This window comes from Camponotus floridanus, unplaced genomic scaffold (assembly GCF_003227725.1).
Source record: "Camponotus floridanus strain SB8 unplaced genomic scaffold, Cflo_v7.5 scaffold26, whole genome shotgun sequence".
NCBI lineage: Eukaryota > Metazoa > Arthropoda > Insecta > Hymenoptera > Formicidae > Camponotus > Camponotus floridanus.
The window spans coordinates 1,723,862-1,868,040 of record NW_020229392.1 but is presented as its reverse complement, the minus strand read 5'-3'; the positions used below and the strand labels follow the sequence as shown (position 1 = coordinate 1,868,040).

At 29.0% G+C, this 144,179-nt stretch overlaps 11 protein-coding genes across 18 annotated transcripts in view; 4 read left to right on the top strand and 7 right to left on the bottom strand.

Annotated features, from left to right (window-relative positions):
- Positions 1-7,186, bottom strand: part of LOC105252790 (cytochrome P450 4c3) — a 9,912-nt gene extending 2,726 nt beyond the window's left edge. The window contains exons 1-3 of the mRNA XM_025409366.1: positions 6,440-7,186; positions 786-983; positions 261-440 (exon numbers count right to left, since the gene is read on the bottom strand). Coding sequence (XP_025265151.1) covers positions 261-440; positions 786-983; positions 6,440-6,623 — 562 coding nt within the window. The 5' untranslated portion in view covers positions 6,624-7,186. The remainder of the gene's footprint in view (positions 1-260; positions 441-785; positions 984-6,439) is intronic.
- Positions 7,187-21,230: 14,044 nt separating this feature from the next.
- LOC105252797 (cytochrome P450 4c3) lies at positions 21,231-22,636 on the top strand. Its single transcript, XM_025409343.1, has 3 exons — positions 21,231-21,551; positions 21,708-22,002; positions 22,302-22,636. Exons 1-3 carry the CDS (start codon positions 21,231-21,233, stop codon positions 22,634-22,636), a joined length of 951 nt encoding a protein of 316 aa, XP_025265128.1.
- Positions 22,637-22,955: 319 nt separating this feature from the next.
- LOC105252796 (cytochrome P450 4c3) lies at positions 22,956-24,906 on the bottom strand (the record flags this gene model as incomplete). Its single annotated transcript, XM_025409342.1, is given in 6 exon segments — positions 22,956-23,290; positions 23,580-23,742; positions 23,924-24,109; positions 24,111-24,163; positions 24,570-24,724; positions 24,854-24,906. Coding segments are annotated over 6 exon segments (945 nt in total), but the record flags the coding sequence as incomplete, so codon positions are not given.
- Positions 24,907-54,519: 29,613 nt separating this feature from the next.
- Positions 54,520-68,901, top strand: LOC105250616. 7 transcript variants are annotated; one of them, XR_003122902.1, is made up of 15 exons: positions 54,520-54,788; positions 55,086-55,298; positions 55,377-55,603; positions 55,687-55,793; positions 55,885-55,991; positions 56,073-56,227; positions 56,323-56,547; positions 56,631-56,819; positions 56,893-57,012; positions 57,107-57,238; positions 57,325-57,540; positions 57,631-59,409; positions 60,426-60,612; positions 60,691-60,799; positions 61,535-61,721. XR_003122902.1 is itself a non-coding variant. In XM_025409328.1 (12 exons), exons 1-11 carry the CDS (start codon positions 59,387-59,389, stop codon positions 68,166-68,168), a joined length of 2,337 nt encoding a protein of 778 aa, XP_025265113.1. In that variant the 5' UTR covers positions 59,303-59,386; the 3' UTR covers positions 68,169-68,212; positions 68,619-68,901. The 7 variants fall into 7 exon arrangements, 1 of the variants encoding a protein (XP_025265113.1); XR_003122903.1 differs by lacking the exon at positions 60,691-60,799 and having other exon boundaries at positions 57,631-58,139; positions 58,444-59,409; positions 61,535-61,718; XR_003122906.1 differs by lacking the exon at positions 60,691-60,799 and having other exon boundaries at positions 57,631-58,764; positions 61,535-61,718.
- Positions 68,902-71,676: 2,775 nt separating this feature from the next.
- Positions 71,677-80,995, top strand: LOC105250629 (lysosomal alpha-mannosidase). Of its 2 annotated transcripts, none has more exons than XM_025409352.1 (17): positions 71,677-71,879; positions 72,605-72,707; positions 72,816-72,897; positions 73,132-73,317; positions 73,687-73,892; positions 74,190-74,326; positions 74,908-75,041; positions 76,174-76,387; positions 76,474-76,670; positions 77,239-77,444; positions 77,895-78,094; positions 78,610-78,823; positions 78,909-79,026; positions 79,336-79,612; positions 79,938-80,183; positions 80,389-80,538; positions 80,727-80,995. In XM_025409352.1, exons 1-17 carry the CDS (start codon positions 71,763-71,765, stop codon positions 80,955-80,957), a joined length of 3,018 nt encoding a protein of 1,005 aa, XP_025265137.1. In that variant the 5' UTR covers positions 71,677-71,762; the 3' UTR covers positions 80,958-80,995. The 2 variants fall into 2 exon arrangements, with proteins under 2 accessions (XP_025265137.1, XP_025265136.1); XM_025409351.1 differs by lacking the exon at positions 74,908-75,041 and adding an exon at positions 75,248-75,381 and having other exon boundaries at positions 80,727-80,957.
- Positions 80,996-83,606: 2,611 nt separating this feature from the next.
- Positions 83,607-85,352, top strand: LOC112638188. The gene is made up of 3 exons (XM_025409341.1): positions 83,607-84,104; positions 84,776-84,838; positions 84,973-85,352. Exons 1-3 carry the CDS (start codon positions 83,690-83,692, stop codon positions 85,350-85,352), a joined length of 858 nt encoding a protein of 285 aa, XP_025265126.1. The 5' UTR covers positions 83,607-83,689.
- A 318-nt stretch (positions 85,353-85,670) lies between these two features.
- LOC105250619 (sialin) lies at positions 85,671-96,856 on the bottom strand. Its single transcript, XM_011256805.3, has 11 exons — positions 96,573-96,856; positions 93,833-94,184; positions 89,582-89,769; positions 89,367-89,497; positions 89,186-89,291; positions 88,825-88,909; positions 88,528-88,748; positions 88,294-88,440; positions 88,044-88,176; positions 87,672-87,913; positions 85,671-87,596 (listed from the first exon to the last, which is right to left on the bottom strand). The coding sequence occupies exons 2-11, from the start codon at positions 93,855-93,857 to the stop codon at positions 87,384-87,386; spliced, it is 1,491 nt and encodes a 496-aa protein (XP_011255107.2). The 5' UTR covers positions 93,858-94,184; positions 96,573-96,856; the 3' UTR covers positions 85,671-87,383.
- Positions 96,857-97,981: 1,125 nt separating this feature from the next.
- LOC105250620 (collagen alpha-1(I) chain) lies at positions 97,982-109,450 on the bottom strand. The gene is made up of 28 exons (XM_025409329.1): positions 109,155-109,450; positions 108,072-108,128; positions 107,873-107,971; positions 107,430-107,470; positions 107,281-107,343; positions 107,080-107,193; positions 106,704-106,848; positions 106,365-106,489; positions 106,071-106,277; positions 105,720-105,818; positions 105,424-105,532; positions 105,101-105,288; positions 104,802-105,018; positions 104,251-104,339; positions 103,994-104,155; positions 103,610-103,771; positions 103,317-103,514; positions 102,877-103,021; positions 102,492-102,752; positions 102,122-102,255; positions 101,702-101,971; positions 101,319-101,534; positions 101,122-101,211; positions 100,462-100,843; positions 99,983-100,198; positions 99,265-99,437; positions 98,932-99,153; positions 97,982-98,592 (listed from the first exon to the last, which is right to left on the bottom strand). The coding sequence occupies exons 1-28, from the start codon at positions 109,345-109,347 to the stop codon at positions 98,446-98,448; spliced, it is 4,524 nt and encodes a 1,507-aa protein (XP_025265114.1). The 5' UTR covers positions 109,348-109,450; the 3' UTR covers positions 97,982-98,445.
- Positions 109,451-114,099: 4,649 nt separating this feature from the next.
- LOC105250630 (structural maintenance of chromosomes protein 1A) lies at positions 114,100-119,916 on the bottom strand. The gene is made up of 18 exons (XM_025409340.1): positions 119,485-119,916; positions 119,074-119,194; positions 118,904-119,000; positions 118,631-118,812; positions 118,404-118,542; positions 117,862-118,302; positions 117,329-117,736; positions 117,039-117,250; positions 116,803-116,962; positions 116,615-116,731; positions 116,419-116,550; positions 116,219-116,288; positions 115,408-115,712; positions 115,072-115,308; positions 114,808-114,987; positions 114,525-114,703; positions 114,231-114,405; positions 114,100-114,173 (listed from the first exon to the last, which is right to left on the bottom strand). The coding sequence occupies exons 1-18, from the start codon at positions 119,594-119,596 to the stop codon at positions 114,126-114,128; spliced, it is 3,315 nt and encodes a 1,104-aa protein (XP_025265125.1). The 5' UTR covers positions 119,597-119,916; the 3' UTR covers positions 114,100-114,125.
- Positions 119,917-120,442: 526 nt separating this feature from the next.
- On the bottom strand, positions 120,443-126,847 carry LOC105250621 (structural maintenance of chromosomes protein 1A). Its single transcript, XM_011256808.3, has 20 exons — positions 126,630-126,847; positions 126,258-126,378; positions 126,034-126,133; positions 125,786-125,964; positions 125,570-125,708; positions 124,985-125,449; positions 124,200-124,628; positions 123,916-124,127; positions 123,598-123,766; positions 123,388-123,510; positions 123,193-123,324; positions 123,008-123,073; positions 122,754-122,911; positions 122,577-122,674; positions 122,124-122,428; positions 121,742-122,017; positions 121,443-121,622; positions 121,146-121,324; positions 120,873-121,050; positions 120,443-120,785 (listed from the first exon to the last, which is right to left on the bottom strand). The coding sequence occupies exons 1-20, from the start codon at positions 126,739-126,741 to the stop codon at positions 120,717-120,719; spliced, it is 3,690 nt and encodes a 1,229-aa protein (XP_011255110.1). The 5' UTR covers positions 126,742-126,847; the 3' UTR covers positions 120,443-120,716.
- Positions 126,848-128,835: 1,988 nt separating this feature from the next.
- On the bottom strand, positions 128,836-140,264 carry LOC112638187. Its single transcript, XM_025409339.1, has 2 exons — positions 140,172-140,264; positions 128,836-129,204 (listed from the first exon to the last, which is right to left on the bottom strand). Exons 1-2 carry the CDS (start codon positions 140,262-140,264, stop codon positions 128,974-128,976), a joined length of 324 nt encoding a protein of 107 aa, XP_025265124.1. The 3' UTR covers positions 128,836-128,973.
- Positions 140,265-144,179: the final 3,915 nt, after the last annotated feature.

The window sequence follows — 144,179 nt, the reverse complement described above, 5'->3', positions numbered from 1 at the left end:
TTAATATATTTTTCTTTAATAAAACTAACAATAAATATATATATAAAAAAAAATAAATAATGGTAATAAAAAGAACATATAAAATATATAAAATATATAAAATATAATGAAAAATATATCAATTTAATACAAAAAATGATACTTTTAATTAGAAATAATTGTTTATTTGTAAATCGCAAATTAATTAATTATATATGTGTAATTAAAACAATTTTAAATTTATTAACTATCGGATCAAATTAGCAGTTATATTAACTCACGGCATATAATGTCGAGAGTGGCGCGTTTTAAATAGGGTACCACGTCGAATTTGTTACTTTCTTTTTCGAGACAAGAAATTAAAACATTCGTCTCTTCTTTTGCAATCTTAAAATATGTTGCGAGAAGACCGCTGTGGAACGTCGGCGTCAGTAATTTCCTGCGAAACTGCCATGTTTCACCTGAAAAGGGAATATAATATTAGTTAATTTTACATTTCGATGATATTCAACATAATATATATTATTGCATATCAAAAAATACGATTGTGCAAGAACATACATGGCCTCATTCTGTTTGAATAAGCTAAATTTAGCTAAATAAGCTAGATATATGATGTGTTTTTAAGATTTTCTTCTATTTAAATTTCAATAGACACTTTTGAAATTTAAATAGAAGAAGATCTTAAAAACACATTGTGTATCTAGCTAAATTTAGCTTGTTCAAACAGAATGAGGCCAGATGTGATATCCGACAAAAAATATTCGTCGTCGAAATATGACTTTAACCAATCGTTAATCACTTACCATTGCTGGTCACCAGGCCAGTACCAAGCCATGGCTTCAAGTATGTATATTCCAAACTTTTATCATTGTGCATACTGCTACCAAGCACTAATTGCACTGCTTCCACTTTATAGAGGAAGATAAAAGGTCGCAGACCGACCCAGATCAAATAAATGCTCCCAAACTCTTCAGCCCATCTAATCAAATTCTGAAAAAATTCTGTAAAAAAAGAGACAAATTGAATTTTAAAATCGCTAAAATTTCTAAGAAATTATTTTGTTAATTTTTTAATGTTTCTCGATTTATTTATTATGATAGGCAATTATACAACGGAATGTTGATATTTTGTTGTATAATTGTTTAACTCTTTAACATAAAGTTAAACAAAAATATCAACATTCCGTTGTGTAATTATTAATATATATATGGTTATCGATCTCGCACGAACTATTGCTAGGCATAGATCTTTTGCGATTATAATTAAAATAATCATTGTTTACGACTTTCCTCTGTTTCCATCAATGCACTTTAAATTTATTCTCAGTGTAAAAAAAAATAAATACAGTTTTTTTATATTTTTTGCACATTCAAGTTATTATTACTTTCGATACACGTAAAAATATAAAGAAATTATATATTAAATTAATAAGATTAATCACACACAATACATTAATTTTATATTGGTATAACAAAGAATTTTTATAATTAACTGTCTAATTTACACAGAGCAGAGGATTTGATCTCGTATACTTTTATCATTTTTAATCGTATGTATAACTTCAGGATGTCGGTTTATCAAGACTTTCATTTTATTTCTAGATTTTTAGGCTGGGTCAGATCTTTAAATTATTATGCTACATACATTAGAAAAGTATATTTATTATTTCTAAATTACATCTATATATAATTTTTAGACAAAAAGTTTTTTGTCATTTTTAAGACAAAAAGTATTGATATATGATTGTTCGAAAAAACGAAAATATGTAAGACACATTTACATTGGATTAATCCTGCAACGATTTTTTAAATTTCTTATTGAATAATCAAGCATTTTAATAAAAAATTTGAATTATTATTCTTTTTTAACAGAACATTATGTATATTACGTAGAATGAGACAAAAAGACTTTTTTTATTTGTGTTTCAAAAAGTTACCTTTCAAAACATGATTATTTTTAAGATACATATTTTCAAAAATGAATAGTCGAAAATCCTTAAGAAGTTTCGTAGATAATTTTACGGCGTTATATTTCACGAGAATAAGTCTATAATGTGTATGTCATTCGTATCCGAATCTACGACGTTTTTACGAAGAGATTAGCTTCAGTTACAATCAATTATTCTCGCGGTCACTAACTCGCGTCGCGAATTCAGAAATAGACATTATCGTAGCTCTAGATCCACTCTATATGATGCAAATTATTGATTGCACACGAAATTTGTTGATGCAAATTACGATTTGTATCAGAGCTAGAATAAAACTGTTAATAATAAAATAAAAGGATGAAAAATATAACGTAATATGATGGAAGAATAGTAAAAAATAATTTAATTTTATCAAATATATTTTTTAAAAGATAAAAGTTAAATTACAAAATATGAATGTATAGAGATATAATACGATGATAATATGGAACGGATATAATTTTAGTATCTGAAGCAAATCTGATTTAAATTTCTAGACTAAGAAGGGAGAAAGAAAAAAATAAATATTGTTTATCAAAAGCAATACGTATAAATAATTTAAGATAAGATAGAGAGCTATTATAAAATAGAAAGCTTAAAAAAATATTTAAAATTCTTTCTTTTAATTTCTCTTTATGTTTTAAACAATTCAATTATAAATTTTTTTAACATTGCATATAAAAATTTCATTTTTTGATTAAAATTTATATGTAGTTTATTTCAACGAAATGAAGAGAAATAATAAATTATTTATATTTTTTGAATGATACATTGAAAAAAAGATCGATGTAGAAATAGATAAACTGAAAAAAAGAACGAGAAAAAAAGAGAGATAGGGAATTAAGAAAGAGTACGGCACAACGGAGAAAGAGAGAAATCGCACGTGCAGTGAGTTGACGACCGAGACTGACTACTGGACATTGACCGGTCGAACATAAACAGCATATATTTGCAGTGCACACGGATGATGAGGGAATGTAAAGAACAAGACAGAGACAGAAATCAAGAGAAAGGAAGAGAAAGAATGAGATAGAGAGAGAAAGAAAAAGAGATACTGCTCTGAAAAGAATGAGAAAGACTTCGCTGTCAGAGACCTTGACAGGCATGCAACAAGACGCTAAGCATCCTTCGGACAGTAGTGGGCCTTCGATGACCTATTTTAGGCCGGGAGCTGGCCTATTCCCCGCTTTCCCGTAGAGGATGCGTCATAAGTTTGAATAATGAATAAATTTGACATAACGCTCAAAATGTATTATGCATAAAAGAGGGACCGGTTCTGCGTGACAATTCGAAATGATATTTTTTTTTGATACAAAGAAACATATAGAATCGTATTTATATTTCGTTTATTGTCGACATTTATCGATATTTACTTTAATGAATATCCAATATATTGCAAACTAAGATTTGTTCTAAAAAAGAATTTTTGCGTATTAAAAAATTGAATTTATAAGTAAATGTTTTCAAATGGAAAACAATAAATGGCAATATCTTTTTTAATCTTTTCATTATTTCTTATTTATTTTATTTTCTTATTTATTTCTTATTTATTTTATTTTATTTTAAAGATCTTTTATTCTACTCTTTCTTTCTGTTTTTTATTATTATGTCTTTTGCCTATATAAAACTATTTTGTATTAGACATTAGCATGTAGAGATTAAAGAGTTTAACTCTTGACAATTTTTTCATCACACACACACACAGTCTGATGTAAATTTTCCTAGATATTGCTTATAAAATAAGGAAGAAGAAAGAGCGGCCATAAATTTTGATTGAAGTCGAAATTTTTTGAAAGCACATAATAAGCGAAAATAAAATCAAATAGAAAAAAATATCGATTAACAATATTTGCAATAGAGTATCGTTGTAGGCTAAGATTTTATCTTTAAATACATCGATATACATTCTTTTTCTTGTTTTACAAAACAATAGGGATCAATGACGGTTTTAGCAATGCATATTCGTGTTGCCACTATACACGTTAATTACACGTCTCTCCTTTTGTGCTGGTCGGTCTGATTAATTGACATATGTGTCATAACGCGTACGTAGCATCAAATTAAATTCTATTCTCTTCTCGCGATCGACGTCTGGTTGAAATCTGATCCAGAGTCGTTCTCCGATCGCGAAGAATCTCAGATACAGGAGGCTTTTTTTATGAAACTTTGTCCTGTGTGCGTGGATGCTTTTTTTATTCTCTCCCCGAAACGAGAGGAGCGTACATAACACTGTTGCCCGTATAAACTTGCGTGTAATAATACTCAGACCGCCCAAACGATCTCGACTCGGTTTGTTTTATTTTTTCTCTTCCTTACAATTTCGTTTCTTGACACGTGCAGGATGGCCGACGTTTATTATTAATGAATAGCGCGAATCATTCTTTTTTTCTTTATTATTTTCTCCCATCGCGTGGGTGTCTCTATGCGCGAAAGTTATGCGAGATTATTTGTCTCTTATTATAATAATCAATTTGTGTAATTAACAGAATAAATATAATAAAATCTGAATTTTTTAAGAATTGAACGTTCAGAGAACAGATACTTTTAAAAAAGAACAAATACTGTTTTATAGTCAATATCAAACTGTTATATAATAATTTAAACAAAATTACACTATGTTTTATATGCTTGATTGATTTTTTCAATTTTTTCGGTCTGTTATGAAAGGAACGGTCTTCATGATTTATTATGGAAGAAAATGATTTCATTTTGCATAAACAATACTAATTGAAATAAAATCAAAACGTATGAGAAGCTCATTTAATTCTTATTATGATGTAAGGAATTTTTATAATATTCTCGAATAAACACTGTTACATTTTCCATAAATCTTTTTTCGAAGTTTTGCAATTAACAATTCCATATTTTTTCTTAAAAACAACTGTATGTTTTCTTTACACTAATTTATTCCTCTCATTATTTTGTACATAAAAGTATGAAGGTAAGATAATCGAAAAATGAATGGTTTACTAGATATTTTATGATTTATGTAAAATTAAGAAATTATTTCAAGCCTTATAACTCAAAAAGTACTTAATGAAAAGGTTAATTATAGTGTTTTGGAAAGCTTTCGAGATAAGCTATAAGAATATGCAATGAAAAATAGGAGGTTCCATTTAAGAAATTGAAGGTAACCTTTATGTGACCTTCAAATGACTATCGAAGGTCAAATTTTTGCCACCCATCTTCTGTCCCCCTCAAAGTCAAGCAACTTTTATTTGAAACATTTTTAAATTATCTTGAAGATCGCCAGTAAATAAATAAAAGAGGTAGTTGAAATCGATCAGCACTGGCAATATTTATTGAGTTAAAAAATCACAATCACGACGTTTCGACCATAGGTTTTGGTCCTTTTCGAGTGAACTACAAAAAAAATATTATTTCCAATAATACAACAACAAGAAAAATTAATGATACTAAATTACATAGATGTTCGAGTAAGATTTGAGCAACAAGTTATATATACATACAGTAATTAAATTAACAGTTCTATCGTGAGAAATAAGAAATCACTTCGTCAAGATTATCATGTCACTGTCTACATTAACACACAGAGAGAGACTAGACAACTTTTATTATCCTATCATAAGTATTGTTTAAATTTTCAGTGTCCTTTTGTAAGTTAATCGTGTTGTCAAAAGTTTGACAACACGATTAACTTACAAAAGGACACTGAAAATTTAAACGATACTTATGATAGAATAATAAAAGTTGTCTAGTCTCTCTCTGTGTGTTAATGTAGACAGTGACATGATAATCTTGACGAAGTGATTTCTTATTTCTCACGATAGAACTGTTAATTTAATTACTGTATGTATATATAACTTGTTGCTCAAATCTTACTCGAACATCTATGTAATTTAGTATCATTAATTTTTTCACTCGAAAAGGACCAAAACCTATGGTCGAAACGTCGTGATTGTGATTTTTTAACTCAATAAATATTGCCAGTGCTGATCGATTTCAACTACCTTTTTTTTTTTTTTTTGAAACATTTTGTTGTACATTCAAATATAAAAAAGTTATTGGGGTGAATAAATTAAAATGGCTTACCCTGTATATATATATATATATATATATATATATATATATATATATTTTATTGAAGTCGCAGATTGTGTATATATATATATATATATATACACACACAATCTGCGACCTCAATAAAATTTACATGCATTAATTATCTTTTCTCTTCCTTTGATTAATAATATAAATATTATTCTAGTTATATAAGCTTTTCGTAACAATATCTTTTTTATGCGACATATGAACGACCGAAAAAAAGATTATATATTATATTCAATATTAAGGAATATCGGATTTACATTCATTTTTAGCAAAGTTGTTAATATCATTCGTCCTCTTATCAGTAATAATAGCCATACATAACGAATTATGATGTTATCATGCATGAAAAATGTAAGATATACATAATTGTCACTGCGATATTGCTATGTTTTTTAATATACCGAAATCACAAAAGCTTACCTTCTGACGAACAGTTGAGTTGATAAGCATTACCGATGATGGGCAGTGCTATGGGATAGGGTATCTTCCTCAAGGCGTACAAAAATCTTCCTCGTTTTATCAATAAAACTAACAGAAGTAATAGCGGACAGACAGAGAGGATCATCCAAAATCCTCCTGCCATAAGAATTGATTCTACAATCATGTTAGTGCTGTGATCGATTGTCTTCTGGCAGTGCTTACTCGATATAGGCTTCTTTTTCAGGAAGAGGCGAAACAAAATTTTTCAAATTTCTTCGTTAGACTTTAAGAAAGATCTAACACTTTTTCTTTCCAAGATCTCTTTAGAAAAGATAAGAATTATGTCGATAAAATCAATTCTGGACTTTAAATTTTTACAGTACTCTTAATTTTTACAGTAAGATCTTTTCCGTAGCGAGCGATTGCGAAAATCGAGTTGAGAGATCCGATCTTAATACGAACACTAGTATTCTGCTGGGAAAAATGCGATCTTAGGTGTAAATATATCTTAAAAGAAACGAAAGGTGACGATCTCGCGCAAAGTCGAGAAAAAAAGAGAAAAAAAGAGAGAAGCGTCACAAGAGCTTCAAAAAAGAAAAAGAATCTCGCCTCGCTGGTTGCGAATCTCGAATCGCTGATTTCTCAATTGCGAATGAATCGAATGGATTACCAAGAATAATATTACCGCGTTATAAAAACGTGTCACTCGGTGGCTACTCTCTCCGGTTATAATACATCGTACGAAAGAGCTGCCCTTATATATACTACTGGAATGTTTGGTACCACCAATAGAGTAGGGAACACGTGGAACATATATTTGTGTATACATGTGAGAGAAAAAGTTATATTCATACACATATATATCTCCGATTGTATACGTTTATATGTGTGCGCGCATGTGTAAATGGAGTCGCAAAAATACAGAAGCGAATACCCCTCCGAGGTCGCCGCTCGCCCTCCCTATCGCTCATCAACACGTAGCCTCAGTCAGGTTCACCTCTCAAGACAAGAATTTCCACATGATAGAAAGAGGAGAAGCGACTCCCGCCAACGTTACCGTCGATAACAGTGTGATAATTTGCATTATATGCGATATTCACTGTCAGAGATTTTGCGAAGAGAGAGTATTGCATTCCGTATCGATACATCGGAGATGATGGGATAACGTGACGGAGGAAAAGAGATTTCTTTTGCTCTATTTTGAAAAAGATCAATTTATATCAAATATGTAATGTTTAGTAATAATGAAATGTTCAGTAAAATGAAATTTTTTCGTAATAGTAACACGTATATAAGTCTGTATATCTGTAAATCTGTCATTCGCAAATATTGCAGCTTTCATGCGACATGATTTTCTTTTTTTATCATATAGAGATGTCTGTTTCGCGAAACAAACCATCAATAGTATGCAGTTTTAATAGCATCATGAAATGCAACAAAAACAATAATTGTATTTTTATTAAAAAATGTAGAAAATTATATTGAGAAAAATAAAATTGTTAAGTTTCTGTTAGATTTGATATTTACCACGCATTATCCATTTTTTATAATGTTTGAAACACTACATCTCTTATATAATGTTTGAAAATAATACTTGCATCATTTTCTGAAAACTTTTCTTACTAAAATAAAAAAGTTATCAATCAGAGACCAAAATAATTTGGTATATTTGGCACACAAGTATGTTCACGGAATTAGGAAGATATGTCATAATTGCGAAACTCGAAAGTAAATGTTTCCATGTCACATTTGCGTTGTGTTGTATACATGTGGTATTTATATCTTATAAAATTTAGGTCAATATAATTTTTTACTTTACATGAAAAAATTTATATGCGTTATAATTTTACTAGAAAGAGGAAAACAAGATACACATTCTAATTAATCTTTAATTAGTATTTAATTAATTTTTATATTTATTACAAGATAATTAAAACAATAATAATTTATTATAATCTGAGGCAAAATAACGTTGCTATTATAATCTGCAACAAAAAACGTTCTCCACATGCGGTATTATTTCATCATGTCTCGAATATTTATTTGTTGACTTATCTTAATCCTTTTATTTCATTGCGACAAATAATTAAATAATTATTTAATGATACACATATGTTTGTTTTATCACATATATAAATAGTAAGATTCTTGCACGTGGATTATTATTTTGTTATTTTCTTTCTGATTCATATTATGATTTGCCTAACAGCAAAGCATTTGGGCACAAATTTAAATAATCAGATATAAAAGAAAGATTAAAAAATTGACAATTAGTTATAAAGGGCTTGTAGAGCAAGAAAACAAGTATATTACAAAAGTTTAATTCTGTCAAGATGTACATCAAAATAAGTCTATGTCGACGGTGACATTACAATAATACCGAAACGAGCAAAACATAAGTACGTTATTAAAAGCGAACGTTTCGATCGATTTTTCGATCCTCTTCAGCGCAATAATATAATGATAAATAAACACGAGTGAAAATTAACGGAATAATGAGTTAAAATTATGATCTAATGAAACGCATTAAATGTGGTTGTCTGATAACGGCGCAATAAAATAATCGTCAATAAATACGAATGAAAGCTAACAGAATTATAATTCTGTGATTCTGTAATTATTCTATGATTAATTATGTTTCAAAACACAAATATTTTTAATTGCAGAACTTATATGTAATATATATAATATATAATTAATAATAGAATAATTATTTTTATTATTAATAAATAATAAAGAGAACTTAGATAGATAGATTGCCACATTACATTTGTGACGCACACGTTCCTGAGCGCTCCATAGTTACGAGCGACGTGAGCGGTAAGAGGGAAACAGTAGGCGTAAGCTAAGAAATCTGACTAAAAGTTGCAAGTAAATCCCAGTGGCTAAAGCAGGCCACGCAGAGCACGCGGGGAGGAGAATGTGCCTTTTCGTGCGGCTATCTTCCCGTCTCTTCTCTCTGGCCGATCGATATAGGACTCGAATAATTTTTTACGAAATATATCGCTTTATGAAAACTGTTCCTAATTAAATATAAATCTAAATATGTTTTACAATTACGTATTTTTAAACTGTAATATATAAAAAATAATTAATTAATTAAAATAATTAACATCGTCATAACATCAACGCTCGACTCGTATTGCTATTGAAACTAATTTGTTAATTTTATATTTCGAGTTTTATACCTTTATTATTTGTAAAATAATTAATTTTTTAAATAACAAAAAATATTTACATAATATCAGTTTTCTCTTTTTTATGTCCTTTTTCTAATTACTACATGTAAATATATTTTTTAAATTTTACTATAAATAATATCTCTAATCATAATATTTTACATTATATGATTTAATTTTGCTATCGAATACAATCTATTAACTTTAAGTTAAATTAAAACATTAATTAACATAAATTAAAATATTAATTTGAGATTAGAACGAAACGAATAGGCATAAGGCGATAAGGCAATCATCGTCGATGACATCATATATAATGTTATTCGATATACTTACGAGCGAAGGAGAACGTCATTGGGAGTTTTGATGGGGTCGATTTATTGTCTGGTGAGTTGATCTACATGAAAGTGAATAAGATGCCGAAGACATAGTCGAGAGATAAAAAATATCTTTACAAATGAAGATTTGAGAATTGATTTGAATGAGAATTGTTCACAGAGACGCCGCACAATGTCAAGAAGCTTTCGTAAAAAAAAAAAAACACAAGTGTAAGTGGAGGACATCTATGGAAAGATAAGAAGCTCTATATATGCGAAATGTAAATTTAGAATTAAAGATTAAAAGATGGTCTCATTTAGTGATAAATTTAATTGAGGTGTATAATGTACATATCCTAATTATATGTGTTCCAATGTGAATATAAAAATCGTTGAATATAGACATAATGTTGTACTTTTGTATTTCAATTGAAATCGAATTCAAAGATAAAAGAGAAGATAAATGAAAAAACATGTCGAGATCATTAAATTGAAGTTATTTATAACGCAGAAGAATCAGTGTTAAGTAACGTTACTGATAAATATATATAGTATTAAACAAGGATACTTATATTTCCACCAAGTAAATAATTAAACGATTGCATAAATATAACAAGTGTGTCGTTGCTATAAAATGCAAAAGAATAATTTCAAGATACAAATCTTTCCATATCTAATCTTTTTTTATTAAAATATTTAGAAACAATTTTTATTTCAAAAAATTTTACTATAAAATCTCATAATATTAATTTTTTATATCACTGTATACTTCATAAATTGATATTTTATTGCATTATTGGATTAATAAGGATATAATGGAATAATAAGGTTTTGGGATTTTTTATCCGCAGTTCAAAACAATATGTCATTGTAATTTTCAATAATTCGAATTGACGCATTGCTATAATTTTTCTAATTAGATTCTTCAAATGCTAATACATACTGCATACATAGATAAGCGATGATATAAAAAAAGATATAAAAGCAATAATGTTAAATAACATTGACAACTACATCTTGTACTTTGTTATAACAAATATTTCAAGCGACATAGTTGCAACGATATCGCCAATGTGATGAAAATAAATGATAGAATTATTTTATTATATTTTTCATATACGTATGGCGGAGTTGAAAAAATATACTAAAACATATTTACATAGAATTCTAAGTTGTAGGATGCGAGATGTACTGTCTTTATTTTAAATTGATAGCGCGATATTTGTCTCGAGGGAAGCAGGAAAAATTCTATATGCGTAGATGTCATGTATAATTAATTACCGTATTATATTCATGTTCTTCTGAAAAAAATAAAGACGCTAGTGCCCGATGAACAAGTCAAAGTATAAACAACGGAACTTTTATTTACATGATAAAATTTGTAAATTTTGTAGAAAAATTTTACCATTAAATCGCGTATTATGAAATTCTTTTACTTGATTAAAATTATATATATATATATATATATATATATATATATATATATATACAATATACATATATATGTGTGTGTGTGTCTCTTGCTGAATTAATAAAAAAAAGCAATTTCGCATTATTTTGATTTTGTATTTTGTATATTCACTTCTATAAAGACTCTATATTTACAGCTAGACAATATTAGAGACACAATATTAGAAAATAACAGATTAAAAATATGTAGAAATTTAAGATATTAATGGAATGATTCACTTAATTGATATAACAGGAAAATATGATTCTTCCGTAACTTTATTGCGATGAACGGATGCTTATATGAAAAGATCTGCGATTTCGCAAAATGGATAAAATAATCGAATCAAGAAAATAATCTCTCTATTTCTTTTTTTTTTATCGTCAATGTTTTAATAAAACATCGTTGCCAAACAATTCATTAGTATTATTTTGTTGGCATGCATAATTAATCAATCTAATTCAAAAACCAGTTTATCAAAATCAATTTTTTAAAATAAAAGTAATCAAGGCTCTACTTATACAAAATTACAATTAGTTATAAAGGACTTGTAGGGCAAGAAAACAAGTATATTACAAAAGTTTAATTATGTCAAGATGTACATCAAAGTAAGTCTGTGTCGACGGTGACATTACAATAATACCGAAACGAGCAAAACATAAGTACGTTATTAAAGGCGAACGTTTCGATCGATTTTTCGATCCTCTTCAGCGCAATAATATCGATGCATTTAATAAATATCTGTAATTATATCACCAAATTCTGACAGAATAATAAATATATATAAATTAAAATGAGAGTTAAAAACACGTATATATTACGAATAATGATACTTACATATTTCTGTTTCAGATGTCCTTTGTGTGATAGTTCCTTAGTATATCTTTTTTTGTTGCGAGAAACTGTTACATGATGCCTGCTGTTGTGTCGATTTTCATGATTTGCCTTATCAATGTAGATTAGCGGACTGTCGATTTCTACATGCCAATAGTTGTAAGAAACACAGATTGATCGCCAATTGTTGCTTTAGCGACGATTATCGAGCTGTTTTTAAAAGTTTTGCACAAAGATAAATTTATTATACAATACATATTTATCATCCGTGATAGAAACTATAATTGAATAATTTGGGAGAACAAATAAAATATGCAATATATAATTTCATGTTTCATATTTGTACTAGAAATTAAATAATTAATTATTAATAAAAAATATAAAATGATAGAAAAATAATAGAAAATAATAGAAGTGAATACAATAAATAGAGAACTAAAAAATAGAAAAAATGCGATTATAATGAGAAGAATAATTATAATTATTGTGAAATAAAATGATTTATTATGAAGTAAAATTGAGTAAAACATTTAGAATATCTTTCTCTAAAGTAATAAGAAAGAAATAATAACAATATTATTGTAGAATATTTGTTATTCGAGAAAAAAAATAATATTATCTTTTTCATCCGTACAAAAAATGTCACTAAGTACATTGATGCCAAAATGGACACGCTCACATCCGATAATGCAGCAAAGGGAAAAAGGCTAATTAGAAGCATGACTCATCAGATTCCACCCTTTTTCTTTTTCATCCGTTCAGAAAATGCCACTAAGTACAGTGATGCCAAAATGGACACGCTCGCATCCAACAACGCAGTAGAAGGGAAAAGGGGAAAATAATATTATAAATTACTTTTGAATATTTAAAAATAATAACATATAAAAAATAATCAAAATCTATAACTATAATTATTTTGCTCATAAATAAAATTTTTATTTGTTTTTAATAGTTCTCAGATAGGATTAACAAATTCCTGCAAATCTAGGATCGAAAGAAACGAAAGAATTTAAGTATTCGATTATTTAGACACAGGTCATATAGCATTCACAACTGACACACTTGGGCCGCAAAAATATAATCTCGATCAGAAGAAATTTTCGGCGAAAGTAATTCGAGATTCGTTTTCCTTGATAGAAGACTCAGAGGAAAAATGTATGAAGGGATAAGTTATGATTGATCGAGAGAAAAATGTATGAAGAGATAAGTTATGATTGATCGAGAAAAAAATGTATGAAGGGATAAATTATGATTGATCGGAATCCACCGACGAAACGGGTAGTCAGTTCGGAGGTCAATGTATTAAGGTCATACACGTGTCGACGGAGGTCAATGTATTAAGGTCATACATGTGTCGAAATAAAAAAATCGTACATGTGTCGAATCCTTGTGTCCACATACAATCCATTTCTCACGCTTTCAACGGCTACATAAATAGATTCCAGTGCCCTCGTAATCGGCGATCCCTGTCTAAATACTATTAAATAAATGATAAATGCGTGTCGGATATGCGCATTTCTGTCAATAAATAAAATTATCATATGAATAATGTGATATAATATAATAAAATACAATGGGATCAAGTCAAGGTTATACACGTGTCAGTACGTTCGAATAGTCTCAACAAGACAACATGTCAATCATAATTTCAATATGAATATATATTAAAAGATTTTGTCAAAGATCATTGGACGGGGTCAAATGAATATAAAATCATGCTCTTATTGTCATCTTCTTACTTGTGAAAAGCAAAAAAAGATAAAATTTATTTTATCACATTTTTCATCAATATAATTGATTGTCCCAATTATCCCGATTCAACGTAAAGAAATATTTGACATTACAGTTTTAATCTTCCGAAACTGACGACAGATCTATTAATCTATTGGACATACTTTATTACACTAAGAAAAAATATACTAAAAAAATTTCCTTAATTTTAGTAAACCATGTATTTGCATACAACTGTGAATGCATTTTTTTTAAATAAGCAATTGTATTTATTTATTTGTAGAACGTAATTTTTTTAATAAGTAAATCATTTACTAAATAAAACTATTTCATGCAATGCAGTCAATGTTTATTGAATGATAATGTTTATTCTTTATTTTTCCAATTAAATTTGTTCGTGTAAAGAAAATGATATTTTTATAAAATAAATAATTCATTAATTATAACTAATATTTTGTTAAATATAGTAAATATTATTAGTAAATATTTATTTATTAGTAAATATTATTAGTAAATTTATTAAAATATTAATATTATTTTCTTCGAAATATTTTTTTAAAACTAAATTTTCAAATAATATTAATTTAATTTTAAAAATTGTTTTTTTTGTATTACGTAAATCGTTCATAAATTGCAGGCAGTTGTTTGTACAATGTAGTAAATATATGTTACATTAAAGGTCTTTTTTTGTAAAAAATAGTGATTTAAAATATAACGAAGAAAATGTAAATTTAAGATTTATTCCTGTTATATGTATGTAAGCAATATGATGAAATCGTGACATGTAAAACGTGGATATATCGATCGTGCAATTAAGGATTGCGATTTATCTATGTCAAAGGACGAAGTGAATCACGATATCAAATGTTAGATGGAGTGGAGGTAAGTAGATAAGATATAGGATTGAGCAACCGAAGTCGAAACGACTTGTCAGTGTTATACGCAACACATAACAATAAATTCGTAAATAAAATTGCATTTTTGCTATTTAATTATTTAAACAACTTTAGCTTAAAATATAAAAATTATTAATAAAATAAAATGAAAAAATAAGATAAATTTTTTTAAATAATAAATAAAATTTATAAATAAAAAAGGTAATAAAATAAGAAAAATTAATGTAATTTAATAACATGGCACACTTTAATAACAAAATACATTTAAAATAAAGCTGAAAATGTGAATATGTATGTGTGTGTATATATATATATATTTTTTTTTTTTTTTTTTTTTTTTTAATTCCAGTAGACACTGGTTTTATCTGTTATAGGTTTTTGGAATAATTGTAATGTTCCATCTTGAAATTTCTTAATTATTTCTTCTTTATTGTACGCAGGCATTTTATAAAGATTGATTTACTTTTATTTTACCAGACTTAAGCTTTACTATTCGACTTTACTATTCGAAGGCATATATATGATTGTTGAACTGAATATTTTTCAATATGCGTAATTAAACGTTCGATTATTCAAACAAGGTCAAGATACTAAAAGAAACAATATTTTTAAATGAAAAAATAAAAAGATTAAAATTATATTTCTGTTACAAATATAATTATTTTATTTAAAATATAGATATTTTTCTTTGTTTATATCTTTTCTTTACCAGTGTATTTATAAATAAATATGGATATTTTAAATTATATATATAATTGTCCAATAACTAGAAGCGAACTAATAAGAGTCAATATTGCAATTCAGACTCAAGAATACATTTTAAAAACAATAATAAAAAGGTTATCGAATGTTTTGGCAATTTAAATTATTCTCAACAAATTGAAGTAACACAATCGTGTCAAAAATTAAAAAATTAAAAGATCGCTTAATATTTATTATCCAGGTATACAATAAAAAAAGAAATTTTGTCACGATTGTTATTTAAATTCGCTTAATAATGTGCATTCGAATAATAAAGTTGTATTATATGTTGATTTAAAATAAAAATAAATAATATCTTACTGAAATTTATAATAACAATAAATTTTTCTAATTTTATAATTACATATAGATTTATAATCATATATTTTATATTTTATTATTTTATGTTTTATTAATTACATATTTTCATTTCATAATTACATATTTTATGTTTACTTATTTATTTAATTTATTTATTTAATATAGTTTTTAATAATTTATTAAAGTTGCTTACGTTTTGTACGTTTAGGATACAAATATACACATATATCATATTTTCTAATTAATTTTATTTATTTTAATATTTTTTATTAATAAATTTTATTATTTAATATTTAAACATTTTATTTTTTTATTGCATTTTTTACCATCATAAGTTAATTATTTCCTTTAATAAAATTTCGTGTAAATTTAATTCTTTTACGAACTGCGCTTTCGACACCTCGTCTTTCAAAGAAAACAGCTTGGCTAACTAAATAAGAAGGGAGATATTTAGCCTTGATATTTTGGGATACGTCGGCGGCGACGCAACAACGTGACATAATTTCGACTTATACATCATGTATTCACTTGAACGTGGGATTCATGCAAACTATTCGTCGTGTGCGCTATCAGACATCTCTGAAACGATGAAGAGCGACTGATTTATCATGCGCATATATCACAATCGTGAGCAAATGTCAAATGAATATGATAATACACGTAATAGTTTCTCTTTACGCAGAACGTGCTCGCTTTTTGTGATCACGCGGGAAGCATGATATGTATTTATAGTGTATGTATAGATTAACCGAAACGAAAACGAATGCTGAAGAATTTGCCCTTGACACGTGTAAAGAATAACAACGTGCGAGCGATGTATTTTATTAATGAATACATTTATTTTCAACACGGCGGACTTCCGACTTCGTAGTATTTAATTATCATTTCGTGATTAAAATTAAAAATATTATTCAATCATCAATATTATTTCAAGATATTATTTCGTGATCAAAATTAAGTTTTAAATTATTTATCCATATCAAACGAACTTTTTGCTGAAAAATTCATCATATTATCATCATATTTATATATATTTCTTTTAATAATTATGTATTAAAATAGATATATAGAAATTATATATTATACACATTACAAACTATAAGCATCAGTATACAGTATACCTATCAGAAATATAATGGCCGTTAATATTATTAATGCTAACTCTGAAAAATAAAATTTGCCGTGTAAATAATTTTTGCAATACAACCGAATAATAAACTATTTACTAGAGAATAAATCATTTTATAAATTAATAAAAACTCAAATATAAGCGGCTGTCCTATCCTCAACATGGCGGCAAGTCATGTGTTATTTTCTATTAAATAAATCTTACGATTAAAATGTGTCGTGACCTATGACCTCAAGTATCGCCATGAAAAAGAGATCGTACATGTGACTTGAGTGAAGAGAAGGATTCGATATGTGTGACGGTTAACGGGATAAATGGGACTTTTTCAAATAGTTAATACAACGTAATATAGTTAAAAAAAATTGAACTTGAATACATGATGAATAATAAATTGTTCGGATAAATTTTATCATTAAACACTCTCATTAATTTTGATTCTATTACACACAATCATAAAAATTATTAACTTTCTTAAATCTTTTTACGATAAAATAATATTTTGTTGAGATTTGAATATACTTTTCTATAATGCATATAATATCACTTTTTAAGATACAATTGTCACATTTATTACAACCATATGTAATATGACCCATTTTTAATAATTTGTGAATTAAGTTTATGTGAAAGGGATATTACGTAAAAGAGGACTATTTTTATGAATATAAGAGGCACATATTATATCATTAGAATTATTACATTTTAAAAATGCAATACATAATTTGCCATCATATTAAATAAAAACACAGCTTACTGTATGATCCTGTATGATCTCTTCAGTATGATACACGCAGTACAAGTCATTCCTTTTAATTTTGCCTTCTGCAATTGTATGAATTCTATCTTGTATTGTATTAATTCGACTAACTATCTTGTATTGTATTAATTCTGTATATTGTATTAATTGGACTAACAATCAGTCATAAAAGTTATTTAAATCCTACAGCAATACTGCAATAGAATAAAAGAGACCAATAAGTATAAGTAAATTTAGAAATAATCGAGCACCAGATTTATTACAAGAGACACAAAAAAAATTTAAGAGTTTGATTGACTGTCTTACTTATTTTTTGTTTTCCATTCCACGCTTTATAATACTTTTATGTGCGAAGTACACTATATCTCTGCGCTTTACTTTATGCAATGAAATAATATACAAATCAATCAAGTTTTCTTGTGTTGATGCAATAAAAAAGGAACAATAAATATCAATAAATTTAAAAAGAATCGTGCACTAGATTTAAAATATAATCACATACGCGCGCACATGTGTATGTAATTTTATAGTGCGAAATGCAGAGAACTCGTATGATAAAATAAAAAGTAAAAATATCGTTAGCTACGATAGCTATAATATAATAAAAATTTCAGAAAACAGCATTCGTATTAAATATAACAGTCATTTACAAATTCATAATAAAATATCAAAAATTAAATATCCGTTTTAGAAGTTAATATTATTTGTGTTTTTTTCGAAAAATACAAAATAAAAAATATTATAAAAAATATAAATATTATAAAAAAAATATAAAATATATAATATGTTTAAAATATATTAAAAATATTATAAAAATTATCTTGTATGCAAAAATATCTTTAATATTTTCATGTTTAATAATATAATTTAACAGAAAAAAATTAAAATGACTGCCATTAAAACTAAATGCTAACTTATTAGCGATCACAGTAGAGAAAAGGCCAAGGCTGATAATTCCAGAAAAAACGAACATTATTTTACATTCCGGCGCTATTTTTTTTTTTTTGATGTTATGTAATATGAATGATGTGAATAGTTTAGAAATCTGCTTTTCGTATTGCTCGCACTTTCTGCATTTAGATTTTTCTCTTTTTCTCTTTCTTTAACATTCAAATATATATATTTATTTCGTTTTAAATGTAAAAATTTTTAGGGACCTTAAACAACATGAACAGATCTTATTATACATTCTGCGTTCAACTGAAAATAAGGATATATGAAAAATAATACATTACAAAAAAATGTTTTAGGAATATTTTCAATATATATATATAAAGTATCAACAGTACATTCAATATTGATATTTGAATAAGATATATATTGTTTGGAAAATATACAAAAAGAAATATTTAATATTTTATCAATATTTTATTAAATATTATTAATACATATTAATTATTGAAAATTTTGTAACATTTATTAAAATATTATTTTATGTTTAAAAATATTTCAAATATTTTCTCCTTTTTTATTTCTTTAATAGACAACATTATGATAATCACATGTTGATTGCAATAATTAATTATTGCAATCAACATGTGATTATCATGAGTTGACAAAGTAACATCAATAATTTAACAGAAAAAAAAGATTACCTGCGATTAAAATTATGCTACTTTCTTAGCGATCACAGTAGAGAAAAGGCCAAGGCCGGTAATTCCAGAAAAAGCAAACATTTTATATTCCGGCGCTATTTTATATTCCGTTCATCTTTTTTGCATATTATACATATGTAATATGTGAATAACTTAGAAATCTGTTCGTGTTGCTCGTATTTTCTGAATTTAGACTTTTCTCTTTTTTTTTCTTTAACATCAAAATATATATATATATTTATCTCGTTTTAAGTGTAAAAATGTTTATCGGCTCGCAAGCAACATCACATACATTTTTTCTCATATGCATATTCACTTATCCTCATAATATGTATTATCATCATAATCTGATTACAAGACACATATCACGCTTCGATAAAAATCAGATGCACATGATGTGATAAAATCTGATCGTCAGGCATTGCTGTCTGGGTATATATTGTGACGTGACGCTTTTTAAGCTCCGTCACGATTTCCCTGCCGAGGGAAAACAGCGTGCGCGGGGTCGTCTCTCGCGCCTGAGAGGAGACTACCGCTACTTATTATTCAAATGTATAGACTTGTGTTTAGCGAAATTTAAGACCCGCGATGCGAATACGGCTACTGTGCGTGCGTGCAGGATCGACCATTTGTAAAAGAAGCTACCGCAAGATACCAAGGATACCGAGAAGATACCGGAGATACCGCAAGCATCAGGTCAAGTACTAAGGTCCCGCGCCACCGCTCTTAGTAATGTCAGGGAGATTAAATCTGCATATTTTTCAGATGTAAAAAGAAATGGCAGCGAATCCAGACGACGGTGCCGAAAGCAACTTTACAGGCGGCCGACTGGAAAACAAAAATCTCGGAGGGAGACGCGGATACGGCCTGGCCAGCCGGTCACGTCCCCGAGAATCGGCACCAGCACGAGCACCGTCGCGGAGGAATACTGGGCCCCTGCGTAAGGGCAACGCCGTAAAACATCAGCAACTTTCGAGGGGGCGGAGAATCCACCCCATTTTTCCCGGAATCGACAAAATGCGCGGAAGATCGGCGCGGGATTCGAGGGCAGACCTCCTTGCGAGCACAGACGAAGATCGTCACTGTACGGTGAGCTAGTGTCCTGTGCACATCAGCGAGAACCTAGAAGAGACGACCCTGAGGGAGCAGCCACCTGAACAAAATTGTAAGCCGTCGCACAAGTAGCCGATTAGAAATTTTCATCCGGGATCAGCTGGTGTCATCGTGCCGAGATACCGTCGCAGGGCGGTTATCATATCGTAATAAAGATTACCGTGAAGTTTGATACTTGTACCGTAATTATCGGTAACAACTTTTAACTTTTAACACATAATAAAATGTGTACTAGTCAATGTAAAACTCGCACGAACAGAAGAATGTTACAATTAACTGCCAGTAATCAGAGAAAACAAAACACATTTTTTAACACCTCAAACTCATATATTATTGAGACAAGAAATACAAACCGCGTGTAATCCACTTGCATCCTCCATGTATATTCTAGGAGATTCGTGATATAAACTCGTACCTAAACCTGTAGAAACTTTACCCCCGACAATCATGAAACCTTTAACCAAACCTACTTAAAAATATGTGAGCCTTGGATTACTTGCAACCAATCGCATATATTCCCAAAATCATTTAAAGGAACTCAGGGATCATATAATGTTCCCAACCGAACGACCCGCAGTACTTAACACTGTGACATGAGGAATAATGGGGAGACCTACCTCCTTGCAAGGAGGTGCCATTTCTAACCTCCTAGATAAAGCATCCATAGAAAAAATAGCCAATATATTAGGCACAACAGAAGTCACATTGCAAAATATCAATAAATTAACATGGACACCTGTATTAAGAAACAATGGAGAATATATCCAGTAGCACCGCTCATAGCGAGACAGATTTACAAACCAATCAATCTGCTGCATCATGATCCTCGTCAATTTCCCGATCCGCATATTTATCGTCCAGAGCGTTTCTTGCCGGATAGCCCAAAATTACCGCTTTACAATTTCATCCCTTTCAGTGCTAAATCACGAAACCGTATCGGCTCGAGATTTGCCACATCAGTTATCAAAGTGGCTGTGTTATCCGTGCTAAAAGCTTTCCGCGTGGAGGCCTTCGATACAGAAGATCAATTGCGTTTTATATCGGAATTAGTAAATGCGAGCGAACTTCGTCTATAAATAACACCACGTTAACAAGACGAAAAACCTGTAAAAACTTTACGCCCGACAATCATGAAACCTCTAACCAAACCTACTTAAAAATATGTGAGCCCTGGATTACTTGCAACCAATGGCATATATTCCAAGAATGATTTAAAGGAACTCAGGGATCATATAATGTTCCCAACCGAACGATCCGCAGTACTTAACACTGTGGCACGAGGAATAATGGAGAGACCTACCTCCTTGCAAGGAGGTGCCATTTCTAACCTCTTAGATAAAGCATCCATAGAAAAATTAGCCAATACATTAGGCACAACAGAAGTCACGTTACAAAATATCCACAAATTAACATGGCTGGACACCTGTATTAAAGAACAATGGAGAATATATCCAGTAGCACCGCTCATAGCGAGACAGATTTACAAACCAATCAATTTAAGTAAATATCTTTCAATTCTATTTTTCGGAAAATCGATATATCCCTCTTCACGAGACTTCCAACAAAATATTATTTACTTGATAATATTACTGCGTTATTATTTCATATCTCTTAATGTTATAATATAGATATATAACATTATCAGTTGATATAAATAATAAACATTTGTAGAGTATATTTTTGTTGAACAATTGTTAAGCAACAGATTTTAAGATGTATTTCCTAATATTACAAATGTAATTAAGAATTGTGTAATGTAAACGAGGACTTTTCTCTTATCTATATTTTTATGTTTCTAGTGGGTAACGAAATTCCATCAGGTTCCACAGTTCTCATCAATTCTTATTTGCTGCATCGTGATTCTCGTCACTTTCCCGATCCGCATATTTATCGTCCGGAGCGTTTCTTGCCGGATAGCCCAAAATTACCTCCTTACACTTTCATCCCTTTCAGCGCTGGATCACGAAATTGTATCGGCTCAAGATTTGCCACATCGGTCATCAAAGTGGCTGTATTATCTGTGCTAAAAGCTTTCCGCGTGGAGGCTTTCGATACAGAAGATCAATTACGTTTCATATCGGAATTAGTACTAGTAAATGCGAACGGACTTCGGCTAAAAATAACACCACGTTAACAAGACGAAAAATTCTATTTTTAAAATATATGTCCTATTTACTTTGTATATTCTATATATTTTTGTTGCTTGATAGAATACATATCCTATATATTGGAAAAGGAATTTATAGAAAAAAAGAGAGAGATAGTCTTCTGGTACTAGATTAAACCTAACATAAAATGGTAGTTTTAATCTAGTAACAAAAGTCTATCTCTTTCTCCTTTTCTATAATTTCCTTTTCTAATATATAGGATATGTATTCTATCAAGCAACAAAAACATATAAAATATATAGAATAAATAGGACATATATTTTAAAAATAGAATATTTCGTCTTGCTAATGTGGTGTTATTTTTAGACGAAGTCCGTTTGCATTTAAAAGTACTAATTCCGATATGAAGCGCAATTGATCTTCTGTATCACAAGCCTCCACGCGGAAAGCTTTTAGCACGGATAACACAGCCACTTTGATGACCGATGTGGCAAATCTCGAGCCGATACAATTTCGTGATCCAGCGCTGAGAGGGATGAAAGTGTAAGGAGGTAATTTTGGGCTATCCGGCAAGAAACGCTCCGGACGATAAATATGCGGATCGGGAAAGTGACGAGGATCACGATGCAGCAGATAAGAATTGATGAGAACTGTGGAACCTGGTGGAATTTCGTTACCCACTAGAAACATAAAAATATAGATAAGAGAAAAGTCATTGTTACACAATTCTTAATTGCATTTGTGATATTAGGAAATACATCTTAAAATCTGTTGTTTAACAATTGTTCAACAAAAATATATTCTACCAACGTTTATTATTTATATTAACTGATAATGTTATATATTTATGATATATAATATTAAGAGATATGAAATATAACGCAGTAATATTATCAAATAAATAATATTTTATTGGAAGTCTCTGAAGAGGGATATATCGATTTTCCAAAAAATAGAATTGAAAGATATTTACTTAAATTGGTTTGTAAATCTGACTTGCTATGAGCGGTGCTACTGGATATATTTCCATTGCTCTTTAATACAGGGCATCCAGCCATGTTAATTTATGGATATTGTGCAATGTGACTTCTGTTGTGCCTAATACATTGTAATATTTGTCCAAGATCTTTTTCTAAGAAAAAGGATAATTATAAATAAATCTTCTTTGAAAATATATCAAATATCAATTTTTCTAAGTTTATTTAGATGAAAAATTTCGTTCTCTCTTTATTTCGCATAAAAATAATGTAAATGTCAAAGATTCATCAAATTCCAAGGAGAATTGCTAAAAATGTTAATGCAATAGGACATACCTGATACTCGGGATATCGCTCCAACGCGTAAAGCGTACAGGATATGCTGGTAGCCATCGTGTCATATCCGGCATACATAAAAGTATTTACCTCGTCACAAATATCCGCATCAAAAAGATGTACAGTTCCGCTTTTAGATATATCGAGCAATAAGTACAGTAGGACCTGTTTCTTATTCGGCGATTTTGTTGAAGTTCCGATCATGTTTCAGCTGCCATTCCATTTTTTTTGCGCGATTACCTATGAATGAAGCATCCCGTATATACGTCGAAAGCGAAAATATTATATATCAATTTTTTAACTATTTATCTCTATAATTATGCCTGAAAAGTCTCGATATCAAAATGCACTAAAAAGAGAAAGAGATTCGCTTTTTCTTAGATATAGTGTTATCTGAATTAGAAATTGAAACCGTAATTTAATTTTTGAAATTTAGTGTTCGATTTCATTTCAAAATTGCACTAAAATTGCAATAATAATAAAAAAATAGTTAGTTCGATGAAATTTAAATATGAAAATCGCAATATTATAATAACTAAATCATCCCGATTCGTAGTTTTCATTTGAACTTCGCTCCGTGAAGTTTCGTGAAATTGTCACACTAAAAAGTGACTATAAAAACTGTAATCATTTGAATTTATTTAACTTAGAATTTTCGTTACTTTATCAACATATCAACATTTATGGTCTTGAATGATACGAAGAGCATGATCATGCTCCTTTCCTGCTTTGGTTAACTTGAAAATTTTATCATTTGATATCCACACATTTGTGAAACGCATTTGTACAATAGATGCAATTCTGAAAATTAAAAACGGGATTTTTTTAACATAATTTCATTATGTAACTTCAACATTGTATGTTGTATGAAATGCGAAAGAAATCCATGTAAAAATCTGTGTAAACATATTTCAAGCAAAAGACACTTACTTGTCTACAGCTTCTACATATTGGTTTTTGAAATTTATTTGAGCATTTAGTTTATAGCATTTAGTTTATAGCAGATTCTACAATAAATTTATATTGAAAGCAACATATAAGTTTATTTTATTTTAAATAAAAAAATTTTTTATCTATGACTGTAATAAGATAATTGATAAATAATTTAACAATTTAATATTTTTTCTTAACTAATATATTATACACTAATTATATGTAAATTGTTAAAAAATTATTATGAAGTTATTTATTTGCAACAATGTTTAAAACAATATTGTATGATGTAATTTCATTGAAAATTAATAATACTAACTAATAATTAATAATTAATAATATTATGAATTACAAATAAAACAATTATATCGTATATTTCAAAACAACTTAATTGTTTTTTTGTTGATTTGTTTGTTGTTGAAAGAGTGGAAAAGAGATAGAAAAAGAAAAGCAAAAAGAGATAGATTTTTGTTACTAGATTATAACTAACATTTTATATTATTATTTGTTATTATATATAAACTTTATTCACTTCAACTTAGAGCGAGACTTGATTACAATTTGCTTATCTTCATTCATACTGCGCTTCCTCGTTCACTCTTTATCTCATACGTTTATACGCAGAAAATAAAATTTTCTTGTTTTAAGTAAATACATTTTTTTGAATTATAATTTCTAAAGTAAAAGAAATAATTACTTCCAACAATAAAATATTTTTTGTTGCAAAGAAATATCTCCAAAACAAATAATTTATCAATGAAAAAAATGTTTTATTGGAACAAAAACACAATTACTTGTCAGTAGAAAATCGTTTTATCAAACTTAATAAATGAATTATTTAAACATAACAGTTATTAAGAAGTGAAAATTGTTTTAGAATTTATGACATAAATACTAAAAATAATTTATTAATTACTTTTATCAATTAATACATACATATATATATATATATATATATATATATATATATATGTATTAATTGATACAAGTAATTAATAAATTATTTTTAGTATTTATGTCATAAATTCTAAAATAATTTTCACTTCTTAATAACTGTTATGTTTAAATAATTCATTTATTAAGTTTGATAAAACGATTTTCTACTGACAAGTAATTGTGTTTTTGTTCCAATAAAACATTCTTTTCATTGATAAATTATTTGTTTTGGAGATAATATTTCTTTGCAACAAAAAATATTTTATTGTTGGAAGTAATTATTTTTTTCTATTTATAAATTATATAATTCAAGAAAATGTATTTACTTAAAACAAGAAAATTTTACTTTCCGTGTATAAACGTATGAGAGTGAACGAGGAAGCGCAGTATGAATGAAGATAAGCAAATTGCAATCAAGTCTCGCTCTAAGTTGAAGTAAATAAAGTTTATATAATAACAAATAATAATATAAAATGTTAGTTATAATCTAGTAACGAAAATCTATCTCTTTCTTCTTTTCTTTCTGTCTTTTTCCCTCTCTTTCTAAAAGCAGTCATCAAGTTGTCTTGAAATATACGAATTGTTTTATATGTAATTCATTATATTATTACAGTTAATTATTAGTTAGTATTGTTATTAATTTTCAATGAAATTACATCACACAATATTGTTTTAAACATTGTTGCAAATAAATAACTCACAAACTTTATAATAATTTTTTTACAATTTACATATAATTATTGTATAATACATTAGTTAAGACAAAATATTAAATTGTTAAATTGTTTATCAATTATCTTATTGCAGTCATAGATAAAAATATTTTTTATTTAAAATAAACTTATATGTTGCTTTCAATATAAATTTATTTCAGAATCTGCAATGGGTTAAAAACTAAATGCTCAAATAAATTCCAAAAACAAATATATAGAAGCTGTAGACAAGTGTCTTTTGCTTGAAATATGTTTACATAGATTTCTTTTCGCATTTCATACAATATACAATGTTGAAGTCATATAATGAAGTTACAGAATTTTAGAATTTTAGAATTGCATCTATTGTACAAATGCGTTTCACAAACTTGTGGATATCAAATGATAAAATTTTCAAGTTAACCAAAGCAGAAAAGGAGCATGTTCTTTATATCATTCAAGACCGTGTTGATAAAGTAACAAAAATTCTAAGTTAAATAAATTCGAATGATTATAGTTTTTATTGTCATTTCCTAGTGTGACAATTTCACGATACTTCATGGAGCAAAGTTCAAACCAAAACAACGAATCGGGATGATTTAGTTACCATAATATTACGATTTTCATATTTAAATGTCATCGAACTATTTTTTTATTATTATTGCAATTTTAGTGCAATTTTGAAATAAAATGGAACACTAAATTTCGAAAATTAAATTAAGGTTTCAATTTCAAATTCAGATAACACTATATCTAAGAAAAAGGGAATCTCTTTCTCTTTTTAGTGCATTTTAATTTCGAGACTTTTCAGGCATAATTATGAAGATAAAAAGTTAAAAAATTGATATATAATATTTTCGCTTTCGACGTATATACGGGATGCTTCATAGGTAATCGCGCAAAAAAAATGAAATGGCAGCTGAAACATGATCGGGACTTCAATAAAACCGCCGAATAAGAGACAGGCCCTACTGGACTTATTGCTCGATATATCTAAAAGCGGAACTGTACATCTTTCCGATGCGAATATTCGTGACGAGATAAATACTTTTATGTATGCCGGACATGACACAATGGCTACCAGCATATCCTGTACGCTTTACACGCGTTGAAACGATATCCCGAGTATCAGGTACGTCTTATTGCATTAACATTTTCTAGCAATTCTCCTTGGAATTTAATTTAATTTTTCTCCTTTGAATCTTCGACATTTACGTTATTTCTTTGTGAGATAGAGAGAGATCGAGATTTTTCATCTAAATTTAACTTAGAAAAATTGATATTTGATATATTTTCAGAAGATTTATTTATCCTTTTTCTTAGGAAAATATCTTGGACAAATGTTACAATGTATTAGGCACAACAGAAGTCACATTGCACAATATTCACAAATTTATATGGCTGGACGCCCTATTAAAGAGCAATGGAAAATATATCCAGTAGCATCGCTCATAGCAAGTCAGATTTACAAACCAATCAATTTAAGTAAATATCTTTCAATTCTATTTTTCGAAAAATCGATATATCCCTCTTCACGACTTCCAACAAAATATTATGTATTTGATAATATTAATGCATTATTATTTCATATTTCTTAATGTTATATATCTATGATATATTATCTATGATATATACATGATATATACATCTATATTATATACATCTATATTATATATTATATACATCTATATTATATACATTATCTATTATATATAACATTAAGAGATATAAAATAAACATTTGTAGAATATATTTTTGTTAAGCAACAGATTTTAAAATATTTTTCAATATTACAAATGTAATCGAGAATTGTGTAAACGAGGACTTTTCTCTTATCTACATTATTATAATTCTAATAAATTATATAAATTTTTCCAGATTTGACAGTTCTCATCAAATCCTATCTGCTGCATCGTGATCCTCGTCACTTTTCCGATCCGCATATTTCGTCCAGAGCGTTTTTTACCGGATAGCCCGAAAGTACTATTTTATACATTCATCCCTTTCAGCCTGTTCACGAAACTACATCGGCTTGAGATTAGTCACATTAGCTATCAAAGTGGCTGCTTTATTTGTACTAAAGCTTCAGCACGAAGGTCTTCAATACAGTGGATCAATTGCGCTTTATATCCGAATTGATTTATTCTATCCTACCAAGCAACAAGACAATTGGTCGGGATCGAAGCGTTTCCTTACAGACTTTCGGAATATATTCGATATGTAATAAAAAAATTTGTTTTTCTCAGGGATAATTATAAATTTTTAATAATAAATAATAATGTGATGTAGGCTGTGTTTATATAGGTTAATTAGATAAGAATAAGAGTATAAGCGTATGAAATAAAAAGTAAACGAGGAAACGCTGTACGAATGAAGATAAGCCAATTGTAATCAAGTCTCGCTCTAAGTTGCAATGAAGAATAAAGTTTATATATATTTAAAAATCACCTTTTATAAATAAAGTACAAAATATATATCTGAATATAGATCTGATATAAGTGATAACATGAGAAAAGTTAAAAAAACTCTAACTCTATAATCTATTTTAGAATTTATAAGGAATAAAAAATCGATGATACAAATTTTACTACAAATACTTGAACAAATGTCACTAAAGAAAAAAAAAGGATATGTTCGTCAAGCAGATTTTTTTTCTCCCGAGCTGCGTCACCAAGCAAAGGATCGAGATGTCGAGAATTATATATCTATCTTACCAATTAGATCTCGCGTATCCCTTCTCTCCTAGCTTAATTGTCACAAATAAAACATTAAAATTAATATTTAAATAAATTCTATAAATTATATAAATTATATTTATTATGCATGAATCAATTAAATCAATTAAAGAAATAAAGAATGGAAAAAGTATAAATGATAGAAATCCCCTCTTAGCCATTATGTACGCCTTTCTTTAAAAAAAATCACCTTATTAATTTAAAAAAATATATTTATTGTTAAAATAAAAACTAAATTTAAACAATATAGACAATATATAACATAAAAGTTAAATTATTATTACGTACAATATGTTAAATAAGTTATTCTAATAACCTTTTGCTAATAATAAATATATGTAATAAAATAAATAAATAAATAAATAAATAAATATATATATATATAATTTTTATATATAATATAATTTTATATATAATATTATTTTTATTTAAATTTTTATTTAAATTTTTTTATTTAAATTTAATTTAAATTTTATATATAATATTATTTTTTTTGTAAATAAGCAACATTATTAATATGGATGGAGTTTCCCCTTCGTGATCTCCTTTTTCGGAGAACTCCATCTCTTGGGGAAAGAGCTCCGGGGAAGAATTGGATTTCCCCTTCGAGGACTCTCCCTTTGTCTTTTTAGACGGAGAGCTCCTGCCCTTCTCGACTACAGTCGAAGGGAGAGCCATCTGTTCTCACGTCCTTGACCGCACAAAGGCAGCAAGGCTTCAATGTCCATTTTAGAGGTCTCCATCAGGGGACCTCACTGGACTCATTAACTTCCAGTGCGTCCTTTTCCGGGAGGGGGACTGGCTCCTAACCGAGTCAGACCTAACCTTCACCCGTGGACGCTGCTGAGGTGCCAGGCTTGGCAGAACCCTCCAAAGAGTCTGCCTCCACCTGCCCACCTTGGCTCCTAGCTCGCAGAACCAATTTTGGCCCCAGGACATGGCGCCCAAGGTTCGCACGAACATTTGAGCACCCGACACGAACAACTAACTACGTTGCTTATTTACAAAAAATAATATATTTTTTTTTTATTTTATTACACATATTTGTTATTAGAAAATGTTATTAGAATAATTTATTTAAAATATTATATATAATTTAATTTTTGTTATATATTGTGTATACTGTTTAAAATTTAGTTTTTATGTTAACATTAACTCATTTTTTAAAATTAATAAGATAATAAGATTTTTTTAAGAAAAAGGCGTACACATTGGCTAAGAGTAGATTTTTATTATTTACGTTTTTTCGATTTTTTATTTTTTGACTTATATTTATACTATTTTGTATATGCATAATAAATATAATTAGAATTTATAGAATTTAAATATAGAATCTAAATATTAATTTGAATAATAATGTTTCAATTTTTTATATATTTAAATACTTATTAAAACTATTAAAACTATTTAAATATTAATTGTGAATAATTAAGCTAGGATAGAAGGAGCACACGAGATTTAATTGAAAAGATATATAATTTTGGGCTACGTTCCAAAAACGTATTCTCCGAGAAAAATTTTAATCGATAGCATTTGGTCAACAGACGACAGAATCCATCCGTATCAACGGTATATTCTATGGAGAAAGCATTCACACACTTTTCGGCCGTGGCAAACCTCCAATATATTATATACAATAATTTTCGAGATTTTATTCTTCTGCTTGATGACATATATTGACATATATTGATGACAATAGTTCGGGAAGAAAAAAGACAGCAAATATATCTACTACCTGAAGCTAGCCGAGCGGACACGGCTCTTCCTTTCTGTGCATTACTTCCTCTATATATGTTGGTAGAGGGCATGGTGGAAGAAAACCAGGTGTGCTCATACTCGAGACGAATTTCGTACGGTTTTAAACGGCGCAAATGTCAGATGCGGTCATTTTTAAAGTATATCAAATGACTTCACTTATATCAAATGACTTCATGACTTCGAGGCTTTGTATTTTAAAACATATCTTTTGCACATATTAATGAATACATGTTCAATAAAAACATGTAAAAATGATTCCCGAAAGTTAAAAAATATTAAGTTTTTTCGATTTTCAAAAAATAAAACTTTATTATTAGAAGAAAAATAGAACTTTATTATTAGGTAGCAGCTTGTGAAAAGAAAATTTCAATGTGAAAAATGGTATGTATGAAATATAATATAAAATATATATAATATAAAATAAAATATTATTATGTAATGATAATAATATATTAATATTAATATAATATAATATTAATATAAAATAATATAAAATAAATAATATATTCTGTACATAAAAAGAAGAATATATAAAAAAATAATATATAAAAATAATATACAAAAATATATAAAATAAATAATATATAAAATAATACATTCTGTACATAGAACACATCTGTTTTGCTCACTTCGATTCAACAGCATACAAAGAGCATTCGTGGATGGAATCACTTTTAGATTACACAACACCGAAAAAACGTATATTGAAACCTGATACAATCCCCACGCAGAATTTAGTCTCATCAATTAGCGAAGATGTACAAGTAGCATCTTCTTCAGCAATCCAAAGTGTGCATTATTATTTTATATGATTTTCTGGCTTTACACGTAAATTGTATTAATAAATAAATTGTATTAATATTAATAAATAATACTTTTAAAATTAATTAATTTTCCTCTTATCATTGCCTACAATGTAAACATAATTTGTATAAATAATAATAATTTTTATAAATATTTTATTAATATTTTATTAAAATATAAAATATTAATAAAATATTTATAAAAATTATTAATTTAAATAATAAATACCCAGTAAACACAGAATATTGCAGCAATATTGCGGCAATATTACAACATTGCAGCAATGTTGCGGCAATGTAGCTGCAATATTTTAGTTTGCTGGGTAATAAGTAATAAATAATAAATAATAAATAATAAATAATGAGTAATAAATAATAAATAAGTATATAGATAAGTAATAATAATTAAGTAAAAGTATCAAAATAAATAAATAAAATAATAATAATATCATGTCGACTTCAAATTACCGCAGCAAAATGGCGGTATCTGGCAAATGGCATCACTTTCTCATTGGCTATTAGAAATATATGCGTATGAGCACGCCTGGTTTTCTTCTACCATGGCAACATTTCAAAATTGGCATTTTTTGATTGTATTGTGTCATTTATTTTATTGCTGTAAACTTCATGGACTTATTCAAATTGAACTCACGAGATTTTGAGATACAAGCATAGACGCAGAATACATAAACTTCGCATTTGACTAAAAAGTTGAACAAATTTTAGAAGGAGATAACATGCTTTTGTTATTGATAGACAGAGAAACTAACACCATATGGTATTAGTTTCTCTGTCTATCAATAACAAAAGTGGGGCAAAAATTTAATATGGTCACTGCATTTGACGTATGTCTTGATCGATTTCTTTCCCCCATCACGCGTCATTATACAAAGAAGAAACTACCATGAAAATAAACTCTATCTAAAATTTGACATTTCCGTCAAAACAAAGGAGAGAGTAAGAACTCGCGGTCTATATATTACACGTCTATGGATACAAGTCAGTAATGAATTAATGATTCTATCAGTTGATTCCTATATTGCAAGATATTATAGATTAAATTATCCAAAATTATACTGATTATTATTACGTTAAAATTATTATCGCGGGTTAATTTTTTAGTACAACACCATAACACATTTTACGCTGTATTTCTGATAAATTGCAACACCGAAATCGAGTGCTATGTATTGATTTAAAATCTAATAATTCCTAATTGTTGTCGAAGCTTTAATAAGCCTCGAACCGCGAGAAATTCCCGGATTTTTTCTCACGTTTTCTACAGCCGCGCGTCGATATCATGCTCGTTCGAACACTAACCAGCTTGTTACCGAATCATAAATCGATATTTTACTATCTCATTTCAATCTACAATAGGTTTGTTTTTTTATTCCTGCACTAGACTAGAACTGAACTTGCATTGAAACGTGCAAGCAAATAATTGAGAGTATTGGCAGGAATAAAAAACGCTCTAAGTGCAAAAGAAATATGGCATCCAATACGATTCTGCCTATGCAATTACTAGATTCATTCGATGAAAATGAATGCATAAATATAATTGCACCTTTAGAATCATTAATTGAAGGAAATGATAATGGTAAGAAATATTACTGTATGTAGATATTTCTTGTTAATAATAAATATCTACATACAGTAATATTTCTTACCAATAAATACGTAAAAAAATAAATACGTAAATCTTAACCTGTTAATTAATTTGTTAGAACATAATGAATTACAAATTTTACATTAAAGTCATATTGTGATAGCAATAAGAATTAATTTTATGCGCATCATCAAATTTAAATATCTTGTTATTTATGAAAGCTTGTAATCACATTATTATTTGCATACATAATATTATTAGAGATATAAATAATGTGCAACAAATTAATTCGTATATACATATATTTTAATATCCAGCCGACTCCACGTATCTTATCTTCCACGAATCTGTACCAATATAAAATATTTTTTATCTCGAGCCTAATAATCCGCAAATACCTGTTATGAGAAAATTCAGAAAATCTGTAACTAAACACTATAATCTATGTATATATATAATATATACATATAGCTTCTAGTATAATACATAGTAAATAGCGAAAAACAAATTGGTGAAAAACAATTGGCCAAATATAATTGTGGAAATCGATGAAGCTAAATTTGGTATATATAAATATCTTCGAAAATGTCTTGTAACTGGTCAATGGTTGTTTAGAACTATCAAACGAAGCATAGATCATCGTTTATTTATAGTACCAGTTGAGCGACGATCATCGGAAGTTTTAATTCCAATTACATGTCATCGTATTTTACCCAGTACTATTATCCATAGTGATTGTTGGCGAGTATACGATTCTTTAAATAATTATAATTATATACATAAAAAAGTGAATTACACAGAAAATTTCGTGAATCCACATACAGGAATACACACTCAAAGTATTGAACGTTTGTGGCGTGATATTCGAACTGGAATTCCTCGATATAATATTCGAAATAAACATTTTATTTACTACATAGACAAATTTATATTCAAACGTAAATATCAATATCATGAACGCATTAATAATTTTTTTTGAAATTATGACTAAAATGTATCCTATTGAAGAACAAAAAATATAAAATGAATAAATAAAATTTATTTTTTTGCATAATTATATCTTGTAAAAATTTTTGTATAATAAATCAATGTGGAAATGTACGATTCCACAGAAAATGTATGCACTTCTTTTTGTGAGTTCAACCCTCAACAAATGAAACATATTTTTTGATGTTGTATACATATAGATGTTCATGTTTCACACTGAAAGTATATATTTTAGCGAGAACCCATAAACCTCGATTCGCACTGACTCAGGAATGATGTAGGGTGGATCTCGTTTCGCATGGAAAGTTGCAAATCCATGTATCGGGGTTAAAGGTTTCGCGCGTCTCTCTTGTATGCATGTACGAGTATTGTGCACGGGAAATCCTTATTGGCCCATGGCGTTTGTCAGAGGAGAAACAGATCGTTCGCCCTCGACTCGCCTACCCTCGATCCTGTATCGATGGTAGGTAGGGTACAATTGAACGATACGATGCCAAGACGAATGAAACATCGTTTCCTTTCTTCCGTTCCTCGCGAATGATCTGCGTAAGAACGTCTGTATAAAGCTGAATAGCATAAAAAAATATAGTGCAGCTAGCCATCGTGCTAGCAAACCATACAATAACAGACTGCACTGATTCAGGGGCGGTGTGGGGTAGATCCCGTTTCGCATGAAAAGTTGCAAACCCATATAAAACCATATAATAATTGTAAATATATATTTTTCCCATTTATAGAGGGCTTCGTAATTCATGGTTGTATTGACGGATACTCTCGGCTGATAATTTATTTGAAATGCACGACTTCTCTTGAAGCCGAACCTGTTGTGACTTTGTTTGCAGAATCCATAGACTGTTATGGATTACCATCACGAGTACGATCAGATCATGGTTATGAAAATATTCTCATAAAATCAGATCATGGTTATGAAAATATTCTCGTAAAATTTTAGGTACGGATTCCGTCTTGGCTTTATTGCTACCATTTCTAGAATGAATAATTCTGCAGCTAAATCTAACAAGAACAAGCGCCCTGTGCGCAAGTTCAAACCTTCAAAAGACTCGGTCGAAACATCTGAAGTCCCGACTCAGACGAAGGCCCGCCATTCACCGGCCATGCGACGCAGATCTAACGAACGTATGGATAGCCACCGAGCTAAACTGAGTGAACAACACGATGCTAAGGAAAAGCGCTGTATCTACGAAGAACTAATGTTTGGGTACCGATCAGAAGTAGAAGTGATACGCTCCTTGCAAATCGTCTCAGTTCCAAGCTCTGCTATCATTCCTGTCACCTTCCGTTCTGTTGGATTCATGTGTCAGTTTCTGTATTGCAAATTCGCCGTGTTACGAATTAACATGCCGCGATGTTCCATCTACAATCTCTTCCGTGTAACTCTTCTCCAACTAGAGGCACGTGTAAGTGCTGCAATGATAGAACAATGCTGTCGTGATGTAGGATCCGAAGACGTATTTCGCGTCTTGAAGATCACCTTAGAGCAGATCCTGTAGTGATCTTGGAGCAAATATCGCTCCCTTTGCTAACATGATCCGTAATCTCGGACTTGTTAAAGGATTCGGAACGACATTCAATGGTTTTTTTGATGAATACAATTCGTAGCTTGAATAGGGGAAGTCATATTACTGGAAAATCTGTCCATAATCAAAGAACAGAAAAATTATGGGTAGATGTTTTTAAAGAAGTATGTGATTCTGTTTATTCTGAAATATATGCTCTGGAAAACGATAATGGATGGAACCTTATGGATGTGAATAATCTTGTACACAGGTTTTGTGTACAGATACAGGTATGTATATAAGAAAGTTATTAATAGACGATTGATATTATTCCAGTCTGCATGGAATATTCACAATTTGAGAACAGAAAATAATCGTTCACCGCGGCAACTGTGGCCCAAAGGAATATTGCAAAATTATAATGCAAATTCGATCGCAGTTCAGGATATTTTTGAAACCAATATGAAACTACACGAAAGATTTTCCGAGTCCTTGCGATTATTAGGAATAGATGTTTCTACTCCTATAATAAATCATGATTCCTTTTCGAATTTTACTGCACTTTTAGACCTAAATGAAATACAAAAAATGCATCTGAAAAATATCATAACTTTGGATAAATCAAATCGCGAAAAGTACATATTATGTGTTAATTTACTGATGAATTGATTTTTTTACCTTACCAACGCAAGTAAACCGTGTATTTATAAGTTTCGTTAGCAACGTATCTATCAGTGACTACACACCCAATAAAATTCACATTCATAAATATTTACTGATGAATTGATTTTTCTACCGTACCAACGCAAGTAAAACGTGTATTTATAAGTTTTGTTAGCAACGTATCTCTCAGTGATTACACATTCTATCGTTTAAATTTTCAGCAGTTTTTCTTTATAAATAATTCGAGCCAATCATGAAAAAGCTTGATCACATGTCACATGATCAGTTGTCCATTCTCTCTCCTAGAGGTTCTCTAAACAAGATGAGAGTGATATTTCTATACAAGAGAAAGACGGCGATGCTTTTTTGATTGAATTATATAGAGAACGCCCGTTTTTATACAATAAAGGAAACAACGAGTTTAAAAACAAGATAGTTAAAGATAATGTTTGGAATGAAATTTCCAAAATTATGCAAAATAAGAATTATGGTAAATTATGTTATTTTTTCAGCAATATATTTTATTACATCTTATTACTAATTCATGATACGATGGATAAGTAAAACAATATGATTTATTATGTATTTCAAAATTTTTAGGTAAGTTTTATACGCCTGAGTACTGCCAAACTCGGTGTACATCTCTCAGAAATCAATATAATCATGAGAAACGAATCATAAATAACCAATACAAAAGTGGAAGTGCTGCTTCGACCCACAAACCCTTTGCATTTTATGCTCAATTGTCATTCCTTGACAACTATGTCAAACAACGCAGGTTTATAAATTGTTATTGCTTAAAAAATTACTGTTTTGTATATTATAACATATACCTATATATTTATTATATTTTCAGAACACATAGTAATATAAAAACAAATGAGACTACAATATCTCCTGCATCATCTTCCAAGCAATCGGTCGATATTCCAAAATCTAATTCAAATTTACACGAGAAAAAAGATAATGAGGAGAAACATAATACTGATGAGGAGAATAATAATGAGGAGAAGAATAAAGAAAATATTCTCGAAAATGTTCCACATGAAATATGTAAACGAACTAAAGAAAGAGATTTAGATGTATTAGATATAAAACCTGTTAAACATAAGAAAAACAAAATAGATGAAACTAAGGAACTTGAAAATATATTTTCATCAGTTACTCAAAAAATTTGCAGTGTTTTAGATAACAAACATGAGAATAATGAAGATGAAGCATTTACTCAATTTATTATTGCTCATTTAGCAAATCTTCCACAATCTGAAAAAAATATGAGGAAGAAAATGATAACTGATGCTTTATTTTCTCCATTGCAAAAAATGTAATATTTTTTGTATACCTAACGCACGATTTTTTTTTTGTTTATTATCTAAACAGTTGTCACTTTGCACTGTTTTATTTTTTAAGTTTCATGTTTTTCATATCATCAATAATAATATTGTCAAAAATATTAAATATTATATTATGAAGATTTTCAGTTTACAAAAATTATGTTTTTCATATTGTTATTCAAAATGAAACTTAAATTTTATAATTTAAGATGCTCAAATAATATTTTGTGTTTAATATATTTTTTTACTTGTGCAATTTTAAATGTATAAAATGTACATACAATATGTGCAATTCTAAAGTATATTTTTTTTTGTTTTCAATAATTAATTTAATGTATTTTAATGTACAGATTTAATTGCATAATTACAATTAAAGTTTTATTTCGTTTCTTGTAATTAGTTTTTATTTATGTGTAAATATTTGTTTATTATTACACGCAGATCATCAACATCACACTCTCTTGCAAATGTAATTTTGTGATCGAAACATTATGCTATATGATTAAACATGGATACAATAAGAATAATGAGTGAAATTTCAGTCAGTATTAATAAAGCTAATAAATAATTAACAAATAAGTAAGTAATAGTTTTAAATACATTCCTACTTTGTTTATTAAAAAAGATTCATTACGATACTTATAAATCAAATTTGTTATCCAATATTACATGTTTACATCTAATTATATGTTTAATTATTATTATATTTTTAAAATATTTATCTCGTTATTCAAATAGTAGAACTACTTTTTTTTTAATTGACCAAGATATATTTTGTGCTATATTATTTTTATAAAATTAAAATTAGAACATACAGTTGTATTTCTTTTATTTTATATAATATTTCATTAAAATGATATATCGTACAAGGAAATCATCTGTATCAAACACACATACACGCATGCATGTACAATTTATCATAAAATGTTAAAATTAAACTGAAAAAATTTTTTTACAGATAAACGTCTAATGTTAAAAGTGCAAAATAAAATGCAAAGGAGAAAGAAATTGTTGATAGTTGCATTATATTGAATGATTTTATATAAATTAATAGGTAAGAGAAGATGTATCAAGTATATTAGAAGATGGCACGTGAGACCAATACACCAATTAAGGTACAGATACGGAGATTATAAAACACTTTTTCAAGATTATTAATAAATAAAATTCATTCTAGTAAAGCTTATCAATCACAGCAGATTGTTGCAGTGCATACAGTATCCTTAAGTATGCAATGTACACAATACACCTCCTAAAAAGCAAAAGATTAAAATTAGTTGGAACTGTAAATATCAATATTGTAACATATTGATGTAAATATAATAAGGATCACATAGAAGGACTTGATTGTGCAAAATCGACATCATTAGTAAACTCTTTAAATGCTTATAATATAAAAATTAATGAACTGTCGACCTTTTTATATTAAATTTATCCAATTCAAATTGAGATTTCTCTAGTATGTTATTAAAGTACGTATACTTATTATTAAATATATTATATATAAATATTACATATATTATATATATATAAATATTACATATATTATATATATAAATATTAAATATATTATATATAAGTATTTATTATTAAAATATGTTATTAAAGTATCTACTATGTTATTTTTTAGTTGATCAACATGTACAAGTAGTTGACGTACAGGAAGAAGAAGAAATGATGCAAGATAATCCGACTGTAAATCTGAAACTTTTAGAACATAACAATGCAGCTATACCTATTACAAATATTGATAATCCTAGTTAGTTAGATGTCTTGTTGACATAAGCAATGATAAAGTTGTTGAAAGATCTAAAAAAAATGTAAATTTGATAGCACTCAGAGAGAATAAATTTGATGCAACGCAACCAAATATAATTGATGAATTTTGGCAAAAGCTGTGCGAAAAACTAAATGCCTCTGTAGGGCCAGTGAAATCACCTCAAGAATGGAAAAGGGTAAATTTCAATAAACTAATTTATAATTTGTTACATAATATTTATTGTTTTTTTATATAGGTATTTACATACTGGAAATCTCAAGTGAAAAGTAAAGCTCGTGAATTGAAACTAGCACAACAGGAAACTAGAAACGTAGTTGTGGACGGAATGAATAATATAGCACAATTTGGAATACGTAAGAAGCAATTTATTCTACATTAAAAGTATATAAAATTATAAACAATTTCAAAATTATTTTTTAGTTGATCAACATGTACAAGTAGTTGACGTACAGGAAGAAGAAGAAATGATGGAAGATAATCCGACTGTAAATCTTACACTTTTAGAACATAACAATGCAGCTATACCTATTACAAATATTGATAATCCTAGTCAGTTAGATCTTGTTGACATAAGCAATGATAAAGTTGTTGAAAGATCTAAAAAAAAATGTAAATTTGATATCGACAAAATTATGCAGAAACAAACTTCTAATAAAAAAAATGAAAGTCTAACTGGATGCTTGCGACAACTTGTGAACGACAGTAGTGTTAAAGACAGTAGTTTTAACACATATTTATTATATTTAATAAACACATATTGAAATGCTCACCGATTTTGCAATTCGTGTAATGTTACTTCAATTACTCGATTCACGTACATCCTTTTATTATAATTTTAAAAAATAATTTTTTTTATTTGTGTATGCGTGTGTGATATGTAATTTACATATATCACATTTCTTTAATTGTTGAAAAGAGAAAAAAAGTAATTGCTATCTTTACATGTCTGAATCTTTAATTTGCTATTAACAATTCCATATTTTTTCTTAAAAACAACTGTATGTTTTCTTTACACCAATTGATTCCTCTCATTATTTTGTATATAAAAGTATTAAGGTAAGATAATCGAAAAATGAATGGTTTACTAGATATTTTATGGTTTATGTAAAATTAAGAAATTATTTCAAGCCTTATAACTCAAAAAGTACTTGATGAAAAGGTACTTAATTATAGTGTTAATTATAATGTTAATTATAGTGTTAATTATAGTGTTAATTATAGTGTTTTGGAAAGCTCTCGATATAAGCTACAAGAATATGCAATAAAAAATGGGGGTTCCCGTTTGAGATTTAAAAGTTGTCAATCACCCCACCCCCAGGGGAGCAGGAGCGGGATCGATTTTGGTATCATTCGACGGCCCTCTTTGACAGGAACAACTTTTATTTTGGATATTATGTCGTAAAATGCGTATTTTTTTTAGTTATTTCGATTTGTCAGGTTACATGGGACACCCTGTATATATATATATATATATATATATATATATATATATATATATAGATATAGATAGATAGATAGATATATAGATAGATAGATATATTACTTTATCCAGAAAGTTCTACAAAATAAATATCTTGAAAATGTCTAAAGAACAACGCCCCTTTAATAAGTCATTTCTTAGTCCTCTTCTAAAAATATATCTGATGCATATTTGTTATATCCTATTTTTCAAATTTATATTATTTAATTCTTTTTTGAATAAATAGTATGAAAGTGAAGTTTAAAATCTCATATTATATATTTTAGCTGCTATCAAAAAAACTTATCCTACTACTACGGAAGCGGAATTCGAAGTATGCCACCAGTATGACCAGGGGTGAAATTTTAATCTAAATCGCAAGGTGAACAACATATATTATTTATTTTCAATAAGAATTTAATTACCAAAATGTTTTTCATTTTAAAATATTAATTAAAAATTATTAATTAAAAAAACAATATTATTTAATTTACTATCTTTAATTTTAGATTCTCTACAATATTTGAAAAAAAAAGGCTTGATTATTGCAACCTGTTTGCATCCGAAATTCAAACTAAATTGGTTAGCTGGAGAAAAAAGGAAACGTGCTGAAAGCTATTTGGAAAACTTATTAGGAATCCGATCAACAGAAAATTCCTCAAAAGCCCAACAAAAATCTGATCACAATGATTTTTTTATTTTTGAAGGACAAGGAACAACACATGCTAAATGATGACACAGTTGAACAGCAAATTCTTTTAAAAATTAATAAAGAATTTCGATAAAATTTAGTAATGTTTTCATTTATTTTAAAATAAACCCTGTAATATTTAATAAACCTATATTTAAAAAAGTAATGAAAATTGTAACGACGCGTTATTTTTAAATAATGGTAACGGTAACGAATTACTTTTGAAAATTGGTAACGAGTAACGGTAACGAGTTACTTTTTTAAAAAAAGAACGGTATCAGTAATGAGTTACTTTTAAAAAGTAACTTTCGCAACTCTGTACTTTAGTCATTGTATTGAGAAGTGTGAGCCTGCAAGCTTATAAATATCTTAAAAAAATAACTAAATAATCCTTACCTGAATTATCTATCATTCCAAAATTGGGCTTCTCATTTAGATTTGACCGAAAATATTTTAATGGAAATTTTAACTTTCAACGTAAGGCGTGAAACGTAAGGCAAATTCACTTTTAGATTTTGGACAAATTGTTGTTGTCTGTTTTGATGAAATATACATATCACAGAAAATTGAGATTGAGCGTGACGTCTCACGGCACGTATATCGAGTTCTGACCATAGACATATTCGTAGATTGCTCATAAATAAGGATAGGCACTTTATACTTTTGAACACCTATGGATTACGCCAGAAAAAAGTGCCTGATTATGCTCTCATTATGCGCGAGAATCTGCGATTATGCGCCAATTATGCGTGTTAAATCCGCTATTTATGCGCAATTATGTGATCTCAGACTTTTTTGTTTTTGTATTAAAAATATTGCAATTTTTGCTAAAGTTATTTATTTATTTAAAGGGATTACAAAAAGGATTACATTATTTTCATAAAGTTATTTTTATTAATAAACACAAAGAATTAATTTTTCATGCAAACAAGTCTTTAACTTTATTATCTGATCCATATATGGCAGCGCTCAAACTCGGGCACCAAAAATCATTCATTATTTTTAAGAAAAAAAAACCTTTTTTCCCCAAATCCGAGTGTTTTAAGTAAAAACGAATTTTTTGCGGCCATTATGCCATAATTATACGAGAATTGTATTATGCTGCGCGGAGAATTTATTATGCGTTATTATGTGATTGAAATCTATCAATATTAAGTGTGTATTATACATAACTATCAAAATTAGAGCTTAAGAACAATTTTTGACACATTATGCTATTATGCTCAAAGCATAAAATGCCTATCCTTACTTATAAGATAATGAAGCCCGAAGTTGGAGTGTCCTCTTGAGAGAAAAGGATAGCATAAATTTACTTGTGTGTCTGTCTTTTTCTAGTAAACGTACCAGTATGTGTGACTTTAATAACTTGAAATTGCGTGTCAGAAAAAGACAGAAACCCAAGTAGATTCATGCTATTCTTTTCTCTCAAGAGGACCCTCCCCCTACCTTATAAGCAGTCAACATTAATATGTCTTGTAGTTCCGACCAATGACAGACGATCAGCCGTTTTTGATACACTGGTGATCTGCTGAATTCCTTATTCGAGCGGATTGCTGTGCAATGCAGCTCGTACGTGCAGTATGTACGTGGTTTTCTCAGTTGAGTGGTATATAGTTCAGTGATTGCAACTAATAATATAATATTTTAGAAGGATGGAGGACAAAGAAAATACAACACTTGTAAATATTTCTAACAATATTATTTGTGGTTTTTAAATCAGATTTAATACATATGCAAGAAGCGGACAATAATCAGAAATCAATAAATTAGAACATATAATTTTTTATAAGATTAGAATTTGTTCACAAATTAATTTAAATCATGTTTTACTTAATGTTTTACTTAATCATGTTTTACTTAATCTTTTTGTACCTCCGACACATATATGTCCCATCTATGAAAAAAATCATAACTTTTAAACAAATAATCCTATCAACTTTTACCTTGGCTTATTTTAAAGAAGAAGGTTCAAGCTACATGTAAAAAAATCGCGCACTTTAAAATATAATGTTTACAATAAAATATAATTATCTAAACTTTGCAAAAAATCAAACTTATAGAGAATGAAGAATAACCGCATATTATGTTGAAAAATCAGAATTTATGCGCTAATAATAAACTTAGTTTTATTTAAATGTAATTACATCTTTATTATGATAAATATAATAGTTTATATGTGTAATCAAAGTATATGCGAAATAAAATGATGCGTGCGATGGGCATCCGAGTCTCGCGGCAGATGCGCGGTTTGCAAAAAAAAGTGTATAACAACACCATGAATCGAATGTGTGTGTGTGTGTACATTCGGAAAAACCATAATTTATATTTAAATAAAAAATCCAAACTTATATTTTAAATATATTGATATTTAAGCTTTTCATGATCGCCATTTTAAATCTGTCATTTTGAATTTAAATTTTGATGGTAAATTTAGAATCAGCATTTCCAAAAACCCATAAAACTGTCTTTATATGAAACGCGTCTCTTCTGGAAAAGCCGGAGGTACGCAAGATTTAAAAACGACTGGCTATGAAACAGAAGTAGTCATCGGTGTGGGGTGGATTAAATATTATTGTATTTATTTTACTTGTGTATCTTATTTTGCTTGTAACCTATAAAATGTGGATATTGTGGTTGGCTCATTGATTTATTGAGTACAAATTTATTGAAACATAAATGTTTCTAATTTTTTATCGAGAATATACAATTTTTATACGTAAATGACTATAACATACGCTACAATTAGTAAGTATTATAATAAGAAGTGCAATTTGTAATAATTCTGTTATCTAGACTCAGCAGTTCTAATAAATAAATCTGTTTAATAGTTCAAAAGGATCAGTCATCGCCAACGAATAAACAGTGATTCAGAAAATTATAATGAATGCTTCATTGCTGTAGTCCAAACAAGATTAGGATTATCGAATTATGATCATCGAATTTCGTTGAAAGAAAGGATAAGTTTGAAAAAAAAATGTATGGAAAGAAATCCTTAATATTGAGAAGTATGTTCATAATTTACATCATATCATACCATTTGAATGATTTGAGTATTCTGTATACTCAAGAAACGAAAATGAATTTGATCGAATTGACGAAAAATAAGCGTTAAAAATTTTTTTGTTTGGATTACAATTTGTTTATTTTTGTATGTTTTCTTATTATTCGTATAGATAATCTTAAATGTAGTAACTGAATAAACTTGGATGCAAAATTATCATTTTTTATTCTTTATTTAATATTAAGACGAATCAACAAAGAAAAAATTTTTCTAATTTTGTAATTTTCTTTAAATACTAGAAAGAAAATAATATGGAATTGGTGTAGAAAAGATGGAATCGACACGATGTGCGATAGCTATGTGAAAGCAAAACGTAAAAACACTGAATACATTCCAAGCGGATCATCTGCAAATTCGAAAACGAAAACAAACGAAATTCGGTTTATATAATCAAATGAACTTTTTTGACATTGTAGGAAAGTCATCGTATGTATTGTTTTATCTTTATTTAGCTGAAATATTTATTATTTTGTTATATGTGAAAAATAAAAACAAAACGTAATATATTTTTGATTGTACAGGACTATCATTAGCTTGTCGGATAAAACAAGTATCGATGAACGTGCTGATGATATACAATTCAATTGAGAGTCACCGAAGAGATCAATTATTATCTTTACGGGTTACAATACCTCAAACATTAAATTCTTCTATTGAAAGTGAGCAATCTTCGACAATAAGCGTTTCTCCATCATCAAATCAGCAACAACAGAAAACAAAAAATCGGTTTTTTTTTTTTTTGTACAATTTCCTAATTCCTAATTTTTATAATAACTTAACAGGAAACAAATATGTAAATAAATAACATAAATAATACCTAAAAAAGTACAATGTCATTAAGAATTCGTGTACATTTGTATGTAAAATGTGTTATTTTGACTTTTAGAAATAATGTTAATATTTTATTTATTATTTTTTAGACTTAATGCCTGTGACAATACCTCAGATGTAAAAAAAGTCATTTTATCAGCTCTGGAAGGCGAATATGCAAAAAAACCAGATGCGATCGATGGTTTTTTGCTCCAAATAGGAGATAGATTACGAGCTCTATTACGTGAGGGAGCTCAGTTTAAAATAAAAATTCTATGAAAACTAGAAACCAGGAGACCGAACTAGGCTTGATAGAGTGAAGCCGAAATCCGTACATCTATTACCAAATGCAGCGCTGACGACAATTAAGTACTGGAAATATAATCTAACTCTTGATACAGTCGTAAACCAAGGTCCAAAACTCATATGTCTATACGACTCTTTTTTATGTGTAAGGACATTGTACGCATTGCCTCAGTTATAATGAGATAACTATTATTTTTCTAAAATGCTACTACTTACAAAGCACATTTTAAAGTCTTCTTTGAAGTCATATTTGAAATTATTATAAATCAATTACTTCAAGACTTACGTATTTTCCGGTTCCAAAATAACCAGCGCTATAAGTGGACAAATTTGGAAATGATAACGTGTAACTTTTTCGGCACAGTTTGATGGCTCTAATCAGGTATAATCGATCTCCTGGTTCTAATCTTCATAAAAAATTCTATCACTACTATTTGAAGTGAAACAAAATTTAACTGCTTTATTCGAAAACACTGGAAAACGCAAATATCCTAAAAAAATAGATCACAGGTTTTATATTTGTTATTATTATTTTATTTAAATGTAAATAAACTTACATCTAATATCATAAAAATATCATAAAAATATTAACAAATAATATCTTTCGTTGCCTGCGTTTTATAAAAATATATTTTGCCAATCAACTGTATTATAAAAAAAGTATTTTTTGGTACTTTAATTACACTTGATTCATATAGCTAATATTTTCACTGTGCACTAATTTAATGAACACTTGAGTGGTTAAGCAACATGAGTCGTGCACAGATAAACGCATGCCTCGAAAGAAAAATTGTTAAAGTCTGATCGTGGAAGTCATGTTAATAAAAATAAAAATAAAAAATTTAATATCACCGAAACAATGATTAAAAGTAAAATAAGATTAAATAAAATGTGAATAATCTTGATGGCATTACTGAATTATTAAATCTTACCCAAATCCGGGAGAGACGAAGAAAAGAAATCACGAACACGTGGCTTGGTCCCGCAAAAAATTAAACGAATAGGGCGATAATGTTAGAACGGCCGCATCTTGGATCACGTTTCGCACGTGACTTATACACAATTCATTAATTAAATGAATCACCTCACTGGTATATTTTCTCGTGGTTCTTATTTTCTTCTCTGCACTAATTCAATTTAATATTAAAACGAGAAAACAATAATGCAACCAAGCGCTCACGTGTCTCTAGCACAACTGAATCTGCTCTTTGATCGACAGCTGCTCGATGCTCGATCCCGCACGCAACAATTGCGCCGACGCGCAACTAATCACGTTGCCGCCATAGATATAGGAAAGTAGAGATGGAGCGTCATTTCGGGAGGGGGCCCACAGAGGGAGGGAAATAAGGTAAATCCGCCATGTTTTTGTTGCCCAAAAAGCGATAATGTATTGCTTAATTTGGTCATATAATTCATTGGAAAATATAATTCACTGAATGAAAATGTGTGTGCTATGCCTACGTGTAATAATCGAACAGATAGAAGAAAATCAAAAACTAAAATTACATTTCACGGGTAGATGGCAATTTTATTTAAATCATATATAGGTTAATTATAGGTTTATTATTAAATATAGGTTTATATAAGTTTATTATTAAATTAAATTGAATTAATTTTTTTTAGATTAGATTTTTTTTATTTTTAATGTTATAAAGACTAGATTAGATTTTTTTATTTTTAATGTTATAAAGACTTATTTTTAATGTTATAAAGATTATATATTTCAAATGAGTCATCCAGTATAGTATATGTTTCGATGTCAGATGTCTCGCCCTGTATAGTATGTATAATAGGATAATTAGAAAGAGACAAAGGCCAGTATTCATAGCCCAGTCTTATATTTAAGATCATCTTAAGAACTCATTCAACCAATCAAATAGCTACAATGCAGCTATTGATTGGTGGAATTAAAGTCACTAGATTAACAAAGTACCGCAATTTTGATCTCAATAAGATAAGCTGAAGCAAAAATGGCGTCCGATAGTATAGATATAGGCTACGTTTGTTGCATTTCTCCACGCAACAACCTGGCATTTTTTATATTTTCTTCTTTTTCTGCACAACAGAAGGAGTTTTCTCATCTCACACACAACAGGACACAGGACAAACCAGGATCAAGGTTAGAAAAATTGCACTTAGTATAGATAGCTACACAAAGTGTGCACTATCTGCACTATCGGACGCCATTTTTGCTCCATCTTATCTTATTGAGATCAAAATTGCGGTACTTTGTTAATCTAGTGACTTTACCCGCGAGAATGTCAAGGTTCGTTCGAACGCGTGACTCGCGTAAACATAATACACGCATGTATGTGCGCCAACAGCTCTTTTAAGAAAATACTCAGGACTGAAACAGTTTCACCAACTGGTCAATTGACGAGTTTTTTGTATCAGTGATTGGTAGAACTGTCTCATATATGAAATAGTTAAACTTTTTTGAAAAGTTTATTTGTCATTGTTGCGATATTAACGTCCGGAATAAGTGGAATATATTCGTAAGTTATATACAATTTTATTATTAATAAATAGTTGATTGCTCTCGAAATACGATTATACGATAGGAATCAAAATTATAAATTATTACTTTGTTGCAATCTTTACGAGCAATGATTATTCTTCTATTTCTATTTCGTTTCTATCCTAATATACATGTGTACACACACACACACATTTAGAATTCTAATATAATAAATAAATATTCTCTCTGATATCATTTGATCTAAATATAATTTGATTCAGAACGCGCAATAAAACGATCGAATAAAAATCGGATAATTAACATAACGGAAATATATATTTTTAAAGTTATATACAAGTGTATTTATATATAAGTATATCTTTAAAGTCACACACACACACACACACACACACACACACACACACACACACACACACACACACACACACGTACACGTACACATACACACGGATTAATTATTTATTAAACACACATCTTTAAAGTCATACACACACGCACATGTACACACGGATTAATAATTTATTAAACACCCATCTTTAAAGTCACACACATACTCACACACGTACACGTACACGTACACGTACACACGGATTAATTATTTATTAAACGATTAATATACTTCGTGAAGTTATTTCCATTTTTATTTGCAATTATGATCTTCAATAAAGATTTCTCATCATAATAAAAAAATTTTATATCGTTTATCAAAAGTTTAAATTAGATTTAAAAGTATATTATTGCCTCTTTTCGAATAATTGATTATTTCACTGTACCTATTTCGTGAATAGCTATCATTACAGAGATCGCGTAGAGTTTGACAATGCAATAAAAATTAATAATAAAATTCCAATAAAATTAAATACAAATTAATTATAATAATTAAATATAAATTTGTTTATAATTAACTTTTTCTTCGTTGAGAAAAGTTCTTCGTTTCTTTTGGAATATCTTAAAGATTCTTTTAATTAAATTTTACAAAATATATAACTATTAAATTTATAGTATTTAATATTTAGAAATAAATAGATAATATTTCATTTTTATATAGATTAAGTATACGATATTATTTATTAAAAGAACTAATATATCTTTTATGGATCTTTTTGTTAAGTTAATTATTTAGATCCACGATTCGATTGTTTTACTGCATTTCAATCCGAATTATATATTTAAATGATCGAAAAATAAAACGATAATAAAATAATAAGCAATATATCTATTTTAAAAATAATGTATATAAATAATAAATAATAAATAATTTTTATAAATTACTCACCGCATGTCTCTGGTTGCTTCAGGCTCTCTCCCTGCTTTCTGAGTGTCCGATACTTTTCCAGATGTCCTTCTCTTTTGTTGTTTCATCCTTTGTTGTTTCCTCGTAGCAGTCACGTATTCACTCGCGAACAAACAATTATATTTCAGTTAATTATATTTCAGTTATATACAGAAACGATCGCGAGACACTTTGCACGACACTCCCGATCGCAAAATAATCATAGGAGATACGTATTTTTATAATATTATTATTATTTTATTATTATTGCAAGAGAGGAAAAATTACAATAATTCGCTCGATTTTTAAACAAAGCCAAAATCATGCACCACTCGATTCTTACACTAATTAACTATTTCTATTTGTTGATGTATAATATATGGATAATAACGCGAATCATAAGATTAAAATATTAAAGTAATATAAATTGATCGTTTAATTAATATGATATATATGCATGCAGTTTAGGAAAGTTTAAAACATCGGGCGAAATCGAATTTCATTCTATGCAATGTTAAAGAAATAATTATTATTCGTAAAGTTCGATAATCGGAGAATATTGCGAGAAAATTTAACTAATTTTTGCCCCTTTCGCTTCAATCTTTATTTGCAATAATGAAAGATCGCGTTTCGATGAATTTATCGTCGCCATTGCATTTATTATAAGAGTTAATTATTTGTCATTTGTAATAGTCGAATTATTATATTTCGATCTAATCGCGATCGTACTTTTAGGAAAAGAATTCGATAATACGGAGCGGTCCGTATCGCTACTTTCTCCCGTTGGAATGTCGCCGTGCGAATGAGGGGAGGTCGTCGCGTATGTAAACAATAGCGCGCTACGTCACAAGGCCAAATGACGTCACAAGGTCGAATGACGTGTTAGCTTGCTGCCGAAATATTTAACGCGTACTGTGACGTATGTGAGAATTGTATTTATATACAAGTATATTTTTAAAGTCACACACACACACACACACACACACACACACACACACACACACTCACGTACACTGAGAAAAAAAGTTGTTAACTCGACTAAACCGTTTAACTAAATTATTTTTTTTTAAATTGAAATATCGAAATATTTAAGTTAAATAAATGTTATGTTAGATTTATAATAGTTAAATATTCCAATTAAAAAGATAATAATTTAGTTAAATGGCTTAGTTAAGTTAACAACTTTTTTTTTCAGTGTACACAGTTTAATTATTTATTAAACCTCACGAGATGTATTAATCGTTTAATAATGTAAGTGTATTTATATCCAAGTATATTTTTAAAGTCTCACACACACACGTACATTGAGAAAAAAAAGTTTTTGTTAACTCAACTAAACCGTTTAACTAAATTATTATTTTTTAAATTAAAATATTGAAATATTTAAGTTAAATAAATGTCATGTTAGATTTATAATAGTTAAATATTCCAGTTAAAAAGATAATAATTTAGTTAAATGGTTTAGTTAAGTTAACAACTTTTTTTCTTTTACAATTAGTCTTTTCTCTGTCTACTATTTGATTGTTTTATTACGCTTTTAGAAAGTAAAGTTCTATAATGTAACTTTTAATTTTGTATTTCATATGAAATTATTATTTTAAACATAATAATTTTCTTTCTTTGCATTTCTATCATGAATAGACATTTCCAACCTTTATTAAAAAAACTAAAAATATCCCTCAATTTTTTCTCTCTTCGGACAATTTATTTACATTTATATATAATTCTCTTTATTCCTTTAAAAATGAACATCGAGAACAAGGTACACGAGTATTGTAAATGTCAGAAAATGATCGCGCGAATATTATAGTTGTGAATATATAAAAATAAATGCAATATACTATGAATTTTCTACGTTATATATTGAATCGAAATTGCACAAAAGAGAAAAAGAAGAACAAGCCTATGAATAGACATTTCCATTTTTTATTAAAAAAAAAAATTAAAAATATCTCTCAATTTTTACTCTTCCTTCAGGCAAGTCTACATATATGACCAATATGATTAATTGATTCCATCTTTATATATTTATCATTATGTGCTATTAATTAAAGCCGTAAACAATATTTCAGAAATCAAAGTTGTGCGAACGTTGTGCGCAGGAATGGCCATGAGCAGAAACGAATGCGCAGTGGTTCGGCCGCCATGTTGGCGCGTGACGTCATACGCGTCATTGCTACGTCATAGGCGTCATACGTGACTCGGAATCATACGCAGTTACACGGATCGTCGTACGTCCGCATTTTTCGCGTCTTTTAACCGTTTTTAAACGAATATCGCGAGTGAACGAGCGTCGAAAGTGTCCAAGGATGATCGCGCGACTTTTATAGTGTGTCGATGGAAACGCGCGACAGCGATTTTTGACGATATTCAGTGATGGCGTCATCGCGAAGATGGAGCGAAGTTGCGTCGTGTTATTCGCGCCCTTGATGATGATTATCGGATGCGAGCGAGTATCGGGAGTGCCGAATAAAGTGTCGCGCGTTCGCGTTGATGATATCGTGTGCATCAAGATCGGAATGGGACGTCCCGAGGCAAGCGAGTGGAGCGGCCTGTGGAACAGCCGGTGAACGGTGAGTAGATGTGATTTATTATCATATTTGCGTGACAATTCGTGCTCATTCGACGCTTATACAGCATCGCGATGTCCCGAATTACGTTCAAACAAATCGGCGCCGCATCATAATTCGATGCGATGCCGTGCAATTCAAATAAAGTCGATCGCGTGAAGATGGTTATGCTAGAAGCGATTCAAATTTATTTTATATACGCGCAGTGCTGCACAGCCTATCTCGTAGGGCTGCCAACTGTTAAACGATAAATTTGTTTGATCTAACCTAACCTAACCTAACTTAACCTCTCAGTGGATATCGAATGTAAACACAAGCGTATGCTCCCTGGATTTTATCATGCTTTCAAAAATAATATTTAATTATTTCATTAGTGTATTACATTTTATTACGTAGTATATTAATCGTATTAAATGTGCGACGTACAATTTTATACATTTTAATGAGAAGCATATAATATAATTGGTTAGGTTAGATTAAATTAAAACAACCTGCTGTGATTCTGATTTAACGTAATAGGATTAATTTGACCAATGTGCAGCTATTGAAGTTACATGATATTTGTGGACACATTTTTAAAGTAATCACGAGTGTTTTATCTCATCTCGATTACATGAAATTAAAATATAAAATATTTATGTATTCCACATTAACGTTATTCATTACAAATACTATATTACTACATTACAAGTACTTTTCTTATATCTCAATCATATTTCATCGATGAAGCTTTCAATATATCGCAGACAATATGATACTGTGTGTGCAATTTTACACAGGTAATACATGGCACAAAAATAATTTGTTCTCAAGTATTGTACGCATTTCTCAAAAATAAATCAAATTAAATTATTTTCAGAATCCAAAAATCACTACATTGCCAGGATTGTATCTTATTATAACTGCGATATTATCACCTTTTAATATGTGTGCGCAGTATTACATACATAAAATATATAAATTTATTTGAAACGTACAGAAATCTTTATCTGATTTATAATATTTATGATATAAAAGAAAATTGCAACTCTAATGAAACAGAGCGGTGGAATAATTGGTTGATACTTATGCTGGTCTACAATATTTATCCTTTTTTCATCATTAGATTTTTGGTGCTTTTTTTATTATACAGATGTTATCTGTAAATATAGTACTTGTAATGTTGCTTCTGTATCACTGTAAGCACACAAAAATGATAGCATTTGCAGGTAATTATGTTATACTTATATATCATAAGAAAGAGAAAATAAAATTAAAGTTGAATACTGAATGTGCTCTAAAGTAAATCTCATCTAAATAAATAAATGCATAAATGTGCGCCCCATATTCCTCATGAAAAAAATACATAATATTAATTTTTATGTATTATTATTTTTAGATTTTTATTCTTTTAAATTCTCTAGATGCACTTTTCATTTCTCCTCTCTTTCTTTCCAACTATTAAATATAGATCTATCATTTTTAATATAGATCTGTCATTTTTAGTGTACATTATTGCAGTAAATGGAATAAAGAGCAAATCTTTTGGCACATTTAAAATGTACAGGAAAGTTTTATCTGATGCGTTTTTTTCAATAGAAATATCTGAAAAAAATGCATATGTCTTTTTTAATCTTAGTCTTTCTAAATAAAAATTAGAATAATAAATTTGCAAAATAATTTGCTTTAATATATTTTTATTGCAAACATATGAAGCAAAGTGCTCAAGGTGCATCACTATGAAAACATCGATAGAATAAAAAAATAGATCGCATACAAAAAAATTAAAATATTTACATTACATATTTGATATTTCTGCAAATATTTCCATTATTTTGAGATTGATTTGTTTCATGATATATTGCAATAATTAAAGTATGATTTCTGATATAATCTGCCATGAGACTGCAGAGAAAGCCAGCTTTAATTCTTTATTTTGTTCAATATTTTTAATAATATAATTAAATTAAAGTTCTATGAAAATATGTTTGAAATACTAAAAAAGATTGTTTCTTATGTACAACCTTATACAGTTTAAGTAAACAAAAAATTATTGTTAATAATATACATATATAAATTGATAATTAAATAAAACAATTAATTAATTAATCGACACAATCCACGTTTTTTTTTAGCTTTATGTCTAACATATATATATATATATATATATATATATATATATATATATATATATATATGTATCTGCTCTATCGGACGTCATTTTTGCTCCATCTTATCTTATTGAGATCAAAATTGCGGTACTTTGTTAATCTAGTGACTTTAGGTGGAATGAGTTCTTAAGATGATCATAAATGAGACCGGACTATGAATGCCGGCCAAAGAACGAGACAGGTCACTGTCGTGATTGGTTACCTATCAGTCCGCGCATGTGCAGTTTATTTTTACCTACGCTAAAATTGCCAGAGTTGCGCTACTGTATATATTGAGGTTAGGAAGTACGGAGACGAGAGCATGTGGAGATACTCTTTTTTTGTAAGTTTACGTATATTTGTAATATATATTTGGTATAGATGGTTAGTAAATCAGCGAAATAAAAATTATAAAATAATATGATAAAAAAATTTTCATCATATTATTAACTATCGTATGTAATTATTAATTACTATTTCAAAATCAAAAAATAAAGAGAATGTTATACATATCCTAACCTCATTTTAGTCATATATGTATTGTATTCTATGCGAGATAATCATTGAAAACGCTTTTAAAAAAGAAATTTATCGAATTTCCTAAACTCGCATAAATAATTCCTCTATATATAATTTCTAGGTGATTAAAATTAACCATAAAAGTTCATTATAAAAATGAAGATGAAGAAAATAAATCAAGTGACTCTTAAATCATCTAAAGGAAGAAAGTTAGCAAGTGCTAAGAGAAAGAAAAGAGATTTAAGCAAAATAACTACAGAAGAATTTCTTGAACAAAATTTTGAAGGTGATAGTGATACAGACAGTGATAATGATAACAGTAATAAAAATATAGGTAATTACTTATTATTTTATAAAATATTTGGATTTCCTTCATATTTTAAATTGCATGTTTTTATTGCTTTTTATACAGGTGATGAAAACTATGAGCACATTGAAAGTGATAGTGGTGAAAGTAACTTGGATCCTGTAACACATAAAAAATCATTGATGAAACTGAAAGATACTGATCCTGAATTTTATAAATATTTAAAAGAGAATGACAAAAATTTATTGGATTTTAAAATATCAGATAATGAAGATGATAATTCTTCAATAAGTGACAATGATAATAGACATATCCCTGATGAAAATTTAGAAGTACATATATTTCTTTTAGATATAATTTTAATTATCTTTATACTTTTAATATCATAGTTTTAACAATATTGTTGAATTTGTAGATTGCGAGCGATGACAGTGATTTCCAGCCAGAGGAAGTTGAAAATGATTCCAAGAAAATCACCATGCAATTATTAAAAACTTGGCAACAAGAAATACAAACAGACAAGTAAATTTTTATTCTTTTGTTATTGAATTAATAAATTAATAAATTAATTAATTAATTAATTAATTGTAATTACTTTATTTTTAATTTATAGATCATTAGTTAGTATTAAACGTGCTGTAGAAGCCTTCCATGCAGCTTTGAATAGTGTTGCAGTATCATCTGATACAAATACACAATATAAAGTAGAAGGAAGCGCAAGTAAGTTTTAATTTTCATATTAAATCACTTATTATTTTTTAAATAATTTGAATTTGAATTTTTTTCAAAAATTATGTTTAGTATTTAATGGTGTGATGCAACTGTGTATATTGCACTTACCTGATGCATTTAAGCGTTTTTTAAAGTTGGATCCAAAATCACAGGAAGCATGTAAATCTAAAAGATTTGGAAAAATACGGGGAATCTTAAAATTGTATTTATCAGATTTACTTATAGTACGTATTTATAAATTTTTATTTATCATACACAATATAATTTTTAAATAAATATGTTACACAAGTATATACTTTTAAGCCTATTCTTTTCACAGTTATTACAAAGTGTAACATCACCTAGTATTCTGCAAGTGCTTCTAAAGCACCTTCGCCAAATGTTACCTTACATGCAATCATTCTCGTCTTTGACTAAACCATTGTTAAGAATTTTGTTAAAATTCTGGTCAACTGGAGAAGAAATTGTTCGTGTTGTAGCTTTTATAAATATTTTACGTATTGCGACAAGTTACAAAGATTCTACACTTGAGAAGTTACTAAAAGTGAGATCAACATGTTATAAAAAGATTATATGGTATATAAAAAAATATCTATAGTTAATTCTATTGATGTTTTTCTGTTTCAGACCATGTATATAAAATATGTTCAGAATACAAAATTCGTATCACCCAACACATTACCAGGAATAAATTTTATGAGGCATTCTTTGGTTGAAATTTACTTATTTGATCATAATCTTTCATATAGCCATGCCTTTTTGTATATCAGACAATTAGCAATTCATTTAAGAAATGCTATAACATTAAAGAAAAAGGTAATCATTAAAAGAGATAATTGTATACTTTGTAAATTTTATTATCAATACTTAAAATATTATTTTTCTCTAGGAAAATTTTCAAGCTGTATATAACTGGCAGTATATTAATTCTTTGCACTTTTGGACAGAATTAATAACAAAGTTGAAAAATAATTCAATATTACGGTCTTTATTGTATCCATTAGTCCAGGTATTAAATAAATAATAAAATTAGTAATATAAAAATAGTATAAAAAATTTCTCAGAACAGTGCATTAATATTATAAATAATTATTTATTAACAGATTATTATTGGAACAATAAAAGTCTGTCCAACTGTACAATATTATCCATTGCGATTCCATTGTATAAATATGTTAATAACAATCTCCAAGGAGACAGGAACTTTTATACCCATCTTGCCATTCCTTCTTGAGGTATCCGTTATTATAAATTCTTAAATAATAATTATGACTATAAGAATATGTAAAAATTTTAAATATATTTAATTTTTTCTCTTTAGATCTTAGATTCTTATGATTTTAATAAAAAGCATAAGACAGTTTCTATGAAACCGATACCTTTTATCTGTATATTGAGGATGTCTAAATCGCAATTGATGGAAAATGGTTTCAAGGATAGTGTTATTGGAACCATTTATCAACTTATACTGCAATATGCTGCAAATGAAAGTTATAAAGTATATTTCCCTGATATGTGTATACCCTGCATAATACAAGTACGTAAACAAAACAAAAAAGTTGAAGAATATAATTTTTATTGTAGATATTCGAGAGAGTATTAAATTGATGTATTCTTTGCTTTTTAGTTAAAGGCGTTTCTAAAGAAATGCCATGTGGCAGCTTATTGCAAAAAGATGAAACAGCTTTTAACTATGATCGAAGAAAATAGAAAATACATTGAAAATGAGCGCGCTAAACTAACGATTGATTTAAAAAATACAGTGGAAATAACAAATTGGGAAAATAGGATGAAAACTGGCACAGCAATAGCTAAATTCTATGCTTCTTGGATTAAATTTCACGAATCACAACAACTTAAACTTCTCAATAAGACCGAAGAAGAATTAAACATACCTGTTGTGAGAAAATTGAAGAAACGGACACTTGATGAACAGAACACAGAGGATAGTGAAGAAGAGAGCGAACTTGAATTTCGAATAAAAGGAACGGAAACTGAACCGGAGACAGAAATGTCATCTAATAAGACGAAAAAACTCATAAAGAAGAAGAAGAAGAAGATAATTAGTAATATCGATGATGATTTGCCGAAGGAAAACACAGATATTGTTCAAGATATAAGTGATTGGGATTAAAAGTAGGTGTAAGATTACTTCGAGTTAATAATTGTATGTATAAACAAACAATGCATAACGTGTTCGTTTATATTCTTAAATGCATTATAAGTTTTTTTAATTTCTTGTTCTATCTTGCTAATATCTCACATTTAATAATTATTATAGCAGTTTTGAAATAATCTATGCATGCTTGTCTGATTTTGTTCTAATTTTATTTTTGATCCTCGGAGGCGAATATTGCAAAGAAAACATATAATTATTAATTCGAAAACATCCGAAAAATAAATATTGTATTTAAAACATTTACAATTCAATATTTTGTAGTAATTGCAAAGCAATAACAACATTTATGTATGATGCTATTTGATCCATTATCGTGTACGCTGCAACGACGTTGTATCGTAACAGACAACCGTCGTTGGCTCGACTCGAGTCTTGAGGTGTCGCTTTCTGATGGTCTATTTTTACCGAAAGGCGTCTCAAGCCAGTCGACAAGAAGGCGCTGTATAGCGACGGTTTGGGCGCTATTATAAAGCATCGTGTGTGCCGGCTGTGTATTTGTAATTCATCGCATGTAGGTGCGAATCCGACCGACGAGCTCGACCATCTCGGACGGATCTTCGCAGCAAAGAGAGAAGTCGCGAGGTATACACTGTCGATACTAACATCGGTGTAGAGCTGTAAAGAGACACGAACCTTCGCCACCACGGAAGTGACACTTCTCTCGCCAACCGATCCGTTCCGGAAGATATCCATTCACGTATGTAGGCGAAGCGAGCGATAAATGAATCAATACCACACCTGTCGGCCAATATATTTTCTCTGGCAAAAGTGTCTCTGTTGGAGATGCGAAATATATCTGTAGAAAATCCAATGATTCGCGTTGCAGTTTGCTCGATATAAAAATAAATTTTGTTTCTCTTTCTATCTCTCTTTCTCGCTTTTCTTCTCTGTTCTATCAATGAATCCGTTGGCTCTTGAGAGTCGCGGTGGCGGCGGTGGTGATGACTTCTGGTCCACTGCCTCTTGTGTTTAAATGATCAGTGTGCCAGTGAATATTTTGCAAGATGCAAGATTCGCTTCTCGTAGCGAGGGAGCCCTCGTCGTGGATTTAAGCGGACCACCTTCGGCAAAGTGTGTTGGCCGAAGTGTCGCGCATTACGTAAAGCTACAGGAAAAATAAAACGCGAGCAAGGAAGGAAAACAAAGTGTGGGCGAAGAAGGGACACGATTAACCCTCTCCTTGTGTGTGTGTGTATACGTCGCGATGAGGAGATCATCGTTTGATAAGTAAAATCTCTGTTTGTAATATCTCTATCTATTTGAAAAAAATAGGACCGTGAGAAAGAGGAAGAAAGCGAGCTCTTTATTGAGTTGTGTGTGGTTTTTTCCTCTTTTTTTTTTATTTAATCTCCTTATCGTTTTGTGTGCGAGAAAGAATCTTTTTTGAAGATGAAATAAGAAACATCAATCGTGTTTACTAATGTGTTATTATTTCATGATTGATAAACGATATATCAAATGTAATATCATGTAATCGCAAAGAGGGTTTAATAATGATGTGTGGTGTGAAATATGAAGAAAAGAAAAAATCTTTACGAATCTCTAAAGAAATGCATAGGAAATGTTTATATAATAATGATTATTTTTTTCTTTCATATTAAAACTATAAGAGTAATGATTCAAATTGACAGTCCCCTTTTTTTTTAAATCTGATCAAACTTACTCGAAATCTTGATCTGCCAAAGAGCCTATAGTGCCGCGAACAGCTTGACCGACTTTGAAACTCTCAAACTTCACCAAACAATCTATTTAAAGCGAAGTATCGATTCCATTGCGTAGCTAGAATTGAACCGCGTCATATTACTTTTCCTAATACGAATTAATGCAATTGAAAGAAAGAAAAAAACAAATAAATAATGTAGATATATTAATATAAAAATTTGAGAGAGAATCGGTTAAATAAATATATAAATGTAGCTAATATTTATATATTTATTATCCGCGTTTAATTTAAATATTAAATTAATGTAACAATTTATGAAACTGAAGAAAGAGAATTGCGTCATGTTTATTAAATATAATTATTACAGACGTCGTGTCTTTGTAATAATTTGTACTCTCTCGAGGATCAAGGAACAAGATAAGTTCTTCATCTATCGAATATAGCGTTATATTATTACGTAGCGCCGATTTTTTCTGTACGACACATCGAATAAATATGGTTGCTGATCGCCAGGATAACCGCTCGAACTGTTACTTCGTATTACGTTACAACAGATAAATTTAGCGTTTCTTTTACACAGGGCTCGTTGTACCACTGCCAATACCGCGACGCGGAATTAATTGGCCGCTTGGAAGGGAACCAATTCTCGTCGTCGAAAAAGCTCTGCCAGGTTCCACGGCACATCGGGCCGAGGCAGAATCTCGCGTTTTTCTCTCGCACATCTCGTACGATCAGTCAGTTATCTGAATAAAACTTGAAAACTCAAGGTCGGTGAACTTCAGCCACGTTTTTGCACGCTAAACATATGTTTTATGGATTTAAACTATTATATCGCTCGCAAATAGGCATTAAAATATAAAAAAGACTTTCAAAGGATTATATAGGATTGAATGCATGAGAGATACAGCTGCGTCACATTTTGTTTCGAAAATTCTGCCATTCACCATTTTACAAGTAACATTCTCTTTTATTTAAATCAATTATAATAATTTAATAATTTAAAATAATACAATACATAATTCAATACTATTATATTAATTTAATTAAATTAATATAATAGTAACATTAAGATATTTCTTAATTAATATTAATTTATTTTCCATCAAAATATGAAAATATAAAATATATGTTTTATTTTATTTATTTTGTTTTTTTAAATATGTTTTATAAACTTTGCTTTCGTGATCCTCAGACCGGTTGCCAATAATAATGTAACCAATATTATTGGTAATAATTGTTAGATTAACGTTAATGTTATTGTCGATTAAAATGGAATAATTAATGCAAAGAAAATTAATTCTTCATAAATTTCAATAATAAATTTCGAATAAATATCATCAAATTAATATGCATTAAATAAGCAATATTTAGATTAAATCATTCTGTTTTTCCTTTCAATTCTATTTAAATATTAAGACTTAAGAAATTTTCAGCGAATATTTTTTAAATGAACCTAAAATTATGATGTAATCGAAAGATTTTTTTACTCAGAATAGAATTATATGTTTAGAATATTTTTTATCCAAAATAATCTTTGCAAAAAGGTATTGTTATTTTTTATAATAATTACAAAATTATTATATTTGTATGGCTTTAATTCTCAACATTTGTACGATCATCGCGGAATCTCGTAGAGTTTGCGTAAATGGAGGATCCGTATCGCGTTGCGAACGTTTCGAATGTCCGCAGACACGTTAACGCCAAGCGCAACATTCTGAGCAACACGTCGTACGGCTTCACCTGTACCAAGGATGCCGAGTACAAGTGCAGCGTGAAATACAGTGGAGCTTCCTTGCAGGAGAATTATTTGCAACGTAGTGTATCCGCGGACAATGTTGTAATTCGTTCGCGCGGTTACAAACCATCCGACAGACACGATCCAGTCAAAAGAAACTTCCTTGAGAATCTCACTTCAAGAATATTGCACTTCGGCATGGTGAGCATTAAATAGCAAAATATTTGATGTTTTTGAAGTTTTGTAAAAAGAGAAAAAATATATTAAATTCTCAGTGTATCTTAAAGTTTAATTTTACTTCATTCTTTTGAAGTTTTGTAAAAAGAAAAAAACATTAAATTCTCAATGTATCTTAAAATTTAATTTTACATCATTGTTTTCATACATGTGAATTCTAGAATTATCACGTACAATAATAAGCTAACTCTTTCATTTATGTAAATAAGTAGGAATTTTTAGTCGATATTTCTTTAATTAATTTGATTAGACATTTATACTTCTGTAACTTTTTTTAACATTAGATATTCGATAAACTTTGAACTTAAACTTATGTTAAATTAAATTTTAAAATTTTTATTTTTAAAGAGAAAATTTTTATTATGAAAATATATTTTATTGATAATTAAATATAATTAAAGAAGTTGTCGAATCCTTAGCAATTTTATTAAAAGATAATTAAATGAAGATTGCTCAGAAAATTCAGAGATAAGGAAGAAAGGATAATATATTTCTAAAATATAACATTATTGATTTTGTTTGACCGATATAAATTTGAAAGAAAAAATTTGATTATTTCTTAACTACAGGAAGGGAGTGAGACTACCCCGTTTAACTTGCAAAAGTTACTTACTCCGGCATCGGACTCTCATGAGCTACTGCAATCAAAAAATAGTAGGTTCTCTTATCGATAGAATTATATAATAGTAAAAAAATATAATAAAATATAAAATGTATAATATAAAAGAATATATTTTAAAAGGAATCTTCTCTGGACGACAAAAATATCAATCAATTTATATGTTGAAAAATATGATTTATGAGATCTTACTTTTTCTTTCAAAAGAAAAAGTTGGGTCCGTTAAAATTTTAAGAAAAAAGTAAAAAATTAATTTTTAGAAAAAATGTTTGCATCCTCGTACTTTTACGCACCGACACATCCTACGGTCGAGGATCAGGTTGAACTTGCACGTCGGATCTCGCATTCACTCAGCGATGTGAAAAATGTCAAGAGTAAAGGGCAAACGATGTATGTGAATAGAAAAAAGCGGTCTGTCAAATGGATCCATGATGGAAATGGTATGCAACGCGAAATTTGCTTGATGATTTGTTCCTACAATTAAAAACATTGTTTATCATATTCTCATCATGCGTTTATGATCAATTTAATGTTGATGTTATACGAAATTATCAAATTTCACTGATAATAATTCATTAAAATTTACTGTTATAATAATTAAATCGATTAATTTTATAAATTCTAATAATTTATAATTAATGAATAATTAAATAATACATCTATTTTTGATATATGTATCGATTCTTTTTTAGATATTACGTTTAAGTTTAGATCTATTATTTTATATTCTTGTCTATCGTTATCGTTAATAAACGGTTAAAAAATTTGGTAATGTGATTGTTTACATTAATATTTGTCCATCTGCTTATTTTATTAAAAAAAACAAGTAAAAAATTAATTAATATATATTAATCATCTTCTCATTTTTTTCTTCACTTTATACAATACAATATGTTCATAATAGATAGTATTTTGCAGGTGTCGAAGACGAAGAAGAATCTATTACAACTGTTCATAAGGTAAAGAATATACAATAATATATATCATGTATCTTATGTATATCTTTAAATCTTTTGCGATGAGATTATGTCTCCACACACGATTGAGTAAAATTTCTCTCTAAACAGGACAAGCTACCTCTCAAATGCGTGATGAATCCATGCGGAAAAGTGCTAGACATTCAGGGTATTCAGGCATTAGGTGAAGAGGTCAATATTGCATCGGTACCAAAAAATCCTGAGAAACTCTTCGATATTGTTCGCGATTTGAATAATCAAAGAGGACGCGGTAAGTTCCGTATATAATTTAAGGGACACACAAGCTATGGAGTAGAATTAATATTACATAATATTACATAATATTACATAACATTAAACATTATATATACATATACATGTATATGTTTAAATTTTAATCTTTTTATATTTATTTAATTTTAATATCTATAATATAATTTTATCAGTTTTTATTAAATTTTAATATCTATAATAAAACAATATATATGAGAATAACAATATGCATGTGTATGCAATCTTTTGTTGGAAAAGATATGATATTTCCAATTCTAAATATACGCATTACTACTACATGTATGACGTTGCCAAAACAATTCGCAGGTGCTGAGATATTTGCGAAACGTAGGAAAAGATCGGAAAAATGGGTGGTGGATCAAGAACAGCCGCAGACGCCCAATACTCCTATCACACCGAAAACGCCAACGTACTCAGAAGAATTAGTAAGTTACGCAAAATTATCTCTGCGTGCGCATATAACTTTAATCCTTTTTATTTTTTATTAATTTTTAAAGGATTAGAAATAATTTTACTGTGATTAAAAAGATAATTTATGTTTTGTCTTATAAAAAAAAGGTTTAAAAAGTTGTAATTTCAGAAAATTAACAGTTTTATTTTTCTAATAAAGATACTTGTATGATTCCAGGAAATTAACGGTAACGCGAAATTCGTGACGCCACCATCGTTGACACCTCATACGCCGATCTCGAACACTGATAAATCATTTTATAATCCCTTTACAGTGGACATTTCCGTTGAGAACGCGAATATACCGATAACAGGTACGTACTAATATAAACGTAGTGAAATCAACAAAATAATAATGCAAGATGATCTCTCGTTTGGCTAATTTAATCGCGCTCGAAATCGATTTTTCTATTTTATTCATCACATTTTTATATTACGAGCCCTTATCAATGTCGCCAAGGTTTTTTTAAATTCCAATTCAGAATTTAATAGTATTACATTCCATGTTTTGACATTAATATAATATAGTCAACGTTTATTTTCTCGAACAATGTTATTTCATAAATCTTCCATTGAAAATATAATGGAGATATTCCGAGGCACAATTATTTAGAATGCAATTATGTATTGAAATTATTTAGAATGCAATTATGTATTGAAATTTTCAATTAATCTGACATCTTTCATAAAGAATTTTAATATCTCTTTTATTATACAACTTACTTTACATTTGATCTTGAACTCTTTTTATTGTTTTTCAAAAGACTGCATATAATATAAAATAAAAATATATTTGTTACAGAATATAATTAATATTCATATAATAATATAATTTATATTAATATTTATATTATAAAATAATTATAAATAATTTTAAAAAGAGAAAAAACAATCATGCAATTTTGTATTAATTAAATATAAAATTTTTTAAAAGAAATTCGCTTTCTTTTTTCCATCGGACGTACGTCAACAGGAAAGTGTTCTAGAATGTCAAAGATACTTGACACGTTTCCGAAATAGAGATCAATGTTTGGATGAGCCGGTTTTGAAACTTAAGTTGAACGAGCTTTGATGTTCTAATTGGCAAGCGTTATCGATGTTATTTAATCAGCGAAAGTGAATACCTTAACGGCATATCTAAAATAAATAATAACTTTATATCTTTTGATGCCAATTACTTTTTTTATAATAACTGATTCATTATAGATTAAGTAAACATTTTAAAGTAAACATTAAATCTCGCGATAAACTAATACATTAAAGAGCTCATATTGATAAGCATACAAGATTATTAAAGATATTATTAAAAAGATTTCCTGATAACATAATTTGAAAACATTCATTTCATACTAAATTGGACATATCATAATATTTTTAAGAAAAAGCAGATGTATAAATCTGAAATATTGCATATTCTGTGAAGATATTATATGTATATATATATATATACAAAAAAAGTAAGCAGAGACATATGTAAACTAATATTTAATAATAAAAATAAAAATATTTATTTTTATTTTTACAATTATTTAAACATTAGTTCTTTCTATTTTTATATATACATTTTAATTAATAATTATTAATATATTTTTTGTTTTTATCCTCTTGTGTGTGATGCTTCAAATATGTAATTTTTTTAATCCTTTGAAAAGATGCTGCTCGTACAAGATCTCACAGCAGAGTTTTTTCTAATCACCATGTTTTGCTGCTTCAAGTTTAATTTGCGAATTGCAGACAGGCATCAATCGCGCTGTAATACTAACCGATGCGGTCATTCGAGCGAGGTAAAAAAGATTTATCTGCGAGAAATTGCAGTCGGCACAGACTCTGATTTCCCTCTGGACCAATCTCGATCATCCATTGTTGAGAAATCACATCGTATCGCTTACGAACCTACTAACGATCGACGCTCTAATATCATCAATTATCGCACTGTCGCCAATAATAATAACAGATATATTAACAATTATCAGTCATCAAGGAAATCCAATTTTTGCAACGTGCAGAGCAATAATAACAAAGACATGGGAATTCAACAACGTTTCAGTAACAAGTACGACGATAACGTGATCGCCAATAAAATTGGAAATAAGCAACAAAGTCAGATGCAGAATGATAATGAAGAAAACGAGTACACACCTGTACCAGTAAAGCAACTAATACAAGAATTTGAGAAGACCTGTAGACCGATTCTGCAGTACAAGCAAATCAGTCCGAAGATCATTCCAATCGTACAACAGTGTCCATTAGACAATGACATTGCGCGTTTTTTCGAGACGAGAAATCCTACCAAGTATAATAATGGAGAAGAGGAATATACACGGTGAGAATTTAAGGATTCTTCGAGTAATTTAAATAATTTATATTTGTGATATTTTATTTTTTAATATCGATATAACATTCGATCTTTTTGCAATCAACAAAATTATTTAAATGACTTATAATTAATATATTTTGAAAACTTCTCAAGGAAACTTGATTTGTTCGAGCAACATTATAGTATTATAATATTTTTTTTAGCAATATATATATTTTTAATTTAATCATAAATCTAATAGATACTATTCACATTATATTACGTGCATTCAAATGAAGTCTAAAAATTAAATGCGAAAAAATCTCAAATCTATCTAGAAACTATCTCAATAATAAATTGCACAGCACACGCGAAAACTACGAAGGATCTGCCCAACTAAAATCCCGATATAACAGTCGATTATATGATACGCGTGGAAATTACGAGAGGAAGCTGCAATCTCAATGCAACGAGCAATTATGTTGTGCACACGAGAATTACGAAGGATCAGCGAAACTCCAGTCTCGCTGCAACGGCTACGTTTCCATCGACGAGAGCGAATACACGACGGATGACACTGATTCCGAGGAAGAGATCAACGACTATCCGAACGCAACTAGATCTATCGATTGCAATCATTCCGCGCCATCCACTTTGTTAAATTGCTGCGACAGCAGCGAGTACTCATTCGCATTCGAGGACGAATATTCAGATACTCGGCGTCACTCGATTGTCTCGCAGGAGTTGGAAACTCTTTATGCCAACGGCACCGAGGCAAGATTCGTTAACACTGAGGTTGACATACCACCCGAAGCAAAATCGCTGATGCTATCGATGGTCACTTCGCAAGAAAATATACTCGAGACCAAGAAACATCTGCGTAGTACGCCAGTCTTGGATAATCTCTTAGGCACCGCTACTCCAGACTGCAAACTCAGTGATGTTAACCCAGAATTAGGCAAGTTAACACGCATGCGCTTTCATAATTCTGATGTTATTGCTATTGCTGTTAAACATGCAAAATGATTTATAACAGTCTTGTATCGACATTACTTTTACAATAGATAGAAAATTTTAATTAAGACTATTCATATTGCTAAATTATGTAAAGAAATATGAAATCTCTCATGTATTAAGAAGATACAAAATTATATAAAAAAATACAAGGATAATTTTTAAAATAATTTTTAAAATATAATTTTTTGTATAAAATAATAAGAATTATTTTTTTCTGATTTATATAAAACGTTAATATGAGTTTTTTTCTTATAGTTTAAAGAGTGAGATCGATATAATTTTATTAGGGAGATATGGATTTTCATATATTTATATATTTATATTTATATATTTATATATTTATATTTATCAGTATATTTATCAATATATTTATATATTTATATTTATATTATTACGAAAACGCAATTATTAACATAAGATTTATTTTTTGTTCTCGTCACTGATTGAAAGTTGTATTCTCAAAATTATATCGATTTTAATTACTATTATTAATACTCAATTATTTCTTTATGATATTTATATCCACACAGATTTATATTGTTTTTCAATTTCCAGGAAACAAACTATACGAAAATGACAATTATACTGGACCGAAATTGACCAGCCTTCATAATCTGACGAATTATAATACGGCACCGCGTGGATGGAATCAATCACTCACATTCTATCGGCCTATTAAATTCGAAAAACCACAGGAGATTATGTACTCTGATTTTTAGGAGTACCATTTTAAATCTTGTAATTAAAATCCTTTTACACATCAGTACGTAATCCTTTTACACATCAGTACGTCATAAATTTATCTTTTAGAAGGAATTAATTTTTTTCATATATATTATCAGATTTTTATCTATCTATATATATATATATATATATATATATATATATATATATGTTGCATATACACACACATATATATATGTTTATGCAACAATGAATTAATTCATAAGATAAAAAAATAAAAATTTGTATTTATGTAATGGTAGCATGTAAACTTTTATTTCTTTAAACACAATGATTATATATTTATTAATTTAACTTTTTTTCCATAGTATTGTACTACATATTTTAATGTTATTAATAATTAAGTAATTAACCTAAAGTAAGCAAGATTTTAATATTTTTCAATTAAATAAATTTTTATTAAATTAAACAAATTTTTTTTCTAGGAATTGAAAGATCGCAAGTCTTCCTTTGAGAATTATCGGAATGTGTTTTTCGCACTGTTGCATTCATTCGCCATCAGCATCATAACTTAAATCAGTGATCTGCCCTGATCACTCAAAGCACGACATGTTTGGAATTTCGTTTTGTTTGGTATATCTCTACCACTTCTATCCCTCACGAAAATATTTAGTGTTGTTTATGTTTTGACAGTGTTACATTTTATTGCATTTTACTTTATTATATTATGCAAATAAATATATGTTGTTTTCCTAATTATCACCGTGATTAGTCTACAATCTTTATACCTTATCTTTACATACACTTTCAGATTTTAGATAGATAAGATTTAATCTATTTTCTTGATAGCGATGACAATAAGCGTTCAGAAATATTATAGACAATAATTAAATTTATATGTCGATTTCAGAATGTGATATATTTCACAATTAATTGCCTCTTGATTTTGCAATTTTATTCAATCATTTCATAATTTTCGCACTATTAGTCTATCCATACCGCTTTTTATAATAATACCTATTACAGCATAAAATTTCTTATATTAATTAATTATTAATAGAAAGATCGAAGATTTTTTTAAGGAAGATGAGATCGATTTTATTATCTGCACTTTTACGTATTCATGTATATTTATCATTAATGTGTATTTATCAATATAAATATTATTTATGGAATTATCTGCATGCGTATTGTTTCTTGTAAAAAACAACACATTGCAATATAACAATTTCAAAACAAGTTAATTTTTCCAGATTAAACTATTGAAAACGATAAATATCTATCAATAATACGCTAACAATCCAATCTATTGATAATTATCTTTTCAAACATAAACAAGATATCACTCAAATATCATTAATTTTTTATAAATTTCATCTTGTTCTCATTTTTTGTTAAAAACAACTTTTTTATTATTCCAAAGCAATTAGAAAAAAATTGATAAATAGATCTTATTATATTTTATATTATTGATACCGTCATTAGCAATTACTCATATAATAATATGTTACTTATTCATATTTATATCACAATAATCGATGATATAAAATATATGCTGCTAAGTAAATTATATTTTTAAAATTATTTTTAACTTGAGAATTTTTTATTTTAGATTTATATTATTTATATTACTTATATTATTAAAAAATATATTTTTACTTATATTATAAAAAAATATATTTTTACATTTTGCGAGATAAATAACTATTATAAATAACAATTTATTTTTTTATTTTTTAGTAGTTTTATACAATATATCTTATCTCATACACACACATTTTACATGTGTCATATTTATTAATTTGTCATATTCTCAAAAAAATAATGATACAAATAAAATAAAAGAAAATTATAAAATTATAAGATTGTTCTTTGACATAAAACCTATGATATAGAAAAATTAGATAAGGTTTAATAAAATCAAATCATATATACATATATAAGTTCTATATATGTAGATATATAAATGTCTATTAGTTTTAGATATTTTTCAGTGACAAATTAACAAGGAACAATTAGCAGGACATACACATATATATCCTACAGAGGGCCTACTCAGACCCAGGCAGAAATATAACATTAATTAAACGTTGATTCGACATTTAAGCTCTGAGTTGAGAGCTCACTGTTAATTCGACTTGAGCGACTACTTGAGCGATTGAGTCGAATTAAAGGTCGAAATTTTACAATATCTTATTATTTTTAAATGTTCGTGATATCTAAAATTATCTAAATTGATTGTGTGTAAGTGATTTTTTTATTATTATCTATAGATAATGAATATGATATAAATTTATGACCGATAAAAATTATAATAATAAAATTTAATTTAATTTTGGATATTAAAAATATTTATCTACATAATATAATTTTCACAAAAATCGATGCGCTGACAAATATTCTTAGATACAATAGAAATAAAAAATATTAAAAATAAATAATATTAAATATTAGGAAGAGCAATTTGGTATTATTTTACTTTAAACAAAAAAATGGAATGAATTCTTCTTCTTCTTCAACAATCTCTCCTCATCCACTTCTGAATGTAGATTTCCCCTTAAATTCTCCAATTTGTCTTATCCTGTACTTTATATTACTTGATATCAATTATCACAGAATTGTATGTTTCAAACATATGTTTTTCAACTTCCTCTGATAATAACTACAATAAATACATAATATTAAATTTTTTTATTTTTGGTACGTAATATATTTAACTTTTATTTCAATTTCTGATTAGCTAGAGAGATGTAAAAAAATGTATTACTGTTACTATTGTATTTATATTTAAATTTTATATAAATATTTTAATATATTTATGTTTTATTTTTTTCAAAGAAAATAAATTATATTTATTTTCACTTTTGTATAATTTTTTGCACATTTATAATATATTAGCAATATTTTCTCATTGATAATACAGTTATATCTAAAATAATCTTTCTTTCTAAATTTATAAAATTTTTTACATAATATATAATTTAAAAATTCTGTTCATTTTTTATGCAACTTATAAAATACAAGTGTTATTTCTTATATGATTATTCTTTAAGTTTTCTATTTAATAAAATTAATAAAATTTTATCTTTAATTTTGTCGTGATTTAATTTTTCTAAACAAGACAATCTAAAATGACTTTCGCGAAACAATATAATTAATTGCTTGATTTAATATTGAAATTTAATATTGATTTAATACTGATAATCAATCAATTATGTATTTCCGACTGAGGAAGATAACACATATTCTTAAAAAATTTTAGAAAGTTTTATCGTTTTATCATTTTTTAGACATTGTTATTTAAGATATTTTTTAATTTTCTTTAGTGTCTGAATAGTTATGGATTTCTTCACAAATCCTTATTATAAATATTACAGAAATTTTGCACACAACATAAACACGCAGTGATATTTCTAAAAAGAAAGAGAACTTTCCTTCATGCTTTAAAAGAAATAGAACTTGGAGATGTTTACGCCTTTGTATTCATACTCATCAGTCTGTATCTCTGCCTTTATCCGTCACGGCGTACTATCGCAATGACATACGTTTAGTCAACGGTATAATATAAAGCAGCAGCATCAGTTATCTCATTAGTTAGTTACGTACGTTGCAGAGGAAGGACTTCAGCTATGTTGTGGTACGAATTACCGCTTCTACTTCTGTCGCTTCTGTTCGCACAACATTTTGTCGATGCGGCACCACGAGCCACATTAGAACCGACGGTCACCGAGAATTGCGGCTACAAGGTACAAGCAAATTAATTCTGCTAATTGAAACAACGAGGAACATGCGATATGAATCATAATTTTACTTTCAAGGATTCATGCCGATTTTGCATTAATGTCTACTATTCTACGACCATGAGTTATCGCTAATTAATGCTTACAAAAATATTTATAATTATTTGTTTATATAAATTGTATGATAAATTGTATGATTTAAATGCTGTCATAATTAATGAAACAAAAATTTGAGGAAATTAACAAATCCATACGCAATCAATTTTATTTTTAAAATTCTATATTTTTAGTAGAATCACAATATGTCCTTGTTTATTGTAACAAAGTACAATATAAATAGAAGCCTTGATATTAAAGTGGAATAATAATCTAATTCATTTTAATGAGAATTTCAAAATATTAATTTTAGATTAGAAAAATTATAGATATTTTATCTTTTTCAAGTTCTGAAAAATTGAATTAAATTACTTAATAAATGGCAAATACACAAGCCTTTCGTGTATAATGGATTGATGATTAGAGTAATGAAAATTGCAAATAAAAATAGCAATAAAACAAATTAAATTTTTAAAAATTATTAAAATATTCTGTTTTCAGAAAAAAAATTATACATATTCGAATGATAGAAATAATAATACTTGTATATTAATAATACTTGTATAATGTTTATTTAAAATTTTTAGCAATTATAAATACATATGTAGACTAAACATATATTTTATCAATCTCAGGCGTGTCATGCCGTGGATCCAACTAAACTTAATATTCATATAGTCTCACATACTCATGACGATGTCGGTTGGCTAAAAACTGTGGATCAGTATTACTTTGGAAGTGAGTAAATAATAAAAATTGGAACGAGAAAATGTGAATAATATAAAAATAAATTTTTATCTATATTTTCGAACGTGATTAAAACTAATAATTTTTCTATTCTTTAAGGTCGGTCTACGATTCAAAAGGCCGGCGTGCAATATATTCTTGATAGCGTTATTAAGGCTTTGCTGGCTGATCCTAACAGAAGGTAAAATTATCTTAAATAATATCTTTGATAAAAGTATAAATTTTAACGCGATAAAATTCACGTAATATCCGATACATGTTAATTATAGATAAGTATGACATAGATAATCATATTATCAGACCTGTTATTTCTACGATAAGATATTTATAACATTTGCAATATTTTTACGAGAATTTTTTCCTCATCTTATTAAAAATATTTCAAAGAAGATATAAATTTCAATTATGTCTGCAGATTTATTTACGTGGAGACCTTTTATCTCTGGAAATGGTGGTTACGTCAAAACGAAAAAGTACGAGCCGATGTCAAGATGTTGATCAACGAAGGACGATTGGAAATTATCGGAGGAGCATGGAGCATGAACGATGAGGCTTGTACTCATTATCATTCGTTAGTCGATCAATTCACATGGGGATTCAGGTGTGTTTTGGATTATGACATGAATGAGACAGATTCTGAATGTAAATGATTAAATCGAATTCGACTCTTCCTCTTGAAACTATATTTTTATCACTAAACCACATGTGTATTAATATTTTTCTCGCTTGTCAATATATGTATATGATTTATAAAACGCATCAATATGAATATATTAATATTCATTATATAAAATTTTAATTTTAATTTTAATTTAATAATTATTTAATTTACTTTTATTAAATTTTCATTTCTAATTAATTGATGTAGTATTTACATAATGTATATTTTTGTCTTCTACATAGATATATTTTATCTTATGTAGAGTTATTATTAATGTATTAAAATAAGTGCCTAATTATTTTTTTCTAGGCGACTCAATGACACGTTCGGAAGCTGTGCTAGGCCGCATATAGGATGGCAGATAGATCCGTTTGGCCATTCCAGAGAACAGGCTTCTCTCTTTGCGCAAATGGGATTCGATGGGATGTTATTCGGTCGCATTGATTATCAGGATAAGAGCAAAAGACTGAATGATCAGTCGATGGAATTTATTTGGAAAAGCAGTCCGAGTTTAGGTAAAATAGAAACTTTAAAAATAAAATTTTGATAAATAAATGACATTAATATTGGCTTAATAAAAAAACGAAGTATTATCTTAATAATTCAATAGTAAAATATTGTAATCAAATAATTTTGCACAAAATTTCTCAATTGAATCGTAATTTAATTGTAAGGCTTACAAAGAAATATATACATGTATAAAAATAAACGATGATTTTTCTCGACACTTTCGTTCAGAAAAAATTGAATTTAAATTTTGCGTAAAATTATAATATACATAATATATAATTAAAATATACTATTGTTTTCAGGCAAACGAGCGAATCTGTTTACGACCGCAATGTACAACACTTACAGCCCCCCACCAGGATTTTGCTTCGATGTTCTATGCGCTGACGAACCAATGATCGATGACCCCGATAGCCCGGATTATAACATCGAGAAAAGGGTATGTAATAATGGTAGTTATCAATATCCCTAACGATAAACTAATGAAGTTGCTTTAAACATTAATGATAATAAGGCTAACACGATGCTTTACGACAATTAATTCTCGATAACTAATATAATAATTTCTAAAAAAATAATGTTATTCACAAAAAGATAATGATATAAATACATAGTAAAAAATATTAATTTACAACTTGATAAAAATTTGATTTTAGTAATAAAACTTTAACAATAAGCATTTACAAGAAAAAAGTGCGATTCCATTCTATTTGTCCGAAAGAAGCGATTATTATTAATTTTCAAAATCTTTCTAACAACATCTGTAATATTTTTTTTGTCACTGTATATTTTAAAATTTGTTCATTATATCATTTAGTTCAAGAGCAAAGTTTATTAAAATCAGAATTTTTCGTTTGACGAGATTTTCTTGGTAGTAAAAATTAGAAACAATATATATAAAGATTTTCAAAAATCGTAATTGTTAACTAATAGGAGTTAATAATGACGATTTTTAAAGGGTAGTTCAGGACATTCGCTCTGTAGGAGAATCATAATCTACGCGATATGTTTTTGTGCCAGATCGATGATTTTCTGAAATACGCGGTTACGCAAGCTAATTATTACCGAACGAATCATATCATATTGACGATGGGAGGAGATTTCACTTATCAGCACGCGGAAATGTACTTCATGAATCTGGATAAGCTGATAAGGTATTAATGATAAAAATTTATAATTTTTATATATACATAATTCGTATAAGTCTTTTCGAAATGTGACGTTTGCAAACTCGCATAAAAAAGTATTATTGCTTCGCAAGGACGATATAATAATAGGGAGAAACGAAAGGATTTTTATATGACTCCGCGAGTGTGAAACATCGTCTTCACGGTAAGTAAAATTTATGTGCTATTGGCAGGTGGACCTATTCCTGACGTATGCACATACTCAAGCACGTGCCTATAAAACTAATCATATTATCCTTACTATGGGGGATGATTTTAACTACCAACAGGCTGATATGTGGTTCGATAACTTGGACAAGCTGATTAAGTAAGTCGCGATTAATTTACAAAGATTGATTTTGATTTCTGAGAACACATCTTTATCGAGCATAGATTTTATTATAATCATTTTTGAATCAAGTAAATTTATAGTTATGCATTGAGGGATTAAATGGGAAAAATAATATCGTTTATAACTAGAATTTATTATTAAAATTAAATCTTTTTTATAATTAAAGTTTCTATAGAAATATATGTAGCAATTTATAACTGAAAAAGAATATAATAAATATCAAAATATGGGATCAGTAGAAATCCCTCCTGAAGTTAAAAAAATTCATCATGTAACAGGTGAGATATGAAAAATCTTTTTATTAATGTTTTCTGTAAAGCTTAAACAGACATTTAATTTTAACTCTCAGACAGTACTGTGAAATTTTTTGAAAAATTCCTCATAGTATAAAAATTTCAATCTTAATCAATTTTTTTATATTATCTTATAGACATTCCTAATTCTAAATGATTAATAAAATTTATGAGAATTTAAATAAAAGATAAAATTATATCTTCATAAATAATATTCTCTCATAAATAAAATTATATTATCGCCCTCTTAATATCACAATCTAAATTTTGTTTTCTTCGTCAATTTATTAAATCAACCATATTAATGATTTGTAATTTCAGTTTTGTTTGTTGATACTAGACTTTTGATAGAAAATTTACGAGAGAATACAATTGCAATTATTATCATTGCATAAATAAAAATAATAAAAATAATATCCCGATTATATCAACATATAATTTACATATAATTTACATTTTTGTATAACTTTTTCAGATACACAAATCAGCGTAATGGTTCCGCAGTCAATGTGATTTATTCGACACCCTCATGCTACTTAAAAGCCGTGAATGATAAAAAACTTCAATGGCCTACTAAGAATGATGATTTCTTTCCGTATGCGAGTGATCCTCACTCTTACTGGACTGGGTACTTTTCATCGAGACCAACCTCGAAGTACTTTGAGCGTATGGGAAATAATTTTTTGCAGGTAAAATAATCAGAATTGTAATTCGATCCAATATTCAGACTCTATCTTTATGGGCTGCGTTTGCAAGACAGATTATTTGTTTCTAGGCAAGCAAACAACTCATCACTCTGACAAACTTGAAGAATCACGATGAGAAATTGGAACATTTTCGTGAAGCGATGGGAGTGATGCAGCATCACGATGCCGTTACCGGCACTGAGAAGCAATTCGTCGCGGATGATTATGCGCGTTTATTGTATGAGAGTATATCTCACGGCGAAGAAATAATTTCGGAGGCCATAGGGTAAGTAAAGGAAATCTTATTCTTGTCGTAATTTTAATTAAACGAATGATGAATTTTTAGATGCATTATATACAATATTATGTACACATATAAACACACACATACGCATATATATATATATATATATATATATATATATATATATATATATATGGGTCATTCCACGTCAAATCAGCCACCCCCCCGCCCAAAATTCTATTGAAATAAATTTAACTTCTAAGGTATCAAAATTTAGTTTGAAACATCTAGTTTTTATGCCTCTGGCAATTTTGAAAAATGTCAAATAATGACCTTGGTTTTGTCAATTAAATAAAAAATGATACCTATTTTCGTGTTCAAATCTTTATTATTTTCTTACAGATGAAATTACAAAAGTCATTTTTAATGTAATTTGACCCGCTGAATCTAAATCTGAAGTCAGAAAAACAAAATTTAATTTTTTTTTAATTTTTTTATTTATTTGACATTTTTCAAAATCGCCAGACAAATATATATATATATATATATATATATATATATATATATATACCTCATATGAAAGTTAATTTTGTTAATATTCGTGAAACAGAAAATGGTCAGGAATGACAAATATATTGCAACCATCCTTCAAGACTTACACATGTTTGGATCTAAATATTAGCTCGTGTGCATTTTCCGAAAAAAATGACACGCTCATAGTAGTAGTGGTGTACAACCCCCTGAGCAGGCCTGTCTCTACTTATATTCGTCTTCCCGTTAATGGAAATTCTTATGTAGTTACATCATTGAGCGACGGTATGTAAAATGTTGAGAAATACTTCAAAATGATATTAATACATATAATTATGAATTACATATATTTGCATATTAATATAATCACAAAATATATAAAATATTTTTTTCACCTCAATATAAAAAGTAGATTTCATTTTTATTTTCAATAATTTATAATTTAATTTTGTATAATGTTTTATTAATTATATTATTTAGATAAATGAGAAAGCAGTTATATATATGAAAAATTAATAGTATGTTCTGAAAGATAAATAAAATAGATTAATGATTTTATGGTAATCTTTTATAAAAGATTATTTTTAATAATAGATAAATTGTTTAAAAATATATAAAATTAATAAACTATATGTAAAGAATATAAAAGTATATAAAAGAATATATGTAAAAATAATAATATTTTTATTAATAACTTTTGCACATTTTTTATATAACTTTTGTGGAATTGAACAGGAGGAAGATCTTTGGCCTCGCAGATAGTTCCGATTCCCGAAAGCGTACAAAAGATCCCAGGAAGACTGAGCAATGCAGTAAATGAAATTGTTTTCCATGCGACAGATATTCCTGCCTTCGGTCTGCGCTTTTATAGTGTTAATAAAGAATCGCAGGAAAAAATAATAAAACCTGAACCAACAGAATTCATAAATAACGAGGTAAATAAATACATATAAATATATAAATTTGTGTGTGTAAACCATTAAATATCAATCAAAATAGTAAATTCAAAATCAAAATATAAATTTAAAATTGCTTTCAAAATTTGCTTTACTAAATGCTTTAGTGAACTGATTAATTTAATGATTTGAACTGGTTAATATGATAGGTGTGTGTGTGGGTGTGTATAATAACACAGTTAAAATATATTAAGTCTCTGATAAAAATTATTCTAACATAATTACATAATATTGATAATCACACAATTGATAAGTGTGTCTAAATAAATATTTTATGGTAGAAAAAATTAGAATAAACATTATATACTATGATAAATAGACATATATTTAAATAGACATATATTTATTATATTAATTGGTTCCAGAATCAAGTCAGTTGTTTTTCCTGAAGGTGCAAAGTTAATCTTGAGAAAGAAAAATATAAGAATAATAATAGAATTATTTTTCGAAACTAATTCGCATAAGATAGAATTTATTTTTCGTTCAAATTTCAGTTGTATAATATATCAGTCAATAAAGACGGTAATTTAATGGTACACTGGAACAAAGAAAAAGACATGAACCTCGTACAGTCTTTCCATTTCTACGAAGGAGCGGAAGGTAATAATGAGGTCTTCGAAAATAGATCATCCGGCGCGTATATCTTCAGACCTAAAGAAACATCAGCCAAAAATTTTGCATACACCGGATCGTACAAAATTTATAAAGGTATGACATATAGAATTCATTTATATTAAAAATGCACTTTTCATTAAATGTATTATTTCATATTATTTAAAATTTTTTCTCACAGGTCCTATCGTACAAGAACTCCATCACATAATAAACGAATGGGTCAGTCAAGTAATTCGAATTTATCAAGGAGAAGAACACATTGAATTCGATTGGGTCATTGGACCGATACCTATCAAGTATTATTAATTTCTATTGTTGTTATATACTTAATTTATATTTAATTTATATTATATCCGTGAATTTTTCTCTCAGATCTCATAAAATTTAAATTAATTTGCTTTCCTAATATATCATAATTTTTTCTATATAATTTTCATATATAATATTAAATGCTAATATTAAATTAAATGTTATAATCATATAGCTTGAATTATACATTTTCCTTATCATATTTTTATATATAAATCCTATTTAAAAAAGAAATATATTTTGCATGAATAAATGTTGAAGGGTTGATTATAAAATCTTATATTATCTTATTTCAGAGATAAAATTGGCAAAGAAATTATTACGAGATATTCAAGCAATTTAAAAACAGACAACGTATTTTATACAGATACTAATGGAAGAGAGATGTTAAAGCGTATAAGAAATTATCGGCCAACATGGGATTTAGAATTGAAAGAACCAATATCTGGAAATTATTATCCGGTGACTAGTAAAATCGCAATTAAAGACGAGGAGAAACAATTTAAATTAAGTGTTCTGAATGATCGTGCCCAGGGAGGAAGTAGCTTGCAGGACGGCGCCATTGAATTGATGGTAAATTTAGCTAAAATTAACTAATCAATCTTTGTAATTGATAAAATTTAATTTATTAAATTTAATTTATTAAACATTAATATAAGATTCAATTAATATAAAATATCTATAATTATATTTAATAGACATAATTTTGGATTTAAAATATAAATCTTACACAAATTCTAAATTCTAAATAAAACTTTATTTTTAAAGTAAACAAATTATGAACTTACTGATCCACTGCATAAAATGTGTATCTGTGTGTTTGTGATAAATATTTTAAAATATGTAACATATTGAAATCAAACAAAAATACATATATAATAAATGAAATGGCTTTTAGCTTCATCGAAGACTTCTCAAAGATGATGCGTTTGGTGTGGGCGAAGCATTGAACGAAACTGCGTTTGGCGAAGGCTTAGTAGTAAGAGGCACGCATTATCTTTTTGGAGGTAAACTGAAAAATGTGGATGAATTCGTATTGAAAGAGAAGGAACTGGCTCTCAAATTGGCTCTACATCCCTGGATCATAGGCAGCCCCATTACCTCTGAACAATATACAAATATATTGTCTAAAGTCAAAACTTTGGTATATTCTTACGTTTTAATTTATATCTTTATAAAAAATTTGTGCAACAGTATCAAAGCTTGATCAATAATTTCTAAGATTCGGAGATATTTTTTTCACTACAATTTAATAAGTAATTCCCAAAGATATATTACGAATTATAAATTATTTTATAAGCAAATGCAATTTTGATTGTGATTATTATTAATTAACATTTATTTTATAGGTCTCGGGTCTTACTAAAGCATTGCCGCCAAACGTGCATATTCTTACTTTGGAGCCATGGAAAGATGACACGATTTTGCTGAGATTGGAGCATATCTTTGAAGTCGGTGAAGCGCAACAGTTGTCTCAACCAGTGGAAGTTAACATCCAAGTATGTTTTTTTATATTCTTTACAAATATATTTAATAGCATTTTTTTATTACAGCTAATATAATATAATACACTCAGTTGATTATATATATAATTACGATAACATTTTAAAAACTTATAAACTTTTAAAAGGATTTTTCTAGAAAAAAAAGAAAAGAGTTTGTAATATCTTATTATTGTTCCCGACAGGATCTATTTTCAACATTCTTGATTGAATCGATCAAAGAAACTACGTTAGGCGCTAATCAGCTATTAAGCGAAAATAATCGTATGGAATGGGAACCAGAGACAAACGAAATTATTTTAAACGAGGACGATAACGTACAACCTGTAGAGATTCATGACAATGTAGTCAATGTTCTCTTAAAACCGATGGAAATAAGAACATTCATTCTTAAAGTGAATCAAAGATCTCTTTAATTTTTCAGCGAAAAAATAAAAATAAATTCTTTTCTCTCATAAAAAATGTTTTAAAAATAAAGTTGTTTTTTCTACATTACTATATATATATATATATATATATATATATATATATATATATATAGTAATGTAGAAAATATATATTAATATATATTAATGTAGAATATATATATATATATATATATATATATATATATATATTATCATTATAAAAATAATTAATAATAAAATATGTATATAAAACATAAACACTGTATTTATTTTTTTCCTATAATATATACTACAAACTATAATATGTAATAAGCGACTGAAATTGCCAAAAAGTGTATAAGGTATGAAAACCTAAAAATAAGAAACATCTAGTCGTGAAATGTGTCAGTTTAATTCTAATGTTTACAAATTCTAAAATGATTAAATTTTTATAAAAAAATTTTCACACTAAAAATGTTATTTAATGCATAAAATAATTGTACGAAATTTGCAATGTCATCACACTACAGTACAACACGTTTTGCATCGATGTGGGATCACAGTAACACGCAAGAGACGTGTGATCGAATAATTATTACATTCAATAGAAGTAATTGATTTTTAATTATGATATTAATTGATGTTTATAATATTATTATATGTAACATTATAAGGTATGCAATGTTTAAAATAATGAGTTGATTAATAATAGCACAAAATATCTATTTGTTCATACATACATTCAGATATTTTTATATACACATTTTATTACACAAAAAAATAGAGAATATAGAGATATATAATTTATAATCTCACACACTCACTCACTCTTATAGATGGAAGAAGAAGATAAAAAAGGGGAATGTTTTTTACCAACATCATGGACTCAAACTTTGATCGCGGTTACGCCAAAGGAAGATGTCGAAAATGTTGTATTAAAGCACAAAGATGTCGAACTTCGAGAAATCAAGAGCACGAGCAGAATTTCAGCAAACGTCAAGGATTTTTTCGACATAAGCGAGGAGGATTTTATTTCCCGTGTACCTCTTCTTATTAAGTATTTGATCAATTTCAGAGAATTAGAACAGGAATCTACCAAAGATGCAGAGAATCAAACGTTTCTGCAGGGTGTCCCTATAGTGGGTATACCAATCGAATATAAGCATGAAGCATCACAAACGATGTACATGAGTAGCCCTTGTCCGCCTGAGAAATATTCTGAACATATCATAAGTAAACAATAGCAATAGTAATGAAAAAAAATTCATAAGATTAATTAAGATATTTTAAATTCTTTTCCCTTTTAATATTTATTAAATAATTTAGAGAGATTTAAATTGAAGAAACATTAAATCTTTTTTAATTAAATAAACAGTCTAAAGTCAAAGTTATATTTAATTTTAAAATATAAGTCAAATTTATATTTAAATAATTTAGAGATTTATATATAAAATATCTTATATTTTTATGCATTATATTTACATTAATTATTATAAAATGACAGAAAAAATTTGCAGAAATATTTTTATTCTTTTCTGTAATTATTTTATTTTTTAATGTAAATTAAATATTGTGTAATGCTGGATAATAGAAATAATTCTATATATTAATTTCTATATATTCTAATATTTACGCCATAACATATAAACTAATTTTTTAAATCTCTATTCAATTACATTTATAAAACGTGAGAGATAAATTTAAAATATTAAAAAAGTAAATCATTAGATAGACCTCAGAACTCATACATTTTCAGCTTTAATGAATGTCAGTCCGATGCCCGTATTCAAGAGCAATCATTCGAGTCAGACTATGATTACGATTGTTCCTAGAACATCGCAGGATGAAGCAATAAATTATTTATCACGTTATACGCATGAAAACCATCAAGAAAATCTGACAGAAGATATAGATAAAGAGACAATAATACTCGAAGTTCTAAATTTCCTGCTGTCACGCGCGTTTTGGATATCTGATCCCATCCATGATCGAATCTCCGAAGTGAAGTGTCAAGAAACGCAAACCTTAATACGATACAATCGCAATACCAATAGTATCGTGTTAGACAATGAAACTCAAACTAAACTGACTTGCAAGCCGAGACAATCAAATAGCAAACTGTTGGCCGAGTATGAAGAAACAAAGAGTTTCATGCAAAGCTGTCTTCAGGAATGCCTCAAAGGAGTCGAATCTCGAATTATAATCGACCATCTGATGGATGAAATAATCGTGAAAGGAGCAAATAGACTCAAATATCCACCGACAGATCGATTAATTCAAACTGTAGCCAGTTATAAGTCTCCTGATATCAAGGAAGAAGACGTGCTACGGAAATTAAAGATACCCGTGGTGGTCGATCCCTTTGAAGCATCGATTGTCACTCTGCCACTGATAGAGGATCTATTGCGTTCTACTTGCGACGAGATATCTCGTGATGCACGAGGCGTTATTAAGAATATCCTAAATTCATTGATACAGCAGACAGTTTTGATTGGATCCAAATTCGCAGAAATTCGAAAACAGTCACAACGTTAGCGAATTTATTATATAAAATACTTTTTATATATACAGAAAAATAAACTTTTTTTAATTTTTATAATCGAATCGATTATTTATAAACGAAATAATTATATATAAAAAGCACACACAAGCCATTATTGTCAAATTATTTATTTATAATTTGCTAACAAAATATTTACTTCTGTACAGCCGAATCAATTGAGCAAACACTCGACCGAAGAAGAAGGAAGATTGTCGAGTCTATGCTGAAAAAGGAAACGGAAATCGCTGCTACTCAGACAGGACTCGCTGGAGTTCCTGTAGTTACGAGGATCAAAGAATCTAAAGAGGTTCTATGCTCAGTTTGTGCCAGGCAATCGATATGTCATTGGTGCGTAGCAGCTCAAGAAGAAAAAGATTTGCCGCTTCAAAGTACGAAATTGCTGCGTACCCGGGACATATTATTGGCATATAATCCGTGTTACGTTGTCGCGACAGTTTCGGAGAAAGCGAAGAATCCGCATCTCCAACCGACCGACTTAATGAAGAAGAAGATTGAAAGATTGACCAACGATCAATTGTCGACATCGTGTAGTGTAACATCTAAGGAAACAGGCGATGTTGCTAATAAGACTATTAATATTCTCATGACTTCGAAGAAAGGCATTCAAACTCGAGGTACATTAATATATTAAACAATTAAATCGAAAACATCTTTTCATGAATAATTAATTATAAGTAATATATATATATATATATATATATATATATATATATATATATATATAATACAGGGTGTCCTAGTTATCTTCCGTCATCTTTCAAAGACAGATTCCTGGGATCCTGGGATCTGAAGACGATTTTTCCTCAACGAAAATGTCGAGGCACTAATAATTTTCGAATTATAAGTGATTGGAAATAAGGGGTTTTTCGTAAACTAAACTTTGTAGAAATAAAATATTAACAAAACCACATTCTTCGATTAATTTTAAATAGAGTTTACTTTAGTTGAGTTTTAATTTAAGACTTAATTGCAAAGATATATGATGACAAAAATCGGGAACATGCAAAATGATGACCTTCATTGACATTTTTGCTGAGCAAAAATCGTCTTCAAATGATCCCAGGAATCTATCTTTGAAAGATGACGGAAGATAACTGGGACATCCTGTGTGTGTATATATGTATTACAATAAATAAATTATAATATATATTTATATATTAAAATATGTATATAGAAATATACATTACATATATTATGCAATTTTTTATTATTACATATGTGTGACTCTTCTCCTTCATATTTCTCTATAATTTGCTATTGTATATAATATGTATATATTTCACAGATTCTATCAGTGGATGGGCTCGTATCATCGATAGTACATTAGCGAAATCATGGTCACTAAAAGGTATCTGTATATTTTCCTTCAAAGATTGTAAAAATTCTTTTAAAAAAACCTTTTATTTTTTACTGTGCTTTCTATTTATTTTTATGATTAATTCTTATAATTTATAATTATAAAAAAATATGTTTTAATATTAGGAGATAATTCTGCTAGTAATACAACTAGTGTTAGCATTATGAGATCGAGATCGGCCCCTAAGTCTTACTGTAAGAAATCATCACAATCTGAGAGCGTTCCAAGTTTGCAAGCAACAAAAGCATTACAAATATTGAAGAGCACATTTTGCACCCGCGATACTTGTCCCACAATTACTTTTTTAGCTACACAAGAACATAATTTGCTCGATGATGACATAAACGAGGAACATATATCTTGCAACGTAGATGATTGCACATTACTGAACCTAGATCAATATTGTAGGCGATCTATTAATAACCAGATTTGCGCTAGGCCACGAGTAGATAAATTTAGAGTCGTTTCTATTCGTCCTTTATCGAAATCTCAAAGACGGATATAATAATGAAAATCGAAAAGCGAATTAATCTTTTTGCGTTGAAACATCACGTATACACATTAACACTTTTTTGTTAATTTTTTTGTTGATTTTAAAATAATAAAAACAAAAATTTTAATATATAGAAATCATATGTAATGATTTTTATTTGCAAATGCATATATATATATATATATATATATATATATATATATATATATATATGAATGTGCGTGCAAATTGTGTCAAATTGATAAAAAAGTTTGTCCATTTCTCTTTATTTATTAATCATCTAGAAATAAAAAAAAGATTGTTGATCTACTTATAATAAATTTGATGACATTTGTAGAGACACACATGACTTTCTTTATTATTATATAATGAGAAGTCGCATAATAGTCGATCGTTCGTTATACATGTATGTACATACAATCTATTACGATTTGTACACGAATTTCACAAAACAAATGCTGTCGAGATTTAATTAAATAAAAGACATATATTTTAAAAAATATGTGTTTAAAAATAACATATACAACTCAATTAATAATATTATGACACATCTATATATGCGCATAACTTATTTACTTTAAAACAAGTAAACGAGTTGTATCTTCATGTATACTTTTTCTTTATGATTATTACGCAAAAAATATTATTGCTAAACACTTCCTTTACATAGATTTTAATGTAATTACATGCGTAGTAATATTATTATTGGTGAAACAACAAACATTGCGTTGAAATAATTCGATTTGAACAATGATCGCCTTTTTCAAATATAGGAACAACACATTTATTATTTTCTATATTTTCTATAGATAGCAAACGCATATGTACGTTTCAGTACAGTATATCTTTCCATAATCTATGAATGTGATGTGTTTCTTCTTCGCCTATTCACGAGTGCAATCAACTTCAGATGTGAGTGATTAGATCTTAAAATTTTCAGTCATTCTCTAGACGCAAAGACATAAGTAAAAATTATAGAAAAGCTACTTTTCACCGCAATTTTATTTCATGATTTGAATATTTTGTGATCATTTAATTTATTTGCCTAATTTATTTGTCTATTCACAAATAAATTGGAATATTAGACAATCTGTAGATCACTGGCCGCGATTAAATCGGAGATCAGTATGCGTAAATTACTGCGAATATGTATATCACAGTTACATGTAAAATCGTCTCGTGCAAAGAAAGTTTAACATTGTGTATAATGAGAAATATACAGACATGACGATTTAATGTACCTAGCATAAAGTATTTATAATATCTAACTTAGCCTCGGCTATTTATTAGGCCGAAGACAGTGCCAAAGGTTCCTCATATCTATCTCACAGAGAATCTATTAAATTCATCGACCATAGTTTTGTCCTTCAATGAGAATAACATACATGTACTTTGGCACGCAATCAAAAAATGCACTATAGAGTATTCTTACGTTTCGAAACATTGTTTGAATACCACGTCTATAATTCTTTTAGATATCTGATGATACGATCGTGACGTTTTGTGATGTAAGTAGTATACGTGATACAATATCAAATATATAAATACTTATAATTAAATATTTGAGATGATACAAATGCATGAAAGTCATGAAAAATATATAAAATCTAAAACGTTTTATCTTCCGAAATATTCTAGTCTTATATTCTAAAAAAAATAACTTTATCTAGAAGATATAAATCCGATTAAATACGAAAGATGGCATGATATTCCAGCAATATGTATCTGTAATTGGGAGCATGAATATTCTAAATAACATAATTATGAATATTCTATATTGAATATTCTGTAGATTTTAATTATCTCTGTTTTACTTCAAGTTTATGATATACGTTAATAAGGAGATAATTATTTTCGTATCCATTAATAATTGGAAGCTATACAAATTGATTGTAATTGGTATATAAAATATGACATAATAACATTTTTTGACAGAAAAGTCAAAATTTGCATTATCCTCAAATGTATTCTTTTTTCGACAATAAACTATTAATTTCTGTACAGACATGGACACATATTACCTTCGTTTAATTTTCTAAATCATTAGAGACGTTCGTTTTCTTCGGTTTCCGTATCAATCGCTGTATCTTTTATCGTTATCTGCTTCTCCTCTTCAGCGATAGTAGGTACTTTAGTGTGAGTCGAATCATTCCACGGTTGAATTTCCGCCGATCCGAATAGCCAAAACAGTACCGTTGCCGATATAAATACTATCGCCGATATCCAGAACATTATACGCCATTCCTCAACTCCGTTCTGTAATATGAAAACATGTTAAACAAATTAGAGTATATATATTTGACATAATTTTAATGTAAAAAAGTAACGTACTCTCTCATTGGTTAAAGCACCAATAATGGGTGGAATGATGAATCCGGGAAAACTACCGAATGTATTCATAATTCCGTATAAAGAACCAGCATAATTTGGTGCTAAATCCTGATGATTTTGTAAATTGGTCTGACACGCAGCTCCGTTGAAGGCTAACGCAAATATTAACATTACCATCGCAACTGTAGCATCACAACCGGCATATGTCATCACTATTAAACAAGCTGCAGGTCCCATGTGAGCTGTTCATATAACATGCAACAATCATTAATTAGATAACATTGTTTATACATATATACGCGCATACATTACAATATCTCAACTTTTAATAATAGATTGTTTCAAACAAAGAAATAATAGATTGTTACTTACAGAAAAGCATAAATATCTTTCTTAACCAGCTTAGAGTCAAAAAGTTCTTCCTTCGCACATAATCGCCCGCTGCTGCAAATAATACTCCGGCGCCTAATCTAGCTATATAAGGCAATCCAGTTATTGCGCCACCCTATAAACAAACAATATAAATAAACAAAATAGAAACATCTTTAGTAATGACGAGATAAAAGTATAATATTATAATCGAGACTTTTTTCGTGAAATAAATTCATTACGAAAATAATACCGATTTCATGTTGAAACCGAGGACTTCTAACGTGTATTTCGGGCCGTTTGTAGCGATGAAATATATACCCCACATGTTTGCAAAATGAGCCCATAATAATACTAGAAACGGACAAGATGTAGCAACTGCCTTTATTGGTAATTGGACCTATGTAAGATTATTAATATTAACATTAATATTAATTTCTTTTATTTTTTTCATTATTTTGTAGTTTATGAAAAATATATTTCAAACCTTTTGCTTTGAGACAGTAGTGCCGATTTGTTCTTTTATATACGTTTTCTCTTTATCCGTGATCCCGGGATGCAATTCCGGTGTATCGTATATTAGGTATACCCATAAAGCATAAAAAACTAACATAAGTGCACTTGTAACGTAAAATGCAGTTTTCCATCCATAAGCGCTGATTACCGCACCACATAAAGCGAATGTCACAACAGTTCCGAATGGACCACCTTAAAAAAAACCAAAAACATATAAATATTATATATTATTATATCTTGAGAACATAAAAAAAAGACTAATTATTACCTTGCATAGTCCACACAAACATGCCTTTTTCACCAGGAGGCACCCATCTAGCAATCATCGCATGGAGAGCAGGATAAACGGCGCCCTAAAAATTAAAGATTTATTTTTATTAAGGATTTACATACATCTGATTTGAAAATATACTACACAAAAAGGAGCATAAAAAATATCTCTTTATTAAAAAATTTACAAAATTAAGTAAAAAAATATACTCTATGTAATGAAATTAGGTATATTAAAACTAGATATAAAAATCATAAAACAAAATTAAGTATAGTATTTGAATGCAGAGAATTCATACAATTTTATTAAATATAACGAATTCACAATACTTGAAAGACATACAAGATGAACAACTTACTCCAAAAAATCCCATTACAAAACGAAGAGCGAAGACGAAACCGTAGTGAACAGAAGCAGCCCATGGCATTAAGAGATTTAATACTGCGGGTATTAATGTGGCAAATCTATGTCACAAAAAGTCAAAAATAACTCTCTGGAGACAAATTAATAATTATTAATTTATTTTCAATTATACTTACGCTACTACTTTAGAACCTCCATATTTTTCGGCTAAGAGTCCAGCTGGTACACTAGCTGGTAAAACGCCATAAAAATATCCTGATAGTAACAGTCCTTGGATATGTTGATTCCATTCAAAACGTTCTCCATACTAAAAGAAAAGTATAAGAAAGATATATTTATAGTATAATTTTGTGAAAGTTTCTATATAAATTTTTAGTGATCGCCAACTTACATCTTTGATCTCGACTGTCTTATTGCTTTTTATGTCTGCTATAGAGCACGCTGGACCTACTCCACCGTCTTTGCTCGTAGCATTTACCATAGCAACAATAGTTATGGATAAATTAGTACGAATAACATACGAGAACATGCAAGCCAGAAACATCATCGCCCCCAGAATTCCTCTCCGGGGAATCTTCTCTATAATACATACAAATGCCTATTGTTAAAGAGTCAATTGAGATAAATTGCGATAATTTATTAAATGCGATATTTTTCAATGATACAATAATAATCATAATCTATAATCTATTAATAATTTTTTATCTGTATTAATAATCTATATTAATAATTTTTTAATTAAACAAATAATGTTTATTTTTAATGACTTTAAATATAATAAATATATAATATTAAAATTTTTAATTTTAAATATATAATATTAAAATACATATGAAAAACATGTTTATTCAAATTAATAATTTATAGGAATTCTTTCTCTCTTTTATTTACACTTAATCGATTTTAAATTATATTATTATTAGTATTATTACTATGTTAATTATTGTTATTTTATTACTATGTTAGGTATTAATCTCAGAGTTATTAAAAACCTCTTGCAAACTTTCTATTAATATTCATTATTGAAATAATCGTGTATTCGCATCAAAATAACACACGAACATAAATATATATCTGTTTGTCTCACTATAACGCAAAATTGAGACTTTGAACTTCTCAGCATATGAAACCTAATAATTTCAAATCAAGAATGAATGACGTATTTTACAGTAAACATCTCGCCTTCTATTATATGTAATATGCACGAAAATAACCATTGCGTGTCCAGCTTGCGACATTCTATGTTGCTATAAAAAACAAGCACTTCAAGAAATAATGAATTATTATTATTAATGATTATTAATATTAATATGTTATTATTTTATATTATATTTCTATATATTATATATTATTTATAATTTTTATTTAGTAATATTAATATTTAATTTTAATCTTAATTTATTAATATTAATATTTAATTTTAATAGGACATATTAATAAATAATATATATCACTACAAATATATAGTTGATAATATATCTATAAAATTCTAAGATTATAAATGTAAAAAATTATAACTTATTTATTATAACTATTTTATTAATGTTTGCAGTCAACCCTGACCATTCAAAAGAATTCCGTTCAAGGAAAAACATTGAAGCAGGTTATAAATTCTAGAAGACCATGAAGTTATACGTGATCGAACAATCATTCTCTTTCGTATTAACGATTTGTGTTGCGTTATTGAATTGATGATAATTACAGTGCACGACGAGAGAGAAAGAAAATCGAATCGATAGCAGATTACTTTCGTAACACGAACGTTTTCATCCTTTCCATATCGCACGATACAATATACTTTGATTTTTTACTTTAACTGTTATGAAAAGATTAAATTAATTCCAATTCCATATTCTGATACAAGCAATATATCATTGATATGTGAATTGTTACGCGGAATAATCATACCTAAATTTTTTATTAACAAATAAACTCTAAATATTCTCTACATGATTGATGGATAAATATAATTTTGTTACAATTTTTTAAACTTTAATATATAAATAATTTAGTAGATAAATTAAATTTTTTTAAAATTGTGTACACAAAATATTATTTTATTATTTATTGATTATTAATTCATATTAATGACTCTCTTTTATATTATTTTGAAATTAATTAAAGACTTTCTTTTATATTATCGGAAGAGATAGTCCAATCTTACTTATAAAATAAATAAGCAGCATTAAATGACATTTTAATGAAATTATAAAAGAATGACTGAAATAGCGATAGATAAGGAAAATAAAATTTAAAAAAAATTACACAATTTCCTAAATCTCGTCTTATATAATTTTCTAAAATCCTTAACATGGACAGCTATATTATTTTTCTGAATTGATAAAGGTTATTGATTATAAAGTATGAGATAATTCTGAGAGGAACAGTAATTTACAACATTTAACACGATTATTTTTATAAATATAAATTATATTTTTTACATAAATTGTCAATTGTTTAGTGAAAATAATTTAATGCAATATTATATCTATATATTAATATATTCTTTGTGTATTAATTTTTTTGCTTTAGTATTACATATTTTTCGGATTGAATAATTTTCTTCGTTATTAATTTTGATGTTATTAATTTTGATTAACTATGTGTGTATAAAAATAACAAAATGTATTTAATATAATATTATGACACAAAAATAATGTGACACAAAAATATTTACTATAACAATGTCATGATAAGCACAATCTAAAAAAAAATAGTTAACACAACTTAGAAAAAATTAAATACACATGTAAAATTATTATTCAAAACATCGAAGCAAATATTCAAAACCAATACGCTCTTTGAGTTGCGTAATATTTTTTTTTAACTTTTTTTATCACGTATGATAATTACATGCCGGTAGATCGAGAATATTAATCATGATAATATTTATACCGTGAAAGAAAATATCTTGATTTGAGCACAGTAAATTCACACATTTATGCAGTGTTTCCGGTAATTTCGTATACATATTTAAATACAAGTCATTCATCAATAAGTAGTTTTACGACTGTATATTATATCGTGTTCAAGATCTTCTGTAATCTTTCATTTTATTATAATAAATTTGAACTAAAATTTCCAATTTTGAAAATTGAAATTTTCTTAATATTTTAAAATAATCTGGTCAAAAAAAATCTGATTTTTTTTTTAATTTAATTAAAAATTTATTTGTACCAAAAAATGTAATGCTGAAAAATATAAGAAATATAGTTGTAACAGTTTTTTCCCATAAAAAATTATCTCTAATAATAAAAATGTCTCGTTGAACGGTTTGATTTAAGATACGTTTAGAATACGTCGTCAAGATTAAAATCAATGCTTCTGACAGACCTTGTACGCGATCGATAAATCCTCCATTTACGTTTTTTTTTTCAAGTTAAGAACGGAAAATGTGCCAGAATATATCTGTTCCGTATCTATTTCTGCAAACTGAACAACGAGAAATAGAAGCTCGTATTACGGACACCTTATACGAAGTTGAGACATGCTTGTACGTCACTCGTGCGATAAAAAATACGTGATGTGTGCGACGAATATGCAACTGCGTAATGTAATGCGCAACGTTTGCTTATTTGAATTTTCGTTTACATCGCAAATGACGCGGCACAAAGTCATATGAACTTGATACCGTGCTGTAGCTATCTCTTCTGATTTTTGTTCAATCTACACGCAAGCCATTATATAATACTTATCATATTTAAGATGATGCTTATCACTTGGAAATTTTTGTAAGAAGAATTATTTATTGTGTCAATGTGATGATGTGATGTTCGCGAAAATCATGTCACAAAGTTTCTCCAAAAATAATTTCGAGGAAAATAATTTCTTTTGTACATATAAAAGACTTTTAAGTGAAAATTTTAATATTCTTTTGAATTGAAAAAATATTGATTTATAATGTGTATTGATTTTTTTTTAATTATATGCAATTGAAATTTTTATTTGATAACAACTCAGTTATTTATTCGATTATTCGATTATTTATTATTATTCAAATGTTATGTTTAACTGCTGACACATACATATTGAGAACTTTGGAATTTGTTTACCAAAGTCTAAAGAGCTACCGATATACATACATATATTGGCAAAGATATTGAACATTGAACTATTGATATTTCAATGTTTTATATATGATATTTATATATGCAAAAATAATCGTTATGTGAAAATAGACATACGACTAGAAATTTAATACTTCTTATTTTTGATATTTTATTACTTTTTATTATATTTTATTAATTATTTTCATTATTTTATTAATATTTATTTTTTAAATATTTTGATATTTTTAATATTATAATTAACATTTTTGTACCTATATTTATTATTATTCTTTAATATTATGTAATTAATATTTTCGCATCTACATATGTGCATTATAAAATAAATTTATAAAATCATATTACGTTCTAGTTATAAATACTAAGCAGATTTCAATCAATATTTTAAACAGACTTAATTTAAAAATATAATAGATTATAAATATCTAAAAAGAAGTAAAATAGAAAATGTAATAAGAATAAAAAAAATCGATGAATTACACTAAAGGAAACCTACAATAAAAATATAAACCGAGCAAATAGAGACACACGATATCGTACAGCCAATAATCGTTAATTGACAAATAAGTACTTACCATTGAACTTCCGGAAGAGAGCCATTCTCACTGCCTTGCTCTCACTGTTAAACTATATTATCAGCGTGAGAGCGAGATGCACGACGTGCGTGTGATGCGAAGAAGAAAGAGATTCCCTCGGTGTTCGATCTTCGCCACCAAGCGCGAACACTTCGTCAATCGATGAAAATCGACTTCGCTTCGTCTGCTGGTTTTATTTTTTCGGTATTTAATCGATTCAACGACTATTGGCTCGATCCTGTCACGCCACCTCGTAAACTTAAAGTTGATCGACGCGATCTCCTCTATTTTGCCTCTTCCACGCAAGTTGACGTGCTCGATGCAACGTTCTCCGGGATGATCACGAGGACGCCTGAAAAACACGCAACATTTGCCTGTCACGCTCGTAGCACGTACGCCACAACGCGAAAATTCTATATTTAAATTGCTGTCATTATTAGAATTGACCTTGCGTAACAAGTCATATTTTTTGGCGCGCTAAACTTAAGTATGATAATGAGTTTGTTCTTTTTGGTTGAATTAATGGAACGGAAAGTTATCGATTTGATAAAAAAGTTACCTCGTCTATATGAAATAAATTGCGATTTGATAGGTATCTCGGAAGAAATCAAAGAATGTCACGTTAACCAATATTGACAAAAATGACATAATATATTTGACAGATTTTAATTCATTCGTCAACGGACTTGAATGATTATTTACGAGTGAATGATTTTCTTAAGATATTTTCTCAAGATATTTTAGAGTTTGCTTTTCGTTGACTTAACGTTGAATCTTTTCATTACAGTTTTAATCTTTTGTTTGCCGATCGTAGTTTACTGATCAAGATAAGAAAAGCATATAAGAAAATCGTGCTGATTCTCTACTTTCTTTTTCTATAAAAGGAACTGTACTACATATCACATAGCAAATGTATGAAATAATAAAACTTGAATCAGCTGATTTTAACAATATTAAAACTCTCAAATATCTAACATTCCTCGACACTTATCGTTAATTCACTGATCTTTTCATTTTAATAAGATGATAAGATGATAAGACATTTGATTTTGAGTCATCTTGAGAAAGTATGCTTCCGGGATATAAAAATTTTACTCTCGTAAATATTCGACATGTGATGTGTCACTACACTTGAATTTTATATATATACAGGGTGGTCCCGAATGTTTCAGCCAGACTTTGAGATCTTATAGGAAATTTAATTCTGAACAAAAAATTTCTTATAAATATGGTTCGAAAAATACTTCCTTAAGAAGTTATCGCTCAAAAACCTCTGATGAAGAAAGAGCAAAAGGTAAAAAGAAAATGAAATTTTTCCTTTTATTTCCTTTTATTTCATTTTCTTTTTACCTTTTGCTCTTTCTTCATCAGAGGTTTTTGAGCGATAACTTCTTAAGGAAGCATTTTTCGAATCATGTTTAAAGGAAATTTTTTGTTCAGAATTAAATTTCCTATAAGATCTCAAAGTCTGGCTGGAACGTTCGGGATCACCCTGTATATATATATATAGATGACTGATGAAATCGTAATCCGCTGATAGCACGTTCTGACATTTGCGCGCACAGCTGTCTACATTCCGAAATATTTTCGCGAAACAATTATCTCGATCATAAAAGAGAAGTTATCAGTATTGCATAATCTTGCGAATATATTTTTTTCGACTTTCATCGGAATTACATAGATCTTTCGAAATGTAATCTCGCAATTTGCGGTACTCTTTTAACATTTATTGCAATCATGTGAAATTTCCGGAATGTGATCATCCGAGTTTACGAAGCCAATAATCTCGTGCAATTCACGTGATGATATAATCGCAAGAAAATTACACGCAATAGAAGCTATAAATAAAATTATAGAAGCACGAGAATCGAACGATGGAATTTGTTGAAAGTAATAAATTTTCAAGTAGCATTATTCGATCGTATAATTTTTCGTTATCAATTTTTTTTTCGTTTTCAAAGTATCTTCAATTTTTCAAGATTTATCTTTTTTTCTCCTTTTAAAAGATTTACTGCGAAAAATTTACACTTGCGACTTACATACTATGTAAAATTCTGATAAATCATATGGTATAATGTCCTTGTCCTTCGTTACGTCAAGAACGATATGACGCGCGAAATAATTATATTTGATAATGTACGAGATAAATTATATCCATTTTTTTAATATATATTTTCGTCATAGCATTTATAAATGTCGGACGAAATATATCAATGTTTGTTCTGACATGTACTCGTTAAACTTGGCAAAGTCATATGTCTAATTTTGCCTCGAGACATAACAAAGTGTGATTTATGAATCCATGTAAAATGAACTCTGTTTATATTAACGTTAATTATTACTTCTTGAAACGACTTACTCAAGACACGTCGAGGAAAATCATCAACTTCTTTTCAATTGTATTCCTTTTTTTCACAAAGATATAATACTTATTGCACAAGTTTTCATAATTATAAATAATAGAGAATTAACTATAAAATTTGATTTATAATTTATTGCCTTGGATGTTATTTATTTATATAATTATTCAAAACTTACAACTTAAAAATAGAAAATTTTCGCTTAAGTAATGTTATCTCGAAACTCTCTTTGTTGAACTCTGCTTTAACAGACAATAATAAAAATTAAACGTAATAGAATGTACGATTTTGCTGCTAATACTGAGACCATTAAGAGCAATAAAAGGGCTTCGTTCACGACCAGTAATGACTCAAACACGCACAACAAGTGTGAGACTAACCTCAATCTTTCCGTCCAAAGAAATCTTCTTTCTTTAGCTTGTTGCTCGTGGAAAAAATGCGCGCGAAAACGGCTTGCCCGGTCGATCGATAAACCGAAGGGAAACAGAAGTTGGTCGCCAGAATTGGAGCGATCGGGATAATAAACACTGACACGTGTATTTTGTACGAATTCGATTTAATCGATCGCAAGTGTCCGTCGAATTTTGTGGCGAGAAACGTTTCGTTATAAGAGCTCGCGATCTCGGTGCGAGCAGCTGACGACACGAACGGGACGCTAGAGCACAACTGACTGACCGGAATTTGGTTACCGCGAGTCCCAAAGCTTCTCGACTCCTCGACTGTTCCCTTTTGCCGCGAGTACCATGGTGACTCAATGGTTTGACACTATTGGTCGACACAGATGCGGTGCAAAATGACGTAATAGCACAGAAATTCCTTACATACTTTTCAAATATATTATACTTACTATATTATATATAATAATATATGTAATAACTTTTGCTCACAGCTGTTTATATATTTTTTATATGTATGTGTGTATTACAACTATAGCATTTAATATAAAAAATTTGAAATAAAAAAATAAATGTTAATAAATATATATATATATATATATATATATATATATATAATTAAATATATTAATTATATGTAGATATTATTGTATGATATAAATTTCACTCTCTTGCACACCAAATGCTACTGTTTTAATACAGCACTGGTCGGCATGTTTGACATCGATGACCGAGGAAAGCATTCCATTACGCACGCGCCAACAGTAGCTACGAACGCATCAAGATCAACGATCAAAAGAAATTTCGATGAGCAATGCAATTCATATGTATAAAAATAGGTATATAAATAGTTGCACTTATAGATAAAATTAATCCTTTTTTTTACCTAGTTTGATTTCTAATTCTTATTTCTTCTTCTTTTATATTGTCTGTATTAAAGTCTGAAACAAGATTTAATAAAGAAGATAATTATTTCTATTATGTTTATGTTTTAAAAAATGATAAAAAACAAATTAAAAAAAAAAGAAAAAGAATCCTATTATTGCAGATGCATAGCTAAGGAGAATGCTTTTGCAATCATGAAATTCTTTTCCTTTTCTATGCATGAATTGCGTTACGCACGTCTTATTAATGAATTAAGAAGAAAAATAAATACGAAATATTACAAATTTTTTTCGAAATAATTACACGTTTCAAAACATTTCGATATTACGCAAAATATATACTGAATCAATAATTTTGATTATGCACGTACAATTTTATTTTTTTTAAATAGCCACCGAATATATATAGGTCGACAATAATAAAATATATATGTGTGACGCGTAAATAAAACTTATCTATCATTACATATACAATAATATCTTGGCATATAGTAATGCGCATATAGTATTAAATCCGTAATGCGTAATTTTTTCATACCTGGATAGATTCAGATATTTGATGTTTGTCATGGATAATATAAGTACTTCGATAACGTTTTTGTTTGAGTAATATTGATCTTTAGATATCACAATTTTTTTTTTCAATTAATCGCACTTAGAATATAAGAGGTGTAATATAGTTCACTTATAATAGACATAATTCTGTTAAGTATTTTTAGATTATTTCCATTATTCGAGAACTTGTGTAAGAAAACGATATACACAATATAAGCCATCACTAAACAGATTAAGTTAAATATAATGTTTAATTGCTAATTTTATTGTAAAGAATCTAATTTTAATGTATAGTCATCTCATTTCCTTAAGGTATATTGGAACACATCATTTCCTTATACAATGGAAAATGACGAATAGTTCAATAAGTAGGCAGAAAAATAACAGTCGTAATATTATATCATATCTTGTACTTTATATTATTGATAACAAGCCGCACCGATCTCAACGGAGAAGCTTTGTTCAGGTTTCCCGATATCTCGTAAAGCCACGTCTAAGATAGGGAGTCTTATAGGCTTGTCCGTCTCATATGAAATCACAGTTTTACCCCAATGGTTTTGATAAAGCTATGAATTGATGAATATTCAAATAAATTATATAATATAATACAATACAAAATTGATCTTATAAAAATATGAGAAAACGTCTAATATTCTATTTATACATTTAATACATTTGAATTAAAACAGATGTCTCTTTCTATGTTTAAATTTTAATCATATGAATATATTCTTTTATATTATATAAATATTTATATAAAAATAAAAAATTAAATAAAATCGTGAAATTTAAAAATGTTAGTTGATCGAAAATTGTCTATAAAATTCTCTATATCTCATTAAAAATAAAAATAGACTATAGACCTGAATGGAAGTAAAAGTATTGCACAAAGAAATTTAACTTACCCTGCATTCATCTGTTATCATCTCATATGTAAGACGCTGATTGCCACGTGGTGTCAATTCAACATCGTTCCAAGCTAAAAGCTTTAAACCCCTTCTGTATGTTTTTCGCTCGTAATCAAAGTAAGCGACGCTGTTTTTACAATGATACGTAATATTCTGTTGCGCATGTTTCGAGAGCAATTGCAAGAAATTGATTTGATTGTTATCCGCTTTGTATGTAATCTACAAATTTACGCACATTTTATAAACATTTATTTTTCAGAAATGCGTTCTTTCTTATGTTCATCATGATAACGCAACGGGAATCAGCAAATATGTAGAATATAAAACAACCTTCATGCCGTCGTCTATCTCACTCAACCAGGTCTCCTGTTGATCAGTGATGTGAGTGATTTCTGGTGAATGGACGGGACTCGGTAAAATGCAAGTTGCATGTTTCTCAGCATCACAGTATACTAAAATTGCATCTCGGACATCTCCTTCGTTTGGATCGATCCAATATTTGCCTATTAATATACATTATTTATATATATATATATATATATATATATATATAAATTTATATTAATTAAATATTTATATCTATATATTTATATGTAATAATCTTATACACACATACAGGGCTGCGTTCAGAAATATCACTTGAGTATCATTTTATCCTTGTTTAACATTCAGTGAACAACAAAGATAAAATGATACTCGGGAGCACTCGGGTGATGTTTTTGAACACAGCCCAGGAGGATATGAGATAATATTTAAACGATTTAATTTAATTTATAAGTATATCATTATTTGAATACTTTTCTGAGTCACTTATACAAGTGTTCATTTATACAGATTGTAATAATATCTTTATCGCTCTTTATATTATCTTTGGATTAAAGATTCTTTAATTTGGTTTTTTTTTCAGGAGAAATATTGCCACTATTTTTATATATTTGATATATGCATCTGTCATTAGAAAAATGAAATTTAAGGAAGAATTGAAAATTGACTAAAAGTGCAGTAATTATTGTGCAAGTTATATCTTTATAGTGACCTCAAGACTCACCAGATAATTTCTCCGGATAGGCAACGAATAGATCTCGACAGGTTTTGGCCGGCGAATTTTTTTCACCATCTGGCTTCATCAATTTGTGGAATGATGACTTTAGATTTTCATATGCTTTTATAAGCAATTCTCTTCGTTCTTTTTCAGTAATATCTTTACTAAATATTCTCGATGGTTCATCACCGAGTGGATCTGGTCCTTCAGTTTGACCTTGTCCTATATCATAAATACAATTGTGTAAGTTTTTTAACGCTAATATCATTTATAACAGCTAAAAAGATTTAAATAAAATATAAAAGCTCAAATAAGAGTTTCAAGAAAGTCTAAGCAATATTTAAAAATTTTTTTTAAATCTTAGATATATTTATGTAAAATCTAAAGATCAGTTATAATAAATTATATATAATTTATTATATTTGTGCAAACATATATTTTATATTAATATATATCTTATGATTTTTCAGTCAACTAAATCATACCTATAAATGCTGCTAGAGCTGCGGTATCGTAACCAAAACCAATTTCTCCAGGAGGACCGGGCGGTCCGGGAGGTCCTGGAAGACCTGGAGAGCCATGACGACCTTCTTCTCCAGGTGGACCCCTTGGTCCAGGATTTCCCGCAGGCCCAATAAGTCCTGGGTTACCTTCTCGTCCAGGACTACCTCTAATACCTGGCTCCCCGTCTTTGCCGGAGAGTCCTGATAGACCAGGCATACCTTTCTCACCTGGTAAACCAGGAGATCCGGGCAATCCTTGCAAACCGTTGAATCCGCGATGTCCTTTCGCTCCTTTCGGTCCCTCTTCTCCGCGATCGCCCTTTGTACCCTCGAGACCTATCGGACCGGGTTTTCCTCGGGGACCCTAAAAATGTATATTATAATACACGCATGTACAATTTATTTATTTAATTTGATATAAAATTAGATAAAATTAGATATACATTAGATATACATTATACATTATACATTTGAAACATTTTTTATGTTTCTATTTAAGATTCACAGGTTTAATATAGTAATTTAATATAATAATTATAAATTAAATCGAATTTAATTTCTTCAATTTTTATATTAATTTAAATATTGTTATTTAATTTAAATTTAATTTATTATTTAATTAATGGATTTTAATTATACTACCTGTGGACCTTCTACTCCTTGCGGTCCCGCTTCGCCTTTCGGGCCACGTTCTCCAGCTAATCCAGTAGGTCCTGTAGGTCCAAGTGGTCCCTATTAAAAGAAAAGCAAATAAATTTTTATTGATACATTTTATATTGATATATTTTTATTTTATTATTATGTAGTATATTCATTTGAAAAATAGAAATTATAATCACTGGTAGTCCGGGTGGGCCAGATGGACCTGCTGCACCAGGTATTCCGGGTGGTCCCTTATCACCAGGTCGACCACCTATTCCTGGTGGTCCTGGTTTTCCAATTGGTCCTTCTGGTCCTATCTCTCCTACATGACCAGGCGAGCCAGGAGGGCCTACTAATCCAGGAGATCCAGGTGGACCTTCTGTACCTGGTTTTCCGGGTTGTCCTGTTTCACCCTGCAATAGTAACAAATTATTTCATCAAATTATTTGTAAGCAGAAAAAATAATAGTAATTATAATGATTATAAATAAAAAATGCATTAAAAATTTATATTTTTTAAAAATACAAGAAATAAAACTAAATAAAACTAATATTGTTGAAATATATCTTTATATATTTACGGGAGCTCCATGTAATCCTCTATTTCCTATAGAACCGGGAGAGCCGGGTAGGCCTGGTAAGCCTCTCTCACCGGATAAACCTTGAGGTCCCTGAAGACCGTCCAGTCCTTGAGGACCTGGAGATCCACTTTCACCTTTATTTCCATCCATTCCGGGTAGACCAGGATTGCCAATCGGACCTGGATTTCCAGGACGTCCAAGATCGCCCGCGTCACCCTTGGCACCAGGCAATCCTGGAGCACCAGGTGATCCTATATTCCCTGGTGAACCCTGTATATATATTTTTTTTTCAATTATACATATATATTATATACTCTATATATAAAATATAAATCTCTAATATTCTATTATTTATTACATATTATACGATGCATATTATTCGCATTTGTTCGTTAAAATTTGTAGAAATTAATAAATTACCGCTGGACCAACATGTCCCGGAATACCAGGTGGTCCCATCAAGCCAGGTTCACCTCGCGCACCCGATTCACCTCTAATTCCTTTAGCACCGGTAAGTCCAATAAGTCCAGGTGATCCAGCTTCGCCAGGACTGCCTATTAACAAATATAATTCATATACTTGCTTGTAAAAACAAAAATTCTAACCTACACATTATAAAATATATAATATAAAAACATATATAACATATATAATAAATAATATATTAATATACATATATTAATATATTATTGTAAGCATACAATAATTTCACGAATAACCATGTCTTATTAATTATAAAGTAACGTTAACTTATTAATTATAAAGTAATTTAGAACTATTTGTTCATTACCAGATAGCCCCGGATTTCCTTGCTCTCCCTTTAAACCCGGATATCCACGATCACCCTTTAAACCAGGAAGTCCAATTAATCCTTGTTGGCCTGGGAAACCCGGTAAGCCTTGCAATCCTTGAGGACCTGTATCCCCTGGCTTGCCAGCTGCTCCTGGCTCGCCAATAAAACCAGGTGGACCCGGATCACCTCGTTCCGCTGGTTCTCCAGGAGGTCCGGGAGGTCCAATTTCTCCTTGTAAACCGCGTTCTCCAATATGTCCTACAATATAAATAAAAAAAATCAATAATTTTTTAATAAATTGTTATATTACATTAACATTAATATTTTACAAATTAATTTAAGTATTACAAATTTTACATATAAATAAAATATAGGATGTTACCTGGTGGACCTTCAGGACCCACAGGTCCGAGCGCTCCTCTTTCTCCTTTTTGTCCAGGTTCTCCGGGTAATCCTCTCGCACCAGGAAGTCCTAACAATCCCGGTGCACCGGTACTTCCTCTTTCTCCTTTAAGTCCTGGTAAGCCCTAAACAAAATAAATAATGTGAATATATATAAATGTCACAACGCGTTCATATTATATATAACGATATATAAAATTTACTCTGGATCTATCATATGCTATCATACAAGACATTTAGAGAAAATCAGGTCGATAATTTGTAAATTTATTTTAAATATAAAATTTTGCAGTTAAATTAAAAAGTTTATTTCTAAATATAATTTTTAATCTCTCCATATTGAAAGATAAAAAATAGAAATGACGGAACTATTCTAACTTTGAACGATTTAAATATACAAGATATAAGATAATAACCTACAGTTAAACCATCAGCGCCTTGAGTTCCAGTTTCTCCTTTCGGACCCATAGGTCCTGGAAATCCCATGAATCCTCTTTCTCCCGGAATTCCTCGCTCGCCTCTGTTGCCGATTGGTCCTGGTGAACCAGGAGGTCCTTGTATCCCTGCTTCTCCATCCTTACCTGGAACACCTGGATTACCGGTGGCACCTGGGACACCCTGTGTATAAGTATAAATTTCATTAATAAGTTAAATCTTGCATTTCGCTTATATTTTGCATCATGAGAATGTAAATACATTTCTATGCTGCGTACTTGAAAACCTCTGGGTCCAACTGACCCTGGAGAACCACGCGCACCGTCGTTTCCTGCTGGACCTGGTGGACCTTGTATTCCCGGAGGTCCTTCTTTACCAGTATCTCCTCTTGGACCGGGCGATCCCGGGTTACCAGGCTCACCATCTTTTCCAGGTTCTCCCTAACGTAATATAAAAGATTAAAAAACTAATTGAATAAAATTAGATTACATGTAGATATTAGCTTCTGTAATTTAATCCTTTTATTTAATGCAATACTTGTGCACTATATAAATATATGTATCGCAAGCGAAAATATATATTTTGCATTTATTTGAAAATATATTTTTCGTAAAAAATTTCGTGCACATGTTAATTTACGAAAAAGCAATAATATTAATTACGGGATAGCCTCTCTCTCCTGGCGCCCCTAATGGTCCTGGCAGACCTTGTGATCCAGGTGGACCTTGTTCTCCGGATTTACCATCTGCACCTTGAATTCCACGTTCGCCAGGATTGCCTGGTTTTCCAGAAGCTCCTGGTCTACCCATCAAACCGCGCAAACCCTAGAATTTTTAATCATTTATTTTAAACATTTATATATTATACTTACTTTTATATTTACTTTTCACAAATATAATGTTAAAATATTTCTACAAACTTGTAATCCTGGTGGCCCAGGTCGCCCAAGATCTCCAACGGCTCCTTTCGGCCCAATAGCTCCTACTGGACCACGATCACCAATTTGCCCTGAAAATTATTTATAATCATGATTACTTAAAAATATTATATTTATTGTATTGCATTTGTTATGTATGTGTAAAAAAAGAAAAAAATGTGAGAATAAATCAATACAGAATTTTTGGAAAGACTGTAATAAAACAAAAAAGTTTTATCATTGAAACTAAAATTATAAATTTATATTTAATTCCTTATTCACGTAAAATTAGAACTATATATGATATACATAAATTGAAATTTTACTTATGATTTTGTAAATTTAATCGGATTTCTATTTTTCTCGTATTATTTTCAAGAAATTAATATTTTTCTAATTATAATATTCTTTTCTAAGTATAATATGTAACAAAATATAATTATATTTTCAGTTTATATTAATTAATTAAAAATCTTTATAACGATAATGTTTATATGCAGATGTTTTCATGTATTTAATGATATTTTCTAATTTCTAATCAACATAAGAGATACCTTGAGGTCCGACAGGACCATCTGGACCAGGAAGTCCACGCATTCCAGGCGCACCGCGTTCTCCAGGAGGTCCTGTGGCGCCAATCGGTCCACGCATTCCTCTTTTGCCTCTCTTGCCTTCATTCCCAGGAGCTCCCGGAAGTCCACGTGGACCAGGCATTCCTGTATCACCTTTCACGCCGGAGTCACCTTTAAAACCTCTTTCCCCAGGAAGACCCTGTAGAAATATAATCAAGATTTTATATATTGTTTAAGACATAACTGATATAATTTATAAACAGCATACTAATGATACCTACAGATGCTCCTTTGGCTCCAGGAATACCAGGGTTGCCTGATTCTCCGAGTTGACCTCGAGGACCCGGAAATCCAGGTAAACCAACAGGTCCTATCGCTCCCGTAGCTCCTTTCTCGCCAGGACTCCCATCTTTGCCTTGAGCACCCTGCGGACCTGTTTCGCCAGGCTGTCCTGGGCGGCCACTTTCGCCTTTGTTGGAAATATTAACAGATCAGCAAAATAAATATCGCTTTCTTTTAGAATAATGGATATATTCAGAATATAAATATATTTATGGAAAAGGATGCATCTGTCTTTATTTGGATGATAATAAAAATATCTTACCTCGCGGGCCTTGTAAACCTTGACTTCCTTTCGGTCCTTGTGATCCTTGATCACCTTTAGATCCAGGAATACCTGGAAATCCTGGTGGGCCAGGTTTACCCACAGCACCCTACATGTAAACGATATTAATATTGTATTTTAATAAAATATTATTTAATAAAGTATTATACAAATTGTATATTTTATTTATAATAATAAAATAAAGCAAAAAATATTATAAACTTTTGTTTTAAGTGTATCTTATGATAAGTCTCTTCAAGATATAAATTCGTGTATGAATTCAATAACTAGCTTACGGGTTGCCCGGGTGGTCCAATAATTCCATCAGGACCTCTCAAACCAGGAGGGCCAGATGAACCTTCTCTACCTCTCTCACCACGTGGTCCTGCTGGGCCCTATATTAATAGTAATAATCAACAATAACATTTATGCAAAATAATATGTTCTCTCTTTCTATCCTCTCTCCTATATTTTCTCTCTTCAATATTATGTATAACTATACTAAATATAAATGTATATTAAATATTTAGTACACGTATATTAAATAAGTTTTAAACATGGAAAACTTATTTCAAGATTATGAAAAATTCCTTTTTGTTTTAAATTTGTTCTTTCTCTTGTACATTCCGAGAACATTATTTACATACCATTGGACCTATCGGGCCCATTGGTCCTGGTGCGCCTGTAGATCCTTTTTCACCAGAAACTCCTTGCTCACCTTTTGCTCCGTCTAAACCCGGAAAACCACGATGACCTTTTATTCCTGGAAGCCCTGGCATTCCGGGAAGACCACGCAGTCCAGCGGGACCAGGTGATCCTGGTGAACCGATTTCACCATCTTCTCCATTGATACCCTATTGTTAAATATTTTACATTTTTAGTATTTTTTATAAAAAATTAAAAATTTTTGTAAAAAATAAATTTTTATTATAATTTCTTACATCTTTTCCGGGTAATCCTGGTAAACCTCGAGAACCTGGCGCACCAGGAGAACCTGGAGATCCCGGCTCACCAGCTTCACCGCGTGTACCTTGGAAACCTTGAGGACCTGGAGCACCAGGTGGACCTATAAATATATAACAGAGAAAACATATAATAAAATATATATCAGAGAAAACACATTATGTTAATAAAATATAACAGAAAAAACATATAAATAAAAAATATAAGTAAAAACATATGTTTAGATAAAGCATCAAAATTTATGTAATTTATGTGATTCAATAATCATTTATTAAACAATTTATTTAAATAAAACAATTGAAATAATTAAAACTTACCTGGATGACCTCGCGGGCCTATTGGACCTACTTGTGCTTGAATATAAGGATATGCTTCTGGTCCATACAATGGAGCAGCTGCACCTGTTGGGCCTTTATCTTGATTCGCTTGAGACAAAGCCAATTGTTGATAATATAGAGATACCTATTATATTAATATACGAAAAATAATATACGAAATATAAATTATAATAAAATATATATAAAATATATAAATTATAAAATATATATAAAATATATAAAATATATATATAAAATATATAAATTATAAAATATATCGAATAAATAATTAATAACTCACGTTAATTCTCTTACGATATTAAAAAAAGGAATTTAAATTAAAAAACGATTTTAAATTATAAAAATAATTTCTTACATCAGGTACATTTCCTGGAGGACCAGGTGGTCCTGGAATTCCAGGACTTCCAGGTTGTCCAGGATATCCTACATCACCCGGACGACCAGCATCTCCAGGTCGACCAGGTTCACCCTTATTTTTTTGTAAATGTTTCTCTGTGTTAATCTTTGTGAATACTTTCTGAAGAATCGTTTGTTAATCAATTTTACAATCACTTACTCGTGGACCAGCCACAGAATTGTATAAATTACTTTCACCCGGTAAAATTTCCGTGGACGAAACCTATAAATGAAAAAAAAAACTATTTCTTACTATTCTTGCAAAACTCAATTTGAATTTTCAATTATTAATTATTTTACTATACTTACTAAATGATTCTGCTCAGATGTGACATTAGTCTGTTCTAAATCTAAAATATCAAACAGATCTCAGAAAATATGGGATTAAAAATATTTGATTTTAATTATTTTATCTATTTACTTCTTTACTTTAATATTTTCTTTATTTTTATCCCAAACGTTATTTTTTAATTAAAGTTCTATCTCCATAAAATAAAGTGTAACATAACTAATTCACGATATAATTTTACAATACACGCAAAAATATACAAATATATAAAAATATTACAATATGTATTTAAAAGATTTGTAATTTAAAGATTAAAAGAAATAAGTACTGAAAAGAAATAGAGATTTAATTAATAAATTTTCATCCTTTAATATTAAAAATAACGTTAAGTTTTTATTTATTACATTATATATGTATTTTTGTTTTCCTAACGCAATAATAATAAGAATAAATAATTTGTCACCACGATCATAAAATAAAGTTGTCGTTGGAGCTGGCAAATCTGTAGGTTTTTCTGGTCTGTATGAGGATGCTGTACTTTCTATCGGTGATTCGGACCATCCTACATTCAATATTTACATATGCCATCAAAATTTTTTTAAATTTTCATAATAATTTTTCTTATATTAAAATAATATATATAAGACGAATCGCACGCTTACCCGAAATTCGTATGCTAGATGATGGTACTACAAGAGGTGACAATGTTGTTGTGGTCTCTGAATAATTAAATAATATTGTTATTATTATTTTTATTATTACTTTATAGAAAAAAATATAAAATTGCTAATATTAATGATGACTTATTATTGTAGCAATCATCGTGCGAAAATTATTTGCAAGTACGGAACTTATTAGCGGAACATATTTAGCGTCTTTATTATCCGCAAGGAAGCTAAGCCAGATACTTAGCTGTAAGTTAAATTGAAATAAATGATATTAATTGCATCGCTCTGATTAAAACACGAGTGATTAATTGTTTTATACGGCTTAATGAAATTGATCTTTGGCACAAGACTTCCGTCGCGTTTCAAAACTATTCTGTCTTCCCTGTTTACATCGCTAAAAATGCTTCCTATATAATTGATAAATAAAATTATATTTAATTTTTATTACATACAATTTATAAGGAAAATTATATTACTACTATGCAATAATTAAGTGAAATAATGACTTTACATATTTATCATATTAGATAACGAGAAAAGAAATCTACATCACTCTTATAAGATCTACAAGGATTAGATTTCATAGTCTTATGATTTTCAATCTCTTAATAAGAGGCTATATAACATAAAAAATACATAGAGAAATTGATAAATAATGTCAGAAAATTATTTTATTACATCAATTATATTTTTATCTTATAATATAATGTGAACTAATTACAATGTAAATTAATATTACATGTTGAATAATATTATTCAAGTAATATAAACTATTTGGAAAAGAAAGTTAAAACATTTCTTTAGTTTTTTTTGCTAATTTCAATTATAAAATAAATTAAAATATTCCTCTAACATTATATATTATATGAATATTATACAATTTAATATCTCTCATTATACTATCAATTATTATATTCTTTATAGTAATCATGATCATAAAAAAATACTTAGGTATATTAACCATACATACATGTGTGCAATAATAGTACAGAAATTAGTTAAATAAAATAAGACGAAAAATGTCAACTCCCTTTCTTTCCCTTTTAATTGTCGTGAGATCTAATTTTCCATACTCACCGTTTTTTTCTTCATAGTCATAGTTTTCGTAATAATCGTAATTGTAATCGCTATCAGGTTGTTGCGCTTGCGGTTTTTCTGACCTGGACCGTTGCTTTCTTGGTCGATTTTTCACAGCGTTTACTTGATTTGATAGCAGCAGCAGCTGGACCACGAGGAACCCCGTGACCAGCTTTAGGATCTGCTGCCTCATCGAGGTGCGTCTTTCTATCCAGCAGGGATGGAATAGTTAACTCTACTGGAGAACGAAGAAAATGCAGATCCTAATCTCCCGATTCGCTTCTATCGAGAGGCTGAGGACAACTAGACTCGTGGTAACCGACGTATCATTTATTTAGCAGATGCTCTGCATGATGTAAGGGAGGTCATCATTCTCTATTCTACTAGACGCCGTTGCTTTATTCCGCAACCCCCTCATTCCCTTTTCCTGAGTCTATATACTTATGTTTCCTTCCTTCTTCATGCATATTAATGAATGATACTTCTTATTTTATATAAAAAAAGAGAAGAAAAGCAAGGGAAATTTAATCGTCTGATAGAAAATATGATAAAGGAGAGAGAGAGAAAGATTTTAAGAAATAAAACCCTTATTATACAAAGGAATATATATCTTTTGTTTTTATTATATTGTTAAATAATTTGATAATCCTTTTAAAACATTCCTTCCTCTTAAAAAATATTTAATTTTACAGGAATAAATTTTATTTTTTAAATTTATTCATTCTTTATTAATTTTATTAATTTAATCTCAACAAAAGAGATATTGTAAAAAATTTAGTGAGAAATACAAATCAATATCTATATGTAACTTCAAACGTTTTTCGATGTTTTTAATATAAAGATAAAACGCGAGTATATAATAAACTATTATTAATTAAAACTCAAGATTAATTTAAAATTATTTTAAGATTAAAAAATGTTTTCCAACATTTATCTTGGAAATTATCATTAAATAATGTCATAGCAAGCAATTTATGGAATTCTATGAAAAACTTTATATTAATATTGTCAATATAGACTTATTATTCCGCGTATTGTTAAAGGCGCTACAATAAAGATCATTACCTTAAGGGTTGCACGCGATATGCATCACGGTGTCATCATCTTTAGAGTCACGTTTTTAATTAAATTTAAATTTTCTGCGTAGTGTCAGATCGAAACATCTTGATGCTTAATCTCTCACGCAACATAATTTATATCTAACACAGAAAATTATACAAACAATTTATTCGCTATTTATTTTTGCAGTAAATATTCTCTTATAAGTGTTAAATTTCTAATGTGTTATTCTTAATTTGTCGTCAATGAATAATTAATGATTCTAAATGGATGACTAATTGCCGATTAATTGCTGCAATCATTTTACAATTGAATAGTATAATTACTAAATATTATAAAAGCTGTGAAAAAAATTTTAAATTTGTAAAAATTAACTTGAAAATTATCTCCGGAAATAAAAGGTTTTTTTTATCTATGAGCAAAATATATTAAAATATATTTAATTCCTTATTGAGATTTTTTCTCATATATTAAATCAGAGATATATATGTATTAAAACTTATAATCTTGTAGAACTTTTAATACAAAGTGATTTTAGGCTATTTTGCTTCGACTGTCTCATACGCATCCTTGCATCAAATACGCATCCATTAAGATTCTAGTTGTAACGACCTACTTCGCAATAAATGTTTCGTTTCGTGTTTATCACTGAGCGTCAGAAGTACTCGATACCAAGATGCGACCGTTTCCTTAATAAGTTTATTAGACGACAATCATCATTTTGGCCGCATTCTCTGAGCGTGTCTTACTTTACAAGGCGTTAACCGTAATAAACTGCATTGACCCGCACCGCCTCTTTGCTAGCAGCTGTAAATCAGAATTGCTACTATGTTTAATATAAGCAACCAGGACAATGCAATCGGCACACTTTCGATGTAGAATTCGCATTGACATCCAATTGGAAATTTTACACACATAACGAAGCTGTATAACTCAATTCTATATTTTTTTTTACAGTAAAAGATCTGAATTTTTCTTTTCTTCTATATTAGACAATTTAATCTAAATAAAGACTAAATAATCTAAATAAAGACGATTATGAAATAATAACATTTATATGTATGACTTTTTTAATCTATACAATTTCAATATCAAAATACGTTGAAGCCTTTAAATACAAATCTGAATAAAATTACCGTATGTTTTATGTATTGTACTGATAATATCAAATATAATAATTATATAAAACGGTTTACCGCATGAATAATCGTTTATCGTTGTATTATTAATTTTTTTTTACGTTTTATGATAAATATATTTCTTCAATTTCAAAAATATATCGAATGTTTTTAACATTCAAAATATATAAATGCGTATTTAAATCAATCATTATTAATTATATTTATTAACATAATTATTAAAAAAATAATTAGTAAATTTATATCGATTTTATTGAATAAATGTATTAGCCTTTCAGTCAATATAATATTTTAATCAGTGCATTTACGTTATCATTTTTATCTTTGATCGTTATAAGTGTGTTCGTCATATATGTAATGGGTACTAGAGCTGAAGTACACTTATGTTATATTATATTAATGCAAGCATAGTGCCATAATAATAATAATTTTAAATTTTGTAATAATTTTGTAATAATTTTGTGATCTTTCATGTTATAAAAAAATATTTTAGAAAGAGATAAATGCAAATAATATTATGTATACAAATAATATTATCTACAATAGTATAGAATAAATAAAAGTATCTTTCACACAACACTTAACAACTTTATTTCATATTACAATATAACAATGTGTGTTATATTATTTAATTTTTATGAAATACAAATTTAATAAAATAAAAAAAACTTTATGAATTAACTTCGTATACAGATTCTGTAGATCAAAGATAAATAACACATAAATTAAACCTGACTTGCTTAAATGATTCTTGTACATTATAATTTCAACAAAGAGATTTGTTTAAAAGAAAGCATTGTTATAAAATCTCTGTATTTAAGAAAGTTATTGAGAGAAATTTGAATTTATTAATTAATAAAACGTTTCTCTCTTTTTAATATCTAATTAGTGGTTATTAAATTAGATTAAAATAATTATAGAAGAAATAATACATATAATAAAAAAAAGTACTACATTTGTGATATCAAATCTATACAGCATTTCAACGAATATCAAAAAATAATAAATGATTATGTGTGCACACACACACGCGTTTTCTGTAGATCAAAGGTAGATAACATAAATAAATTAAATCTGGCTTACTTAAATGATTCATGATTCTTGTACATTACTTCTTGTACATAACTTCAATAGAATCTTGTTTAAAATAGAAATAGCATTGTTGTAAAATCTCTGTATCTAATAAAATTATTGACAGAAATTGAAATTTATTAATCAAACGCTTCTCTCTTTTTAATATCTAATTAGTGGTTATTAAATTAGATTAAAATAATTATAAAAGAAATAATACATATAATAAAAAAAGCATTGATTTGTGATATCAAATCTACACATTAGCATTTCAAGGAATATCAAAAAATAAGTGAAATGATTATAGGCAGAGATGCCAGATTCCAGCCTTTCGGTAGCATGAAGGGGATAATAGAAAGAGACAAAACATGATTCTTCCCCGCTCTTTTCTCACAGAGAAGAGCGAAAGAGAATCATGTTTTGTCTCTTTCTATTATCCCCTCCATGCTACCGAAACGTCGGAATCTGGCATTTCTGATTATGGCTGCCTTCCGTTTCACGTATTGAGCGCATAGCTCGCAATCAGTGTGATGTACGTATTAATATCGTTTCTATTAATGCATAAATATAGTCTTGGAAACGGAATGAATTTTGATGCGTTTAATGTGAAACAATATCGCTATCGAAATAAATGACGCACACATGTTTCTACCACGTTTCACACGTGTATATACACGAGGTTGTTGACTCTTTGCGTATACTCGCATTAACTTCTTTGGATCCAACCTGTAGTAGTTGATGCATTATTAATGCACTGGAAATGGGAGGATTCTAAAAAATTCTATGCACTATCAATGCGCATTAAGTGTAACGTTTTCTCTGCAACTTATGCGTTTCATCCGAAACGGAAGGCATCCTATATATGTACATGAATGCATGCACATATTTTCTGTAGATTAAAGATAAATAACCAGAGTCCAGAGTCTTGGTGCCGTTTTCCTCACTCCAAGTGCATGCTAGCGGTCGAGCGCCGCGAAAAGCAGTACCGTCTATGCCGATCTAGTGATGATAACAAAGAGGACACCGTCGCATAGAAAAAGAAAATATAATAATTTATTATATTATTTTATATTATATATATATATATATATATATATATACACATTTTTTTTTACGCGATGGTGCCCTCTTTCCTATCCTCATTAAACTGGCATAGACTATACTGCTTTTCGTGGCGCTCGGCCGCTAGCATGCACTTGAAGTGGGAAAACAGCACCAAGATCCGGACTCTGTAAATAACATAAATTAAACCCGATTTGATGATATGATTCATGATTCTTGTACATTATAACTTCAATACAGAGATTTGTTTAAAAGAGAATAGCATTGTTATAAAGTCTCTGTATTTAATAAAATTGTTGAGAAATTGAAATTTATTAATTAATAAAACTTCACTCTCTTTTTAATATCTAAATTAGTGATTATTAAAATAATGAAAAAAGAAATAATACATATAATTAAAAAAAACGTATTACATTGATTTATGATATCAAATCTGTTAGCAACGAATATTAAAAAATAATGAAATGATTATGTGTGTGCACACACATATTTATAGAATACATATGATAATTTAAAAGAAAGTATGATCTGCAAAAATTAATTATAAAATTATGTAAGAAAAATCTCCTTTAAATTATATTATAGCAGATAATAAAATTATCATTTTTTTTCCTATTTTGTTGTATTTTCAATATTGTCTTCATAATGACACAGTGAATATCATACTCTCAGTGCACGCCGTCTTAGGCTAAAATTAACAATAGACAATCGTAAAAAATTAAAAATAACATAATTATCAACTTACTTGAGTGGTAACTCCTATAAGTATGTTGGCATGAAATGATAAATTTGTGTTTAAAGTTATTGCGATAGCTTGCATATTCTTCATTTGAGATCGCATGTAGTTAACAAGCTTTTTAATATTTGACTTATCTAATGCTGCATCAGCTTCATCCATAATAAAAAATGTTGGTTTATAACTGTAAATAAAAATTTGCAATTACTTTTTTCAAAATAGCTTTTAATTTTTTTGTTATTCATATCATAAAAAAGCATATAATATATGAACATAAAACATTAATATAATATTAAGATATACCGCAGCATTGCAAATCGAAACGCCAAATTAGCGATTGTTTTTTCCCCATCAGATAAATACTGTAGTGGTTGACAACGTTTAGATGGCGGTATGCAACTGTAATTTATACCGCTCATATACGGCTCTTCAGGATTTTCTAATATGATTAATGCTTGAGCCGACTTATCATTAGTCAAATTCTGCATAGAAAATAAATAATATATTTGTAATATATACATATATGCATGTGTGTAAAAACACTTTTACAAATGGAATCATGATAAGCATAATTATAAATACTGACTTTGTATATAGAATCTATGTCTTCAGTAATGTGTTCCAGACAATTTGAAAATAATTTATGTCTTTTTGCTTTAACAATCTCAAATTGTTTATTTGTATTATTAAATTTTGTACGCAGCTCTTGATGTTTTTCATTTGTTTCTTTTATCTGTTGTATTATCAAGTCGACTTTTGTATCAGCCTATACATTATCAAATTCATATATGAGAGTAATTGATTCATAAAATTATATCAAATATACTATACATTAAGTAAAGCTTTATACCTTAAGATCTGGTTTTCGCAAAGCCTTATATTCATTTTGAATCTCTGTAAGCTTTATCTTAGATTGTTCAATAATATTTTGCAAGTCTGTTGTATTACTATAAATATGATTGGAAATTTGTGAGAAATCAATGTTCATCATTACTTCCCAAACATTCGATTCTGTGCTTATATTCGAGTTTGAACTGCTTACATCGTACGATATCTCTGATAACGTTGGAATAATAATTCCTTCCAGCTGTGAAAAAATTTGTGAAAAGCATTGGTTAAATTAATGTTCAACATTTAATATTTACAAATATTTTAAAGTAAATATATCTCTTAGTAATTCGTTAACCTTGCATTCTCTAAGTATATCTTCACATTTTTGTTTCTGTTGTTTTATTTTCGTCCGTATAAGCATGTATGCCTTCTGATTTTCTAAATATAACTTTGAAACAATGCCAATTTGTGATCTATGATCATCCAATTCTGTTTTTATATTTTCCAATATTTCTATTTTAGTTTTATAATCATCCTTTATTTTCAATAGTCTTATTTCAATCTGTTCTACATTAGTTTTTATATCTTGTTCTTTATTATAGGCTTTTTTATATTCTACATTAGCTTCCTCTATAGCGCGCTTCCATCTTAAAATTTTATCTATTCATGCAAAATTTATACTTATATAAAAAATAGAAAAATAGAAATAATTAAATATGATACATTAACAAATATGATTTGTGGAAATTTACCTTCAAATTCAGCATTTCTATTGAATTCACTTTCGAAATGTAATTGATTGTTAATATAATTTCTTTGATTTACGATTTCCATTTTTTTTGTTAATCGCTCTTTATATGAGCTAAAAAGTTAATGTAATTTTTATATATATACATACACATATAAAATTTCAAGATTAAACATACCATAAATTCTTCTCATAACAGATAATATCCGGCACATTTACTCTTTTACAAAAATCAATGAAAATTTTGTTTTTAATTTCATTAATATTATTCTTTAGGGTTTTAATTTTTTTATCTCTTTCCTGCATTTTATGTTGAATTAGCAATATTGCTGTCTAAAAATTGTATGTAAATAGTAAAAATATTTTTCTGTTATAGCTCATAATAAAAAAATTTAAATACATTATATATGCAAAGTACATACATCTTGTGAACTTAGTTCCTTTTGAAGATCGTTTAAATTTACTTTATGTATCTTAATTTCTTCGATCTATAAAAATATAAACTTTGTACATTATTCAAATAAGATGTCGAGATTAAAAAAACTATAAAATATAAATTATTTTCTGTATCTTACATATACATTCATTCATTACAAGTATGTACACAAAACTACTTACAATGTCTTTTAAGTCTTTTTCTATGACTTTATTTTTAGCAGTAAGTCGATTTATATTCTTATTAATTGTATCAAAATTAGATTGCAGACAAGAAATTTGAGGTAGATTTTTTAATTCTTGCTTTAATTGTCCCTAAAATCACATATATATAACATACAAATTATTTTTATACAAATTCTGTAAAAAAATCTGTAACCTTTCGTTTGTTTAATACAAATGAATTTTCCCATTGTTTTGCTTTTGCAATAAGATCAGTTAATCCTCCAGATATAAAACCATTTCTTTGAAAATAACATCCATCTAATGATACACACTAAACAATATTGTATAGATAAATATCAATATACAATAAATATAGAATATTTCAGGCATAATTATTATTACATCATAATTGCCATCACTTTGGAATGCTTTTTTCCTTGCATCTTCTGCAGTCTCACAAACTATAGTATTTCTAGCAGCATATAAAACTGCCTTCTGTATTTGCAGAGATGGCTCTAGTACGTCATATAATAATTTACAATTTGTTTGTTCTAATTTAGTACTATAAAATAATATTACATTATATTATCATTAACAAAATATATTTTATAATTATTTTTATATTTATAAATAATTACCGTAATCTATCGTTTATAGGTTCCGTTTTTATTGAATCAAGCGGTAAAAATGTTTCAACACCTATTTTATGCCTCTTTAAAAAATAAATGCATTGTTTTGCTGTATATTTAGTATCAACTACAATTGCATTCATATTTTTACCAAAAACTTTAGTTATCGCAACATTATAACGTGAATCCGTAGGCTTGCAAAGATTAAATAAGCGATCGTGCTAAAAAATAAAATATATTGACTGTTTCTAAGTGATTATTATTATAATAATACTATCTAAATTCTAATTGAATGATACCACGCCAGGAAAACATTCTTTTAAATTTTTTATTATATTAGCTTTTTTCTCTTGTTGTAAAACTTCGGCACTTTCATACGAAATTTTTGCAATATCGCTTATTAACTTTAACGATTTCTCTTCTGTTTCCCTAATTTCTTTCTCTATTTTTTGCTTTTCCTCTTTTTTTTCCACTAATCTTAATTTAAAGAGATCATTTAATGTTTGTAGTTTTTGAACTTGCGTTTCGAGTTGTTCCTTTCCTAATGTTTCAATCTTTATTTTACTTTCTAATTCCATTTTAGATCTATTTTGATTATCGAGATCATATTGATCAACTTGTTGATCATGCATTAAATTATTTATATTATTTATAAAGTCTTTTGCTTGACTCTCAGCTTCAGTCTTTAAAATCATATAATCATTAACCTTAAATAAATTGTTTTTATATCAGTCAGCGGTTTATTATAAACCAGTATTAAAAAATATAAGATTTAAATTTTATGTGTATTTGTGAAGTATTTTATATATATTTTATTGTAATAATATAATACCTGAGAGTTGTGAAGTTCTACAATGTCATCTTCCGATGATAACTCCGTTAATTTCTTGGTTATTATTTCTAATTCATTTTTTAATTCTTCAACAGTATTTTTATGAATGTTATGCGCATTATTCACACTATCCAAAGATGCACGAGCATTCTCAAGTTTTTTTTGCCAATACAAAGTGTTACTCTCAATATCAACATGTTTTATTTTTTCTCTTTGAATATCATTTTCAAGTTTTAAGATGCTTTCTTCAGTTTTATTCAATAATTCAAATAATGACTTAACTTCTAATTTAGTACGGTTTAACAAATTTATCTTAATTTGTTTATTCTGCAAATTCTCTGCCATATGCAGTTTAATTTCCTTTTGCTCGGTTTCTAAAGATTTGACTACTTTTTTTATGAAAATCAACTGAATTAATTGAAATTTAAATTTTTCTTTCATCTATAACATTTAAAAATTATTTTATAATCAAATGAGAAAAGATATAAATAATAATTTTTGAAAAGATCATTATAGAGATAAGAAATAAATGTGAGATATACATATTGTTTTTGCAGCTGCAAATATTTTTCTGCTTCTGTTTTTTCTATCATAGCAGATTTCTTCTGTCGTAATTGTGTCTTTTTTATCTGATATGCAAACTGTACATCCTGATTTTCTTTCAACAATTCTAATCGTAATCTATAAAAACATTCAAAGTTTTTTAAAGTTTAATAAATTTTCAAACTTACAATACAAAAAAATTGCATAATTTATTAAAAGTATATACCGATTATATTCTGCTTTGTATACATTAGACCCACTAATTTCTTCAAACATAATAGTCAGTTCTTTTGACATATTTGTTGTTGCAAAATATTGAATACAGCCTTGCGGCATTAAAAAGTTTCCTGCTTTTATATCTAAACCGAATACTTTCAATTCAGACATATAAATGTCTCTAGTAACAATCTATGTAATAAGATCAATCATGAAAAAAATTAATAAGTACATTCAACAAGAAAAATAATTTTTAAAAATTGTGAAAAACATAGAATTCTACCTTGTTATCTATTTTGTACTGATTGTCTTTTCCTTGTATTGTTCTTGTATAACTTTTTTCTATTTGATCTTTCATTAAAATTATGGTTACATAAGCACTGTAGTATAAATATTAAATGTTAAGCATGATAAAAAATAAATTAAAGTATAAAGAAAATATATTTTTAATACCCTTCTGCTGCTGGCTCTCCAATGAAAGCTCCATGTACAAGTTCATTGAGATGTTTAACACGCAAAATACTTAATGTTTCGCCTAATACAAAACTTATAGCATCCATAATATTTGATTTTCCTAAAATACACAATGTAAAATATATAAAATACTTATTTATATATTTAGATTGAAACATAAAAATAATAAAAGTTAAAGAAGCAAAAAGATATTCCACATATATCCATATATTCTATATATGGAAAAATTAGAATTTAAATTCATTTTAAAAATTTTAGTTAGATTTAGATTGTATTAATTTTATTTATTTTACAGAAATAAAAAAATAAAGGAAAAGAATTGAAGAGAGAAATATTATTCTTTTCAATTAAATAAGTTGGAAGGTTGTAGAATATCTTTAAAAATCTTACCGGATCCATTCGGACCAATAATAGCTGTAAAAGGATGGAAATGATCAATTACTACTTTGCCTCTAAATGACTTGAAATTGAAAAGCGTAATAGCTTTCAAAGAAATCGACATTTTCGATCACGAAAAACACAGTCGATGAAAGTGGACAGTTGACGACGGTTGCTTTTTACCGTTATTTTCTAAATTTGAATTATTTGATTGAACAACAATGACGTCTTTGAATTTACTATCTTGATTGGCTGCGTCTAGCAGATAAAGCTATGCGACTGTTATAAAATCGTGAATATGATTGGCGTACTTTTAATTTTGGCTTAATCTAGCCAACATACGCCAATCAGATTCACGAATTTTATAATTGCAAAGTAGCTTCTTCTGTTGAACGCAGTCATTGGTTATCAAACAATCGACAAATGAAGTGCTTTATATCGTAATTGTCGCGCTATTATTTAAATATAAAAGAATGATTCTTTTAAAAAAACAGCCCATTATTTAAATATAAAAGAATGATTCTTTTAAAAAAACAGCCCAAATTTTAAAAAACCTAATTTTAAAATTTAAAAAAAAGAACATTAAAAAAATTAATAAGTTACTTGTTTTACATTGATATCTGTATGTATACAATTTACTTGTACTCGTTTACTTAGTTTGGATTCTATATAACAATTCTATATAATAATAAAATTTCATATATATACACATATACACAAGCATATCATGTCATAAATAAACGAGTTACAACATAATATTGTATCAGACAAATTATTAATTAAAATATTAACAATATTAAAACATTACTTGAGATTACTCTCTTATTATTTATTATAAAACATATGTTATGATTAATTATGCATTTAAAAATGTGCATCTAGTTGAAACAAATCTTATATACAAATTTATAACTTCATTCACAAGATTTTTATTAAAGTCAAGTTTTAAAAGTTATTTACATTAATCACAACATAACTTATAATTTTCACATTGCAATGCTCACTCTTATCCTGATTTATGTTCAGAAAAACATATATAATTTATTAAAAGTGTGATATTAAGGTTTTGCAGTAATCTCAAAACAATATCAAGAATGTAAATAAAATGTATCTAGAAATTAAATAATAATAATAGCATGTCACGCACTAATATTTCTCTTTTCCAAAATAATTAAAGATCATCCATTGTAAAGATATAAAAAAAGACAACAATAATCTTTCTTACACTAATAACTGTTTATGAGTTAATTAATATGCGTGGGATATGTAGTTAAATCGAGTGTTAACACTTTGCTTTCCAAACATTCGCCTACCTGAAATACAAGAAAAATGTTATAATCAACTATAAATGAAAATAAAATATATGTAATACAATTCACATAATTGAATAATTTACTTACGTCTGGGCAAATTCCAATAAGCGCATCTGCGTGTGAATAAAATTCTTCTTTTAATGATATAACGATTGTCTGCAGTGAAGTTGTTTTGTCACGAATATAACTCGCCACTTTTCCTATATTAGTATTATCGAGAGCTGCATCGATTTCGTCCAAAACAAAAAATGGCGCAGGTTGAAAACTAAATATGGGGACAAGAATAAATATTTATTTAATTATTTATTCAAATTGCACATTATAATATAAATTTAATTTATTTTTGAAAATATATATTACCTGTGAATTGCAAATAGCAGAGCTAATGCTGCGACTGTTTTTTCTCCACCAGATAGATTGGACATAGGTTGAAAACGTTTGCCTGGAGCCACGCAATTATAATTAATACCATCTAAATAAGGTTCCTCAGGATTTTCTGGTCCAAGAAATGCCTGTGCGGATTGATTTTTTGCTAGACTCTGAAACAATCATTATTATATAACTATATAATACATACATAATATACATACATAATATATACATAAGTGCAGAAAGAAACATATAAATACTTTTATAAAAATCCATTAATTCACAAACCTTATAAATAGGATCAATCTCGTTCGCTACATGTTCGAAACATGCCATGAATCTATCGTGTCGTTCTTTTTTTATTTTTTCGAATTGTGTCTTTGCTTTCTTTGCCTTCTTGCGAGATTGTTCAAACTCTTCATTGGTTTCTTGTAACTTCTCTTTTGCCAAATATAATTTTTGAATTGCCTGTAAAAAACGAAAAATATTTTTATATTTTTAAATTCTAAACTTTCCTTTTTAATTCTCTTATTTCTAAATTTTTTATATTTATTGATGTCACATTTAATATATGATATTTTACAAACCTTCATATTTGGAGCTTGTATGCGCTGTATTGTATTTTGCAAATCATTGATTATTTTTGTTAACTTATCAGTTGTCTTTTTAATATCCTCTTCCTCAATATCTTTCAAATTTTCTGGTAAAAGTGCATAATCTATAGTAATCCTCCTTTCACGTTCGTATTGTTGCTGTGTGCTAAATGACACATCAGAATTTGTTTCGTTGCCGTTCGTCGTGCTAGTTTCACCTGCTATATCTTCCATATTTCCATGCAACATAGGTATCGCAATATCTTCCATCTGAATTATTAAATATATCGTTAAAAATTATATATATTTAATAATCCAAAATAATATACAATCTATATAATATATAGTAAAATAATCATCATCTAAGCACACAAACCTTGCATTGCATCAGGATAGCATGTCGTTCGGCTTTTTTTTGTTCAATTTTCGTTTCAATCGCGTTAAGCTGTTTCTGAGCTGCTTGAATATCCTTAGCGATTGCTCCTACTTCACGTCTAGCTTTACCGATTTCATCTTCTTTATGATCAACTTCCATTTTCTTAGCATTACGAGATGATTTCAGCTGTTCCATTTGCTGCTCGTCGTGATCGATCTCCGCTTTTTGATTAAGTTCTGTTTGTTTTGCAGATTCAAGCTTATCTTCTGCATCTTGGACCGCCCGTTCCCATCGTAAAACATTGCCTGCATTATAAAAATAATGTAAAAATTAATAACCTAGTATGTGTTAACATATAAAGATTACATAAAATAAAAAGACTTTTTAGATAATGTGTGAGAAAGAATAAACATATAATAAATAATTTACATAAAATATTTGTATAATACATACTTTCAGTGTCGCGTTGTTTTTCAAAATCTAATTGATTATAGATGCGATTGCATTGATTGTCGAACTCTAATCGCTTCTTTGCTCTTTCTTGTTGTGATCTGGAGTATATTCAATCTCTTAGCATACAAATATAAAATAACATAATTTTTCATATTTGATATATATTTTTTTTGTTACCTCAATTCTCTTTCTTCATATTGACGAATATTAGAAACCCCTATCTGTTCACAAAAACTAGCAAACACATCATCTTCAACATTATTCATTTTTTCTTTAATGTTTTGTATTTCTTGGTCTCTTTCAGCCATGGTCTTTTCAATAGCAGCTATTGCAGGCTATAAGACATAAGAGATAAGAAATCTATAAAATACTGAAGTACTTTAATATGCAATTAAACATATACATATATATAAAAGTATGTCATAACTTACACCAAACATATTTAATTCGTTTTGCAAACCATCTAACTCCACCTCAAGATCCGTAATTTGTTTTTGCTACAATAAAAATTTTATTAATGCATTTTTTAATTTCAACAATATATTTTTTATTTTTCATTGACATATTTTTAAATAAATATATTTTTCATAAACAATATATAATGTATAACACTTACTGTTGCAGATAAGTCACTTTTGTTGTATTTTAGACGAGTCTCTAAACCACGTATTTGAGATTCAACTGTATTCAATTCAGATTCCTTGCGCGATTTCTTCAAAGATTCTCTGAGTTCTTCTGTTAATTTTTCCTGTAAATTAAAGTCAGAAATATTTGCATCTCTATAACATAAAAAAAAATATGCATATATTACCTTTTGTGCCTTCAATTGAGACATTTGTTTTTCATCCCATCTTTTTGCTTTCTTTGCAAGATCCAAACTGCCACCAGATATGATACCCGCTTTTTGATAAAACGTACCATCTAATGCGACGCACTATAAATGTTTTATCACATTTGTTATACATTAAATATTTTTTACAATATTATTTTATTCACAAGTTAAAATTATAGATATATTTACATCATATCTAGTTTTCTTGTCCATCTCATATGCTACTTTATTTGCATCTTCTGGTGTTTCACATACAAGAGCATTATTAGTTGCAAAGAGAACTGCTCTATCAATATCCTTTGGAGAAAAATGCAATACATCATACAGCAATTTCACATTCTTTGGTTCTTGTATATTACTGCAAAGTATAATATAAGAGCATAATAGTATAATTATCACTACAAGATTTATGTAAAATAATTAGAAGATAAAAATAAGTATCTTTTGTAGTATTAATATTTTTGTTAAAGCTTTATTTTTTTGTAAAGATTTATTTAAATTATTTACCGAAGACGTTCTTTTAATGGCTTAGCTTGGATATAATCGAGTGGAAGAAACGTTTCCGGTTCAAGATATTGCTCTTTTAAATATTGGATACATTGTCTGGCCGTTTTCTCGGTATCTACTACAATAGCCTCCATATACTTGCCAAGTACTTTTGTAATTGCAACATTGTATCGCTTGTGTATTGGTTCGCACATATTATACATGCGATCATACTGAAAAAAAAGAGATAAATGTTTTTATTTCTACTAGATATTGAAATATTAAGAAGAGAGAGATATATGTACCACTCCTGGAAATAAACGCTTGAAATTCTCCACAATTTCCGTCTTTTTCTTAGTTCTAGATACTTCATGCTTATCGACCTTAGCATCACCAAGTTGCTCCGAGATGCTCTCCAACTCTCGCTGTAAATTTTGGATCTTATCTTTCGATGTGCCTACGTCAGATTGCAAATCGGCTCTAAGTTTTTTCTGATCTTCTAACGCAGCCTCCGACGTTCTTATGTGCTCTTCCAATTTCTCTACTCGTTTAAGAGCCTCATCTCGCATGTGACCCTTTTGTTTATGCTTATTTTCTATTTCGGTCTTCTTTCTTCCTTCGTTGTCGAGTCTATCTTGGTCCGACTTTTGTTCGCGATTAATTGAATCAAGAAGTTGAAGATATCTCGCAGATTGTTTACCAGCTTCTTCTTTTAAGCGATTATATTCGTTCACCTTAAATTATTTTATTAGTTAATTAAATTTATATTATCATGCAAATTCTTAATTATATATATTATATACATAGTTGTATGTACACATAAGTTTAGAAAAAAATACATTATTAATGATTATTATTAAATAATATTATTAATAATATATAATAATATTAATAATAATAATATCTTATTAATAGTATAGTAATATAAATATAATATAAAAAGTAAATAATAAAAATAAATAAAAAAGTAAATAATAAAAATAATATAAAAATAATAAAAATAATATAAATAATAAAAATAATATAAAAATAATGTAAATTATATGTTTCAAAATTTAAAATATGTAAGAATCGCACAATTCATGTATACCTGTTCATCTTCTAACTGCACATCCCTTCCTTGTAATTGTGATTGTCCTGCTATGCTTGCTTCATAAGCAGCTTTAGCTTCTTCTACCTGTCGCAATTCCTCCTGCAGTTCATGTATATCTTTCTTATGAGCCTCGTCTGCAATACGTGCTTGAGCCAAAGATTTACGCGCAGATTCCACTTTCTTTTGCATATGTGCAACACGTTCTTTGGCTTTGATAAAAGTCGGTCTCTTTTTCGTAATTTCCACTTCTACTTCTCTAATATCCTGTTCTATCTTAGCAAGATCTCTCCCCAATTTACCAGCATCCTTTTTCTTCTCTTTCAGCAATTCTTCAGCTTTCTCTTTCTTTTTTTCAATTTTCTCAATCTCGTGTTGTTTCTTCTTTTGAGAAACTTCAAAATTTTCAGTGCTTTTCTCATTATGAAATAATCGAAATAACTGCAATTCTACTTGTTTTTCCACCTAGAAATAAAAGATAATTTAATTTCATTGTTGATAATTATATAAATACATGAAGAGAATAAATAATTTTATTTCTTCTCTTTAGAATATTAAATATTATATTAAAATTAAAGAACGTACATATTCTTCTTTAAGACGTTGATATTTTTCAGCTTCCTCTTTTTCCAACTTTGCCTCTTTCCTTTCAGCAGCAATTCCTTTCTTTTTCTGATATGAAAATTGAGTTTCTTCTTCAGCTTTCAACATTTCTGTTCTTAATCTACATTTTTCTTTTATTATTTACGATTACATTATCGATTATATTATAATTTTCCATAATGATATTTAGAAATTTACCTTTCATATTCTGCTTTCAATGCACCAGAATTACTGATCTCTTCAAACAAAGCAGTGCGTTCCTTTGGATTTTTCATAGCTATAGATTCAACTGCACCTTGGAATACTAGAAAATTTTTTGCTTTAACATTAATACCAAGCTGCTCCAATTCGCTAAGATATCCTTGGCTGCTGACAAGCTGTAACAAAAAATATTTTGAACATCTTTAATTATATGTATATAAGGATATTCAAGTGCAAAAACTTACAGTGTTATTTATCCTGTGCTCAGAAGAAGATCCTTGCACAGAACGCATAAAACTTTTTTCAGTTCCATCTTCCAATTCAAATACAGCTGTCACTGATGCACTACATTCAACGAGAAATTTATAAATTTTTACATACAATTCAGAGAAATATTTAGATTAATCTAAATTTATGTATCTTTAAATTAGCATATTAGTATTATATAAATGTATGTGAAATTATATACCTTCGCGCTACTGGCATTCCAATAGATGCACCATGGATGAGTTCACTGAATCTCTTGACTCGCAAGCTACTAGTTTTCTCGCCCATGACGAAACTTATAGCATCCATAAAGTTAGACTTTCCTGTAATATGTAATAAGAATACATAACAGTACATACATGTAGCTTGTCAAATTTCACGCAGGCTAAAACATCACATCATGATTTTAGCGAATGCAACTGTTATTGGATTTGGAAAAATGCTGATCTGATCTACAGGTCTCATCAATAGACATCTACAGGTATCCGGCAATCATAAACAATTATTGTTTAACGATTCCGTAACTGTTACGTTCGCTGAACGCCCATTGTTGATACACAGACTGATAACCTACCAGATCCATTGGGGCCAACAACTGCCGTAAATGACTTCAACGGGCCGATAATGAGCTTTCCTTTGTAAGACTTGAAGTTCTCGACTTCGATATGTTTCAAAAACGCCGGCATCTTCGAGAATAATTAAAAAAACTGCATAAAATCAGAAGGTAGCGGGATTGGCGCCACAAAATTTTCAACACAAGCGAACATCACCGTTTAACTATCTCCTTTTAACAATGAGTAAAAACGAGAAGAGCGGAAAGTTCGATTAGATACACGAGATGAGCGATGATACTGCCATCTATAGGTAATTCTTCGCAAACAGTCGTCTAAAATTTTAGGGCGATATTATATCTATTGTAATAATGTAACATATGGATTACCGGTAAAAAAAAGTTTCTAATTTCTTTTCTGATCTCTTTCTGATTTCTTTTTCTATTTTACAATAACCGTGGTTATCAAGGCGATAATAATCAGTTTCAGTTCGACACATGTCACGTGACAAATAAAATATTATAATAGTTGTACTATATTGAAGAAAACACGAAATAAAAGAAAGATATTTGTTTCTCGCAGATGGTGAGTATAAATATCATATATACGAATAAAAATATCTTATCATATCATATTACGTGTATATATTTGACATATAGATTGGGTTTAGTTCAAGTTGAATTTAAATTAAATTTAATAAAACAATGATGAACTCGTTTTTAATCAGGAATATATGATGATATATACGAAGCGAATATAATATGTATATAATTGATAAAACACTATTAAATTACGAAAATAGTAAAAAAACACCGAGAAAAGATACATAAATGCTTAATTGTTATTATTAATAAATACAATATATTAATAAATACAATATATTAATAAATACAATTAATTACATTAATAAGTACAATATAGATCGAAACACGTTTATACAGGAAAAATGCGGAGAGGGGGGAGGGAGAGGGAAATAAGAAAAAAAAAACTGATATCTCGTAATTAACGATTCGTGCATTCTCATTCGTTGTACTGTTTAGGATACGAGGCTACGAAGGGTACACATGGGCGAAATGGAGAATGAAGAGAGGGTGAAACTCGGTGAAAGAGATGGACGGATCAAGCGGCGAAGGGGGAGAGGAGGATGAAGGCGCTATCGGCCGTGAATAATACGCGGTGGCGTCCGCATCTCATGCGTCCCGTCTCGTGCATGTTCGTGCGTTCGATTCGTCGACTCGGCTGGATGGATTGATAAAGATTAAAGGTAAAGGGAGGTGGCAGGGTCCAGGGGTGTTTTGGAGTTAGGCGACAGAAGTCAGCCAGCGAAACGAAGCGGGCCCGCGTGGGGGATGTCACATAGGGGTTTCCCCCCCCTGTCCACCCCCTCCGCCCCTCTCAAGCGTAAATACATACAGATGCAGACCGGATTGATGCATTGACCGGCGCAATGACGTAGGTATGCGACGTATTCTTTTTCACGATTATTCGTGGATCGATGATTTCGCGATTGCTGTCATTTCGATTAATTAGGAATGTATCTTAAATTCTCACGAGTAAAATTAGAAATCATTTCCACGCGTCCATATATATCGCTATAAGTCTTTTTGCAGTTGATTCATTTAATTATTTCTCTGATTTGCACAAATATATTTAATTTATATTCAAGTTATATTATTGTCTGGAAATCATTTTTTCCAAGTTAATTAAGACATTTTACCTATTCTTTCCACGCAAAAAATTGCTTTCTATATAAGTACTAAAAAAACAAAGAAGCAGAGAAAGACAGATAAAGATAGAGAAATACTATTTATATTAAAATATTAAAAATAATTATATTTAAAATAGATGAAAACTATATAGAATTTATATATATATATATATATATATATATATATATATATATGTATATAATTTTATATTTAATAATATTATTATTAAATATAAAATTGTGTTATTAAATTTTATTTGATTTTTAAATATAATAATATTTCTCCAATTTAGTCTTACGATTTTTTGTTTTATATTTTATGCAACTTAAAAGTCTTTTAATATTTTGCTTTTCATCTTCTTAATTTTCTATTCTTAAATACTTTTTTTTACCGCACGTGAGGAACACACATCTTAAACTTATTTAATGAAAACAATTTTCAACTTGTATAATAAGCTAAAAAACCATATTATTTTAGTTGACTATTTTACAGATTAAATATACTAAATGCATGCTGAGAACAAAACATACGCAACATATTAATCAATGATGAAAAAACAAGTTGTGAACGAAATGTGATATATTTCGGGAGATAAGATTTACCCTTCGGAAAGACGTATATGCTACGCCAATGCGGACGAAGCTCGCCTCCGTATGACTCATGCGATCTCTCTCGCAGCCTCCCCTACACGGTCCCGTATCGTAGTCATGCACAATGGAGAATAGCAAACGCAGTAAAGGTAACTCACGTTCGCCAGAGCCGGGGCCGGTAATACTAGTCCAAGTTCTCCCCTTGTTCTTCCTGAAGTACCCGCGGGCCACGTGGCATCATGATTTTCATCCCCGTCGCTATATCCTTCCAGTAACGATCGTGGAAACGATCTCTTCTCCTAAAATACATATTATATCGTTTTTCCACGATTGCGAAGATCTCGCTTGTGCCGTTTATGTCTTATCACATCTTCTCTTTATTTCTCTTCTGTATCTTCTTCTGCGTGATATTTATATTCAAATACAAAGATGATATCTAACAGTCATTTTATAAAATTATATCAATTATATCAATATAAATATATTTTTATAGCGAGTAATAACTTATTTTTTAACAACAGATAAAAAATCCATTTTATTGTTTTCTTAGATTTTTTATAATACAAAATACTAAACATACATAAAAGTATATCTGACAGAATACTGTCACATGTACTTTTATATGTTATAATATATCAGAATAATTAATCTCTTATGTTTAATAACAGAATTAAAATAAAATGTACATATTTTATACGTACATATACTGTAGAATTAAAAATATCGCTTCTTTATTTTTATTTTTTTATAATATTTTTATTATATTTATATTTTTTTCTGGTAAAAATAGGATATCCTAGATACATGCATATTAAGAGAAGTCAGAAAGTTGATTAATTATTAATATTCTATTAATATACCTCTTGTTATAAAAATAAAAATAAGAAGAGATAAGAGAAATTGCGACAAGAAGAATAATATGAAATTTCTATCGTAATTTTTGTGTTATTTTGTAAAGCTCTCGAAAATACGATGAGAAAACAGAACCGTAAACGACCAATTTATGCGGCGAGCTCTTCGGCGAGGAGATCCTCAATTAAACAATTATACTTAAATTGAGTGGAATTCCCACCGTGGTGCCCGCATGTTCGTTAATGATCGTCATTCGTACGCACCTACGAACTGTTAAGATATACACTGAGCTAAATCGCCTTTGATCAGGTACACATGGACCCACATATATTGAAATTTATGAATCATAAGATGAGCGCGCTACTGAAATTGAGATTGACGATAAGTTTACGATTATATGGTGGATGAGAGTATATGGGCGCTGCTATAGTATTTCGCACAAAAATATTCGACCGTCTGAAATATGCGTTGACATAAGCGAATATTGATATCAATCAGAAATTGGAAAAAAGAATGACACATGAAACATTTTTTTATTAAAAAACAAAAAGAAAGAAAAAAGAAAAAATATAGAGATGAATAAAGCAAATTTGGATATAATGCAATCAAGAAAAAGTAAAATAATTTAATGCAACAATAGTTTAATCCGCTTTTCAAAAACTTGAGAAGATTAATCTATTAGAATTAAAGAATGTCAAATTCAAATTTATTTCTTTACGTTTTAATAAATTAGATATCGCTGCATAGAAAAATCTTCAATTACGCTTTGATGCTAAATTTTGATTTGTTTTTATTAATTTATACTATTTCATCCAATCTTTCTCTCTCTTTCTCTCTCTTTCTCATATTGTTTGTGTCCAATATAGAATTATAGATCAAGCAAAGATCTTTTTTATAGAAGAACGAATTAATACCACTCATTTCTTTTTATTGGAAAATTGAATATCTGTATATGAATATTTTCTACGTGAATTTGCGCAGTATAATTGTTATTTACAGCTTCTATACTCTCATTTTTACTCGTTCCTACACACGTTGATAGCGATAAATCGCTCCGTTTTATTTTCCTCGTTGGCCGCAACATCCTCTGTGCCAATTCTCTTATATTCAAAACGTTCTGTAACAAAAACTTGACAGCATTAATTATACATTGTATATATTATTATTCATACGAATCCATAGAAATCATGACTTTATGTAATGAGAAATGCAATATTTATCTGATTCTTACTAAAAGAATATGATAAAATATTGTTTAATATATTTAATTATTTTAAAAAATTACTCTAAATTAAGTGCATTTCTTCGATTCTTTTGACCTCTATAAATCTTTTCTAAAAGAAAAATTTAGGATATTGAAAAATATAGAAAAAATATAATCTATTTTTTTTTCATATCTTTTTTTAAATCTATTTAAAAAGCATTTTATGTATTATTAATTTTTATTTAATAGATATACCATGATAAATATTTTTAAAACATACTTATTAGCTACACGCACATACAAATGTTATTTATTTAATTTTAAAAATTACATATCACACATTTTGGATTTTAATTTAATAGGCTTTAATTATAATTATAATAGGCTTCATATAAAAGGACTAAAAAATCAATAGACTCGAGGTCAAAATTATATAATTCGGCGGTGGGCAAATTATAGCTCTTAAGAATTTTATCGTTAGAATAATTATATATTTCGGTGAATTCTCCCTCTGTTTTCATTTGATGATTTTGCTGTCACAACATACATATTGAAACACACGCATGATGTTTTCACGGAGTGGAAAACTAAGAGAAAATCAAGGAATAAAGACACGAAATACGTGCAGACTCGGTATATCAGTATTTAAAACACGAGAAGGTAGAACCGAGGGAGAAACGAAATCGGCCGCCCATTGTGCTCAGGTGTGAGGCGTGTGCGCAGTGGTAGGATTCGCAGGGGTGACCAGGGAATCAGGAGAAAGGAGGCAGAGGGGTGAAACGGGGGTAGATTTGCACACGCGGCACGAGCCGCTCCAACAAAGGGATGGAACAGATTGGTAGCCATTCATTCACTCGCTCGTTCTGTCTTTTTTCTCCATATTTGACTGGGAGAGCATCGACCATCTCCCGTCTCAATCCCCTCACCCCCTCATTCGTTCCTGAGTCGCGGGGTTTAACTCTCGGGATCACCCTCCTGTGGTACAGGTACAGTCAATCGCGTCACTAATTCTAAGTTTCATTAGGGAGTCTTTGTAACACCGTACGACGATTACGATGAGCGATGAAGTCTCATATTGGGTGCGAAACGACTTCTCGTAGCAATTTTCACCATTATAATATACCGTTTATCACCTATTTCTAAAACATTAATTTCATAAAATATGTAATTTGCAGATCAGTATAGTCAGTTATAATTTTTAATCGATTTTATATAAATTAACGTGAAAGATGTATGAATACAATTTTTCGACAAGGAAATAAGAAGACTTTAATCTTCATATAATTTCTTCAATCGATTTTACATTAACATAACTTTAATTTATGAGAATTATAAAGATATTTGATATTGAATATCGGTTATGATATAAAAAGAATTTGAGAATTATTATATTTTGTAGCACAAAAATGATTTCATGAAATATCACAAATATTAAAATAAAAATTATAAAGTCGAGTAATATATGTTATTTCCAAAATCTACAATATCGAAATCTGAATTCGTTGATATTATATCAACTTTATATCATTCTTATTTTAATATTCATGAGATATTTTACAAACTATTGACGCTATCAAATTTCTCATAAAAGATTTTCTCTCATAAAGGGATCGAAAATTGGTATGCGATATCAAATTTAATATCCAAAATTGAACCTATCGATATCATATCGATTTTCGATTCCTTTATGAGAAAATTAAATCTTTTACGAGAAATTGATAGCAACTTTTTTTCACGCGATAAGACTATAACATGAAGAGCTGTACCTAGTGAACGTACGAATGCGATTCCTCCAGTTACTACTCAACCCCAAGCGAGCGGTTCGAGATTCAATAACGGCGAACGAGTGAGTACTAAAAGCCTTTTAACGTGACCGACTGTACGTGGGGTACCTTCCCAGTCAGGGGGGTGAAGAACCCCGCAACCACCCTCGAGCTACGTTTCGTCGTGCACCGTGCCAGTGGTTATACATGTGCAGATTCGTATGTACCCCATGTACTCCGAAAATAAAGATAGAGAATGCAGGAGAGAGAAAGAGGGAGAGATGGGGAAAGGGATGCTCGGAGGGGTACGTTATGTTCTTTCCGCCTGCGTGCCCCTCTATTCAAGTTATTGCATTACTGGCTTAGCTTTGCTACCCCATAGCTGCCGCCCCCTCCCCCCCTCCCCGTGCGCGGAACGACGCGGCTACCCCATCATCCACATCCAATATCCATCGCGGCTGCATTTCGCAGTGCACACCTTCCCAGAATGCATAACCGCTGAATCCCTTTAAATTCCATCTCTTATACTGCCGGCGTATCTATGTGTGTGGGATTTTTAGAGATAAAGACTGTCTGTTTATATCTAAACGAGTAATTATTCCAAATATTATAGATAGATTTTTAAAAAATTATAAATAATATGACAATAATCATTGTCTATATTTACTCTTAAAAATATACTCATAAAAATATTTATCTTTATTTCGCATACTTATATAATACTAATTATAATTATAATCATTAAAAATTGCAAAAATATACATATCTTGAAAATTATTGAAAATATTTCTTTTATCAATATATATACAATCAATTCCATAGAAACTAGTATACATTGTAGAGATGCTAATCTCTATCTCTTATAAATGCTAATCTCTATCTCTTAGATTATATTTATTAAAAAAGAATACTTATAATATTTGCAATGCAATCACAAGATCTAGACGCGGCTTTATATTAAAAGTAAATCTAAAAAATTATCAGCTGTTCCTATATTTTTTATTACAATTATAACATATCCTGACATTTGCAATAATACAATCACATAATGTTTGCCAATCTCATTATCTGGAATATGTCAAACGAATCCGCTTATCGAAAAGTACCTTGTCATGATAAATTGTTAGTGAATCCTATTAACACAGCAAACGCGAAAGTATCTCATAATTACATTAATATAGCAAACGAAGATTTTCTCGAAGTATAATTACCAAAATTCTGTATATGTGTGTGTATGTGTGTGTGTGTGTGTGTGTGTGTGTGTGTGTGTATGTGTGTGTGTGTGTGTGTGTGACCTGATATCATAATTAAATTTATTTAAGTGTAATTCAATCAATTTAGCAATACAAAAATGATTGAAATTATCACACAGATTTCACTATATTTTAACACATTGATACTTTTAAAACTGTATAATATTTTCTTACACCCTAAATTGATATCTACCCATAAGATAAAAATAAAAAGAATACTTGAAAATTTGAAATTTTACGAATATTAAAAATATTGTCTTTTGATAAGAGTTTAATATAATTTGATATAAAATTCAAGAATTATACAATCATTGTTTATGTTGCGTTATGATTGTTGCAACAAAATCATCGTGATTATTCCTCAAATAATGCACTACCATAGTCGTCGCGAATGTCACGTGTCGGCAAAATCGAAATTTATCGCGATGCACGTGCCCGCGATTCGTCACGTATTAATGGAAGATCTCCGCGATGCCTGTCGCTCGCGATAAAACACGCCCTATGTCCACAATTCGTACGCATTTCCCGACAAATTTATGGCTATCAGGTCGTATTTACGTGCAACATTTATCAAGCATTCTTTGTAATTGACGTGACATAATTTCGGAATAGAAGTATGTGTCAATTTTTCAATTTCGCAAAATATTTGCTCTCCTTCCTCTCTTTTTCACTAAATCTCTTATTCTATTAAAAAAGAATAAAATCTCTTATTCTATTAAAATAAAAATACAATAAATTTATTAATATAAAAAAAGAATAAAATCTTTTATTCTATTAAAAATTCTAATAAATTTATCATATCAAGTATTTTAAAAAATAGTCACACAATCACTTTATGACGGTTATCATCATCTCTGATACTACTGTCCATTTAGATGCATACAGATGTCCGTTTTGATGCGCACCATCAACGTGATACGGCCTTTTTGTCCGAGTGACGTAAAGTTAATGCTGGTTTACATACGGGAAAGGATACCATTTCTTTCACAGTGCATCGTGGGAACGACAGTCACAAAACGCGACGAATATATCGATGACTCACGTGTGCGATCTCGTTTTTGCAGAATCGTTTTCCCGGGGGAGAGGAAGGTGGTGGGGAATGATTGGAAGGTTACGGGTGCGTAGGGTATTCATTCATGGCGTACCTTGTCGAATGCAGTTCGCATGTGGAGAGTACCCAGGTACTAGAAACGAACGGTGAGCCTTCAGGCTGTCACCCATATGGCGATCCGTGATACATAGAACCCATAGGTAAACTATTTCGATTGATCTTCCACGTACTCCCTTTGCCTCTCTCGATGTATATTCAATCTGTTCACTTTTTTTATACACAAACTTGCGCTATTGCAGACCCCTGCTTAGTTTAGGCACAAAATTAAAGAATTTTTAAAGAACAATCTTAAATTTTGATGATCTCTATACGAGAAAAAAAATTAAATAAAATTGACATTTACATTTGAAATTATATTTCTTACTCTTAATTATATTTTTAATTCTTAGTCAAATTTAAAATTGATAATCACGATACAAATTAAAAAAGGATTTAAAAAATAAAATAAAATAGTAGTACAGAATAATTAAGAAAAAATATTAATTATATCTTCCATACATATCTCATGATAATGTTTTATAAATGTTTCTTTTCTTTTTCTTTGCCCGATTTAAAAAAAAACAAATTTTTCTTTAACAAAAATACTATTAATTCTTTTCACATTCAACATTAAAATAAACGACGCGACATTTTCAAAGTAAACAAGCACAGAAATATTTCTCCAAGCGTTACCTTTGACAGTAAAAAATCATGTGACTGCGTGATATCAACGAGTTTATCTCTCTTTCGTAGGATAAAACGTCATCACGTAAGAATAGCAGAAAAAAAAGAAACAGAAATGAGAAAATATTAGGATCTCGTATACAACACACAAAGAAACACTTTTATAGTTCTACATAAAGTTAAAATTATTTTCATCACCCAATAGAGATCGATGTACAAAATGATTTGCTTTTATCAATAATTGTTTTAACATATTTATATTAATTATTTATATTAATATGAGAGTTATAATCTTGTTGTATATTTATAATTCAATAAAATTTAACAAAAGCTCTTCATTTTTAATATCAAGTAATAATCCATGTTAAATCATTACAAAATTTGTTAAAGAATCATTGTGTTATCATTAATAAAACAAATAAAATATGTACTATTAACATCGATAATCAGTAAAAAGCTTTCACATGATTGACTTTTCTTAATATTTCTCAAAGAGTTTTCAAGAATGAAATTATATAGATTTGTATTTTATAATTAACGTATAAAGGTTTTATCACACTTCGCACATTTCCATAGAATTATATACAATAAAAAATATAACTTCTGCTTTGAAGGAATAAATATTCTGCAAAATAATTTATATTTTTCGATTATGTGAGTCACCCTATGATATATAGAGTAATAAACATATATAATATGTGCGTCACACTAGAGAAGATATACCAATGATAGTATCTTGGATATTTCTCGTATATTCGCTAGATAAGTTTAGCAAGTTATGGCCACACACGGCTCAAGTTAAGCATTAAATATAATGTATTTTTCTTTCTCTTTCTTTCCATTTCTTTCTTTTTTTCTCTCTCTCTCTCTTTCTCTCCCTCTGTTTCGGAGTCAGAAGACAAATATTTGCTACGAGAAAGCGCGCGTGCGCGTGCATCGCGATATTCGGATTTCTATTTGTCTTTCGAGTGTTGTCCTATAGTGCGAGATATTGGCTTTGACTACCGCTTATTTTCATAGCCACACGCTTGGCCGAGTAATGAGTAATGTATGGCGCGTAATCTAAACCTTTGGCACAGATAAGAGAATGCAGGAAACCTATATGACCGATCCACGTGTTCCTCCTGTCGCGCGATTACTCATATAATAAAATTATAACAGTGAATAATAACGATTTTTTATACGATTTAATATCGAACATTTTGTAGCTTGAGAAGATAATGTTTGATATAATAGACTAATCATTTTTGAGGAACAAAAATTTCAATTTTGAGAATTCTTCAATCTTTTTAAATAAAATATCAGTTATAAAAAGTATGCAGCATGTGTGCAAATATTTCAATTTTTTCTTATTTTTAATTTATTTGATATTGACTTATAAATGTGCTTTATTCTCTACTCCCTTACGCGTAAAATATATAAAAATATTTAATATTCTTAATCTATTTTTAAAATAAAATGAAAATGATACATTTATAATTTTGTGTAACCAATTCTATCATGAATTTTGAAAAATGGAGGACAATTTTGCTTATTCCAATGCTAGTTTCCATATATTTTTTTATTTGAAAATAACGTTTAGTATGATATAAAAAATGCTGCATTTATATAACTTAATGCATTTAAAAAATTGGAAGAAAATTTAATAAAAAAAAATTGAAGAATTTCGCTTTTCTTGCATATTTCATAAATGTTTGACTAGTGATAATAAATATAGTATATAATAAAATAATAGTGTGTTGCTCTTGAGAGATAAAAATTCCATCGAGGGTGAAAAGCATCATCGAAAGACTATGGAAACACTGTGAAAGAAAGAAACTGCGAGAAACAGAAAAGAAAAAGAGGATATGATGATGATGCAAGGAGAAAAGGAGAATTGGAGAGGAGAGCGCAAGTGGTGCACACATGGTGCACAGTTGTTCAAGAGGTCAGGTTTTTGTTCATTCACACTGGATCCGGTAAGGAATTTTCTACACGGTGACCTGCCGCGTACAATCGCTCTATCTCACACATGCACGCTGCCTATTTGCTACGGACAAATTATCAACTGTCAAATGTCAAATTTTACGTTCACGTGTATATGACCGGAACTGAGGGAGGTCAAAGCTCAGAAGATACGGTGAGATTTGAACCGCCCTCGGGAAAACGCAAGGATGCTAATAGTCACAGCAAGAATAATACCTTGACCATCGAAAGTTAAAGAAGATACATGAAGGTGGCTTTTTTCTAATAAACAATATGTCAAGCGCAGGTAAATTAAGAATTGTATGAAACAATGCAAAAATGATATAAATAGCTTTTTTGCACTATTTAGAATCTTTTTTCATAGAAAAAATAATCATTAGTATAGAAAAAATAATCTTGCATTGATAGTATTATTTTAAGATTTTTGCATTGTTATGTATATATATATATATATATATATATATATATATATATATACACAATAGTCTCAGGTACAGTGTCCCTATAGTCATTGATTAGCCATAAGCCGCACATGCCTTGTGAATGTGTACATAAGAATAGTCATATATCACAGGTAATAACGAGTTAAACTATTATATTAGCATTTTAGAGAAAAAAGTTTTTAAGAAAAAAACAAGTATTCTATTCTACACAATTATAGGCATACTGAGATAATAAAATATAAATATAAAATAGAATAAAATATATAAATCTAATAGAATATAAATAATATAAATCTCGGACGAATAAAGGTATCACGAATCTTCAGATTTAGTTCTGTGAATCATTGATCTTTCTTTGTTGGTGATTCCCACAAGCATCCACGCGACATGTGTTACGAGATATCAACCGAGACGAAGAAAAGAGAATGCTCGAGTTTGAGATGAAAAGACGAAGTCGACACAAAGACACCGCGCGCTATCAGAGTCAACAATGCGATATTCCGTACACTTGTACAAAGTGCGCGGAAAATCCGTGGCGGAATATACTTGAGATTTGAGATTTTAAAGGATTTTAAATTATGTGGAATATATTTTAATCTTTGAAGAACTTTAACCAGTTTATGTCGCAGGACGATTCATCTCTAAATGAAATCACAGGGAGATATCATCCCTACAACTGCTGATTCATGTATGACTTGTAAAAAAAAAGGAAAGAAAAGAAGAAAACCGAAAAAACAAAAAGAGAAAAAGAGGACTTTGGAATCAAAGATAAACAAAGAGAGAATAGACAATAATGAAGTTGGAGTGAGCGAAGAAATAACGAAAAAAGAGAGAGGAGAAGAAGGTGAGAACGGGCTAGTGAAAGGAAAAGAAATACGCAGAGAAATGCGTGCAATCGTTCGTACAGTCTCGGAGTCTCGATTCTCCACACGGCAAAGATAAAGAAACACAGTTGCGAATCACGCTGCGGTGGCGCCTAATGGGCGGCAACAAAAAGGGACACAGAGTGGCCACCGCGGCACCGATCGGGGGGAATTTCCCTCTGCCGCATGACACCGGCTGCCGGCGAAGAGGGAGATCACCCCCCACTTCATGCCGCACCTACTTCTCCTACCAAGCTCGGTTCACTCCGAGAGCGCTCGGTGATCTCCGCGTCGTGTCTGGACCACGACGTGCTGAAGATCAGGACAGTGCTGTAGCATTCGAGGATACTCCGAGGTCGATATGAGATAAATGTCAAAAATATGCTATAGTTTGTATAGAAAAAATATTAGTTGCTCTATTACTAAAACTGACTATTATTGACATTAATCATATGACAAATTGAAGATCAGGCTCGCAAACCTCTGCTTGATAGTTTTATTGACGTTAATTTTAATTCATTTTTTTTATAATTAATAATGAAAAATAATTTTAAAAATTTTTTGTATAATTAATAATGTAGTTTACACATTAGTGTTTTTTTAATCTAAAAGGACAAAGGATAAATGTTACATCTCGATGAATTTCTGCTGATGTTTCGAAAAGTTCCCTGACAACTATATTAATTATATATCATAAAAATATACCTAATTAAATATATATAATTAGCTTCAAATTGAAACTGGATCTAAATTATTTTAATTTCAGGAATACTTTCTACAATTATTGATCTCTCTTCTCTCCAAACATTGAGATACATATCTGGATACGTCGCAGGAGGAAATTTATACACAATCGCTTCTCTCTCGGCAGCATTATCGATCGTATCGCGCTTAAATCACGCATTTATTCAAGCGAGTAGTTAGTCGATGTTATTCATCAAGACGTCTCTCAACGATGACGGGCATCGTTAACAGAAAGGGGAAGATTAACATCGTACCAAGAAATTCAACACCTCGAGAGCAGCGTGATTAAAGACGAGACGAATCGAGAAGCAAGAGAGAGGAGAAAGGAAGAAAGAGAGAGAGAGAGAGAGAGGAGAGACAAGGGAGATGGGGGAGGCGCTATTGGCTCTAATTGCCAGTACTGACCGAATAGAAGACGATGCTCTCGGCTCGGCTCGGTTTGCCACCACTCGTAATCGTGCGCGATCGCTGCTTTGCTCGACGCCTCTCGTTTAACATACCGACACAAAAAAATATACGCAAGAGGAAGTGTCATACATTTTCGTTCGGCCGTTGCCTCAGCCGTCGTGCTTGTCCGCGAGGCAACGCGCCTCGTTGATCTTCCGCAGGCCGCCCTGCCCCCAAAGCGATGCCCCCGCAAGTATAGATCGACATACGCACGCAGAGAATGAGTAATTGTTTGCGCGATGTTGCGTATGTTAAAGAGAAAGATAGGAAATATGAAGCTCCAAAAATGTAAACAATTTAATTCTGTTATGGATGATGAATATATTTATATAATATATTTATATAATATTATTTATAAAATATATTTATAATATATTTATATAATATATTTATATTCTCTAAGTTGCTGTTTATTCCAGCTTTATAATTCGGAATATTTTCGATTTTCAGGGAGTGCGTATGTCCATCCGAAAGAAATAATGTCTAAGGACTTAAGGGAAAAAAATTTATTAATTTCCTTGATGAGATATGTGAGATGCCTTCTGTGAAAAGTAAGAAGTAATAATCTTTTTTTCGAAGTCGATCTTTTTGGGCCAACGAAAAGAAAATAGATAATACTTTGCGTATCTCAGCTTGTAGTTAAGGGAAGCCTGAACAAACATTGAAATGTAGGATATAACGTACGCCTTTAGCCGTATCTTTTCAAAGATATTAGGAAACAAATTATATAGAAAAAATAATGATTTTTATAATAGCAATATTGACTATAAATTCGTGTTTACATTGTATTATATTGGTCCATTGTATATCCATATTTTCTCTTCAAAATTGATTATGCACTCTCTTAATGGCTCTCTTGATATATTGAAATATATAGTAGTAAAAACTACTTTTAAATATTTGAGGAAAAAAACACTTTTTAGTAGTTTGTTAAAAATAAAAAATATAACAATATTTGTCTAACTACCATAAATAATAGACAATCCCATCACAGATAGTATTTGCATTTTGTGGTGCATATAAATAGAATATTTTTTTGAAAGTTACCTTGACATATCTGAGAAAAATTTCGGAAAGAAGATATATCTAAACGGATTAACTTGCGATGTCAGTTTTGTGAAAAAAAATGTCGGATGAAAATAAATTCGGAATTTATTAGAATTAATTGAAAATTATTTTTTTTTTCTTCGCGATAAAAATGAGCTCTTTATATTTGATGATATGCAAAAAGGATTCATCGAGAAAAGAAGCTACGCAACGAGGACCAATTAATCTGTAATATGTACTGTAATATATACATATCACGCGCGAGACGCAAGCAATTCGACTTCGATTACGATCATTGCCTGTTGTTTAACAATGCCATTCGCTCCCGCGCGCGAAGAGAGCCCACTTGTCTCTTTCTCTTTCTCTTTCTCTCGGACATTGTTCCGAGACGGTTCTCCGTTTTCATTCAGTAATTCGCAGGCAGCTGCACACTAATAATAGTAACGGACAGTGCGTCGCTACCACGTTCTCACCACGTTCGACGTAACGTGGAGCAAGCGTCGTATTCGGAGAAGATGCGAGAGAGGATCGCGATGTGAGAAGAAAGAGAGAGAGGCGTCGAGAGGAAGACGGAATCGTTACACTGATTCCAATTGCTGAATTTGGAAGAACCCGTGACTAAGAAACACTCCACCGATTGATCCGACTACGTCATCTTGAGCGAGATAAGAGTACGAGTGCTTGGGACAATCGAATGTTTACGCGTTAGAGAAAAGAAATTGTTTTATTCTGTGTGTGCGAATATTTTATAGAAAATATATTTAATTTATTGCGAGAGAGAAAAGAGACTTATATTTCTTTTGATGTTATTTTATTGTTAATATTGATAAAAAGTGCAACATTTGAAAGATATACGAATGCGGAATTAAGATATTTTTTGCATGAAAAAGCGTAAATTATAAATCGTTTTATGTTAATGGCAATATAGATAAGACTTCAATAAGGCAATAGCAACTTCATCTATTGACAAGAGGCGATAATGCAATTCGCATCGTTATCTTATTTATGCTCGGTTTCATCTGTAAGACGAATGATTTCTTTATAGAGCAAAGTGTGTTTGCGTTCTTTTCTCAGAAAGTTGATAATTCAAGGAAGAGAACACAATATTATAATAGACTGATTCTAGTAATACATTGTTTAAAAGCCAATATAACTTCTATTTTCAAGACCTGCAGTTACTTTAGAGTTTGAGATAATGAGAGATTTTATAAAATAATGCTAAGTCTTTATGATTAAAAAGAGAGATATTTACATAACATTAAAGTACAAACTGATATTAAAAAATGTATAATATAAATGATTTCAGAATATCTTATATAATCTAAAGAAACAAAATAATATAACACACACAAATGTCATATAAAATATAAGATTTTACAATTAAAAATTTCGAATAAAATTTATATATATATATATATATATATATATATATATATATATATATATGATATTCTTGTCTGTGTATATACGAAAAAAAATGTCATCAACATCTGATCAGAATAGCTACTACTGTTTCATCGAGAAGAAAGAATAAGTAAACGATTTCGTTGAGATGTGCGTTTACGCATGAGTTATGTAGCATAAGCAATCCTTCCATGCGGACTTTACAACGGTGAAAAGTCAAGGGAATTAAACGTAGATAACCACGGATGTTATCGTAAGCCACTTCTCACCGCATAATTAGCGTTATGCGTTTAACCTCGTTAAACGTGCCATGCGCATCGCACACGCATTTAGGAAAAATCGATTCTGAATTCTGTGACGCATCTGAACAACAGATATATGCTACAAACGCCAGAGATTGATGAAATTAGAGAGATTTGATTAATATTTATATATTTATATACTGATTATTTAAATCGTTAAATTTATCAAATCTTTAATAATTAAAGCAATGATTTATCTGTGCGCTCTGATTTTTTTCTTAATTTTATTATTTGCATTTTAATTAAGGAATTTAAACCTTTTAATCTTATGCGAGCGGCTTTTTTCAATTTTAAGAATTCGAAACTTTTATTTTATACAATCTACAAACTTTATTCGCGCGTTGACTTTCTTTTCAAGAAAAACTCGCTTCAATTATCTATAAGAAACATTCGCTGAACGCATTCATTATCAAATATGTATTTTTTCTATATAGAGATATTCTTTGTGTTTTTACTGCTGTAAAAAATTATTTTGATAATTAACAACTCTTATCAATTTTAACTCGTGCGCGAAAGAACGCAGTACCATTTTAAGTTTTCTTTTAAAAATTACGAGACGCGTAATACAAAGTAAAAAATATTTTGCACGTTAAAAACCTTTAAATAGCAAACAACTCGATTCACGGTGGAACTTTGATCTCAAAAGAGTTAAAGAAGGCAGCTTCTGTTCAATCCTCGCACGATAGCTCACAGGTCAGCCCATATCAATGTTCTCTCTCTCTCAACACACGGTTCACCATTTTCTCCCAATATGGAGCCGACCCTCAGAAGAGAGAGGAAGAGAAAGAAAGAAAGAGGGAGGATCTATATCGCGCTTCGTAGGAAGCAACCATACCGGCACGCGCATCCTTTCACTTGTCAGATAAAGAGCGGAGCAACAACGGCCGCGTGTCGGTCGAGCCAAAGATACCGTGGTTTCCGGTTAATGAGCGCATTGCGATAAGAAGCTACTTCGTCGATAAATCCATCAACGAGCCACGGGAATCTGCGCGTAAATTTACTTTCTCTCCAAATTGCGAGATCATTGTGGGAGATTCGCAGCCGCGTCATTTCACGGCGGTATTTTTGGAAAGCATCGGAAAAGAAACGCCAATGAGTCAGATATTATCCAAGTCATAATGGGGAATCGATATTTTAACCCCGATACTGGATACGATCGGGGAAATGATAAATTTACTTTCGCCAATTTTATCGAAAGCTCTCTTCTCTCGAT

Bases quoted from the DNA above. Each gene is read 5' to 3' on its own strand.
- LOC105250619 (XM_011256805.3), bottom strand. From the start codon at position 93,857: ATGGCTCTCTTCCGGAAGTTCAATG. The intron at 89,498-89,581 runs GTAAGTTGGCGA...CTTTTCTTTTAG, and splicing joins AGACAGTCGAGATCAAAGAT to TATGGAGAACGTTTTGAATG. The intron at 88,749-88,824 runs GTAATAATTAGT...GTTTTTTTTAAG, and splicing joins GTTTGTGTGGACTATGCAAG to GTGGTCCATTCGGAACTGTT.
- LOC112638188 (XM_025409341.1), top strand. From the start codon at position 83,690: ATGCTGAAAAAGGAAACGGAAATCGCTGCTACTCAGACAGGACTCGCT. The intron at 84,105-84,775 runs GTACATTAATAT...TATATTTCACAG, and splicing joins GAAAGGCATTCAAACTCGAG to ATTCTATCAGTGGATGGGCT. The intron at 84,839-84,972 runs GTATCTGTATAT...TTTTAATATTAG, and splicing joins GAAATCATGGTCACTAAAAG to GAGATAATTCTGCTAGTAAT.
- LOC112638187 (XM_025409339.1), bottom strand. From the start codon at position 140,264: ATGTTAAACGAGAGGCGTCGAGCAAAGCAGCGATCGCGCACGATTACG. The intron at 129,205-140,171 runs GTCAGTACTGGC...TATGTATTTTAG, and splicing joins AGAGCATCGTCTTCTATTCG to GAGAAGAGATCGTTTCCACG.
- LOC105250621 (XM_011256808.3), bottom strand. From the start codon at position 126,741: ATGCCGGCGTTTTTGAAACATATCGAAGTCGAGAACTTCAAGTCTTAC. The intron at 123,767-123,915 runs GTAAATAATTTA...TATACTTTGCAG, and splicing joins CCATTAAAAGAACGTCTTCG to TAATATACAAGAACCAAAGA. The intron at 120,786-120,872 runs GTAAGTAAATTA...CTTGTATTTCAG, and splicing joins TTATTGGAATTTGCCCAGAC to GTAGGCGAATGTTTGGAAAG.
- LOC105250630 (XM_025409340.1), bottom strand. From the start codon at position 119,596: ATGTCGATTTCTTTGAAAGCTATTACGCTTTTCAATTTCAAGTCATTT. The intron at 119,001-119,073 runs GTATTAAAAATA...TTTATACTACAG, and splicing joins GGAGAGCCAGCAGCAGAAGG to TGCTTATGTAACCATAATTT. The intron at 116,963-117,038 runs GTAATTATTTAT...ATTATTTTATAG, and splicing joins CCTATAAACGATAGATTACG to TACTAAATTAGAACAAACAA.
- LOC105252797 (XM_025409343.1), top strand. From the start codon at position 21,231: ATGGACACCTGTATTAAGAAACAATGGAGAATATATCCAGTAGCACCG. The intron at 21,552-21,707 runs GTAAATGCGAGC...ATATATTCCAAG, and splicing joins TGCGTTTTATATCGGAATTA to AATGATTTAAAGGAACTCAG. The intron at 22,003-22,301 runs GTAAATATCTTT...TTATGTTTCTAG, and splicing joins TTACAAACCAATCAATTTAA to TGGGTAACGAAATTCCATCA.
- LOC105250629 (XM_025409352.1), top strand. From the start codon at position 71,763: ATGTTGTGGTACGAATTACCGCTTCTACTTCTGTCGCTTCTGTTCGCA. The intron at 72,898-73,131 runs GTAAAATTATCT...TTATGTCTGCAG, and splicing joins CTGGCTGATCCTAACAGAAG to ATTTATTTACGTGGAGACCT. The intron at 78,095-78,609 runs GTAAATAAATAC...TTCAAATTTCAG, and splicing joins CAGAATTCATAAATAACGAG to TTGTATAATATATCAGTCAA.
- LOC105250620 (XM_025409329.1), bottom strand. From the start codon at position 109,347: ATGAGGCAGCAGATCCTAAAGCTGGTCACGGGGTTCCTCGTGGTCCAG. The intron at 104,156-104,250 runs GTTTGTAGAAAT...TAAAAATTCTAG, and splicing joins CTGGGCCACCAGGATTACAA to GGTTTGCGCGGTTTGATGGG. The intron at 99,154-99,264 runs GTTGTTTTATAT...GTAAATTTGTAG, and splicing joins AGATAGACGACGGCATGAAG to ATTACATACAAAGCGGATAA.
- LOC105250616 (XM_025409328.1), top strand. From the start codon at position 59,387: ATGAGGAGATCATCGTTTGATAA. The intron at 64,451-65,870 runs GTACGTACTAAT...TGCGAATTGCAG, and splicing joins CGCGAATATACCGATAACAG to ACAGGCATCAATCGCGCTGT. The intron at 67,391-68,004 runs GCAAGTTAACAC...TTCAATTTCCAG, and splicing joins TGATGTTAACCCAGAATTAG to GAAACAAACTATACGAAAAT.